Below are 121,737 nucleotides of genomic sequence, written 5' to 3'. Positions count from 1 at the left end.
CGGGCCGAGGGTTGGTGGCGTGGAACCGCGTGCCCCCCTCCGGGCGCTGGAGGGCTGCCCCCTGCTGGTCGGCACCCGCCCGTGCACGCCGTGCTGGCCGAGGCGCGAGGCTCCTGCGAGCTCAAGCTCCAGAAGGGGTCTGGAAGCATCATAGAAACTGGTGTCAGAGGCAGCCCTGCTGCAGGGGTTTAAGTTTACTCAACCGTATGCTCCTTCCTATCAAAGTGAAACTTCCTTCTCCTGGAAAGCGACTCAGCCGTCACTTGCCTAGAAAAGAACTTCCTAACCTCCAGATCATACCGAATCCTCCTACAGACTACACCAAACACCTCTACTTTTTTTTTTTTTTTTTTAAGATTTTATGTATTTATTCATGAGAGACAGAGAGAGGCAGAGACACAGGCAGAAGGAGAAGCAGGCTCCATGCAGGGAGCCCGATGCGGGACTCGATCCCGGGACCCCGGGGTCACGCCCTGGGCCGAAGGCAGACGCTGCACAGCTGAGCCACCCAGGCGCCCCGCACCTCTGCTTCTAATTCTTCTTATTCTTGCCCAGGTTGCGGTTCCACACTTACTTGTATGACCACTGATTATCGTTGGTTCCTCCCATAGACTGATAAATGAAGCCTCTGTCTCCACTGTGCCCACTGCTGCCTGGTTTCATTTCTGTCATGCAGTAGGCTTTAGTTTCTTAATATGTAAGAGCGGGTGGTTGGATGAATGAAGGAGCACATAGTCATTGCTCAAGAAATGTCTGCTGAATTAGTAAATACCCGAGTCTTTGGAGGACTAGAGGGAATCTGTTTGGCAGTGGACCAAATATAGTCAGGTTTCAGAAAGAAAAAGCAAGGAGAAACCTACACAAGGAGAAGACCTATCGGGATTTCAGAATACTTCAGGGTGGAAGCCCAATGTGAGCTGAAGTTACTTGAAGTCTTTCTTAGACTTCATACCAGGAAACAAACCTTTGGGAAGCAAAGTGGAGCCAGCTAGTGAGGGAGTGTGTCAGGAGAGTTCCAGGCCAAACGCTGAGTTCAGGGAGGGGCCTTAAGGTTTTAACCAGACCCCACCTACATCACTATTTTTAGTGTAAAAGTACTGCTATTCCAGAAAGACTCCTGGGAGTATTTTGGTGTTGATCTAATAGAAGAAAGGGCTTTAAATGAAGGTGATTTTTCCAGGCCAGAGAGCAAAAGGTACCTGTGGTCAACAAGGTATCTGCCATTTGGGAGCAGGAGTTGGCTGAAGGATGGAAGCAAAACAACAACAGAAGGAAACAGAACAGCATGAAGGTCCATTTATTTATTGGTTTTAAATTTTTTTGATTTAAATTCAATCTAGTTAACGTTACTGTATCATTAGCCTCAGGGGTAGAATTTAGTGATTCTTCAGTTGCACGTAACACCCAGTACTCATTTACTGCAAGTGCCCTCCTTAATGCCCATCCCCCAGTTACTCCATCCTCCCACCCATCTCCTCTCCAGCAGCCCTCAGTTTGTTCCCTAGAGTTGAGTCTCTTATGGTTTGCCTCCCTCTCCTCTCTGCCTTTCACTTATTTTCCCTTCCCTTCCCCTGTATTCATCTATTTTGTTTCTTAACTTCCACTTAGGAGTGAAATCTCATGGTGTTTGTCTTTCTCTGGCTGACTTCACTTAGCACAATATCCTCTAGTTCCATCCACATCGTTGCAAATGGCAAGATTTCATCTTTTTTGATGGTTGAGTAATATTCCATAGTGTGTGTATGTGTGTATACATACTACATCTTCTATATCCATTTATCTGTTGATGGACCTCTGGGCTCTTTCCATATTTTGGGTATTGTGGACATTGCTACTATTTTATTTTTAAAGGTCCATTTAAAACCTGGCAAATGAAAGAGGGTGGCCAGCATGGTTCTGCCTAAAGGGACATTACTGGTGTGAAGGTGCAGACCCCCAGACCCTCCTGCAACCTGGGAGAAAGCAGACTCCTCCATGAAAGTCAACATACCCTCATTGGGCACCTATTCTTGAGGTGCTCTGGGAGATGGAAATGATACTGCAGTCAATAAATCTAAGAAGACAATAGATGTGAAATAAGCATAATACCATTAGGATTTATGGAGGTGTCAAAATCAGCTGCCAAATTAAGTGATAGGGAAGATAAAGGCAGAAGCAATTATTTCTAGTAATCAGAGATGAACTTACAGGGAAGGAGACATTAAAGCTTAGCTTTGAAAAAACATAAATGTAGTTTGTGGGCAGAGAAGAGTGGAGAGTGTTATACCATGAGGCCACATCGTGGTTCACAGCATGGTCCACAGCATGGAGATGTCGGTGTGAATGCTTGACTTGAAAAAGACAAAATTTTCATTGTGACTGAAATTTATTAACCTGCACTTGCAGGAGTGAATTTGGATGGCACCCAAGGGCTTTGGATTGGAGTCTGTAGTCTGGAGGAAGATTTTTAAAGAAATGCCAGGTAGTGAACACTGAACTTCCTTCCTCAGCATCTAGTCCCTGCCCTTTCTAAGCAGGTCCCAATTTTGTCCAGATAATCTACCTTTCCCTTACAAGATTCAAGGGAAAATGAAGTCACTTCCAATTCCAAAGGTAGCTATGAAGCCAAGCATGCTAATCCCTGTCCTTCGTACTGCAGTGTGGGCTCTTTCTGTTATTATTATACACAATAAATATTCACAAACGATATGACACTTAATTGTCGGGTGTATGCAAGAGGCGTACACAAATCAGAACTGTTACTGTTACCAGTGGTATGTCAGCCCATTTTTGTCAAACAGAGGAGCATCCGTGGAGTAATTGCATTTTCTCACTGAGCCAAAGGTAGGGGTTGCTTCATACATAAGCTTTCTAATTATGGGCTAACATTAATAGTCGCTGACTTCCTTCTTCAATTATTTATAGTTATGAGTTAAACTTAACGTGGTCCCACATATTCTTTCCCTGAAGGGCCTCAAGGATCTGGAAAGGATTAGCCACAGTCTAATTTAGGAATAGGGATGGTTGTATCCACCTATGTGCCTTTACTGGTATGAGTCACTGGGGAGGTTTACTAAGTCACTATTTAAGACGATCCAGAACAGGTGCCTACAGCTGTTTTAAGAATAAGTACTATGGTGACCATGAAAATGCTCGGCTCAGATCTCCAACTGGAGGGAGTGGGTATATAATTGACAGACAGCCCCAGCTGGTGCCTCTGGAATCCGTGGTGCCAGGGCCATACTGTGATTCTCTCGGCTTCTCCTGGTTTGTGATTAAGGGTACAAAGGCAGGTCCATTCCTGGGAGACAGGGACTCTTCTGATGAGTGACTTTGACTCAAGGACTCCCATTGGCCTTGACAAGATTTTCCAAGACCTGCCCTACAGGATAAGCTTTTCCTCCCTTTGATCTTTCCTTCATGAGGATTAAACCTACTTCGCAGTCTGATGGTCTCCCGGTCTCCGCTGGTCCCTCTCTGTTGTCTCTCACAGATGTTTCTCTTAATAAATCTCTTGCACATCGATCTCATCTTGGCTTCTGCTTCTTGGAGGATCCAGGCTAACACGTATACTGTTATGGTTATATCTCCTAAAGTTAAAATACTCAAGTGCTTTTATTATAAATGTGTTATAATGGGAGTAAGGAGCAAAATCATTAACTTGAGAGCATTTAGGAAAGCCTCACCCACTACATTTTTTTATTCTTTAGTACATTTAGGATAACCTTTATTCAAATTATAGCATGGTCTATCTCTAGAGCAAGTTCCTGCCTGCCTATTTATTTAAAGCAATGATGCTGAAGTTTGGTGCTACTCTTGACAGGTGTTAATCAGAGTTAGGAAAGCTTTCATATTCTCCTTTGGTGTATTTGTGAAATTAACTTGCAGCTACACTTTCTTTTTGGATCATAAGTGTGTGGGACATATATGGCAGGAGTGGTTAATATTGCAGTAAGAACAAGAGAGGAGTCTTCTTATGTTTCCAAACTTGTCCCATCTCCAGGTCAGATATAAAGTTTGGTTTTGTACTGAAGAGTTTGGAGCCAGGGGAGCTGACTTAGGCCAAGACTGAGTGTGGATGTTTTTCCTCTGGCTCTGAAATATCAGACCCATTGGGTAGGCACGCAACAGATCTGGTTTCTATAATTGCACCCACACCAGTGTGGTTTATATGTCTTCACACACAAACCCACAAATGTTGTCTGGATGCTAGTGTATGGGAATTGGGAGTGGATAAAGGCCAATATCTCTACAACAAAATCCCCACAGAGGTCAAATCCATTTTCTCCATAAGAATGTGGTCCCAAATTCCACTTGTTACTGGATCCATCAGGCCATCAACAGGGGCTCAGAGCTTAGAGGCATGTCTTCCTTCACTACCTTTGGTAGAGGTTACAGCAACCACTGAGACGAGTGCCTCTTACTCCTAAATTTCAGAGGGAGAAGCTACTATGAAGTGTGCCTTGACTTTGAAGTTTGAGGAGAGATAGTCAAAAGTGGTGAGTTTCCATCAGGTCAGGGGATCCTATCATAAGGTTCAGGTCAGAAGTCAACACTTATATCCAAGACAGTAGCTTACTGACTTTTAAGGGATGGAACTCTGATCTGTCTTGCTGCTCTCAATATGCCAACTATAGCTTTACCTCTTTTTACCTTAAATTGTCTGCTTGGTTTCCTCTATCATTTCCTTCAAGGATTTGCCAAATGTCCCCTTATCAGAGAGGCTTTCCTGGACCTCACTGCATAAAAGGGCAAACATGCCCTTTGTCCAGTTCCCCCACCACTCAGAACACTCACTTCTCTAACTTTACTTTGTTTAATATTCCTTCATAACACTTATCATACTTGGTATGCTTATTTGTTCATTTTATTTTGTTTTTATAATAAATGGTGTCTTATTTTTAAAGTAAAAAAATTTTTGAAGGAGAGAGAGAGAGAGAGAGAGCAAGTCATGTGTGCACATGGGAAGGGGGAGCAAGAGGGGAAGGGCAGAGGGAGAGAATCTTAAGCAGCCTCTATGTCCAGTGCAGAGCCCGACACCCCTGAGATCATGACCCAAGCCAAAGGCTTAATCAACTGGGCCACCCAAGTGCCCCTATTTGTTCATTTTAATGTTCAAAATGGAACATAAGTGCTATGAGGGCAGGCTTTATTATTACATTTATTGTATATTTCCAAACCCTATAACTGTAAATAGCATTGTAGTAGGTGTCCAATAAATGTTTTTGAATGAATTTATAGGTGACCCAATGACCCAATTGGGAGAGGTTGACCAAATGTGGGTCATGTATCTTACAGATTTTATAAAAATTTTGTAATGGTTTTATGAATGTTTAGGAACCATTTCCACGAGTATTTCTTAAAAGAAGGCAGAAAAAAACATGAAGGATTTTAACTTGAGAAAATATTTTCTAGTGGCTTCATCTAGTTTTGTGCCAAAAAATATTTAAAATTCAGTGAAGCCACAGATCTTTACTACCTTACTCTGTCTCACAGAGACCATAAGTTCAATAGGGAGAGTTTGTGAGCACATGAGAAAATGATTTCTGCTACTCCTTTTATCAAAGTATCATGTATCTAATGTAAGGGCATCTTTAGTTTCTGTCTTAAATTCCAACTTTTTCTGCATGGCTCAATTAGCAAGTGAATTTACACAGGTTGTAAAGATATATTTTTGTTGTGTTATTCCTGCTAGGTAAAAAAGCAAACTGCTGCCCTAATGCCTAATTTCTGTCCTTCCTGGGACCGGCTCAGGGAATCTATGTATCAGAAGTAGGGATGTTTGAAGACAATAAGTAGGTGACCTGTTAGTATTGGCTTGTGGTCCCAACTTCATTTTGAATTACAGCCCAGACTTCCATCCTGTCTATGGAAGCATTAGGGAGTCACCCTTTCTAGAAGACACTCTTATGTACCTTGTAATATTAATTTTTTTCCTGAATTTATCCCTATATTTAATCAAGAGAAATGCATATTTTAATCTTGTGTAGGAGGAACAGAGGCTCTTCATCCATTCTCTCGGATTGAGAAAGAAAAAAAAAAAAGCAGCCCTTGACATCCAAGAGCTTGTCTGACACTTGTCTGACACTCACAGCTAGGCACCGTTTTTCTCCTTTATACATAAACAATTTCATAGAACATCCATATCAAACAAGATCACTCTAAGATCATGTCAAAGCAAGATAAGAACAAGATCTCTGAGCAAACACAAAATACTCAGTATCTTTCTTTCTTGTCTAAAATGAGGACCTGCTACTTTTCCAGAAAACAATTATAGCTTTATGGCCACTTTAGTCATCCCTACCAATAGATGAGATTTATGGCAAAAATCATAGGATTGCCCCTGCTTCTTGACAGCATCCAATCCAGAACAAAGCCTTACTTTCTTAGACTCTCCCCAAAATTATCCACCCAAAGCCCAAATTCTCTAGTAGTTTAACACCTCTTTACTGAGATTGAGTTTCTTGCAGTGTTTGTTTTACCCTAGCTGCAATGGGTAATCCAACTTGTCCAACTATAGGTGTGTTCCTGGTGGTCTATTGGCTAGAGAGTCCTAGTACCATCATCTGTTATACCCAAGGATATTCTCTCCTCCCCATCTCATTAGATACTCTTCTTTATCCAGCACCAGAGATCTATTAGGCATAAAGGTCACTCCAACAGTACTGACACGAGTCAGCTGTTTGCCTTTCTATGGTTTAATATCAGTTTCCTAGGAGGATTGAGATTTAAGTCTGCTCTAGGTTTTGACTATTTGTTACCAATGGACAAGCTCCCAGTGAGTGCTACATGTCTTGTGAATAAATGTCAAGAGCCTCAACTGAGGCTCATTATTGTTTCTTTGGTAACAGCTTGGCCTCAAGGCTGCACTGACAATAAGAACAAAAGGAGAAACTCTATATTAAAAAATAAAAAGTTGGAGTTGCATTTTCACTCTTTACCTAGATGGAGGCTGAGGGAAGGCTTTATGACCTCTTTCAGGTACTTGGTTCTTATTTCATAGATAACAGGACAAGGCATAGATATAGCCTGTTAGATATATATACTTGGGCCTTGGATTACAAGTTGTGTTGACAAAGTGGGGGGATGTCTCCTGTGTCTGCAAGGCCTCTTCTGGACTGCATGATTTCATTGCTTTTATGTTGTACATTTGATCATTTTGCCCTCCTGGCTCCCACCCTGTCTCCCCTCCCATCCTCCCACTTGTACTATCTCAGACCCCAAATTATACTAAATAATTTTGGCAGCCCGTGAAAGTGAATTTTATGTCAAAATTTAGGCAAAGAAATTTTTAGTACCTACATCTACATATTTCTTAATTATGTATATTTGAGTTCCCGTACAGTTCAAATGAACAGAAGTAACATTTTAATGGCCCTCATGTATATTTATTTGTATTAATATATCCTTGGCTCCTGGTACTGTCATCACTGGTCAATACATGGTTTATTTTTAACTTACTCACTTGTTTATTTTTTCCTAAAATGGAGAATACCTCTAAAACTAACCATCCAACATGAGGATAGAACATTGACAATAACTTAATCTACACAACCTTTCCTCACAAAGAAATGGTCCTTCTTTATAGCATTCAAATGTACAAGAATCTAAATGCATAAGTAGCATTTCTACAGCTCTCTTGAATTAGGTGTGGAGTTTGTGTGTGTGTGTGTGTGTGTGTGTGTGTATGTCTGTGCGCGTAATTAGAAGATGTCTGAAAAGTAGAGGATCACCCACCATTCCTTCTCTACCACACTTAGAAAATTGACTTCAAATATGAGAACCAAAGAAAGAAATCCTTTTCAAAATGGAAGCTGATCAGGGGTCTAAAAGCTTTGAAGAAATAAAGAACATAGATGTGATGTGATGTAGTCTTGAAAGAAGGGATAGCATGTGTTACTTTTGTCAGCAAAATAGTCAACACCTAAGGCCATATCTGGTTACCTATTGGTTTACTAGGCATATACAATAGGTGAGGTTATCAGGTGGGGACTAGCTTAGGGACTAAATGTATCAGACTGATCTGTAAGGCCAGTATGTAAGACCAATATTCCTTAGGAAGCTCCATCTGGCCTTGGGAATTAGACAATAGAAGAAAGCAAACTAACGGAGAAGGAAGAGCCATCAAGAGACTAGGAATAGCAAGACTCAAGAAATTTGGGAGCCTGAAGATCTCCTAGATAGCTGACTGCTTCTCCAAAATATGGTCAGGGAGGAAGAGGGAGAAATAGCAGAAAACAGGTTATGACATTCAGGTAGAGTGGCAAAGAACAAAACAAGGTGACTGATAAATGGACAGAAATCCTGACACTATCTGATCTCATATAAGACTAAAACTTTCTAAAATGATCAAATGAATAAGAATGCAGACAAACTTACAGCCCCGTTATGATCTTGAAATGCTTCCTGGAATAGGGACAAATATCATACTCCTTCTTGGGAAACAACGCTGGTTGGCCATCTTAACACTTGTTGAGTGTTCCTTCACTCAACAAATATAGAAAATCTGCTAGAGAGTAAGCTTAATCTCAGATACATGGTGACATCAGGGGCAGGCTTTGCTTTTTGTGGCACGCCTACGGAAACAAGAGAAGGTGAAGTGTGAAAGCTGGAAGATATTTAGTGTGGCCAGAACCAGAGAGTAATGGGGAGATACTGTGAACTTGGACACATCAGGTGGATCCAAATATCGAAGGGCCTCATCAACCATTTTAAGGATTTTGGTTGGAGCATAACTTAGTCAATATGAAGTCGCTGAAGAATTTTTATTTGAGTTTATTAAAAATTTTTCAAAGTAATACATGCACAAGGTAAAAAATTAAATAGTACAGAAGGACTTGAAATGAAAAACACAGTTTCCCACCCCATGTCTTTTAACCCTAGACCCCTTCCCTAGAGGCAATGCATTTAACAATTTCTATTTTTAGATCTTCTGTTAACTAACTTGCTAACATTAAATAATACGTCTGAACAATAATTCTTGACTTATTAACTTTAGACAATCTTTAATAATTCCCCATTACAAAAGATAAGGATTTAACTTACTCTATCCCCACCTTTCCTTTGCCTATCCCTTGCCAGATTTTTGATAGATATGTCATTTTTAAGACTTCTATTGATGGAATTTATAATTTTGGACTGTATAGTATCCTCAAGCTCTTGTTCCATTAACTGCAGACTTTATCCTCTCATTCCCACTGTGAATATATAAGTAGCCCCACTCTTCCTTCCACCTCTCTTCCCCAACCAATTCTCAAACTCTTTCTGCTCTCTGGTTTATTAACTTGTCAGGATCAATTATATTCGATTTCAGTTCTGAATAAAAAATTAAGCCTTTCATGTTTTGTGTCTAGGCTGATCGGAACACTGAATACCAACACACAGCATCTGCATTAGTTTGGCTAAGTAAATACTGCTTACTGAGAGCTGAATAGAAGCTAAGACTTTTTCTTCCATACATATCCAATGTTTACGATGCCTGTGGCACTTATAAGGAGAAGTACCTACCGCCAATATCAAATTGAGTTTCTTCTTACGTTCCCTGAATGTTTGTTGTTGTTTCACAAATGGACCTGAATGTCTTGGCATATTCCTGTTTTCTTTTTGCTGACTAAAGAATGTATGTCCTCCATATTTTCAAACATTCCAGTTTCTCAATGATATTAACAGAATGTATATTCTTCACAAAGAGCCTGAGACTTTGTACTCTTGTCTGAAATGGGTCTGCTAGAGTGAGACATCCTGGGTGGGATCCATTGTTTTCTGGATTTTATTCTTTCCTCTTTCCTGGTTTTCTTCCTCATTTTGCTGGAGAACCTCCTCCAGGTACTTTCTCAGAAAGAGTACAAAGTAGGTAGACTTTCTGGAAACTTGCATGTCAGAGAATGTCTACTTTGACAGTTTGGCTTGCTATGTTGTTCTGGGTACAGAAATTTTCCATAAGTGAAAAAAGTGTTCCACTGGCTTCTAGCACTTACGTGTTGTTAATGAAAAATCTGCTGCCAGTCTATTTCTTATTCCCTTTTCAGTTGAGCTATTTATGATAGTTTAACTTTATTCTCTTTTTGGGCAATTTTAATATCTTCCTTCTATCCTTAATATTCCAAAATTTCACAAGATTGTGTCTAGCTATAGGTTGTATGGGGGCCCTTCAAACTGGAGACTTGGTTCTTTCAGTTTATTTATTTATTTAATTTATTTCTTCACCTATGTTTTGTATGTTCTTTTTTCCAGAAAGTCCTAATGCTTAGATATTGATTGTCTAGGTCTTTCCTTGTTTTATTTATTTATTTGCTATTTCTTTTTGTTCTGTATCTTAGGAGTTTCTATTTTCCAGCCTGTTTACTGAGTATTTGGGGCAGTTTTATTTCACTTTCAAGGGCTCTTTTTATTCTGTTTTTCCTTCTTTCTTCGTAGCATTCTGTATTCATTCTGTATTCATTCAAATATACCTCAAATTTCTCTGAAGATACAGATTTTTTTTAAGATTCTTTTTTTTTTTAAGATTTTATTTATTTATTCATGAGAGACACAGAGAGAGAAAGGCAGAGGTACAGGCAGAGGGAGAAGCAGGCTCCATGCAGAGAGCCCGACATGGGACTTGATTCTGGGTCTCCAGGCTCACGCCCAGGGCTGAAGGCGGCGCTAACCCGCTGAGCCACCGGGGCTGCCCTGAAGATACAGATTTTTAAAGTTATTCTTTCCATGTTCACTTTGTTTCCTCTAGAGTTTGTTGTATTTTTTGAGTTTTCTAATTCTAACTGGTTATTTTTTTTTAAAGATTTTATTTACTTATTTAAGAGAGACAGAGAGCACAAGCAGGAGGAGTGGCAGAGGGAAAGGGAGAAGCAGACTCCCTGCTGAGCAAGAAGCCTGAGGTGGGGCTCAATCCCAGGACCCTGGGACTATGACCTGAGCTGAAGGCAGATGCTTAACTGACTGAGCAGCCCAGGTGTCCCCTAACTGGTTGTTTTTCTTACATGCTCCTCCCCTGGTCTTCCCCCTCCACCGCTCCCCACCCCATGCCCAAAGACTGAGGATTCCTAGCTGTTTGCATTTAAGAATCAATATAACTGTTAACTTTTATAGGAGTTGGCATGGGTGGCCTCTGCCAGTGTATGGTTGGATCTGTTTCTCCAATAAGCCTCTTCCGGGACTAGAAGCACTTAGGTACTTGAGGAGGGGTTTCAACAGTCAGAGAATTAGCTGATAGGCTAGAGGTCACTTATTTCCACAAAAGAGAAGTTTTATTCTGGGGCACCAACTCCTACCTCTCCTCAGGCAGTTTATTCAATTTCTATACAAACAACCAACAAGAACAGATTTTTAATGGATACCAATTATACACTGCCTGTGTTCTATGCACAGTGGTTGGGGCAGAAAAGGATGGGGTTCAATTTTACAACTGCTATAACTCTTTATAGACTTTTCAGGTGCTCATGTTTCTTTGGGATTATGTTGTTCAGATCAGCTTTTACTCTGTCTGAAAGATACCTTCACTCTTTCATTCATTATCATGCTTCATCCATTTTCTCTCTTCCAGAAATGTGTTGAGATCTTCTTCAGTTGTAATCAAATCTGTTCAGTTTTCTTTGCTGAGATGTGCCAGTTCTCTTTTGCATTTCTTGACTTCAATTCAGTGGGGCCTGGGGAGGGAGGGGAGGTAAACTTATATGCTCAGTTCATCATCTTAAATTCAAAGTCCCACTGGAAGCTTTCAGACAGGGGAGTGACATGAATAGCTTCATATTTTTAAAAGGTTCCCAGGGGCCATAATGCTAAAAATGAACTAAAGAGGGCCAGAAGGGATATGAATATTATTCTAGAGTACTAAGAATCTGATTTCCTTGCAGAGAACATGCAATGTCTGGGACTCTTGGGAGTCAGGCACCTTACCAAAATAACCCATCATTCAAAACCCAGTAAACTACTAGGATGCTTTCATGTTGCCCTAGAGATAATGCATGAAACTTGAATAAACTGAAATCTAAAAGACCTGGATGACGCTAAAGGGGTCAGTGTCTTTGGGAAGTACCTCAGGAGCCTATCTCAAGTTCCTCCTTTGAACTGGCATTTGGGATACACAAAGGGACTTTCTGTTCTGATAAAATTGGATGAGGGTGAGTATAAGCAGCCAAAGAACTGGCAGGTAGGGACATAGAGGTCCTTCTGTTTGCTGGCTGGTTTCTTCATTTACTCATTTACTAGCTTATTCAAAACGCTAGAGTTACTAACACCCATTCTGTATTCAGAGTGCCCGGGTTTGAATCCCAGGTCTACCACTAATTAGAGGTGTAGACTTAGGCAATTTACTTGATCTCCATAAAATTCAGTTCATTTAGTCCTAAAATGGAAATGATAAATTTCCATCTCATAAGATTATTGTGAAGATTAAATTGTTTAATTTAATTTTAATGATCTATATAAAAAAACAAGTACAATATTTGGCACATAGTCAAAAACCCGCTAGCTGATAGAATTTTTTCAAATGTTGAATGAATGTTCGACATCTATGTTTAAAGCACCTAGATGATAGATATCCACGAAATAAGGGAAAATAATTCTAGGGTTAAAAAATGACATAATAAAGAAGTCCAGAGAAAAACACTCTCTAGGTCAAATTTTATTGTCTATGTATCCACCCAATTCTTAATAAAGCAAATAATATAGTGTATTAAAACAACTAAATAAATAGAAGTGATCTGAAGGAAAACTGGCTGGATGTATACATTAATCCCAGATCCTCAACTCTAGTTAAAAGTACACAGAAATGGGAGGTTTTGATTAAGATTAGAAGAAAACTTAAGAAAACCTTTGCATTGTTATTAAATAAAATTTGGGCCGGTTGTATCCAGTTATCTGGTTCGAAAGTCAAGATTTCTCTATGTGTGTGGACTTTATCTGCCAACTGGTAAAGAACTCTGGGCAGTGATAGGAATCTGTGTCACTACAGAAACATACACATCATCACTAAGTCGGATGCCCATTGTTTGCTAAAAACAAATGCCTTTATGCATTTGTTCTGATTTTTCAAGTGACTCCCATTCTTGATTTAATCAAAGAAGGAATTTCACCTTTAAGATGGAATTGAATAAAGAGATAAAAACCCAAGAAGCTATGAAGACCACACTGTAAATTTAGAGCCTATGGGTCCTGTAGATCCTGTAGCTCATAAAGCAACACCCCTAGGTGTTTTGAGAGGCTGGCGTATAAAATTTAGGATGGGATTCGATGGATCACACTGCAGCAATAAATGCCATCTAAAAGGGTAGTCTAGCTCTAAAATGATTAATTATTGTTAATTAGACAGTAATAATGGCAGCTGGCATTTTCTCAATACCTACCAACCGCCAGATGCTGTTTAATTCCTTTTAGAAGGACTAAAATTTAATCTTCACAATAATTCAATGAAATAGATCCCATTTGATAAGGAGTCATTTGACTAATAGGTGAAAGAACCAGGCTTTGGATACAAGGAGTCTACTGTGAGAGATGATGGTCTTAACTACCAGGTCATGGTGAGAAAAGGGGAGTACTAAGCTTACTACTCTGTGGACCAGCAGAACATAGAGGAATCCCTTGATATACAAGCACTGCATTCACAGACCTCTTCAGGACTATCGGTCTGGGTCTTCCTGACAACCCTGTGAGGTAGGGATTTTTGTCCTCATCTCACAAACAAAGAAATGTTGAGTAGTGACACAATGACCTTCCCAAGAGCTAACACTACCTACAGGCTCTTTTTACTATATCAGATTGCTTTTTAAGCTCTTTGAAAACTACCTAAGCCACAGAATATCAAGGAACTATCTCGTTATCCTAGTAAATTTGTGTTTCAGTGGATTCTATGGGCAGGTTTCTGGAATAGCTGATCAAAAATAAAAGCCCAGAGAGTCCTCAGGATATCAGAATGGGAACCACCCCCAAGGGCCACGGCCCATCATGGTAAACCAAGGGCTGGCACAGAAGCAGGTGCCAAAGCTCTCAGAACCAGGCCAACAGAGGGCCAGCAGGGAATCCGGGAGCAGAGGAACGAGGCTCATAAACAGAAGGCATTGTTCCTAAGGATTTCTGATTCCCCTTTTTGCTGTGTTCTTAACCCACTTTCTAGAGATGGAACTAGGTAGGAAGATATGTGGGCAATGAGCCAAGAGGGCAAGGCTAGAACCCTAAGAGACAGAGGTCGAGGAGTGAATCCCCATCTCTGCCTACCTCCCCAAACCTCTCTACCTGCCACCTCGCTGGGCACTCCTTACATCTGTGTGAGGAGGTATAATTTCATAATATTTTCCTTCCATTCAGGCAGATAGGCCAGGCTGGTAGCCACTTCCTTCTGGATAGGCCAGGCCCAGGCCTCAAAGAACGGAGCCAGGTTCTTCTGCACTTGGTGGGAGAACATCTTCACCCACAGATTCATTTTGTCAACATTGTCTGTGGGCAAGTTGGTCTGGTTCCTGTACTCCGTGAAGAGACGGATAAATGGCTCCCAACCAAAAGCCTCCTGTAGCTGGGGACAGAAAGCAGCAGCAGGAGACATTTAATTCACCGAAAGAAGACCCAACAAACACTATAACAAATTAATGTAATGTATTTAGCCCCTAAAATACCAGTTTCATTTCTGTCACTGGCCCCCTCTCCTGTTCTAGCTGCTGGCCTGACAGGTTACTCTCTTAAGAAGGGCCTCTGGGCAGTGCAGCGCTCACACAGAGCAGATCCTCAATCAAGGATGGCTGTGCTAATAACTGCAAGGATTAGTAGCAGTATTTACGACCTAGGTCATTGTTCCTGTAGCTCACTGGATTGTGAAAGTGTCGACAGGGTATCTCACAAGGATTTAAAACCGGCCGAAGTGGGAAAAAAAAATCCTTGTATCTTTCATAGCTGCAAAGTGAAACTCCAATAACTCCAAAACTCCAATAACTCCAATAAGCCCCCCCTCCCCTTACCCTGATATGACCTGCATCAGTCGCAGGCCTGCACCAATCTGCAAGGCTGCTAACATAGCCTTTCAGAAAAAAAAGTGAGTCCAGTATAAACAGGAGACTCTATTTAGTCCAGGCGGCTAGAATTAAGGTAAGTAAGGCATAATTTCAGGAAAAGGCAGCTGTCCCCGAGGCCACTGGAAATAGCCCGTGTGAGGCTGGGTTATGGCGCCTCACCGTTAGGACAGACATCAGCAGTTCTCTGAAACAACCTCAGCTGCATTTCACAGGTGAGCGACTTCTGTCCCTGGGGTAAAATGGCCCCAGTGACAAAGTTCGAGTCTCCAGGCAGTTTCACTATCGTTCTCGGGACAGAGGGTACAAACAGAGAGGGACTGGGGCAGGTGGAAGAACCTGGCTGGAGACTGAGTTCCAGAAACCCAGGTGGTGGGACTCTGCACCGTGACCTGGGAGCTGCTCCAGGGCCTGGGGGCCAGGAACGGGGCTGGTGGACAATCGTTCAAAGGCAGGGGCAACCTCATGTGCAGGCCAGTGAACAATCTTGGATTAACTGAGGCAATGAGAGGACCTGCCTCATAGGTTCCGTCCCAAATCCTGTGTGTGCCCGGGAGGGGGAGGTCATGGGGGTAGGAACGGGCAGGGTATTTGGTGTTAGATCGCTATTCAAACAGGACATGGTTTGGCTCCAGTCTCAGGTATGTGTGGGGTCAAAGCTAGCCATGGTAACCATATTTATAGTACCGTCTTCACCTCTTAGTGCTTTCTATCTCCTCTCATGAATCTCCTCAAAGTCATGGTGTGAGGGTGCAGCTGAGGCACTTAAGTCCACCCTGGGGTCACTAGAATGTCCCCTAATGAGGCCATGCCAGGTGGTCCCCGCAGTGGGGTCTCCCACCCCCCTCCATTCTGGCCCAGTACCTGTAGATACGTTTCCAGGGCAGTCCACGCATTCCAGTTTTTCACATTGGGACCCTTGCCCAGGTAGATTCGGACTCTCTTCTCCCGAACTGGAGGCCACAGAGCAATATTGGCACGGCCTCGAGGGATGCCCAGGACTGTCTCATGCACGTAGACACACCACAGATTGCAGGTGGCCTCGGTGGTGTGTGGCGGGAACTCCCACTCCTGCCGCTGCTGGTTCCGGCCGAGCTCATGGACAGGGCCCCACAGCCCCTTGGTTCTGATGAGCTTCTCATTGATGAGCTCCTGCACGGATTCCAGATGGCACATGATGGGGTACCCTGCGTGCATCCAGCCTGGGAACACAGGAGGGAGGAAGAGAGGTGAGAACGCTCCCCACCTGTCCTTACCGGAACTTCCAGAAGCCCGTAATGCTCAGAAGGGCAATCCACGCAAAGACCCACCAGGGCTCTCCCTCAGCCTCTCTTTCTGTTATCGTGCCTCCACCCTCACTCTGACCCGAGAGCACGCGGCTTCAGGACGGATGTGCATCACCCACAGCCCTCCACGTACTCTTCAGCTTTTCCATTTTCGTGAGTGTCCTGGCGTGTGAACCTGTCTCATGATACTCTTTTCTCAAAGTTGAGAACTCTTTGATGGTGGCTTCCCCTTCTCATTATTTAGCTACGGAGTTGCCTGCATTGATGCTCTTCCTAGGGAGCATCTCCATAAGGCAACAATACCGGGGTGGAAAGGAATTTCCATTGTTTTCTTGTTTCTACACACCCCTGATGTGTTATGCTTCTCGACCCCACTGGCAGAGATCTCTTCATAAGGCCTCTTCTCAAAGTCATTAGATTCCTTCTCCCAACAGCTGTAACCCCGGTGGAGGCCCCCCCAACCACTTTTATTTTCTCCTGGAAGTCGCCGATGGGGCTGTGGCGAAAGCCTACACTTCGTTCTTGCACTATTTCCACCGCTGGAAGCTCTCTCTTGACATGCTGACCTAAACTGTTCATATTTTAACATACTGCTCACGCCCATTTCCACGGCCTGCTTTTCTTGTGTTACATAATCCCATCAAATGTTCCTCATGCCATCAAAATATCACTTTAAATGTGTCCTTCAGTGTCTGTCGGAAGGTATGCACGTTATATTACCTCCCCACTCTGTCCTGCTGGACATTTAGGGAGTTTCCAATTTTCTGTTGGGGAATACAGTTGAGGTTTTTTTTGTTTTTTTGTTTTTTTTGATGCATCCCCCCGCTTCCATTTAGATAGCAAGGTTTGCATCTTCTATATCTTGCTAGAGCATGTTTACCACGCTGGCTGCCCGCTGCAGGAGAAACAGGAAGGCCGCCAGGCGCAGCATGCACAGAGGGCTGGCTCCCCCAGAGTACCCACCAACTGAGATCTGGACGTCAGCAACGATCCTCTGAGGCAGACGCAAAGGGAAGGGCTCGGCCCCCAGCCGTGCCACAGCCTGCATCACCTCGTCCCAGAGGCGAAGCAGCGGCTCAGGGTTCTCCAGGGTACGGAGATTGGCGGTTGGCACTGTCAGGATGATGTTGTCCGTAGCCAGTTCTCCCCAGGGACCTGGATTCTCCTGGATACGCCTCTTCCACTCTTCCTGGGAGGTCTCCCCTGGGAAGAGAGGTCATGGGGCTCGAAACTCACTTTCCTAAATCCCTTATGTTAAAACGTACAACTTGAACTCCAGGAGGAGAGCACCAAGGTCACGAGTGACCATATCCCCGTTTTTGTCCTCTTTCTACGAAGGCCCCATGAATGTGGTTTGGTCTTAATCCGCTTGGCCCCAAAGCTGAATCTAAGGAAACCTAGCTCCCTCCCCTCTACCAACCTGGACTTTCTCTCTTCCTACACCAAACAGCCCCAGATGATCTCCTGCCCTGGCTCTCCCACTCCCCTGGGGTTCACCCCGCAGCTCCACTCACCCAGCTTGTAGTACGGGGCGTGCACGGCCCCCTTGACAGTGATGGGCACAGAGCCGAGTTTGCTGCTCTGAGGCACAATGATATACAGCAGGCCGCCCCAGAGGCAGGTGATGGACTTGGTGGGCTTGTCCAGGCAGCACCGGTTAATCACAAGCGGGCCTCGGAACAGCTTGCTGGCTCTGGTCAGGTCATCAGTGTGGCAGCCAATCTGTATCTGGAGCGGAGAGATCCCCCCTCAGAGTCACCCTGGGTTGTGTGCAAGTGGAAAGCAGGAGGCTCCCAGGAGGTGAGGGCAGGAAGGGTCTCTGGGTCACAACCCCATGCAAGCCTACGCAACTCCATCATTCCTCAAGGCTGTGCGGACTGAATTGTATAAATGACCTCCCAGGGGAGTCAGCTCCACATAGGGTCATGTTGAGATGCTGGAGCAAGGTACACCTGGTATAGCCCCCCAGGCTAATGCTGAGGAGGGCGGCCCCCCACCCTGGGTGTCTCTATAACCCACCGAATCCTGGGTTGCCTGTTTCATTGTGGTGATTCTGGCCTTGGGAATGGGGCAGAGGGGACCTCGCTGACTCCCAGTGGGAGGCAGTGTGATCGGCTGATAAACTGGAGGGTGGACTCAGCTCCTCCCCTTCTCTAATGACCCCCTCTCCGGCCATGCGGCAGCTCCCTGACTGGGTGGAGTCCTGGGATTCTCCTCCCAGGTTTATGCAAAACATGTTCCAGGACAGGTGCAGGCACAGCGCAGATCCTACCAGTCAAAAGACTCTCACGGGGGACAAAGCAGGATGGCTCTTTAATTTTCTATCAGTGTGTGTGTGTGTGTGTGTGTGTGTGTGTATGTGTAAGCGACAGACTGAAGGTGGACCGGGGAAGCAGGGACCAGTCTTCAGTGTCCCAGGGAAGATGCAGGAAAACCTTGTGCTCCACTAGGAGATCGCCTTCCCCAGGCACCAAAAGGGGACTGAGGTTGTCTGAACACTCCTGCGTGCCAGGGTGCCCTCCATCTGCTGCTTTTTGTTTTTTTCAGCTTTTTAAATTTTTTATGGAATTATCTTCTTTAAAAAAAAGTTTTATTACTATTTTTTAAAGGAGTTTCCATGGCATGATGGGGCTTGAACTCCCAACCCTGAGAGTAAGAGTCACATGCTCTATTGACTGAGCCAGCCATGTGTCCCTGTTTGGTGCTGTCCTTGTTCCCCACTCTAGGACCTAAGTGAAAAGCACAAAACTTAAGAGCCAGACGTTGGTTAGGATGGAGCCCTGGGCTCTGAAATGTGTCAGATCTATTGGTGGATTGATTGGAGTATCATTGACACACAACGTGCAGCTCATTTGCCTCACCCTTAAAATGGGGTAAAAGTACATGCCACGTTGCCAACAGGGTTTTTGTGAGATCACACAAGACGGCAACCGTGAAAGCCAGGATATCTGGGTTCTGCGTGATGTGGCCACAGGGCACGGCCTTACCTTCAGATCAGCAGAGGCAGCAGCTTCAGGCAGCGAGACCTCTATGATCTGCCTTCCAGGAATGTAGAGCCCAGTGCTCATCCAGCAGTATCTGGTGCCTGCCAAAGCACAGGAATGGTCCCTTGATCCCTCCCCCATGACACCATCTCCCCCCAGAGTGTACACAGCCCCTTCGGGAGCTCCACACGGCTCTCTCTCTTCATGCCCGCCCCGACTCAACTCTTGCAAATGTCACCTGACACCCCCACCCCCATCTCCTTGACAGCGCCCGGCCACGGGTGGAGATGGCCCCACTTCCACACCCCCCACTCTGAGCGCTCACCCCGCGCCCCCCAATTCCATACCAGGATTGTTGCAGTTGACCTCAACGGTGATGGGAGACTCGGAGGGACGCAGATAGGGGCTGCTGTACATGTCTTCGATTTCCGGCACCAACAGCGAGAGGTCACTTCCAGAGTGGGCCAGGCCAGTGGCCAGGGAAAGCATAGCACCCCTGCAGCAGTCATTGATGACGGGGTTCTCTCGGGTTGCCACCGGGAGCCGATACCGACTCAGCAGCTTCCTCAGGAGCCGGTGCACAGACATGTAGGCAGGGATCTCTTCGGCGGGGATCTGGAGGAAAGCTGCCCCATCCGGCCCCAGCTTGGCCAGCCAGCCTTTCTCCACATTCCCTCTTTTCCTGCCCATTATGACCTGGAACTCGGCCAGGGTGGAACGGAAGTGGTAGGTCCTTATCCCTGCCTTAGGAGTGCGGAAGGGCCCTGGGTTGAGGCTTTGGCTGGTGATGCTGATGCCAAAGGGGTTGAGGAGGAGGTTTCCTGGGAACCGGGCCAGAGGGGACACTCCGGGGTTCTTGAAGGCCCACCACCACGCTTGGGCTCCGACGAACAGCCCCCCGCCCTCAGCTACAAACTCCTGCAGCTCCTTGACCCCCACATCACTCACGGGTTCAAAGCAATAGACACTCGCGTCGCTGGTCAGGTGGGGCTCGATGCTGGTGTCTATGCCCCCCACCGCGAGCAGGCCGCTCAGTGTCCTCAGTTCCGTCTGCACCACGATCTTGCCTCTGCGGCCCCCGTCCAGCCAGCGCACGGCATTGAGCAGAAAGGGGCCCAGTTTGCCCACCGTGAATAACACCTTGTGGCCAGTCACGACCACGCGGCCCCGGCCGTAGCGGGCAGCCGCTATGACACAGCCGTGGTAGGAATCTAACCCCAGGGGAAAGGCGAGAGCCCCGTGCACCAGCAGCTGGGACGGGAAGCAATCCGAGTTGCTGATGTCCAGCTCTGAAATCCCGTGCAGGAGCTCCTCTCTGTCCTCGGAGAGATCGTCTTCACAGCTGCAAAAGACACAGGCATTGTCTATTAAAGGAGTGGCCACACGAAGCTCTGGGAACAGAGAGCGCGCCCCACACAGCAAGTGTCAGCTTTACTAATGTGATCGCTTCTAGCTCTCGCAGGACTGCTGGGAGGATAAAGTGGGCGTCTCTGCCCTGACTGGGTGTGGAGGCTGGTCTGAGGGAAGACACAGGGACATCAATTCTGGTCTGCCCCCTCTTGCAATGCAAAGTCTCCAAAGGAAATCCCAGGGGAAGCCGTGCCATGCTTACCCAATATCATAGCATAAATATTCTAGGTTGCAGTGTTTATTTCAGCCTTTTGGGCATGATGTAAACAACTGAATGGGAAATCATGTTTTCATTCTTATAAAGAGTCTCATTTGTAAATTTCATGCAGCCAATTTTCTGCAAATAAAGTCAATGGAGGGCTGAGTTGGTGGCACCATTGAAGAATCACTATTATCTCAAAAGGTGGGGCAGAGGAGTGGGCTGGCTTCAACTCTAGTAGAGACCCTCTGGTTACTTGAACTCAAAAGGATTGACCATCTACTCGCAGCACTCCATCCACTCATTGCCGACTCTCAGGAGTCCCATATCCATGCTATAAGGGGTTTCTCAGGACCATCTGTACCCGTCTGTGAGTAACAAACTCCTGTACGACTTCAGGACTGCCATGTCCCCCAAATGGGCGATGCAGCCCTGGGTACCTAGGGGATCAATAGGGGGGAAGAGGCACAGTGACCTCTAACAGCCGGAAGATCCCAGAGCTGGTTATGCCAGTTTTGTTAGGTAAAGGTGTGGCAACTACAGGATGAGAAGGCAGCTGCATGCAAATACTGAAAAACAAGTCAAGTAGACAGCCTAATGGCGTATCTGTGTTGCACTCTCTTGGTTGTAAGAACTCCAGTTAAGTGATGGGAAACTGGTACTCTTAGTAGGTATGATCCTTTCCTGAACACAAAAGTATCACCTTACTACTGCCTCTCCAGCTCCTTGAAGCACCAACCACTGAAATCGTTCAACTAGCTCTTCCTGCTCTGATTCCAAGTTTACTAAACCACTATAATTTATAATCTTACTTCTGATGATTGACTGCCTAAACAAAGAAATCATGGGTCAGGCCAAGCAGAATGTTGTAGTTCTGTGACCTATTCATTTCTCAAGCAATATCTTGGACAGGCTATCTTTAATTCTGTGATTCTAAAATTAAAAAAATAATTTTTAAGGTTTCTATTACTTTACATGTATACAAAATTAAGTGAAAAACGTTTTAATTCTCATAATGAGTTTTTATAAATTTCATGCAATTATTTTACAAATGAAGTCAGTGAAGAGGTAGGCTACTGTGTTTTAGATTAATACTGGCATCAAGATTTATACACTAGCCTATTATGATGAGGTGGCCGATATCGAATGTGCAAACTTGAGGCCCAAACACTCAATCACTAGGATCTCATCTAGACAATGTCCCTAGGTGAGGTCCTGCTCATGCTTAGCCTGGGTCGGGGAGAGGGGACACCCTCAGAGACATCTATCTGTTATTTCTAACAGCCATGACTTATGTGCAGAGGGGGATAAATTTTTGTTTCATAAACTGAAAAAAATATGAACTGGATTTTTACTTTTCTTTCTCATTCTCATCTGAAATGAAACAAAAATTTTAAAATCAGAATAAATTCATGATTATACTCTGTTTTGAAAAGGGCACAATCAGTAAACTATGCTAGTAAGAATTTACCGAAAATATAAATCAAATGGAATCAGACAGATCAGAAATCCATGAGCACAGAAGAATCTGTAACTGCATATATGTGAAAGAAAATGATCACGAAAACAAAAAGAGGGATTATCATTTGTCTTGAGAAAATACGCTTCAGTAACCAATAATGATCAATCGAGCATTTCAATGCCATTTAACATTTAAAGAAACAAGAATCACCAAATATTTGATGAAAAGTAACAGCATAAAAGAGAAGCACTGACCTAACCAAAGAAAGCCAACACCCTAGGAAATAAGAGTGATAAGTGGAGAAGAAAGTCCTAAACAAATGCTGTATATCATTGGAGAGTTCTGAGATGAGGTATTATCTCTCTTTTCAAAAGAAAAAAGAAGTTACTGCTATTAAAAGTTACTCATTAGAATAAAAATACAATTGCCAAACAGGCATCTCAATTTTAATATATGGACAGAAAGTAAATCTTGATGGATAGAAACGCTATGAATAGGTCAATGGTAAAACTGAGTCAAGTGGTAATTGCAGAGAGCAGTGTTAAAAGGCAAAAAGAAAATCATTAGCAGAAAAAGTTGAGAAGGATGGACCAAGGAGAAGATCTGGCAAGCAAGAGTTAAAAAAGCAAAGCAGAAAGAGAAGAAAGTAGCAACAAACCTACAATTACATGCAATTGCCTTTTACTGAAAAATAGATCTTATTCCTTAGAATGACAGGACTCCCTGAATGCAAAGTAGGGTAAATGAAATGAAGAGCAGGATCTAGCTGATTACCGATAAACTAATGAACTTCAAACAAAGAAAAAGCTTTGAAGGCCATCAGAAAGAAAACAAAGCAAAAGAGAAGAAATTACGTACAAAGAAACAAGTGAAACCAGTGCCCTAAAAACAACGTATTTGAGGGCAGTGCAAATACTCTGATAATTAGCCTCCTAAGACTCTTTGTTGGCACATGGAAATCCTGAAACCGTACCAAGGGCTTAGAAATGTACCACTCATGAAAGTTTTCCCAAAAAGTTACTTGAGGTTACCCTGTAGGTCTGTAAAAGAAAAAGAAATACAACAGAGGAACAAATTGGCTTCACAAAACAGTGGTGGGCAAGGATATCAGTATAATTTATAACGAATGCCAAGAAACTGCTGATAAAGGTCCAATGACACCTGCTGTTGCTAAGAAATAATTCCAAGTTAGTAGAGCCAGGATGATAACACAGGAAGAATGAAACCAAGGCAAAATCCAATTGGAACCAAAATACCAGATGATTTCAACAAAACACGGGAGGTAGGGGGTGAGCATGGAAAGTGCATTAAAGAGATAAAGGAAGTTCTTGATTTGAATGGAGATGTAGACTATAAAATTTAGCTAATTCTCAACTCAGATCTAAAAATATTTAAAAAATAAAGGCAGCAGTAAATATGGCTACTAGTTAGTTTATAATAAAGGTGGCATCTTATATTATTAGGAAAAGACCGATACTTTCATAAATGTTGTTGGGAGGGCTGGACAGGCATTTTGAAAAAGATAAATAGGATACCCTACATTACACAACACACCAGACAAGATTCCAAATGCACCAGAAAAGTAAATTTTTCAAAAGGAAACCACACAAGTACTATAGGAAACCAAGAGTGAAATCTCACAATCTGGGCATGATCCCAAATCAGATGTTATGATAGAAAAGACTGATAACGTTAGCTACGTAAACATTTTTGATTGGCAAAAATACTAAGTTCGCTCACAAGGCAAGCACCCTATAAACCACAGATAAAAGATGAATATTCCTAATCTGTAAGGAACCCTTAAACTGAGGAGAACACCAAAAACACATCAGAAAACAGGCAGAACATGTGAAAAGACAGTTGGCAACCACAAGAAAACCACAAATGACTCAGGCACTGACTGACTTGGAGAAAAAGAGTGTAAATTACAACTACATTGTGATACCATTTCCCAGCTATCAGACTAACAAAAATTCAGAAGTCAGATAACTGTTCTGTTGGACTTGTGTGGGTAAAATAGGCATTTTTTTTCCATTGCTGGTGAGAAGGCCAAGTGATGCAACCCAATCTGGAGATGAATCTGGCAATTTCTAACAAAAATATGCAAACATTTATTCTTTGACCTAGCAATTCTATCTCTAGAAAATCAGCCAAAAGGCACAACTCCAGTAAAATGGAAAGCCACGTGAACGCCCATTGATTCAATACTGGTTGACTACACTATGGTATGTTCCCAGACTGGAACAGAATGCCATCATGGAAAAAAAAAATGAGAGGGTTCTAAATATTGTCAAGGAATAGTTACAAAGATACATTAATTGAAAATAGTTGGAATCAGAATGTATGATTGGAACGTCTGTTAATTAACGGCTTATTAGCTCATTTCTTTTTAGCATCAAATAATATTCCATTGTCTGAACATGCCACAATTTATTTATCCATTCCCCTCCTGAAGGACATCTTGGTTACTTCCATGTTTTTGCAGTTATGAACAGAGCTGCTACAAACATCCGTGGGCAGGTTTTTGTGTGGCCATAACTCCTTTGCGTAAATAGCAAGGAGTGTGATTGCTGGATCCTACAGTAAGAAGCAGTTTAGTTTTGTAAGAAACTGCTAAACCGTCTTCCAAAGTGACCGTACCGTTTTGCATTCCCATCAGCAATGAACAGAGAGTTCCGGATACTCCACATCCTCATCAGCATTTGGTGGTGTCAGTGTTTTGGATTTTCGGCAGAGTGATACCTTATCGTTTTACTTTGCATTTCCCTGATGACACAGGATGTGAAGTGTTTTTCTCATATGATTATCCGACATCTGTACATCTTGGTGAAGTGTCTGTTAAGGTTTCTGGACCATTTAAAAAAAATTGGATTGTTTTACTGTTATTTTAAGAGTTATTTGTATAGTTTGGATTATAACCCTTTATCAGATGTGTCTTCTGCAAATATTTCCTCCCAGTCTGTGGCTTGCTTTATCTCTTGATACTGTCTTTTGCAGAACAGAAGCTTTTAATTTTAATGAAGCCCAGCCTATCGATTATCTCTTTCATGGATCTTTGGTATTATGTCTAAAATGTCATAGCCATATTCAAGGTCATCTAGGATTATTTTCTGTTATCTACTAGGAGTTTTATAGTTTTTTTTTTAAAGATTTTATTTATTTATTCATGAGAGAGAGAGAGAGAGAGAGGCAGAGACACAGGCAGAGGGAGAAGCAGGCTCCATGCCGGGAGCTTGACGTGGGACTTGATCCTGGGTCTCCAGGATCACGCCCTGAGCTGAAGGCAGGGCTAAACTGCTGAGCCACCCAGGCTGCCCCTATAGTTCTGTTTTAGGTCTGGGATCTGTTTTGAGTTATTTTATGAAAGCTATAAGGACTGTATCTAGATTCACTTTTTTTTTTTTTTTTTGCCTCTGGATGTCCATTTCCAGCACCATTTCTGACCATTTCTGAGGGCTTTCTTTGCTCTATTGCATGGCCTTTGCTCCTGTGTCAAAGATCAGATGACCATATTTCTGTGGGTCTATTTCTGGGCTCTCTATTCTGTTCAATTGGTCTGTTTTTCCACAAATACCACACTCTTGTTTACTGTAGCTATAGTGAGTCTTGAAGTCAGATAATGTCATTCCTCCAACTTTGTTCTCATTTAATATTGTGTTGAACATGCCAATTTTGAAAAATCAACTTCACTGACATGTGGTAAAATTCATTTAAAGTGTACATCTTGATGAGATTTTATTACATTGATATGCTTGTATAATCACAATAAAATTACAGGACATTTCCATCACCACGGAAAGCTACCTTTTGCCCCATTTCAATCAATCCAGTCCCCAGGCAACAACTGACGTGCTTGCTTTCTGCCTTTTTCTAAAGTTTCATATATATGGAGTCATAAAGCATATACTCTCGTGTTTGGCATTTTTCACTTAGAATACATTTTTGAGAGCCATCCATGTTATTATTGAGTCTCTCAGTAATCCATTCCTTTTTACTGAGGAGTAGTATGCCACTGGATGGATATATCACATTTTGTTTATGCATTCATCCGTTGATGAACATTTGGGTAGCCTCCAGCTTACGGCTTGCGGCCATGAACATTCATGTACAAAATTTTTGTGTAGATATGTTTTGCCTTTCTTCTGGATAAACACATAGGAATGAGATGGCGGAGTAGTATGGTAAGAGTAGGTTTAAATTTATAAGAAATTGTTTTCTAAAGTGGTTGTATCGTCGTACATTCCCAACGGGTAAGGTATGAGAGTTCCAGTTGCTCTACATTCTTGCCAACACTTCATTTGTGATTTTTTTTTAGGAACAATTCTAGTGGAGGGGTGTATGGTATCTAATTGTGATTTTAATTTGCATTTCTCTGATGACTAACAATGTTGAGAATCTTTTCATGGGCTTATTGGCTTTTCACAGTTTATCTTCTGTGAACTATTTAAAATATTTTATCCTTTTATTTATTTTTTACTGGATTGTTTATCTTCTTATTGAGATGTAAGAGTTTTCTATGTATGCTCAATGCAAGTCCATTGTCAGATATAGGTACTGCAAATAACTTTTCTAATCTGTAGCTTGCCTTTTGTTTTCTTAATACTGTCTCTTGAACTGTAGAAATTATTAAAATTTTTTTGATGAAGCTCAATTTATTAATCTTTTCCTCTTTTGGCTTATGGACTTTTTGTGTCCTATCTAGGTCATCTCTGCCTACCCTAAAGTCACAGATAATCTCTCCTGTGCATTCATTTAGAAATCTTTAACGAACAAACAAAAAAAATAGAAGTTTATGAATTCTAGCTTCTGCATTTAGTTTTGTATGGAGTGGGATAAGCATCAGGATTCCCCTTTTCACCATGAGGGTATCCATTTATTCCAGAACCATATGTTGAAACAATTCTCTTTTCCTCTTTGAATTACCTTGGCACCTTTGCCAAAAAATAATTGAGCATGGATCTGTGAGTCTATTTCTGAACCATGCAGTCCGTTTCATTATCTGTATGCGTATCCTTATGCCAATGCCACGGTATTTTGATTGCTTCAGCGTTTCTAATGAATACTGAAATTAGGTTATGTTAGTTCCTTTCCTTTGCATTAATTTTAGAATCCATTTGCACTTTGGTTAGGACTACAATGACTCTATACATCATTTAGGGCAAAACTGACATCTTAAAAATATTGTGTGTTCTGATTCACTAATGTGGTATATTTCTCCATTTCTTTAGGTCTTAATCCCTATCAGTGACATTTTATAGTTTTCATGATATAGGTCTTATATATATTTTATTAACATTATTCATTAGTATTTCACAATTTTGTGTCCTGTTTTAACTGATACCGTATTTTAAATTTCAGTTACCAATTTCTGGCTGCTAGTATATAAAAATGTAATTGATTTTTGTATATTGACTATATCCTGCAGCCTTGCTAAATTCAATTATTTTAGTATTTTTTGTAGTTTTAAATAATTTTTTATGTAGATGAGCATGTTTTCTGCAAATAAACATAGGTTTACTTCTTACTTTTTCATCTCTGTGCCTTTTTTTACTTGCCTTACTGTAATGGCTGGGACCTTTAGCACAATGTTGAATAACAACAGCAAGAGCAGTATTATTCCTTGTCTTGTTTCCAATCTTAGGGTATTTCACCACTAAGCATATTCTTAGCTATAGCTTTTTCAAAGATGACTGACTCATCAAAGAGTAGAAGTTCCTTTTTATTTCTAAGTAAAATATTATTAGGATTTGGTACTGAACTCTGTCAAATGCTTGTGTGTGTCTCTGTGTGTGTGTGTGTGCACACATATTGAATTGTATGCTTTTTTTTCTCTCCCTATTCTGTTAATTTGGTGAATTACTTCCACATTAGAATGTTAAGCCAGCCGTGCATTCCTAGGATAAGCCATACTTGATCATGATGCGGTATCCTTTTTATGTATTACTTTTATTCTTTCTACAATATTTTATTAAGAATTTTTGCATCTTTGTTCATGAGGGATACTATTCTATAGTTTTCTTGCAATGTCGTTCTCTGGCTTTAGCATCAGAGAAATACTGGTTTAATAAATCAAGTTGCAAAAATTTTCCTCCTCTTCTATTTTCTTGAAGGGTTTATGTAGAGTTAGTATTATTTGTTCTTTGAATGTTTGATAAAATTCATCAGTGAAGCTATCTGGGTCTAATTTTTCTTATTGGGATTTTTTTACGTTGTTCATTTTAAACAAAAATTTTAATTTAAAATAAAAAACTATAAAACTTACAAATATAGTACCAAGTTCTTATTTATATGCTCTTCCCCCAGTTTTCCAAATGTTAACATGTTACACTATCATGGTACATTTGCCAAAACTAAGAAGTTAAAACTGGTAAAATGCTATTAACTTTAGACTTTATACAAATTTCATCAGTTTTCCCACCAATATTTTCTAGGATCCAATCTGGGAAACCACATTATATTTAGTACTGGGATGTTTTAAATTATAATTCCAACTCATTTAACATATATTTTCTGTTTCTTCTTGCATCAATTTTAGTAGTGTCTCTCCAGAAATCTGTCCATTTAAGTTGTCAAATTCATTGGTATACAGTTATAATATTCCCTTATTATCCTTTTAATATCTGAAGGATCTATATTAATCATCCATATTCCATTCCTAGAATTTATCATTTGAATTCTCTCTCTTGTTTTTGTTATCAATATATCTAGACATTTATCACTTTTATTTTTTTCAACTAACAAGCTTTTGACTTTACTGATGTTCCCTATTGTTTGCCTATTTCATATTTCATTGAATTCAGCTCTCACCTTTATTATCTTCTTTATTCCTTCCATATATTTTGGGTAAGGTTCTCATTTTTTGTTTAGCTTCTTGATGTGGAAGACTTAGGTCATTGAATTTAAACTTTAATCTTTTCTAATAAAAGCACTTAAAGGCATACCTTTCTCTCTAAGCACTACTTTAACTGCATTACACAAATTTTGACAGGTTGTGTTTTCATTTTTATTAAGTCCAAAATATTTTCTAATTTCCTTTGTAATTTCTTTCTTTACTTGTAGAGCATTTATGTATTTTTTTAACTTACAAATATTTAGATATTCCAGATATGTCTATGCTATTGATTTCTACTGTAATACCACTGTGATCAGAACACACTGTGTATGATTTCAATCCTTTTAATCTTTTTGAATCATTTTATGGTTCAACATATGGTTTATCTTCAGTGTTTACACTTAAAAAGAATATATACTCTGCTGTTTTAACCATGTTCATATTCAAAGTTTACATATTCAAAAAATAAAATTAATTAAACAAATATGGGCTAAAACCTATATTAAAGTAGAGCCAAATGAAAAAACAATCCAAGTGCCTTTGGAACATAGTACTCAGACCTTCTATGCTAAGTGCAGTATATTCTGAGGACAAAAATAAATACAAAGAAATCTTTAAAACTTATTATTTATGATCTTGATAATAGTATGTTGGTAATAGTACTTGCCAAATTTGAGACAACATGACCTTCAAAAAACACTGACTATAAATGAATTATAGCACATATGATTTTTTTTTCAAAGGGTCCATGACATGAGTGATACTAAAACAAAATTTTTAAACCATCACAAAATCAACAACAAATGCTATGGAAATGAAGAAGGAAAGCTCTTATTGACAGAAGGATCTCAACCACTTTTGGGAGAAACCTAAAAGCAGAACTATACTCAGCGAAGAAGGTTATGTTGGTACAGGTGTGCAGAAGAGAGGCATCCATATCAGAATGAGAGGGGTTGGGGGTAATTTTCTGGAGGAGGTGACAGTTCACATGAATCTTTATAAGAAAGGAGCAGGAGCTACCTAAGTGTAGTACAAGTAACCACTTTTGTAAATATTGACTCAGGCACAGATCATCAACAAATCCTAAAACCACTGGGTGGAAGGTTGTTGGTAAACAGGACACTCTCAAATTGTCACACCATAGATTAAACTAGTTAAAGAGAGGGAAAGGCACAATTACAATAGGGAAATCTGGCTAACTTCAATTTAACTAAATGGTCAACTCTATCATCACCAGTAATCGTCAAACCGATGTCACTTGCCTCCCAATTTGATACATTGTAATAAAAACAATTTCACCTATGTAGTATTCTTGCCAAAAATGTTTGGACTGTGTATAACCATGAAAAACAATTAGACAAATCCAAACTGAGGGACATTCCACAAAACAACTGGGCTAGATGCTTCAAAAACACTCATATCATGAAAGAGAAGAAAAGGTAGCAAATGTTTTGGTTGGATCCTCTATTTAAAAAAAAAATCTAAAAAAGACATTGTTGGGACAACTGCAGACATATGAACATGGACATTAAATAATAGTATTGTATCAATGGCACACTTTTTGAGATCACTGCATTATGGTTATACTGGAAAATGCCTTTGTCTTTAGGAGATACATGCTGAAATATTTAGATGTGAAGTGTTACTTTTCCTATAGCTTACTGTCAAATGGTTAGGCAAAATAATTGTTCCTGTGTGTTTATATAGTATATGTGACAAAATCTAACCACTGATATATCTAGGTGAAGGGTATGCTTGTCATTACATTATTCTTGCAATGTTCCCATAAGTGTGAAAAATTTTAAATAAAGATCTGGGAAAAAAAAATTAAAAAGAACTACAGGAAGAATAGAAAATCATGTGTAATTTCCAAACAGTGAGCAGAGAAAAAGAAACTCAACGGATGGAGCAAAAGTCAGTAAGGGATAATTTTAAAAGAAGCAACAAGAAAGTATAACAGAAAATATTGGGCAAGATGATAGCAACTAGAGTGTCAATTTTCTTGATTGTAAATGGCAGAGCTCTCTGATTAGGTTAAAAATCAGATTTATACTAAGAGACAAATCTTTTAGAAAAGATACAGAAAGCGTAGAAGGATCAAGAAAGAAGTAAAACAAACAACAGCAAAAAACAGGAATAGTAATTACCATTCTAGGCAAAAAAGAATTCAAGGTGAAAAATACTAGTTGCAAGAAAGATGGATATGTTAGACTGACAAAATGTACCCACCATGAAAAAAATTCATGAATTTATAGGATACCAGAATGTAGCTTTGAAATATGAAAGTAAAAGCCAAATTCAATTCTAAAATCACATTGTGGATATGAAACAATGATTTTAGAAATCTTTTAGATCAAGTATATTAAAATTAAGTAATTTATGGAAAACATGAATAATCCAGTTGATCTAAGGGATATATTTAGAGAATTTATGGTATGCTCTCAAAAACAATAGTGTTACTGATATTTTGCTAGGTCAGAAAAAATAATGTTATTTAAAGTATGTGATAATAATGCTATTTAAAGTATGTGATAACAGTATTGTGGTTATGTTTAAATATCAGTCCTTATCTTTCAGAGATACACTATTTTTTGGACGGAATGATGGAATGTCAGGGACTTGCTCAAAGCAAACAAGAAGAGGGAGGAATGGGTAGGTGATGAGTTGGGAGGCCCATTAGCCAGAGTTGATAATTGTGGCACCTGGGCGACGGGTGCATGTTTGTTCACTCTTCTAATTTCTATTTCTGTATATGTTGGAGGATTTCCAAAATAAGTTTCTAAAAGGAAACTGCCAAATATTTAAAATGAATAGGTGTAAAATACAATACAATACAATACAATACAATACAATACAATACAATAAAATAAAATAAAATAAAATAAAATAAAATGAATAGGTGTATATTTAGCCTGTGCGGGCTCTAGTGAAAGGTTATTCATTAGATCTTTATTCATAGAAGAAAAACTAGAAAATAACTTTATCAGGTGCGAGTATGTGAAGGGTTATGTAACTTAGGGAACATCCAACTGTGAAATGCTACGTAGCCTTTCTGAAGGATGATGCACGTTTATCAGGAGCACACAGAAAAATGTTCAAGATAAATATATCTTTAAGTGAAAACGCTGCAGATCTCTCTGTTCCCTCAGCTCTTCCACTACCTCCTCCCACCCTCTGTACACACATACACACAGAAGAAAAGTCAGAACAGACAGTCCAAACTGGGGAAAAGAATGAATTAGCAGGGGCAAAGGGAGAGGTGGAGGCAAAGAATCTTTTACTTTCTACTTTGCATAATTCTGGATTATTTTAGTTATTTTTCTATAGCATGTATTTTGAAACTGAAGAAAGGAAAATGTTCATAAAAAGGGAAAGAAATCTGAATTGTGATTTAGCAATTACTCTTCTAAAGTGCCCTGTCTTCCTACTTGGATTCACTCTCTAAAACTCCCTGTTTATTTTTTGAGAACCAGCTAATGCAATTTTAGTCTACATAACTAAGCATGCAGTGAGAAGGGTGGAGTAGGAGTTAGGTCAGTCTATTTACCCCCACCACGCCTGGCCATGTTCCTGACTTAAAATTCAATACTTAGCATCCTGAAAATTGCTAACATGTAATAAGCAGTGACCTCTAACAATTCGTGGATCCTTGTTATAAACAAGCATATTAATTACTATCTGCTCAATATTTTTGTTTTCCAAACTGCTTGGGAAGTCCTATTCGTGATTATCTTCCATAAACTGATAGTGTTCTTGCTTCGTTTGGGCTAGTTTCAATTTTCAAAATTCTGAAATTTTAATAATCTGGAATTCAAAGACTTCATTGTGTGTGATAATGAAGGGAATATATATAGTTTAATGAAGGGAATATATATAGTTATCAATGTGTAATATTTGCCAATCCAGGTTTCACAGGGGTGTTTTCAAGCTGAGGAATTTGGAGCATGTAGACATTTCAGGGCAGGACCCTTTGTACAACATTCTTCTCTAGGCATCTCTGATAACTTTGAGTATATATGAGAATCACTGTAGACTGAAAAAAACCACAGTCTCAATGGGGTAATGCTAAAAGGAGGAAAGGATGTTCTACTCCCTTCATTTAGAGGGGAAAAGGGGTAGCAGGATATGCCAAGGTCACACCGCATTTACTGGCAGTAGGATCTTGGGTTTTCGGGTACCAGTGAAACTCAGTATCACAGCTCTCTTCCTACTACAGTTGTTTGGTTTCTGCAATTCCTTCCAGTCTGTTTACTGATGATGTTTCTGTGCTTTTAATTCTCAGATCTTTGGAAACCATTTTCTTGACATAAGAAATAATGCCTGGGATATAGAACATCCTCAGTAAATGCTGGCTATATAAGTGGATAAATGAACAACAGAGTTGGAACTCTTTAATAAAAGCCTGAGATTTGGGTAAAAATGAGACAAAGGGACTTCTTATCCAAAAGAGGGGCTAGGTTGATTCTCCTAAAACCTCCCTTAGATTCATCATCCAATGATGCATTTTATCTGCATCACATCTCTTATCGGTGGAGCCAATTCGGTCTCTAGTACCTGTTTTATTAAATGTATATAGAGGGTAAAGTGTGGCAGTTGATTGTGATGCTGCCTCAGTCTTGTGGAAGAAGAAGGTAAATACATGAGCTAAAATGCCAATACTGGGATGCCTGCGTGGCTCAGCGGTTGAGAGTCTGCCTTCGGTGCAAAGCCTGATCCAGGGTCTGGGCATCAAGTCCCTCATCGGGCTCCCTGTGAAGAGCCTGCTTCTCCCTCTTCCTATGTCTCTGCCTCTCTCTCTGTGTCTCTCATGAATAAATAAATAAAATCTTTAAAAAAAATAAAATGCCAATATTTTACACAGCTGGGACAACATACTGAATCTAGGGTAAGGCATCATAATGATGGATGCTAGGGAGGTTTCAATGATACTCATGACATCATACTCTTATATACCATAGTGTGGAAGCTGGATGTGAAAATAATGAAAGTGTTTTAGGTATTTGAGCATGTTTCTTAATTCACTGAATCCTCATAACCATCCTAGAAAGGTAGCCATTATTAATCTCACTTCAGAGATGAGGCTTAGAGAGGGTGGCTATGGCACCAGGTTATAGAGCACATACCACACTGAGCTTGGAAACTTAGTGAGGTCTGCTTTCTCTAGAATATGTGCTTTTTTTCCAGGTTATATGAATCCTGAGTCCTGCAATGAGACTATGAGTGGTTTACGACAATGGACCCAGTGTTTTTTCAAAAGAAATGCTTAATAGAAAGTGAGGCTACTTTTGCACATGAAGTATAACACCACTGGACTCAGAGCTGGAGGTGCAGTAGAGACATTGAGGATGAAGCTGATAGAAGAGTAGAAATCACTCGGGGAAGAGACTACAGGTGGCTTGGTCTTACAGAGGGCATGAAGGCTAGTGTTCTAAATGCAGATGACAATGCTCTCCAGGCAGGAAGTGAGGGCAGTGACTAGGAGGCTCATGTCCTGACACCTGTGGGTATTCGTACCAAGCTAAAAGTAGATTCTCTGGTTTTAATACTTAGGGTTTTGCTCTTCTGATCATAAAGTAGGCTTCCTCTGATAAAAAATCTGATTCATCTGGATAAGACCTACAACAGGTTACTATTAGAAGCATGAGAGGATCCCAAGATCTTATTTAGAATTTAATTTAGTAAGACATATACAAGTAGTAAGATTAAAGTTACCTGAATTCACACTCTCATGTCTAAATTGAAGGTTTAAAAATAAGTAAGATCCTTTGACAGAGTAACTAAATCCATGGGAGTTTTCCGTCTGAACCTCTCTCAGCATGGGATGGAAATAATCCTCCCTCTTGAATTCTAACAGAAGCATCCTGGTATCTCGTATTGTCTAAGGTTTCTAAAACGTTTTAAAGTTCTGTATAATACTGCCTATTGCAGCAAGAGTGGAGAAAGATCCAATGTTCAACAGCAGGCAAATGATTAAATAAATAAGGCATTCTCATGAAGCGAATCAAATAGAACTTTAAAGATTATATAGAATGAAAATATTTATGAGTGGAATTCAAAATAGTGTGTATACTAAAATGATAACAATGAAAAATTATGGATGAATGGGGAGTATAATATTCAAAGATGAAAAGAGCTGTGGGTTTATGACCTATTCTTAAAATAAAAACTTTTAAAAATAAGAGATATTGAAAAAAGTGGTATAAAAGAGTATCCCATGAAGGACCATGATTCAAAAGTATTGGCAATTGGCAACACACACACAGAGACATATTTATATGTATATCAGAGGTGTCAAAAAGCTAAGTGAAAAAAAGTGAATCATTTCCAGAGTTAAATTTGGCTTTTTTTTTTAAACATTTTATTTACTTATTCATAGAGACACAGAAAGAGAGAGAGAGGCAGAGACACAGACAGAGGGAGAAGCAGGCTCCATGCAGGGAGCCTGACGTGGGACTTGATCCCTGGTCTCCAGGATCACGCCCTGAGCTGAAGGCAGCGCTAAACTGCTGAGCCACCCAGGCTGCCCAAATTTGGCTTTTATTTTATTAAATTTGTGTCATATAAGTATTTATGCACGGACAGATGTGGAAGGTCTTTAATGTGATTTGTGAATGATTTTTCTTGCATTTTAATGTTTTTGTGTGTGAAGTGAGGTAATGAAATATATACCTTATTAGTAAAATTTGGTAGAAAGTTTGGAAAATAAAAGTTTAATAGTAAAAATCATCTACCATTATTCCATGACCCAGAGATCTACCTACTACAACTATTTTGACCTTTTCCTTCTATAATATTTTCTACACATAGCTATATTTTTTGAAGAAAAGTAGGAACATATTGAACAACAGGTTAGTATCCTACTCTATTTCATTTAACAGTACCTCCTAAAAGATTTTCCCCATGCCCTTAATTATTCTTGGAAACACAGTTTTAATGGCTGGTTAATAAATGTACAATTTATTTAGCCATACTATTCATTTCTATTACAAATAATGCTGAATGGCATATCTTTGTAAATGAATCTGATTGTATCCGATTCTTTTTAAAAGTCCTATTAAAAGACGTATTTTTATTTATTTTTTAATAAGATTTATTTATTTATTTATTTATTTATTTATTTATTTATTTATTTATTATGATAGACACAGAGGGAGAGAGAGAGGCAGAGACACAGGAGGAGGGAGAAGCAGGCTCCATGCCAAGAGCCTGATGCGGGACTTGATCCCGGGACTCCAGGATCGCGCCCTGGGCCAAAAGCAGGCGCCAAACCACTGAGCCACCCAGGGATCCCTAAGAGACGTATTTTTATTTTATTTTATTTTATTTTATTTTTTTATTTTTTTTAAGAGACGAATTTTTAAAGGTTTACTAAGATCTAATTCACATAGAAATTCACTTGATTTAGGTATGCACAGCTCCCTCATTAACTGATTTTTTAAGCATTAGTCTTCAAGCTAATTCTACTTGTGTGCACAATATATGTGAGTACACATACACGTACAGCCTAACTTCCCCATCCCCTCAAATCGAGAATCATCGATGATGAGAGATGATTTTGGCACAGCCAAAGAAAAAAAGAGGTATGGTTTTGGTAGAAAAAAACATCTTTGAAAACAAGTAAGGGGGATTAGGTTGTTTAGAAATAGAATTATGGTCAAGTCTCACCTCTCTATTCTTTTTTTTTTTTAATATTTTATGTATTTATTCATGACAGGCACAGACACAGGCAGAGGGAGAAGCAGGCTCCATGTGGGGAGCCTGATGTGGGACTCGATCCCGGGGCCTCCAGGATCAGGCCCTGGGCTGAAGGCAGCACTAAACCGCTGAGCCACCCGGGCTGCCCTCACCTCTCTATTCTTTAGGATGAAGAGCATTGGTAAGCTGAAATTTGATCAATTTGGCCAATCACGATGCCTCAGAATAACTGTCTTTCTTCATTGCACCTGTGGGGTTTTGCTTCAAATGTTCCATGCCGAGAAGAGGCCGCCGCCCATTCCCTATGCATCTATACTAACCTGCTACGCCTTCCTCACCCAATCCTACTTTGCTCTGCTCCCCAGGCAGAAATACCAGTGTTCTTTGCTCCAAGGATGCTGGGAGTTGTAACACAACACGGTGTGGCCTGGTACACTTCTTATACTCCTAGGACTATTCCAGCCTCTAAGCCCCCTCATTCATCCATCCAATCACCAGCCAACAAACGTTTACTGATCACCTGCCCTATAGTAACTGCTAGAGCACAGTGTGAACAGAACAGACTGGCAGTGCTCTTAAAGAACCTTCCACGTAGCCTGTCTTTGTACTCATCACCTCCCTCCTTCATTCTCCAACATCAGGTCTTTTTCCTCCAGGCATAAAATCCTCCCCTAACTCCTAAATTTAGCACAAGCAACTCATGCTATCTTTTCTTCTATCTCAACTTTTGGATCCTCTAGTTCTTACTTCCATCCCAATCCCATCTGGCTGGACATTTCAAAGCCTTCCCCCCAGCTCTTTCCACTTTGTCTTACGGGGTTCCTCATGTCTGTTTTCCTTTTCTTCACATTTCATTTGAAAGCAACCTTCTGCCATGAGCCTTCCTGGATTAGCAAGGCCAGCCAGCTCTGGGATTCAGTATTGTATTTTAAGCTAGACGCCAAAAGTTTCTCTGCTCAAATAGCTGAGTGGTCTGGTCTGGGATGGCAGCAGCCAGGGGAACCTTGATTGATTGAGGGTGATCTGGTTGTTGAAGGGTAAATCTGGTTGATTTAGGGTGAATCCACACCTAAGTGTCAGTTCTCTCCTGTTAGCCTGGGAGAAACCTAAAGACAAGAACGTTGCTTGATTTTAACGTGAGACCAAATCCCCCCTGGGGTAGTGCACTTACCTAACTAAGACTGGGATCTTGGGCATCTTCTTGGAGACTTTAAAGAAACTCGTGTCACCTTTGTTGTCAGTGAAGTACACGCCGGCCACACTGGTCACGAGGTTGCCAGGGAAGGTGAAAAGCACCCTTTCATCATCACCCTGGTTGGCCCAGTCCCAGGCCTGGCCTCCAATGAGCAAGCCCCCTCCACGTTTCATAAACTTGACCAACTTTTCCGTCATGGTTTCGTTGTAGGCGTCAATGCAGTAAACCCCCAGGGAGTCTTTCACTTCTGGCTCGATCTTCGCCTCCACCCCAGAACCCTCAAGGATTTTGGCCAGGGGTGCCAGGGATGGGTGTACACCAATGGGAGCCCCAGGGGAAGAACAAAGCCAACCTACTGCATTGAGGAGAAAGGGAGTGAGCTGGGCTTCTACCAAGTAGTCCTCATGGGACACCACCACCAGGCGGCCTCGGCCGTAGGAGGAGGCAGCAATGAGGACCTGGCCCATGTCATTCACCATCACTGGGAAGGAGGCCTCCCCAATTAGAAGCAGTTCACATGGGATGGCATCTTCGGGAACATCCCAGCTGGTCACTCCATTCATCAGGGCCTCAAAGGCAGCAGAGGGAGTTGCCATGGCTGGATGGATTTCTGTAGAGAGGAGAAAAGGCTCAGTTTGGCAAGGAATAGATAAACAAATAAATAATGGAGCCAAACAGTTCACTCTTTTCCTGGTGGTGGCAATTCTTCTGACAATGTAGCTGAGACCGACTCTGAACTAACTCAGAGATTCACCAGGGGTATTGAGACATCCAGCCCAGGAGACCCCATCGCACCCTGCTCAGTCCTCCTAAACTCTTATGGCTAACCTAAAAGAGCTTGGCACCTTGCCATCGCAGAAGGAAACAAACAGAAGTGGAGAGTGTGGGCAGAATTGTGCCCCCAAAGAGATACCTTGGAGTCCGAATTCCCAGTATGTGTGAATGGGACCCTATTTGGAAATACGGTCTTTGTAGGTACCATCAAGTTAAGATGAGGTCATAGTGGGTCTGAGTGAGCCCTGATTTAATGACTGATGTCTTTTAAGAAACATCTGGATGCAGACACAGACGCATAGGGGAGAACAGTAAGAGAAACAGGAGCGACGCATCTATATGCCAAGGGAGGCCAGAGGTTGCTGGTGAGCACCTGAAGCTCTGGAAGAGGCATGGGACAGATTTTCCTTCAGAACTTCCAGAAAGAACCGCCCTGCCAATACCTGGACTTCAAACTTCTATGACCCCCGGACTGTGACAGAACATATTTCTGCTGTTTTAAGTCACCCTGTGTGTGGCGATGTGTTACAGCGGCCGCTGAAAATTAATACAGTGGTGCAGCATGCTGACCCGCCCCGCTCTGCTCCCATGTCCATCTTACTAATCCCAGCTTGAAGATCCCAACATTTCAGCCTGGAAAGTCTGGGTCCTCAGAGAAGCTTCTTTGGTCACAGTCCCAGGCTGGGGAAGAGGAAACCGTAAGTCTTCTGTGGCTTGAATCCAGGTCCCAGACAACCAGGAATTATGGCAGATTCTTACTTGTACCTGGACGCAGTGGAGCAAGGTGTGTATGTCTGTGGATGTGTACTCACGTAAATCCTCTGCTGCTTCACCATGAGCTCCCTGCTCATGATGCTTGATGTCTGTCCTCCACTATATATTCTCTACTGAAGCAACTCCCCCAAGGGCAGATAGATGTGTTTTCATGGGACATCCAGGGCTTGGCCTTCTCACTGACCACTCGACGGCACCAGACAATGCTGCTCTCCCAGTATCTGAGGCTCTCACTGCCAGTTACGTTATGGCCAGAGCCAACCTCATCACCTTCAACCTGCTGACCCATCCACTTTCCATCCTTCCCTTACCTCTTCTGAAAATGCAGATATTCCTTATGTTTTTACCTTTGGTCCTTAACCTCTCCCTTTCTATTTCCCTTGTCAGAGAATATGCTCACTCTCAAGGTAATACGGCAAAGCAGTTATAAGCTCAGGCTTCTGGAATTAGGCTATCTGGGCCTGAATCTTGGCTCTGTTTGCTTACTAACCGTGAGATGGGGAAACATCTGAGACTTCATTTCCTTATTCAGTAAGGATAAGAGTATCTAATAGCACATAAGGTTGTCCCAAGGATCAAAGGAAAAACAGTTTAAGTGTCTTTCAATTATTTACTATATATATGAGGATGTGTATGTGTGTGTGTATGTAACATGTATTTGTCTATGTATATTTACTTATAAGTATGTGGTTAAGAGTAAGCTATTTAACTTAGAAATGGGACCAATATAGAATTCTGTTTTTTTTTTTTTTAATTTATTTATTTGTTTTTGAGAGAGTGAGCCAGCAAGTAGGGGGAGAGGCAGAGGGAGAAAATCCTCAAGTGGATTCCCCGCTGAGTGGGAAGCCCAATATGGGGCTCAATCCCATGACCCAGTAGATCATGACCCAAGCTGAAACCAAGAGTTGAAGGCTCAACCAACCCAGCCACCTGGACACCCCAGAGAGAATTCTTATAAAGTGAACAAAAACCAAACCTTGTGTCAGATTTTATAAATACTGGACTAAGTATTTTTTTAAAAAGATTTTATTTATTTACTCATGAGAGACACACAGAGAGAGGCAGAGACATAGGCAGAGAGAGAAGCAGGCTCCCTGCGGGGAACCCAATGCAGGACTCAATCCCAGGACCTGGGATCACAACCTGAGCCAAAGGCAGACGCTCAACCACTGAGCCATCCACGTGCCTTGGGCTAAGCATTTAATGATTCTGATTTTATAGTTTTCACATCATGGAGCCAAAGCTAACACTAATATTAATTATTATAACATTTAGTTCTCAAGCGTTTCCGCTGGTCTTTGAGAAAGTCCTGGGCCCAGACACTGTGCCTTCCCAAGCACAGATGAGAAGGCCCTGGTTCTGAGGTGACAAATACACCCAAGATCCCTCCTGGAAGAGCACCCTCTACCATTTGCAGTGGTCTCTAAAACTAAAGAAGTCTTAAAGTTAGTCTTTTCCTTCCACACTAGCTCCTTTTCGGCACATCACCTGAGCTCAGTGTCCCTAGATGCGAGGGAGGGTGACAGCTACCTCAGAGAACCTTGGAGACATAGAATCAGCAGGCAGCTGGTTAACAAGAGCTTGTCCCTTCCTCGCTCTTCCTGGTGTCCACAAATAGCCAGGACCGCAAACCGCACAGTGTCACAGCTGTGTCCCTTCTCCCTCCTGTCCCATCTCCAGCTGGTCACAGGCCTGTCAATGTCATTGTCCATGGTTTCCAACTACACTGCCAGTAACCTAGTTCAGAAGCTCACTAATTCATTCCTCAACTAAACTGATCCAGTTTCTAAGTCACCAGGGTCTGTTCTTGCCTCTATTCTTCTAAAGCCACTGATAGCTTTATTTCCCAGAAGAGATCCCCCTCCCAGAGCTTTGCCTTTTCCTGAAGGGTTAAATCGGACACTTTCATCCTGGGGTTTAAGGTCTCCAGGGCTGGCTGCTCCTTACGTTTTCTAGCCGTGTCTCTGGCCGCCTAACCTCCCTGCAGCTTGCAGGACACTTGGCATTCCCAGACATGTCCTGCTTTCATTTCAGAGTCTCTTTCCATCCCCTTTCCTTCATGTTACCTCTCTCACATCTTTCTATCTGTTGAAATCCTATCCTTCCAAGAGAAGATGTTCACAGAAGAGGAAATTTAAACGGCCAGTTAGTCTATGAAAATATGCTCAAGCTCACTGGCCAGGCAATTGAAAACAGAATGCATGATGTTGTCCATAAGATTATCAAAAAGGAAGAAGGCGAAAGAGAAAGGGAAGGAGTAAAAAGAAGGTGAAGAAGATGAAGGCAAATAACAATGCCCGATGCTAAAAACCATAGTAATAATAATAATGCCCAATGCCCAAAAGGCTAGGAAGGAGGACACTACCACAATCTGCTGGAAGGGCCAAGAAGCTGAGAGCAATCTGACAGTGGCAGCTCCATTTCAGAGGTGAGCCTGTCCTCGGTCCAGCAATCCCTCTTCGGATGACCTTTCTTACAGAAATAAGAGCAGCAGTTCTAAGGATATAAGGATGCTCACTGCTGTAGGAAACTACCAATGGAGACAGATAAATGCAAACCTAGAAATGGAGATAGATAAGTGACAAGGAATGTTTTCTAGAACCATCCATGACTTGTGTGGGTGCAGCTCTTTAACCCAAAGCCACACCTATCCTTCTGTGTACTCACTCCCCTCAGTCTGTTGTTACAACATAAGACCCTGGGGCGCAGCCCTCCCCCACACCCCCCTACTCCTGCCAGCCATGCATACACACCCCACAAAGAGCTGCCCATCAGACCCCACCTCTACAGGCCCTTGTTGCTGCCGCTGGTGCTCCAGAAACACTCAGAGCAGGGAATTCACATTTCTGTATTTCGAGCTAGTTCATGGGAGAACTATCTGTGGAGAAGTGACAAAGGGATGGGCATGTAGCCTGGAGATTTGAAAAGCAGGGGACCAGAAGGAAGAAGGCTGTTCCTGTGAAGTTACTTCCTTCTACCTGCCAGGCTTTGGTAGGGAACACTCAAGCTCCCCTCCTCTGGGCCAGTTTCCCAAGTCTGCACCACAGACTAGTGGGACTGCAACGTAGCTTCAGCCTTACAGCAATGCTGCATGTACGGCAAGCCGACGTCGGAGAGGAAGAATGTTTGAATAGAGTATGATAATCTATATGACAGGATATCATGTTGCTCTTACAAAGAATGAGTTAAATCTGTTTTGCATCTACACAGAACACCCTAGATATACTTTAAGTGAAAACCTCAAATCACTGTAATATATAGGGCACAAAGCCATTTTTGTATGGATGAAGATAATAATAGTAGGTAGGACTAGTAAATTTAGCAGGAGTGATGACCACACACTGCTTCCCAGGTTCCAGGCATTATTTTAAGTTCCTCAGTAAATCAGTTAATCCTGACAGCAAACCTGTGAGGTATGTACTATCACTACTCACTTTGAAGTGGACAAAAACAAAACAAAAAACGTGATGGCCAGACAATGTGTTACTTGCTCAAGTCACACAGGTGGGAGTGGTGGATCCAGGATTCAAACCCAGGGAATCTCGTACTGACTCCACATTCTTAAGTACCAGGATTTTCCGTAAAACAGAAAGTCTATGGAGGCCACATTTCAACCTGCTGACTTTAATTAACTGCATTAGGAAGAGAAGAGGTGAATAGTAGACTTTATATAAACCTACATCCTTTGAATTGTTGTATATATTACTGTTACAGTTAAAAATAACACGGGTAGGGGCACCTGGGTGGCTCAGTTGGTTAAGCTTCTACCTTCTGCTTGGGTGATGATCTCAGGGTCCAGAGATGGAGCCCCGTGTCATTCCTCATCTCATCCCACTCCCTGCTCAGTGAGGAGTCTGCTTCTCCCTCTCCCTCTGCCCCTCCCCGCTGTCTGTGCGTATGCATGACCCCCCCATCACTCTTAAATAAATACATAAAATGTTAAAGAAAAACAACACAGGTAATATAACTGCAAACAAGCAAGGAAACACGCATTAAATGATTGACCATATACATCACTGGATTGTTCAACTGATCATATCTCACTCACCCTAAAATGTTTCTTTTTCATCTCCCAATCTGTTGAGTATGTACTCACTAAAAAATGTGATTTCCCCCTCTATAGGGTCCTTTGAACTTTGCAGCTGGTTCTGTTCCCACTCTAACCAGCTATATCCATGACTCCAACACTGGACTTTTAAACCAAATGCTTCCTGTTTATGCCCGAATCCCTGTTGGCTCTCCTAGCTTGGGGACTGTAAAGGAGCACAGTCCAGGGGGTCCCTTTTATTTCTCTCCCTTTTATTTCTTCACCCGTGGTTCTCCTTCCATGGCTTCTGCTTTCTCTCCTCTGGGCCAACTCTCTTTCAGCTTTCTGGAACCCAAGGCACCTCTAAAGCAGAAGGTATCTCAGGCACATCCTGTAACTCTGAGAGAGAGCTTTACGAATCCCCTACCCCTACCACAAAGAGGTCCCAAGCTACCTAAATGGGGCTTCTCTTTAAGAAAGAGATGTATTTGGAAGGGAAGGAGGGTAGCAGGCCTGTCTTGGATGCTGCACCACATCCTGGACTGTAGTTTGATTTCAAATTCAAGTAGAGTAAGCGTCTGAGATCAGGGGATATGTGTGATTCTTTGGATTCCCCAGGAGAATCAGCAGGTGCTCCGTGGATGGATAACTGAGTGATGGACGTAGTTGTCAAGGGCAGACCTAGGATCACTTCTTCAGCAAACAGCTACCCTGGCCTTGAGAAATGATTAATATCACATTAATAGGGCAGACATCCAGTCCTATAGGTCTTCTCTTCTTCATACCATTTTCTTCCATGAACTCCTTGTTTCTTTTTCCTTATACGTACATCCAATACCCTTTCTAATGTCCATTAACTTCTACTAAGCTAGAACTGGTGTGGGTTTGCCCTTTTTTTTTGCATTCTGTGCCACATATATGCAGACCAATCTTATTTATTTTTCATTAAAAAATGGTTAAATCAACATATTAAAAAAAGGAATATGTAATACACGTGGAAAGACATAGATGGCAAAATAAGAAAACAATTTTAAAAATCAAAGATTCCTATATACCTACTACCCAGCTTAAAAAACAGACCGTTGCCAGTATTTCTGAAGGCTTTCTTGTGGTCCTCTCCAATCCCTTCCCACACTCCCCCCCAAAAATAAGCGCAATTTAAAATGCTGCTTTTCTATTCCCCTATTCCTATCCCACCATGATCCCTTCCTAATTCCATAGTTCCCCAGGGACTCTCTTGCCCTCACTCACATTTGCTCACTTCTCTCCCAGTGAGGTCCCAGGAGAACAGCATCACGGGGAGCGCAGGGCCAGGAGCGCTGACCTGCCTGCCCCCCAGGGCAGAGCGTTCTATGAAATGGACAACGAAGGACACAGGTGGGTCTTAAATCCGAGGGGCTGTCCCTACGGAGTTCTGGGTGGGATCCTCTCGGTTTGTCTGCAGGCCCTGCCCCCAGCCAGACTTTCCTACACAGGCCAGTCTGCACAGAGCCTGTCCGTGACGTCAGAGGAGGGGATGGGGAAGGGGGGCGGAGGGGAGGAGGGGGCGGAGGGGAGGAGGGGGCGGAGGGGAGGAGGGAGCGGAGCCTAGCAGCTCAGCCTGGCAGAGAATGCTCCAGACCCGCAGGCCCGGTTTGGGTGGGGTGGCGGTACACAGACCCCGCCCCTCTTGCACTTTTACACACACACACACACACACACACAAACGCGCGCGCGCACACGCGCATCTCCGGGGGTGGGGGTGGGGGTGGGGGTGGGGGTGGGCAGGGCACTCAGTCCCAGAGCCGGTGTCTGTCTGCAGCGACCAGAGGGCAGTAGGACAGCAGTGATGCTCGGTCAGCAGTCGCCTGCGCGACCCGGAGCAAGCCGTGCCTCCCGCACCAAGCTGCGGAGCAGACGCCGGCCCGTGCGTCCCCCCATCACACAAAGCGCAGCCAACACACCCAGCGGGGGTCGGCGCCCCGAGGGCGGGCGGGCGGCCGCGGCCACGCGGAGCCCCGAGCAGGCGACCCGCAGCGAGGGGCGCGCCCCGGGGTCCCCCCGCGGCCTCCTGCACCGCCCTCCGCTCCTCGGGCCTGCGGGGCTCCCGCGGGGCGGGGTCAGGGTCAGGGTCGGGGTGGGGGGCCCCCGGGGGGCGGCGGCCGCGGGGAGGAGGGGTTCCCGAGCAGTCCCCTCCCCCCACTTCCTCCCGGGCGCGGGGCGAGCCCGGGGGGCGGCGCTTGGCGGGGGGCGCCGCGCTCCTTTGTGCCGCCGGCCCCCCTCCCGAGCCCCAAAGGTCCCGGCCGGCCGTCCTACGGGGGAGGCCGCGGGCGCGACGGCACCCGGTCCTCGGGAGAGCGCGCATCTCCGTGCGGTTGGCGCGGGGGATCCCGACGTGCTGCCGGCGGCGGAGGGGGCGCGGCGGGTAGACAGCGCGGGGCGCCCCTGGCTATGCCTTCGGGTTCATAACCGAAAACGGCCCTCCGCGGATTTGCATCACGCTGGGCGAAGGCGAGCCTCCCTCGCCACCTGTTAATAATCCGGTTTGACCTGAGGATGAGTGGCGGCAACTTACACATGGCTCTGCATCGTCTGCATGGTCCCATGTGCCACTCCTGCCAAGTTAAAAATAAGAATATATTCTATTCCAGGCAGCGGAGAGCTAGAGTCTATCCTATGTCTTTCCTGAAGTCTTTTCTGATAACCAGTGGACAGTCGCTCCTCCCTGCGGTCACCTGTGAGTTCTGCTGTGTCCAGTGACTTCACGGCCCTCAGGTGCTAGTTCCAGGGCGAGAAATGCAGGACTGTACAGCAGTTAAAAACTCAGACTATCCCCAGAGGTCCTGGATTCAGATCTCAGTGCTACAATCTACTGGCTGAGTGGCTTGCGGCAGGTAACTTAATTTGTGCCTCATTTTATCTGTACAATGGGAATGATGATAAAATCAGAACCTATATTACAGATTTATTGTAAGGCTTAAATTTGGTGAGTGAGTAGTTATAAAGTTCTCAGACCAATGACTGGCAGACGGTAAGACTGTACCAAGGCCTCTTAAAAATAAAACATTCAGGCTGTCCTAAGATTCAATATTTCATGTTCTAGGAAAATGCATACCCTTTAACACTGACTAGAGTTTTGGTCCAAATCCAAGTCATATTTCCTTTCCTCAGCCCCCCTTCAACCTCCTTCCTCTTTCCTTTCTTCTTTAAAATTTTCCCCAAATTGAATCATATAAACAATAGTCAATAGGCAATGGAGACAGGTGAACTCACTGGCATAAAACATGGAAATCCAGAGATCAGTTCAGGACCCTACCCAGTGAAGGACCACCTGAGTGACAGTGAGCACGTCCTTTATTTCCCAACAGGGCTCAGGGTTCTGAGCTAGTCAATAAGGAGGGCTGGAGACTTGCTAAGTCCCTTTCCGGTCTGAAATGACAAGACTAATAGCACCGCAAGGCAACCCCCCACCGCCTCAGTATTGAATTGCATGAAGAATTTTAAAATGCAAAACAAAAACGCACATATTGCTCCACCTAAAAATGAATAATCAAAAAAGGACAAAAACACACGTGGGGAGGATAGAACCTAATTCCCATCTGAAGATAGACCTGAGATTTGATGGGGAGAAGATGTTTTAACTGTCACGTTTTGTTTCTTAGAAAGGAGGAGACACGCACACACATACACACACACGGGGAGGGACACCCACACACACACCCACACCCACCCATGGGGGGGTGGAGAGCAAGTGCGTTGAAGCAAAGGTAATAAAATACCCGCATCTGACAATTATTTTCTGTACGTATCTTCAGCTTTGAAACCTTTCATCGGGAGAAGTGTTTAAAAAGGGCAGAAATTCCTGGAGAAGAATGAAGCACGGAAGGAATAAGAGCCAGAGTGGTGGAAAAAATAAATAAAAAATAAAAAAGCAGCAGCAGACACAGACAGGGAGAGCCCACAGGGAATCCTCTTTGGAAGACGTCTGCCTCCTTAGGCCCAAGCGGTCTCAGGCCCACACCCGGACTCCCCTCCCCCGCGCGCCCCCGGACCCCGGCCGGGTCGCTCCTGCTCCCGGGCTCGGTCGGTGCGCCGGGGCCTGCTCCGGTTCCAGAACCATCTCTGGACCATACTCACCCGGTAGCCAGCGATTTTCACACCGGGCTACTTCGGAGGGGGGAAGAGGCCCCTCTGCAGAGACGTGCCTAGGAGGCCGGGCGGCCAGCCTGCGGAGCCGGGACTCGGTGGAGGTGGCGGTGGCGGCGGGCGTGCGAGGAGGGAGCTCGGCTGCAGTGCGGTGCGGGGCTGGGGGCGGGGCTGGGGGCGGGGTGGGGCATCCCGGCAGCTGATTGGCCGCCGCGGCGGGGGGCGGAGCCTGGCCGGCCGCCCCCAGACCTCAGAGGCCCCGCTTTGTGTCGGTTTCGGGGAGAGGATGCTGCAGCCCCCAATCCTGCATGGGGTCCCCCGCACAGCTCCGGGAGGGCGGCAGGGCGATTTGTTAAAATAAAATCGTAAATCCGTAAGGCTCTTTACCAACCCGGGAGGGGTTGCTAAGTCCAGATCTGTATATGAAACGACACAGAACTATTTACAAGGAGGAGTTAAATCGACGTACGTGTGCCAGGAGTTAGGCTGCCTCTCTCTTCATGTTTTTAATGAACATTTCACACGGTAGTAAAATTAGGGAGCTTGCATTTTTGTAAGAAAAACTTTATAAATGTTTATATATGCTTATCTAAACAGAAATTATATGGAAAACACACATCAAACTATTAGAAGCAGTGACTTCAGATAGTTAAGAGTAGATTACTTTTAGGTATTTTTTCTTCCTAGACTTCGCGTTTCAATAGAAAGGAATATGTATTATTTTGCGATTAAAAAATGATAAATGAAAAAAAAATGATAAATGTAATCAACTAAGATAAAATATCTTTGCTCAGATAGCTGGTAGTGACACGTCTATAAATATGATTTCTCCCTGTGTGGGGGATTCTTGAACTTTGTCCCTAGTCCTGTCTTGTTTTAGTCGAGAAAGAGCAGGATAGAACACTTGATTTTGAGCCATAACCTGACTTATAGGGTCCCGCCTTGAATCTATGTCTGCTCATCCAGCTTGGTAGCTCAACTTTAGAAGCCAGGAGTAAAAACCACTTGTCCTTCTTATGGCTCATCCCAAAGGGAAAGATTTGTGTGGCCTCTGTACATTCCTCTGTTTCCTCACCCTTCACCCATCACTGCACTGGCCCCTATTTTCTGGGTGCCTAAGGAGAAGATATCACTGACCCAACTGTTCTCAGGGAGCAACCATTAAAAAGCTTTCTCCCCTACCACAAAACAGTGTCCAGGCTGGAACTTCCACCGGAATGTGGATTCACTGGTAAAGGGGACAGATTACTACACCCTGTATTACTTAGGGTTTCATTACAACTTCCCAAACTAGAGTACACATAAGTCAAGAACTGTGTTTTATTCTTCTGTAGATTCTCTGCTTCACGTGGCCACAAACAGGCACTTGGTAATGGCTGCTTGATGGATGGATGGACAAGATGCGTGATGTGGCGTGAGGAAGGCAATCTAGCACACTCTTCAACAGGATCCAGAGCAACTTCACATTGAAAACCAATCAAATTTCAACTTTCCTATGTTGTAAGTTTTCTCCTCTTCTTCATGTTATTTTCTTTTAATATTCTCCCATAAGCCTTTTGTTTTCTTCCCGTATCTGCTAAAATTTCAGCTAGCCTCTCTGTTTCACACTTCACGCCACTAGCTCAGTTTTAAATCCTATATCCTTCTAGAGTTTCTCATTTGCTTTCCAGTTTCTACCTTGACTGCCATTAAATCCTGAAAGTGCTGAAATAACTTTTGAAATATTACATTCTGTAAACACTCAGCTAAATTGGAATGAATGAATAATTTATTAAAAATCCATACTATAAAATATTATGCAATTCTTAAAAAGGATAAGCTCAAGTCATACCTTGAGGAATGCTCTCAATATATATTTTCAGCAAAAAAGTCTGTAATGCTCCTTTTGAGTGTCTATGTTTATGTAAGCAGGAAAAATAAGGACATATTTGGCTACCTCAGGATGTGGAGAGGTTTGACCAGTAATTTTTTTCTTCAGACCCTTTGTATTTTTAAAATGTTACAAACATAATTTGGGGGGAAAAAGACTATTTAGTAATACCACTCTTAGGTGGTATCACCAAAATATAACCAAAATACATGTACTAGATAGAATGTTCAAAGCAGCACCATCCATAATAATCTAAAACTGGAAGCTACCTAAATACTAACCTCCCTGCTTTCTTACCACTAGTGCTGTCCAGGCACTATCTTCTATTACAAATGTCTAAAACATATTATTTTTCAGAAAAATTTGAGAATTTATTTTCAAAAGATCTTTAAGGAAATTCTAAAGGATATATCTCAAGAAGAAATAAAATAATCTTATATAAATTATCTGAAATGTAAGACAAAATGTTAAGAGACTTCTAAAGCCGGCACTGAGAAAATACCTTATTTGGGACAACCCTACCACTGCAAATTCACAGCAATAAAAGTTGGACAAAATATAGGAAACAATGGAAGACTCTGAAGAGCAAACAACACAAGGAGAACTTGAGAAGCTATAATCCCAAGGGAAGGAAAACAAAGGACATGAGCTCCACATTTGCTAGGGCTTTTCTGTTTAGGGCATTTCCCAGCTCATAATGCAGGAAAAGCGAGGCCACTCAGAAAGTGTCAGGCTTACTGGTTCAAGATTCTCAAACCAACTGAACTCAAAGTGCAGAATTTCAGACAAGAAGATATCTCTGAGAGTGAATATAAAAATCTATGCGCAAATTCCCCTTAGTTTGTCATTGGCTGACTCTTAAGCTATGCACACACAAGGAGGGACCCCCACCTCCAAAAAAATCCATCAAAACTAGTTGAAAATACTGGCTAAAATGCTAAACAACTGACAGACATTTCAGTAGCTGTACTGTTCTAGAATAAAGCAGTGGAGGTCAAGTCCCACAAAAACAACACACTTATCAACACACTGCTTTCAGTTGAGACATGAGAAAATCCATGACTGTGAGAAAATCCATGACCATAAGGATTATGGTCTGGGGTAAGGGAAAAATTTGAAATGCGCTAGTTTTAAGAAAGTTTTGAAACTAACTCTTGATAGTATGAAAATATTCATCTGGTATTTTACCCATTTCTCACCCCCCCCCCCAAAATCCTATTTGAAAAACAATAACATCAACAATAACTTTATAATTTTTCATTCCTATGTCTTGCACCCAATCCAAAATTTAGGGGGAGGCTAAAAATCAGATTACATTGCCAAGAACTCAGAAGAAACAGCAAATGATAGAAACAGACTCACAGGTGGTTTGGACATTTGCATTCTTTGGGACTTACTTTAAAATAACTGAGTCAATATGTGCAAAATCACAGAAGCAAGCAAGGCTGGAGAAATTTAGTATAGAATTAAAACTCATAAAACTCACATATACAAAACCCTAAAGACCCCATCAAAAAACTGTTAGAACTATTAAACATATTCATTATATTCAGTATGGTTGCAGGATATCTAATCAACATACAAAAATTAATTGTTTTTATAAACTATGAAGTATCTGACAAGGAAATTAAGAAAGCAATCCCATTTACGATAGCACTCAAGACAAAATACTTAGGAACCAACTTAACCAAGGAGGGAAAAGATCTATACAATGACATCTATAAAACATTGAAGAAAGAAATTGAAGACACAAATAAATGAAAAGATATTCCATGTTCATAGATTGGAAGATTAATAATGTTAAAATGTCCATACTAACTAAAAACATCTACAGATTTAATACAATCCCTACCAAAATTCCAATAGCATTTCTTACAAAAATAGGGGAAAAAATCCTAAAATTCATATGAACCACAAAAGAATTCAAATTGCCAAGGAAGTCTTCAGCTAGAAGAATAAAATTTGAGGCATTACAAATGAAAACCACTATAAGATACCACCGCACAACAGTCAGAATGGCTAAAAGTAACAGGGCAGGAAACAACAGATGTTGGCGAGGATACAGAGAAAGGGGAACCCTGTTACATCGTTGGTGGGAATGCAAGCTAGTGCAGCCACTGGAAAACAGTATGGAGGTTCCTTAAAAAGTTGGAAACAGAGCTACCCTATGACCCAACGATACTGGGTGTTTACCTCAAAGATACAAAAGTAGTGAGCCAAAGGAACACCAGACCCCAAAGTTTATAGCAGCAATGTCTACAATAGCCAAACTATGGAAAGAGCCCAGATGTCCATCAACAGAAAAATGGATAAAAAAGATATGATTATACACACACACACACACACACACACACACACAATGGAATACTACTCAGCCATCAAAAAAATGAAATCTTGCAATTTGAACCTAGAGGGTATTATGCTAAGCAAAATAAGTCAATCAGAGAAAAGACAATTATCATATCATATGATCTCATTCATATGTGGAATTTAAGAAACAAAACAGGATCATAGGGGAAGAGAGGTAAAAATAAAACAAGACAAAAACATAGAAACAAATCATAAGAGACTCTAAATCATACGAAACAAACTGAGGATGCTGGAGGGTAGATGGGTGAGGGGTTGGGGTAACTGGGTGATGAACATGAAGGAGGGGACATGATGTAATGAGCATGGGGTATTATATAAGACTGATGAATCACTGACCTCTACTTTTGAAACCAATAACACATTGTATGCTAACTAATTGAATTTAAATTAAATTACAAAACCAAAACCAAAAAAGCCCCCAGAAAAACAAATGCTTGATTTCAAACTACACTACAAAACTAGAGTAATCAAAATAATCAAATTATACTACAAAGCTACAGTAATCAAAATACTATGGTACTTGCATAAAAACAAACATATCGGCCAATGAGAAAAAACAGAGACCCCAGAAACAAACCCACGTTTACATCCAACTCATCGTCAACAAAGAATACCCACCAGGAAAAGGATAGACCCTGCAATAAATAGTATTGGAATAACTACTGGCTATCCACATGCAGAAAAATGAAATTGGACTCTTATACCATATATGAAAATCAACTCAAAATGTATTAAAGACTCAAATGTTAAGACCTGAAATTGTAAAGCTCCTAGAAGAAAACATAGGGAAAAAATTTCTTGACATTGGTCTTGACAATAAATTTTTAGATATGATCCCAAAACACAGGCAACAAGAGCAAACATTTAAAAAGTGGGAGTATTTCAAACTGAAAAGCATCTGCACAGAAAAAAAAAATCAACAGAGTAAAGGAACAAATTATGCAATGGAAGAAAATATTTGTAAACTATATATCCCCCAAAAGGGGTTAATATAAAAAATATATAAGGAATTCAAACAACTCAATAGCAAGAAAATAGATAATCCAATTAAAAAATGAGCAAAGGACCTAAATGGATATTTCTCAAAAGAAGATCTAGAAATGGCCTATAAGTATAAGAAAAAGTACTCAAATCCACTAATTATTGGGGAAACACAAATTTAAACCATGACTTATTACCTCACATCTGTTAGAAGGGCTACAAAAAGATAAGTGTTGGTGAGGCTATGGAGAAAAGGAAACACTTGTGCACTGTTGATGTTAATGTACATTGGTAAAGCCACTCTGGAAAACTGTGTGGAGGTTCCTCAAAGAGTTAAAAATAGACCTGCCCTACCACCCAGCAATTGCACTGTTGGGGATTTACCCCAAAGATACAGATGCAATGAAACGCCGGGACACCTGCACCCCGATGTTTCTAGCAGCAATGTCCACAATAGCCAAACTGTGGAAGGAGCCTCAGTGTCCATCGAAAGATGAGTGGATAAAGAAGATGTGGTTTATGTATACAATGGAATATTCCTCAGCTATTAGAAATGACAAATACCCACCATTTGCTTCAACGTGGATGGAACTGGAGGGTATTATGCTGAGTGAAGTAAGTCAGTCGGAGAAGGACAAACATTATATGTTCTCATTCATTTGGGGAATATAAATAATAGTGAAAGGGAATATAAGGGAAGGGAGAAGAAATGTGTGGGAAATATCAGAAAGGGAGACAGAACGTAAAGACTGCTAACTCTGGGAAACGAACTAGGGGTGGTAGAAGGGGAGGAGGGCGGGGGGTGGGAGTGAATGGGTGACGGGAACTGGGGGTTATTCTGTATGTTGGTAAATTGAACACCAATAAAAAATAAATTTAAAAAAACCTGAAGGAAAAAAAAAAGAAAACAGCATAGACATTCCTCCCAAAATTGGGAATAGAACTACCATATCATCCAGAAACCCAACTTCTGGGTATATATACAAAGAAAATGGAAAATGAAATCAATATCTGGAAGTGATATTTGTACTCCCATGTTCATTACAGCATTATTTACAGGAGCCAAGATATGGAAACAACTTAAGTGGCTATCCAATGAATGAATGGATAAATAAATTGTTGTATGTATATCAATAGAATTTATTTAGCCATATAAAAGAATAAAACCTGGCCATCTGTGCTGACGTGGATGAACTTTGAGGGCTTTATGCTAAATTTCAAAATAATTCAAAGACAAATACTGTGTAATCTCATTTATATGTAGAATCTAAAAGTCGAACTCAGAAGCAGATAGTAGTATGGTGTTTACTAGGAACTGGGAGGTGGGAGAAATGGGGAGACAGCAAAGTTTGCAAAGTTTCAGGTATGTAGCATAAGTAAGTTCTGGAGATCTAATGTATAGCACAGGGACTATAGTTAATAATATCGTATTATATACTTGAAATTTGCTAAGAGAATAGATCTCAATCATTCTCTCACACACACATAAACTCTGTGAGGTGATCAATATATTAATTAGATTGAGGTGGTAATCATTTCACAGTATAAACATATATCTAAACATCACATTGAAAAAAAATAAACATCACATCGTAGATCTTATATTCATGCAAATTTTCTCAATTATACCTCAATAAATGTTATGAATTAAACAACATTTAACTTCCGAATAAGAGGAGCAGTAAAATGAAACAAAGGACTGAAAGAAGGGAGAGGAATGAAAGAGTTAGATAAAGCACAAAAAAATAATAAGAAGAAAGAAAGAAAGAAAGAAAGAAAGAAAGAAAGAAAGAAAGAAAGAAAAGAAAGAAAGAGAAAGAAATCTATGCACTACTAATCACAATAAATATAACTGGAATAAATTATTCAATGGTAAGCTATAAGTTATCAAACAATTTTATTTTTTATTGACTTATTTTAAAGGATTTATTTACTTGAGAGAGAGGGAGAGGGCAAAGGGGCAGAGGGCGAGGGAGAGAATCTCAAACAGAATCTCCAATGAGTGTGGAGCCTGATGCCAGCCTCAATCTCATGACCCTGAAATCATGACCTAAGCCCAAATCAAGAGTCAGATGCCCAACCTACTAAACTACTCAGGCACCACTCAAACAATTTTAAAACCAGCATTTAAAAAATACAGACAGGTTTATTACTTTAAACATAGATTTAGAAAGATTTAAAGTCAAAGGATGAAAGATAAATCTTTCTGGAAGGTAAACACTGATCAAAGAAACCTTGATTTGATAGCTGAGCAAATTAAGAATTTAAGACAAAAAAGCATTAATAGGTAGCCATCATATTGAATCCTTGCATTATGAAAATTTTCAATTTACTCCACTTCACTAATAACATAGCTTCAAAAAGTAAAAAATACAGATCTACAATAAGAAATTTCAAAATCTACCATCATAGTGAGAGATTTTAACATAATTTTTTTGTAATTGATAATTCAGATAAAAAATTGGTAAGGCAGATGTGGTAATGGCAGATTTGGATTGTATAATTAACACACTTGTTTTAAGGGTGTATATATGTAGGACATTATGTAATTAGACACCACACGTTATCTTCAAGTACAAAAATGATACTGACCATGTGCTAGGTCTTAGAGCTAGCTTCAATAAATCCAAAGGAATTGATGTCATACATTCTCTGACTACATTAAAGGCAACATTTACTACAAGATGATAAAGGATCTTCATATGAGCAACTGGAAATTAAAATACACTGTTCTAAAAAATTCATGGCTTAAATAAGAAAGCATAATTAAATTTTAGATACAGCTACATGATAGCAAAACATTCATATCAAAACTTGTGAGATATAGCTAAGAAGCAGTGACACAAATTTGTAGCTTTTGAAAATTTGAGCTTAGAAACTAAATAACAAAAATTCAAAGAAGAACTAATAAAATAAGTAACAATTAACAAAATATAAATAAATGACAATTAATGAATTCTTCCATTGAATAGGAATGGTGAGAATACTACCCATCTTATTTTATGAGATGACCTAAGTTTTGTGTTTGTGTGTATGTGTGTGTGTGTTTAAATATATAAAAGAGCTAATAAAGTAGTCCAAATTCTGGCAAAATTAATCAAAACAAAATGAAAGAGTATATCTATACACTTTAATAATAAAAACAGGTCATAATAATAGATGATGAAACAGATAAATGAGAGAATATTATGGACCATTTTATTCTATTAAGTTTGAATTTTATATATATATGTAACAGTTAAATATCTTAGAAATTAAATTTATGAATATTGACTCATAAGAAAACCTAAATAGTCCTATGACCTTAAGGTAATTGAACCAACAAGTTTTTATAAAGTAAACTCCATACCCTGGGGTTTTGCTGGTGATTTGAAGAAATATTCAAGGACCAGATAATTCCAACCTAGCCCAAATTCTTCCATAGACTAGCAGTAGTGAGAATACTACCCATCTTACCTATGAGATGACATCAACAAATAATAAAGTTAAAACCAAAAAAGATAATTACATGCCAATCTCAAATCACATATATAAATGCAAATATGTGATACTTATCTTGATAAAAAAGTTATTGCATATTTACCATAGTCAGTTTATTCCAGGACTGCAACATTGATTAAATATTAAAGATCTAATACTACATGTTATATTAACATATTTAAATGGAAAAAATGTATGAGAAAATAACTACAGAAGAAGCATTCAATAAAACATCTACTCATAATAAAAATGCTACCCAGGAGAATAATCAAACTTTCTTATCATGGGACAAGGCATTTACAAACTAACCATTGCAAATGCAATATTTAAAGTTGACATAATGAAGTCTTTCTCTATATTATTTTAAGGATAAAACAAGATGCCCTTCTCACCTTTACTCAACTTTATACTGAAGGTCCTAGGCAATGCAGTAAGACAGGAAAAAGAAATGTATAAGGACTGGAAAGGAAGAAATAATACTGTTTTTAGGTGATATGACAGCCTGTGTAGCAAATCTGAAAGATTCTATTGGTAAATTTAGAATTATTAATGGAGTTTGTCAAGTTTGATATGTAGTCAGTATATAAAAGGCAACTGAATTTCTATACACCAGAAACAATAAGCTACAAAATATAATTTTATAAAACAAAACATTTATAAAGCAGTAAAAATACAATGTATTTAGAAATAAATTTAATAAACATAAATAAGCAGAAGGAAAACAATGAAAAATACAAACATTAAAGATTAAAGTTTAGCTAAACAAAATAGCATTATATACCAAGTTGATAGATAGGAAAATGCAACATCTTAAGGAGGACTTTTCTCCCCAAATTGATATATAAAAATAATGCAATATCAATCAAAATTCCAGCAGGTTTGTTTGCTTGTTTGTTTATTGTTTTAGAGAACTTGTTAAGTTTATTTAAATATTTATTTGGAGGCACCGGTTGGCTCAGTTGGTTGAGTGTCCAACTCTTGGTTTTGGGTTGGGTCATGATCACAGGGTCACGGGATTGAGCCCCACATCAGGTTCCATTCTCAGTGTCTGCTTGAGATCCTTGCTCTCCCTCTGCCACTGCCACCCTCCCACCCCCACTTGCATGCTCTAAAATAAAAAAATCTTTTAAAAAATTTATATGGGGGCACCTGGATGGCTCAGTCAGTTAAGCTTCTGCCTTTGGTTCAGGTCATGGTCAAGCTCCCTGCTCAGTGGGGAGTCTGCTTCTCCCCCTTCCCTCTGCTACTCTCCCTGCTTATGCTCTTGCTCTCTCTCTCTCCCTCTCTGTGTTAAAAAAATAAATAAAATCTAAAAAAGAAAAAGTTATAGGGAAGGTCAAAGATCTAAGAATTGCTAAAAAGTCTTGAAGAAGAAAAATTTTTTAAAGGGAAAGATCCTTACTACCGTATTTCAAGACGTATTATAAAACTAGAGTCATTACGGAAATAAATAATTACAGGATTAAGGAAATTAAATTCACGCATTTATGAAAAATCAAATTCTTGAAGATCACTGGTGCTGGGACAATTGATTATCCATATTGAATAAACAATATAACAATCCATTTCCAGGTGCATTAAGATGAATTGCTAAATGCAAAACTATAAATGCTTTTAAAGAGATAAATATAGTAAAATTAATTTATTGTCTTGAGAAAGCAATGATCTTTTTATAAAAAAAATGTTGGTAACTTGAATTTAAAATCCAAAACTTAGTTCATTGAGAGACGGACATACAGAGAAAGAAAAGCAAGTTGAAAGCTGCTATTTGTAGCATACACCCCTGATGAAGACTGGATTATCATCCACACTATATGCAATCAATGAGTCTATAAGAAAAAGGCAAACAATCCAATAAGAAAATGAGTAAAAGTTAGGAACCAGGATTTCAGAGAGAAAGCACAATAGTTCACCAATGTATGAAAAGATGGTTGCTTCATTAGGTATTAGAGAAATGCTAATTAAAATAATAGTGGAACACTATTTCTTGTCCACCAGATTGGCTAAAAATGAAATTTGAGAATACCACGTTATAACAAGTATGTGGAGCAATAGAAACTCTCATCTGTTACTAGAGGTTGTAAAAACCAGCTCAATACTTAGGAAACAGGTTGGAAATAACCTAATAAAGTTGAACACACACAAATCTTTTAACCGAGTAATTCTATACCTGGGCGTGCAATCCAGGGAAACCAGAGTGAGCCTGTGCATGTGAACTGGAAGGCATGTACAAGAATGTTAGAGAACAGTATTTGTTGCTATCCCCTGTAGGAAGCTGCCTTTAAAATGGTCCCCCATAAATCCCTGCCTCAGGATGTTCATGGTCTCGTGTAAGCCCCTTCCCTTGAGTGTGGGTTACAGCTGGGGACTCATCTCTAATAAACAGAAGATCACATGTCACATTTGAGATTAGGTTACAAAAAAGAATCTGCCCTTCATCCTTTTCTCTCCTTTCTCTGAGGGAACCTTTATCCTGGGGGAAGCAAGTTGCCAATGTTTTGACTAGCTTGTAAACAGAGGCCCATTTGGCAAAGAACTGACGTGTCCAACCAAAGACAGTGAGGCTGAAAGGTTTGCCAAGAGTCACTTGAGGGAGCTTTGAAGGGGTTCCCTCTCCCCCCAGTCTTGAGAAGACTCTAGTCTCAGACTGATAACTTGCTTACAGCCCGTGAGGGATACTGCATCAGACACTCCCAGCTAAGCTCCTCCTGGATTCCTGACCCACAGAAACTGTGAGATAATAGGTTTTTGTTTAAGCTGCTAAGTGTTGGGGTAGTTTGTTACACAGCAATAGATAATAATACATTTCCCAAATCAAGAACCTAAATGTAGATGGATAAGTTACGGTATACTCATACCATACACAGTGAAAATGAAGGAATCATCATCAAATGAGTTTTGAATCTCAAAAACTTGAGTATGTACATTAGTACAATGTCACTAATATGGAATCATCATCAAATGAGTTTTGAATCTCAAAAACTTGAGTATGTACATTAGTACAATGTCACTAATATGAAAATTAAACAATAAGGGAAACAAACATGTCCACATATATGTTTTCAGAACACACACACACACAAATCACCAAGCTATAAAGAAAAGCAAGAAAATGACGAATACAAAAATCAACTGTCATGTCTGGTGGAAGGGAAAAGGATGGGCTGGAGCTGGGGCATGCGGGGGGCTTCTGTGGTACTGCAATGTCTTATTTTTCCAATCTAGGAGATGGTCGGGCATTCTGTTCATTATTCTTTAGACCATTCTTAGATGTTTTATATGCCTCTTTCTAATACATTAAAAAAATCACACTGAGGCCGAAAAGAAAGCCAGATATTGAAGTCAATAGACAAATAATTTGGAATGTGAAACGATGGATGAATGGATGGATGGATGGTTTGCTAGACAGATCATTTGGTCCTTTATGTCTAATTGGACTTGCGCTTCTTCCAAGAAGTTTCATGATTATCTGATTTATGAATCTTTTTCTTCCAAACTTAAGGCCTTCTTCATTCATTGACCCAACTCATTGGCCAGCTCCTGGTGTTTACGTGGGAACTGTATAATAATCCAGCGCTTACAGCTTCAGGCCAAACGCATTCCAGGCTACCCGTTGTGCCCGCTTCACCTCACCTGCTCTCATCACCACCCCTGCAACCCCCTGCCCCAGCGCACCCCTCCTCCTCCGGCGCAGAGCCTCTGGGCGCCTAGAGCCCTGCAGTAGGAGAGGCCTTTGACCTTTGGAGCTGTGGAGTTGGAGGTGGGGGGGAGGTGGGGTGGGTGGGTGGGAGTGGTCCTGCACAGGCCAACGACCCCCACATAATTCAAGATTAAGCCCCCAGCAGATGAGCGGACAGCCACCTCTGGGGTTCCTTTTAGCTCAAACCTCAGTGGCTCCAGGCAAAGCCCTTGCACAAAAACAAAACAAAACAAAACAAAACAAAACAAAACAAAACACCTACAAAAACAAAACAATTAAAAAAAAAAAAGCTCAAGAAAATGGGGAGGGGGAAAGGTCATCGCCTCCAGAGGGTGACACACACTGCGGCGAGAAGGAAATAGAGACCGAGCTGAGCTGCAGCAGCAGAGAAGAATCCGAAAAGGCAAAAAAAAAAAAGGCAAGAAATTCTGTGTGTCACCCGTCGGCCACCCTCCCACCCACCCACGCAGGTCCCCATCCTCGCCCCCACGCGCAGCGTCCCCGGGCGTTCCGTCCGCCTGTCCCCCCGCCCCCGGGCCACCGCGCTGCGGCCGGTGACCTGGGTCGCCCCGGGCCTCCGGCCAGGATGCATCCCCGACCCCCCTACTCACCGGCTGCCCCGCGGTGCCCTGCGGCGCGGGTTCGGGCGCGGAGGAGGGCCGGGAGCGGGCGGCGGCGGGACCCTAAGGTTAGGAGCCTCCGGTGAGGGGGCGGGGGCTGCGGCCGGGGCTGGGGACGTGGAAGGTCGCGGGCGGACCGCGGGGGGCGGCCCGGGCGCTGGTTGGCGGCGGCGCGGGGCGGAGCCTCGGCTGCAGCCCGGGACCGGGAGGCCTCGCTTTGTATCCGCTTCTGCAGGAAGATGCAGCCCCTGAACCGGGAGGGGGACCCCAGCACCGGCCAGGAGCGCTGGCAGGGCGGGCTGTGGAGAGAGAAATGCGACACGATTCAGGACCGAGTGAGCAGTTCATACGTGATAATAATTATTTTATGTAAGCCAGGACGCCCTGATTTCTAAGGGCGACTTAAAATCGATGGGTCCGACATACATTTTTATTTTTATGTTTATTATTTTTATTTTTTTTACAGTAAGTTCTGAAGTTGGTTTTCTTTCTTTCTTTCTTTCTTTCTTTCTTTCTTTCTTTCTTTCTTTCTTTCTTTCTTTCTAGCACAACCACAACAAAAGTAAGTCATAAAGCCCCAACTGTATTTCCTTTCCATGACAAGGAACAATGAAATGTTCTCTGTTTCTGAGAGGATCATATGTTCTATAGAACACAATTTAATAAAAAAAAAAAAGAACATCACTTAAGAAGGCACATCTTTTTTTTTTTTTCACAGAAATGAAATTAGGCATTTATTTAACAAAGACTTATGAAGAAGGCACACCTTAGAGCGGTACAGACATTTAAAATTTGGGCCACGTATTTATGATTTATTTTTTATTTTTATTTATTTTTTAAATAAATTTATTATTTTTTTTGGTGTTCAATTTGTCAGCATACAGAATAACACCCAGTGCTCATCCCGTCAAGTGCCCCCCTCAGTGCCCATCACCCAGTCACCCCCACCCCCCGCCCTCCTCCCCTTCCACCACCCCTAGTTCGTTTCCCAGAGTTAGGAGTCTTTCATGTTCTGTCTCCCTTTCTGATATTTCCCACACATTTCTTCTCCCTTCCCTTCCATTCCCTTTCACTATTATTTATATTCCCCAAATGAATGAGACCATATAATGTTTGTGCTTCTCCGATGGACTTATTTCACTCAGCATAATACCCTCCAGTTCCATCCATGTAGAAGCAAATGGTGGGTATTTGTCATTTCTAATGGATGAGAATATTCCGTTGTACACATAGACCACATCTTCTTTATCCCAAAGATACAGATGCAATGAAACGCGGGGACACCTGCACCCCGACGTTTATAGCAGCAATGTCCGCAATAGCCAAACTGTGGAAGGAGCCTCGGTGTCCATGGAAAGATGAATGGATATATTTTTAATTCAAAGCAGCAAGTCACATTAGAATGGAGCATCGGATCAGATTCTTGTTAGAAGAATTGCTTAGGTGCCGGGCAGGGCTAAGAGCGCAGGACTTGGCTGTTGACACTTCCCTTCATAACCACTAACTTCTGTTAAAGTAGCGCATGTATTATTTTAGAAGTTAAACGAAGCAGGAAGGGGGTTAATAATTTTTACTACCCAGCAAATGGGTAACAGATCCTGGGTGTGAAAGAGAGAAAGAAAGATGTGGCCGTTAAAAAGCTAGACTCTGAAGCCACTGGCACAGCTTTCCCCAGGCCCCATAACAAATGACCACAAATGCAGTGATTTGAAACAACACACTTATGATCATGCACTTCTGAGAGTCAGAAGCCCACTGGTTGACGGAGAGGTGTGTGTAGACGGGACTGTTTTCCTTCTGGAGGCCCCAGGGGAGAATCCGTTTCTTTGACTTTTTCAGCTCCTGGGGGCTGCTCAGGTGCTTCGGCTTTTGGGCTCCATCCTCACAGCCCATCTCATCACCTGGACCTCTGTGTCTGTCCTCACATTTCTCTTACTTCTCTTGCACTTATTTCTGAGTGACTTTGACCTGTGGAAAGTTCCCTTTCCACCCTGGATCCAACGAGTCACCCTCGGTTCTGAATCCCACTTGCCTATTTATGCTCATTCTCTTTCTGTTCATCTTCTCTTCTGCATTTCGTTGGTTTGTCTTCGTCCTCCAGATAATTTCCTTCTTTGCAGGTAGAAGAAAGTGTGGTGGGTAGAGCATCTGATAAAAAGAACACTTGGTTGTGCCCTCTTACTGCCACTTAAAACCCTGCTGCTTTTCAGGGTGGTGGAAACACGTGTGATGCCCTGTGAGACAGGGCCCTCTTACCTCCGAGGGCTGTCAGGACTAGTTCCCTGCTGTTCCTCTCCAGACCCTCAATAGGGCCTGACTCTCCTTCCCAGGCCCAGAGCCAGTCCTCAAAGAGCATGTCGGTGACGTCAAAGGAGGAGGGACGAGGGGGCTGGGGTGCAGGCAGGCAGCGGTGGGAAGAGAGAAGCTGAGCAAAACAGCCGGCCCCCCGTTGGCAGGGAATTTGCTGGCGCTGTCTCCCTGTGCTTGGGCGGAGGAGGTTTGCAGGCTGCAGCGGCTCTGTCTCCACCCAGGCCCTGCACACACACACACACACACACACACACACACACACACATACACTAGGAGCAAAGCCTAGAGGACTGGGCCAGTGATTTGGGCCTCCCGGATTTTGTCGTGAGCGCACCAGCCTTGGTCGGCATAGAAATGTCAAGGTCATGCTCCATCTCCACCTGCGCTAACCCTTTCTGCTGTCTGCATTCAGTATTCCTTTTTTTTTTTTTGAAAAAGGAGGAGATTGGACGAGATGCTTTAGCTCTCAAACTCTGTGACCAATTGCACAGCAAAAACAACACCAACTAAAAATGGTGGGTTTTGTGAGTGTCAGGGGAGGGAGTGGGGGCGGGCAGGCGTGTGTGCTGTTGACTCTGGGTTTCTGAGAGGAGGAGGAATGTGGCAGGAGAGAAATGCAGCTGCCTTGGCAGAGAGAATGGGAAAGAGAAAGCTCACCGCCAAGGCACCCCAGGTCTTTTAGGAACACTCAGTCCGCCTCCACAGAAGCCCCTGGACACCCCACTCACTGCAAACATGCCCAGATGTTGGCTTTGTCTTTCACCCTTAGAGGACTTTCTTTTTTTTTTTTTTAATTGTATTTATTTATTCATGAGTGACACAGAGAGAGAGAGGCAGAAATACAGGCAGAGGGAGAAGCAGGCTCCCCCTGGGGAGCCTTATGTGGGACTGGATTCCAGGACCCCAGGATCACGCCCTGAGCTGAAGGCAGATGCTCAACCGCTGAGCCACCCAGGTGCCCCCCTCAGAGGACTTTCTAGTCAGAAACTACCCCTCTGTGTCTGGGAAGCCGGTTGTTCATTTCTAGAAAGCTCTGACAACTGACCCCCATGCCTGCCCTCCGCTCTGTGGCCAGGCCTGGCAGTTCTGAGGGAGGAGAGGGCAGGCGGCTGGCTTGCAGATTTCCGGGGAAAAGGGGGCAGTGGTTGCACCAGTGAACAGAAAGACCGACCCTCTCCGGAGTAAGAGAATTCTTCCTGCCTTTGAACTGATCCTCCTGTCCTTTTTCCCAGATCTGGGGCCTGTTGGCCTCCGGACTGGAATCCCGCCATCAGCTCTCCTGTCTCCTGGCTAATGGCAGAGCTTGAGACCCGCTGGCCTCCACAGTCGCCTGAGCCAACTCCTTGTAAGGAACCAACGTCCTCTCTACCTACCTAGACAGATAATACCTATCTATATCCCATTGGTTCTGTTCCTCTGGAGAACCCCGGCCAATGCAGGCCCCCCTCCACCCTGGGTCATGCATCTGGAACCTGCTGGGCTCTCAGCTGCTTCGGGTCTCCACATGGCTTTGTGGCTGGCCACTACTGAGAACTCCTGAACCCAAGCCCCTCGCTGGGGCTTTTCTTTATTTACAGAGGTGGAGGGTGATCACCAGGCAGGCCTGGCTCCCTGTGTGTTTCCCGAAGCTTTGTGTTTTCATCTCATCAACCCTAAGAGCTCTATGTTTCCTAACAAAGGGACTTGTAGGGTGAGAGGGCAGACATTTGCCTACACCTACTGTTACTCTTCACTATTGTCTGTGACAAAAGCCTCCAGGAAAATAAATCAGCTCCTGGAGTGCCTTCAGGGTAGCTTCTGTCCCTCCCCATTTTCTCCCTCACGTCCTCATATGGCCCTCTCTGTGGGCTTTAATAGGAACTAAAATCAATTTTTTTAAATGGAATTATTACAGACCCAAGTACAAAGAGGAACATTTTTAAAGCGTAGGCTTGGAACATTTTGTGTTTAGAAATCAAGTGTGGGAACTTCATTGAGAAATAAATATAATCAAAATAGGAACAGTGGGAGGATGGGGAAAAATGAGGGACGACTGGTAAAGCTAGAGAATTTTTTTTAAAGAATGGTTAAGCGCTATCTTCTGTTTTTAGGACATGACTTCCTTATTTTTATGAAAGCAATGCAGAGCATTAATAGATGGAAATACATGAAAAAAGGAAGAATGACACCGCACATCCTGTTTTTATTTATTTATTTATTCATTTAAAATTTATTTATTTATTTATTTAAAATTTTACTTATGTAAGTAATCTCTACACCCAACATGGGACCTGAACTCAGGACCCCAAGATCGAGAGTCAAGTGCTCTGCCAACTGAGCCAGCCAGGCATGCCTGCATGTGCTATTTTTAATTTAAAAGGTATTTAACTTGTCCCAGTCACTTTGGGCTGCTGTCACAAAAATTACAACAAAAATGAGTATTTGAAGAACAAATATTTCTTTTCTCCCAATTTTGTGGAGGCTAGGAAGTGCAAGATCAACAGATCCAGATCACAGATTTGGTGCCTGGCAAGGCCCCCTTTCCTTCGTAGATGGTGTCTTATTGCCGTTGTGTCTTCAATGGTAAAGAGAAAGCCCTTGGATTTCTTCATCCCTTTCCAAGGGCACTAATCCCCTTCACGAAGAGTCCACCCTATGACCCATGACCATCCAAGGCTGTCCCTGCTAATATCAACATTAGGCTAGGTTAGGCTTTCAACATAGGAATTCTGGAGGGACACAATCATTCAGGCCACAACAGTGTCACTTCTTTTCTTTCTTTCTTTTTTTTTTTCTTTTAAGATTTTATTTTTTTAAGAGTCTGTGTGTGTGTGTGTGTGCGTGCCCTGGAACAGGGAAGAAGCAGACGGAGAGGCAGACTCCCTGCTGAGCAGTGAGCCCTACTCTGGGCTGGATCCCAGGACCCAGGGATCATGACCTGAGCTGAAGGCAAATGCTTCCCAGACTGAGCCATCCAGACATCCAACAGTGTCACCTTTAAGTTAACTTAAATTCGACTAAGAAGCCAAAAAATTGCTCAGGTAAAGGTTTCTCCACAGCAAGGATATGTGAAATATTACAAAGTGTTCTGAGCCAGAGTTTTCTGCATTTGGTTGGATGTACCCTCTTCTTGGGGTGCAGTACTCTTGAACCCTGGGAAATTGCCAGCGCTGCAGATTTTTTTGATCTCTGTGCGGATTATGTTGGAGGTAGGAGAGATGTTTCTACCTCGAAGGATTTCACTCTTTCCAGGGCCACCCACCTAATCAGTCCACTCTCTCAGAATTGGTTAATAACAGCCAAGAATTCTTAACATTTCATCAACTCATCTTCTTCCTTTAGTTTAATTTCTCAGGCTATGAAGGAGCCCTTGGCAGAACCAGTGGTGGATGGTGTTTAACATCATTCCAAGATGAAGAATCTTATTTTTTGTAGAGGATTTGAAGCCAAGCATCCTGGCTTCAAATACCATTCTTAATAAGACATGGTTTGAGGGATCCCTGGGTGGCGCAGCGGTTTGGCGCCTGCCTTTGGCCCAGGGCGTGATCCTGGAGACCCGGGATCGAATCCCACATCAGGCTCCCGGTGCATGGAGCCTGCTTCTCCCTCTGCCTATATCTCTGCCTCTCTCTCTCTCTCTGTGTGTGACTATCATAAATAAATGAAAAAAAAATTAAAAAAAAATAAGACACGGTTTGAAGAGGGCCTAGTACATAGAAGGGCTCAGTCAACGCCATGCGTTTTTAAAATTATATTCACATTTAGGCTTTATGGAATGATGGTGTGCCCCATTCCTTCTTTGCTTTACACTTTTTACATATGTTTTCTTATGCTCTTACAACTTTCTTTAAATTACTTTCATTATATATTGATGGGAGGGAATTTTGTGATCTGGCCTCTTTCTGCCATCTTCACATGGAAATTCCTGTTTCTGCCTTCTAACAGTAGTAAGCATTTATGCTAACAACATGTTCCTGGAAGGATTTCACCTATTTTCCTTTATAGAATTCTCAAATAGTTCAGTTTTTACATTAACCTAAAAAAGCTTCACAGGCATTTTTTTTCTCCCGATCACTGAAATATATAACCTCCACACCCTAAATCTGGGCTCTCTGTCTCTCTTTATATTCTAATTAGGAAATTCAAATAGGGTGGTTTGGAGAAAGAAAAACAAAATCTACTAACATCCTTGTAACAGAAGAAAAATAATTTTAAAGCATTCAGAAACAAGTCTTGACAGACCTGACACAGACTTAGACAGTCTTAGGGGGCACTCATGGACACCCCTTGGCTTACATGGTGTTCCTTGATAATGACACTGACAGAGCCTGGGAGCAAGGGAGCCTTCAAAGCCACCCATTTTCTTCAGCTAGTCTCCTGCTAGGCCCCCATTCCCTCTGATCTAGAGCCTGGATTTCAGGTTATAACCCTTGGGCAAGTCACAGTTAGGCTGGTCATTTCTGGAGGAAACTCCTATATCCTGAAGACATTAGGAGCAGCTGCAGCCTCCGAACCCACCCACCCCTCCTGAGCTAGCCAAATGTTCTGTCCTCATCCCTTTTGCACCAGGGCCTGGATGCAAGGCTGAAAGCCCTAGAGAAGCTGGAAGCTGACCTAGGTGCATGCATTCTGAAAGGCAAGAAATTGTGACAGATCCTCAGGTGTGAGGAAAACCTCCTTTCCCCACCTCCTGAGCTAACTGCCAATTCTGTCCCTAACTCATTTTATGGCCTCTGTCTGACCTGGAAGCCTTGGGGAGGTCTAGTGATGGCCGGGCAATGCTCATAGTGAACTCTATCTAGAAGGTACTGGGGCCTGTCCTCAACCTCTGCTACTGCCAAAGACTAAACAAAAAAATCACAGCCCCTGTGTTTTATTTGCTTGTAGACAGAAAAATGAACATCCCCACTAAGTTGGATAGCTGTTGGATTACTGAAAAATATCCTCAAGAAATGGACTGATGTATCTCATTGGCAGGTACAGCAGGGCTGAAGAAGTCAAACACAAACCCGGGAATGTAACCACTGTGATTATGTGAGGTTTTGACATTAGAACAGATATAAATCCTATTTATAGATTGTTCATCTAAAATATCATGTTTTTTTCATTACATTTTCCAACCAGTCATACTGGTCTGAAGGAATGCTACTGATCTTTTTTAAAGAAGTGTGATGTTAGCTATTGATTTAAAAGGGAGAGATAATTTTTTAAAAGAGTTTATTTATTTATTCAAGAGAGACACAGAGAGAGGCAGAGATATAGGCAAAGGGAGAAGCAGGCTCCCTGCAGGGAGCCTGTTGTGGGACTCCATCCCAGGACCCCAGGATCATGACCTGAGCCAAAGGTAGACGAGCCACCCAGGTGTCCCTGGTGAGGTAATATTTATCATATTAAGGAAATATATTTTTATTTCTGGCATACCAAAATATATAAAATCTGGAATGAACAAAACATCTCACTAAACATCATACTAGATCCAGTAGATTTTAACTTCTTATATTGGTGGAATATATGCACTTGATTATGGTAAATTATGTTCTAATCAAGGTTTAAAATTATTAATGCTTTTTTTAGGAGTTTTGATCTATTTCTTTCTTTTTTTTTTTCAAATGAGCTTCATCTATACAGCAGTCCTAGATTATTTTTCTGTGGAACAGGGGTCAGGAACATATTAATAAGTGAGCTGCTCAAATAACTTTGAGAAATTCCATGTTCTATACCCATTTTTGCAGATTCAAAGTCATATCAGCATATTGAAGGCTCTGAGTAGTCCTGCAATAAATAATACTCCTTACGTTTATTTAATGCAACACTTTATATTTACTCAAAAATGAAACATTTCCCTGTGATATTTATTAAAGTATATGGGTCAGACTTCTGTGGAATATCAACTTTGGGACACACTGGTCTGTGGATTTCTTTTGTTATACTGACTTTGCCAGATTTAGCACCATAGCGATGTTAGCTTTATAGGATCTAGACATGAACACAACTTTGTCAATATTTTTGCTTATTTATATTAAAATAACACACTTTTTATTATTACGAAACTACTATATGTCCATTATAGAAAATGGGGAAATACCAAACATTATAGAAAATATTTTAAATGACCTATATGTAATCCCAATATTAGAGATAACCCTAGTTAAGATTCTGATCAATTATTATACATCTATAGCTAGATAGAGTCTATTTATATATTTACATATATTCATATATTTAGAAAATTGGGATCATCTTGTATATTGTATACAGTTCCATGTTGTATTCTTTTCTTCATGATTTATATATTGAATATTTTATCGTGCTATTAAACATTCAAACATGGTTTTTTAACAGCTGTGTAGCAGTTCAACTCATTTACTGAAATTATATTTGGTCAGTTTCCATTTTGGAAGTTAGATTATTCCAGAACTTTGCTAGTCACAATAATTGTTTTAAAAGTATCTGTTTTATTTACCTCTTGATTTGCATTTCTGATATAGGATGGATTCCTTGAAGGGGAATGGAAACAAGACAAAAGATTAGCATTTAGAGGGTTTTTGATACATAGTAACAAATTATCCTCTAGAAATGTTTTATATATTTATACTCCCAATCCCTTGGTATGTGTGTATACATCTGACAATATCTTCTTTTCCAAATATTATGTAAGCTTTCGCCATGTTGACTAAAACCTTTTTTTTTTTAAACTCTTTTAAAAAATTTATTTGAGAGAGGCAGTGAGTGTGAGAGAGAGCATGAGCAGGGGTAAGGGGTAGAGGGAGAAATAGACTTCCCCGCTGAGCAGAGAGCCCAATGTGGGACTCGATTCCAGGACCCTGGGATCATGACCTGAGCCAAAGGCAGAGACACTTAACTGACTGAGCCGTCCAGGTGCACTGAAATCCTTTTTGGTACAGATTGAAACATATGCAGCAGAACAAGTTTTTCTCTCTTTTCTTTCCTTCCTGGAGCCCAACTGCATTTGGAGCCTTCAATGAGAGAGAAGCATATTTTCAAAATAAAAGCCAGGGTATGGGGAATTTAGGAAGATTCACCAGCTTAAAATTAGTATCTGCAGTTTATAAATCCGTGTATCTCCTAGACAATCCTTGCGGAGGCTGGTCTGGTAAGAATCCTGCTCCTTCTACTTTCCCATCTCATTATTCCTTCCCATCTCAGCTTTGGAATAAGTAAAGAAGCTGAATAGAGCAAGAAAAATGACTGGAAACTCAAGCTGGAGACTGGGCACAGAGGACTTGTGGTGAGCAGTTGAGGGGAACAGGACCAAGGGGCCGGGAAAGAAGGGAGAGAAGACTCAGGAGGAAAGTTTGCTGCTGATTGCAGGTGCCATGTTTAGGATAAACCTTGAGACTATAGGACTAAAGCCCTGTGCCCATGGATGGAGTTTAGCAACCGGTTGAACAGAAAAAAGAAGTTGCTCCAAAATCTCTACATGGATTAGACTCTATCATACACACTTGTAATAAGAAATGATTAGTCCTTCTCTGGGATTAGAGCATCTGTTGAATTGGGTAACTCGAAGGTTGCTCTGTTGTTGTGCATTGATTGCCCTATAATGTTTGAATACCATCAAGTCATAGAACTGAGCCAAGGGCATTGCTTAACCATGGTTGCTCAACTGTTAGAAAAATAGTTTCAAAAAGCTAAAGTAGACCCTGAGAAAGTAATAATGGTACTTAAAAAGTGTTCTGAGGGGAAAAGAGGATGCTGTGCTCTCATTTCTAAAGATTAAGTCTATAATTTAAAAATGATAATTCAATAGCAAAGTCAGGATTATTCTGTGCTGTAAAAGATGCCAGGGAATGGTGGCTCATAGCAGGGTGGGGATATGTGCTGGTGAGGACAAGTCCATATGGATTAACATTTTGGAGGAAGACATTATCAATGGATAAAATGACAAATCCAAACAGAATGGGATTTGTTGGTTTTAGTTCCAGAATCCTGGGTTTTGGGGCCATGGTGGGCAACAGGACAATCACATCCATGTCTTTCTACCAAGTTCAGAAAATCAAGTGCATGTAAAGGTGCAGAAAGGCAGGGTAGAAGTCAGGAGGAGTTTAAACTATGGAACATATAAATACATTAGGGGCCTAAGAAACAAAGGACTCTTACGGCAGGTAAAATCTGAACGTGATGCAGGAGTTGAAAGCTGTGAAAGCAATAGCTCAGTGCATCGCTGGATGCTGGTCTTAGAGTCTTGGGGAGAGCAGAGAGGGTTGAGAAAATGCATGCCAGATTTCTGAGTATCTATCAGGGGACAAGCAAAAATTTGAATTTTCTAATGAGATTACAAAAAGTCTTCTTTAAGGCAATAGTAAAGACGCTGAAAATATGGCCTGGTTCAGCCAAGCACAGAGTCAAGCTTGACTCATGACTCTGCTTGCATAGCCTGAGAGCTGCCTGGAGTTCTTTTTGCTGATGTGTAATTGAAATGGTAGAAGAAGAAGGCAGAGCCAGGGAGAATTACAAGACTCAGGATGGAACAGCTGAGACTGCATCTTGGACCGTAGCTCACCTCTTGGAGGATGATGAACAAGCTGACTTTTTTTTTTTCAAGCTGACAATTTGAACTGATGGCGGATCTTTTATTCTGAGAACAAAGAGCTCTGAGAGGCAGCAAACCCCACGTTGGCCAGGGCAGGATAAGGTGGAAAGGATACCTCAACTTTTGTTACTGATGAAAACTCAATGGGCAGGAGATCACAAACATTATTCCCTTGGAGACACTTCACTTCCTGGTTGAAGTTAACCAAAATGTCTTAATAGCCAGTTGGATGATTTCCATAGAAAGATGTCGGACATTTAAGTCAGAGTCTTGCCCAACTCATTATCGATCCCAGAGCCTCCCTGACCTTTGGAGATCCCATGATCCCCCCGAAGGACTTGGCAGTGCCTGTTCCAAAGAATCACACATGTTAATTTTTTTCATTGTTTTAGTCTTCTTCAGTCTTTCTTTCATGTTATGACCTTGACACTTTGGCAACTATAGCCAGGTACTTTCTCTATCCACATTTTGAATTTCTCTGCTATTTCCCCATCCTGAGTTTCAGATTACACGTTTTGTCCAGAGAATCACAGAAGTGATGAGGAGTTCTTCACTCTATCACGTGATTTCAACTTATCCCATTACAAATGATGTTCATGCTTATTACTTGATTAAGGTGATATTGGCCAAGCAGTTTCTTTCACAAAAATCTCTCAATTAGCCCCCCTGTAATACAGTCCTCCAATCCTATTTTAATTTAGTACAACCCCATAAACTCACTTTTTCCAAATGTGGTAGCGATGGCATACCCAAGGTCACTGGCCTGGCTTTATTTGTATTGCCATAGTTCCTGTATCACATTAACCTTTTTAACTTGATTATTTAGAACATTTCTCTTAGCTTTTATTGACAGAAGGGTAAGGAGAAGGTGGAATGGCAAAAGTGGATGTATCTGCATCTGCTGTCATGAATCAAGCTTGCACCCAAGCCTGGGTGCCAAGTGTGTGCTGGCTGGTGGATTGCCCTTACCTGTTCCCCCAACATGTGGAACCAGCGGGCCAGCGTGCTCAGCTCCAGGGGCTGTGTGATGGAAAGAACAGATGGAAGGTAGAGAACCTGGGGACTTGGGCCTGTGTTCTGTCATTAATTCATTGTGTAATGCTGGGCAATCCTCATTTTTCCCCGGACCTCAATTTTCATGTCATGGAAATGAAGAGAGACAATTCCCTTTCAACACAGCAGAAGAAAAAAGGAATATGTCAGGAGATTCTGAGATGAGAAATAAGGTATTATAGTAACACAAGTGAAGTAACACAGAAACAAATAATCCTTAAGGAAACTTTGGCCCCTTTGGGCTCACAGAGTCTTTAACTCATAGATACACACTTTCCTGTGCCTCATACATACACAAAGATCAACCCACTGCAACCACATGTACCGGTTATGACTGCTCCCCTCACCCTTGCCCTCTCATCCTCAATGCCTAGTAAACTAATCTTGCATATTCCAGGAGCTCTTAAAGGTTAAAAAAAAAAAAAAACTCCCTCATCTATGTTACTTACTATTTCAGCTCAGAACATGCTTAGGAGGAGGTTCACCCTCAGAGAAGTGATAAGGAGACAGATAAACAGCCTAGAGTTTTTAAAGTAGGAGAAGTGAGTGAAAAGGAGAATTACTGTTTGCAGAAGCTCCTTTTCTTCCATCTGGGCTTCACTAGAAGCCTGAGGGACTGGAGCTTTGTAGTGGAGATGCTCCTGACTCAGTAACATTTATAGATGTGGCTTGTGGAGCATCTTGGCTCTGACAATTCACAGAGCTGGATGAAAAGAAATTACAAAACCACTTAAAAATCTTTTAGTCTTGTTCAAATGTGCTTTTTCTTTTCCTTTTAAAGGATCAAAATCTTTCTTAGCTGTTGTTTCTCACATAGCCTTTTCACTGAAGACATTTTTCACAATTGGAGGTTTCTAGTTCCAAAGACTTCTGAACATTATTACCCCAGCGGCTATCCGGTAAAGAAGCATAAAGGAGAAGGAAGGAGGTTTTTTTTGCATTAAAATAAATAAGTGCAATTTTCAAAGCTTAGCTGCCTTCTAGGAATGGAAAGAATGAGTCATGGGCATGGCTTTCCAATGGCATTAGGAGCACTGTGCCCTCACATGCCCACAAAACTTCTCTTTCTGTTTCGGGTGGGAGGGGTACAGAGAAAATATTTCCCTTAGGCAAACTACCTAAGAACCACAAACCAAATCTGTTCTTTCATTAAGCTTCCAATGCCAAGCAAGACAAATTGACAACTCCAGTGGCAGAAGGCAGCAAGCGGGTTAAAAAGGCTGGCTAGAGAGACCATTGGTATCCAAAAGCAGCTTTGCTAGCTAACCATGTGGTTCACTATGTACCAGGGACATGCTCTCACCTTAGGGTACACTGGGGGCTCAGCTTAGGGGGCTGAGAGTGAGGCAGGGTTTATGTCTTTGCATTTTAAGGATTATTTGGAAGCCTCTTCTATGGCAGGAGACTCAAAGAATATCTAAAGGAAAAACAAAACAAAACAAAAAAACAAAAATGAAAGCCTAAAGTTAATTTTTTTTTCCATTAGGAATTTAAACATCTAGATAGAGAGATAGAAATAAATCTGCCACTGTTACAAGATCCAAAGAAAGCTACTCTTAACATTATTAAATATTTTCTTCTTTTTAAGTCCCTATTTTTTAAAAACATAGCTGTGTATTTGCTTATTCAATTGATTAACTCATTCAACAACTTTAAAAACTTTTCACTTTGAGATAATTATGGATTCATAGAAAGTTGTAAAAACAAAAAAAAAAGTGCAGGGAATTCTTGTGTACCCTTCACCTAGTTTTCCTGAATGGTGACATGTTGTGTAATTATAGTCCAATATTACAGCCAGGAAAGAGACATTGGCTCAAGTCACAGAGCTTGCTCAGATTTCACCAGTTTTATATGCACTCCTCTGGGTTGGTGTGTGTACAAGTGTGTGTGTATGTGTGTATACAGTTCTATGCCATTGTATCACACGTGTAGATTTGTGTATCTTGATTGTGATCAAGATGCAGAAGTGCTCTACCACCACAACGCATCCCTCATGCTACCCATTTTAGCCACTTACGTCCCAACAACATATCATTATAATTTTGTACACTTTCAATGTGGCAGTCCCTGTTCTGGGCACCAGGAATGCATCAGTGAACAAACACAAGTACCTGCCCTATTGAGAAGAGACAGAAAATAAACATTTTTAAAAAATAAACATATATATTAGGTAATGGGTGAAAAAAGTGAGACCCAAGAGAATAGATACTGAAGATTCCATTTTTTAAAAGATTCTATTTATTTGAAAGAGAGAGAGAGAGAGAGCAAGCATGAGCTGAGGGAGGAGGAGGGGGAAGAAAGGGGAAGAAGCAGACTCCCTGCTGAGCAGGGAGCCTGACCTCGGCCTCCATCCCAGGACCCTGGGATCATGACCTGAGCCGAAGGCAGATGCTTAACTGACTGAACCACTGAGGCGCCTCTGAAGATTCCATTTTAATGAATTACAAGAACAGGAAGACTAATATCTATTGTGAAAACATCAGAAAGTGGTTGCCTCTGGGAGTATATTGGTTACAAAGGGGCACAAGGCACAAAGGAAGTTTCTGGAAATGTTTCATATCTTGTTTGACTGCAGATTATATGGATATATATATATATATGCCAAAATTCACAGCACTGAACATTCAAATCTACATATTTTATTGCATAAAAGTTATATCTCATTTTAAAAAGTAATATACTTTAAAAGTGATAGAAAATATTTAACTAGTATTAATCCTCAAGCTGCTGAGCATATCAGGTTATTATGTTCAAGGTAATCAGTTACAGGCAAATGATTATAGTCTTTAGGTCAATATTTATACTCTAAATTCCAGAGGCTACAACTTATCTAAACTCAAGTGTGTCTTGACTTTGACCATGAAAAGCAAGATGATATAGTTTTTGCAATATAGTACCCAAGCACATGTTCATTTAAAATGATATTTGAAAAAAAATGATATTTGGATGACTTCACTCATGAATGGACTTGCATTTTGATCTTAATTCTCCTTATAGGATGTTTTTTATTACCATGTTCCTCAAGCTGTGGATTAAAGGACTTAGCAGAGTTGACTATGCTGCAGAATTTGATTTTATGTCATTTTAGTGCAGAAAGCATAGACAGATGGCTTTGACATGTACAAAAATCAGCAACATGGAAATAAACATGCTAAGTTCATTGGCCACAGTAACTTCTTGCAAGATACATCCATGGAGGCAAGAGAAACAAAAGCAAAAATGAACTATTGGGACTTCATCAAGATAAGAAGCTTTTGCACAGCAAAGGATACAGTCAACAAAACTCAAAGACAACCTCCAGAATGGGAGAAGATATTTGCAAATGACGTATCAGATAAAGGGCTAGTTTCCAAGATCTATAAAGAACTTCTTAAACTCAACACCAAAGAAACAAACAATCCAATCATGAAATGGGCAAAAGACATGAACAGAAATGTCACAGAGGAAGACATAGACATGGCAAACAAACACGTGAGACAATGCTCCGCATCACTGGCCATCAGGGAAATACAAATCAAAACCACAATGAGATACCACCTCACACCAGTGAGAATGGGGAAAATTAACAAGGCAGGAAACCACAAATGTTGGAGAGGATGTGGAGAAAGGGGGACCCTCCTGCACTGCTGTTGGGAATGTGAACTGGTGCAGCCACTCTGGAAAACTGTGTGGAGGTTCCTCAAAGAGTTAAAAATAGATCTGCCCTATGACCCAGCAATTGCACTGCTGGGGATTTACCCCAAAGATACAGATGCAATGAAACACCGGGATACCTGCACCCCGATGTTTCTAGCAGCAATGTCCACAGCAGCCAAACTGTGGAAGGAGCCTCGGTGTCCATCGAAAGATGAATGGATGAAGAAGCTGTGGTCTATGTATACAATGGAATATTCCTCAGCCATTAGAAATGACAAATATCCACCATTTGCTTTGACGTGCAAAGCAAAATGGAACTGTAGGGTATTATGCTGATTGAAAGAAGTCAGTTGGAGAAAGACAAACATTATATGTTCTCATTCATTTGGGGAATATAAAAAATAGTGAAAGGGAATAAAGGGGAAAGGAGAAAAAAATGAGTGGGAAATATCAGAAAGGGAGACAGAACATGAGAGACTCCTAACTCTGGGAAACGAACAAGGGGTGGAAGAAAGGGAGGTGAGCGGGGGGTGGGGGTGGCTGGGTGATGGGCACTGAGGGGGGCACTTGATGGGGTGAGCACTGGGTGTTATGCTATATGTTGGCAAATTGAACACCAATAAAAAATAAATTAAAAAAACACACTAAGTTCAGTTGAGATACAAAGGTGAAAAAAGATTTTTTTAAAGATTTTATTTATTTATTCATGACACACACATACACACACACACAGAGAGAGAGAGAGAGGGGCAGAGACAAGGCAGAGGGAGAAGCTGGCCTCTTGCAGTGAGCCAGATGCGAGACTTGATCCCGGACCCCAGGATCACACCCTGAGCCAAAGACAGAAGCTCAACCACTGAACCACCCAGGCATTTCTAAAGAAAGATTACTTTGGTATTTGCTGGGTCTCATCATCAGGACAATGGTGATGAATATATATTCCGTCTTCATTTATTCATTCCTTCAGTGACTACTTATTGTGAATTTACATATTCTGTGCATTTTCTAGGAGCTGGTAATAGATGGGTGAGTGAAATAGACTAAACTCTTTCTCCTCACAGTGCTTACATTCTACTGGGAAGAGACTCAATAAAGACAATAATAAGAAAAGGAAACGTTAATCTTTAGGAGTGTTTGAAGATGATTGGTCTACAGAAAAAAAGGAAAGAAAGAAGATCAATTGTGTGAAGGGAAGGGAGGTCTTGGTTGTCTCAGTGAGAATAAGAATACAGTATTTGGGCAGATCTTTGAAGGACATGTGGAATGAGCCATATGGGTATTTGGAGAAGAGTATCCCTGTCAACAGAGCACCCTAGGCAAAGATCTAAGGTAGAAAGTGCCAAGCATGATCAGAGAATAGCAGGGACTTAGAGAATAAGGGAGATGAGTTCAAGTCAGGAGGGTGGCCGAGTGTATACAGAACCATCCAAGATAATAATCAAGAACTCAATAAAGAATTTTCTGATGAGAGGAAAGTCAATGCATAATTAAGCAACATCAATATCATCTCCTAGATTTCAAATTCATTTCCTTTTATCTAGGGCTACCACTTTGCCCTAGTGTAACCAGTGTCAGGTCTCCCCAGGTCAGAGGCCACACCTCTGACCTGGTTGGCCCCACATCTATTCCTGTATTCAACAATCCTTTCTTCATATCGCAGCCAGGCAAGTAGTATACTCATGTCCTTTTTGGTAGTGAGAGACTAAAATTTATCATGGCTTATGAGTTTTGACTTTATTCACCTGTCCAGGCTCCTCTGGTAGCACACAGATCTGTGATACCTCCCACAGCTGAAGCTGTGCAGAGACTCTTCTCTTCCTCAGAAATCAAGTTCCTGTTTACTTCTCAACTTCCCAGGACACCCTCCCCACACACATCATATTAACTCCTGTTTATACTTTATACTTCAGCTTATAGGTTCATTTTTTTTCAGGAAAAACTTCCCTGCTGCCCATCACTTGGATATGCACTTTGCAAACTATGGTTATTTTGCTGATGGTAATTGTGGTAGATCATTAACTCAAGGTTTATAGATGTACTTTCATGAGTTTCTATTCTTGGAAAATTTGGCGACCTAAAACTGAATCTGCTAATTTAAAAGCAGTATTTGAATATTAAACTAAAATGTTTTGTTTTTGGAGGGATCCAGACTTTTAGACAGATGTCTCATGGAAGAAGTATGGTAAAAAAAAACTTGCAGAAGTTGTTGGTCACTAATTCCAAAGTACTTTTTATGAAGTATTCTTAAATGCCAATGAACTTTAAACCAGGGATAGTCAGGAAAATCCATATGACAAAGGGAAGGGAGTTGCATTTCATTTCTCCAAAAAGGAAAGAGAAAACCCAAAGGCCTTTACAACTGGAAAGAACTAGTCAGGGTGCTTTCATGATTTTTGGAATGGCATGCCTCTACAAACCTAACAAGCTTCCCTTGGGGTTTCGAGTGGTAGGACAAAAAGATGGAGAGGATTGAGATAGAGGGAAATACTAAAGATTTTCCCAGAGAATAAAGGTAGCTAGGAAAGCAAACCAAATACATCTTTTCAATTAGCTCTAAATACTTAAGCTAGGAAAATTGACCCTGGCAGAGACAGAAGGCTGGCTTTGAAAGCTGGCCAGAGAGGCAAATGCTGACAGACAGCTTGAAGTGCTTTGCCTGATTCTCTGTGGTGAGTCATTCTTTTATAGGGCAAAGCTATCATCTTGGTGCAAAACAGGTCATGGCAGGAGAGTGAGTTGAGGTTCGTGCCTTGAAGCTTCAAGTGTTAATCTTTGCGACCATTCTCTGAGGGTCTCCTCCCTGTGGTTATAGCCTGAGACAAGATTTAAAAGAAAAATCAGATAAGCAAACACAAAATGAAATCCATTTCCCCCCTTCTTCTGTTATGATAGTGAAACAGAAAAGTGGAAAGAAGAAAAATACCCACCCATTGTGCTATTCCTATTATTTACCAAATTTCCATATGTCATCATTCAGTGATCATAGTCACAAGCACTCGAGAAAAAGTTTGGCTAATGTAAGCAGAAAACACAGTTATTAAAGGGTACTAAACAGCTCACAAAATCTCTGAAATTAGGCGTGGAGTTGAACAACATTATGAAAAATGATCAAAAAACATTCTGCAGAACTGGTCCATGGCAGACACCACCAGTATTTCTTGAGCCTGGAGACTGTAGTGTGTTCTGCAGATACTCACCACTCCTGCACTGTTACCACTGCTGATTCTAGGAACCACATTTGCTCTGCCTTGAGTTCTGGGCTCATAACATTGTGTTCTAGGTAGTTCCTCCCTTCTTGCATTGCTAGTCCTTGTCCCAAATCTGGCATGAAACACCAAACTGACAGAGCCTGGGTCACACTCTGTGCTCTTGCTGTAAGGGATGCTGAGAACATTTTAGCCTCTTTTGAGGGGTGGATACCCCAAACACAGAAGGAAGGTTCAGATGCTGGTTGAAAAAAAAAATCATGACAGATGATGGCTTACATTTCACCCAAATCAACATATCACTTTCTTTCCATGTTTACTCCATTCTTCCTCTGGAATGTCAAAGTCCTGCATGGATAGTCTGCTACCTGTCTACTGATGTGAAACACATACCACAAATATACCTTGTTTAAAGTGATAGGGGAAAGGTGATAAAAGAAGAAAATTAGCAACAGCCAGGAGGAGAATATGCGAAGATGCTGTACCCTATTTGTGACTGGTGTAGGGTCACCATGTGACTTCTGTCCACCTCCCGTCCCATGATCCCTCACCTTCACCCTCACCCAGCTGCACAACTTGTTGGTGTTCTTCACCCAAAGGGTCATCCAGTCTTCCTTCTGAGAAAGCAGAAATGTTGAGTGGGCATTAGGTATGTGGAAACATATCATGTACCTCAGAGTCTACTGGCTAAATTTCTGTTTTTCTCATTTTCATTGCATAGACTGTATACTTTTCAGGATGACATTTTCTCAGCCAGTGCTAATACATTAATTTCTAGTGGGCCCACTGGAGATTACAGGAATTCCCAATTAGTGGATGTTTATGAAGGACATTCTGGATGCTCAGGAAAAAGGAAAGACCTGTCAATGCAGGGCAGCATAAGAGGAAATGCTACACTAAGGCCGTTAATAGGAAACTTAAAGTTGGGTGCTGAGAAATATTTGAGAAAAAAAATCTGATTCAGTGTTTCATAACCATAATGGCATATCCATAAAGTTTGTCTGTAAAACAAGCCCTTTGGGGACATCTGGGTATGAAAGGTTGTCTTGTTTCTCTGGTGGACTGTAACATTTAATCTCCACTGGGCTTTAGGATAATTAGTCACAATGGATAGTGATACTTCAATGCATGTGTGTCATCTTAGAACATCTATGAACACACGTCTTTTAGTCAAAAAAATCTTGATTAGATTAGATTAATCTAATAGATTAGATTAGAGCAGTTTCTCAACCTTGTCGCTGTTGATGTTTGGGGCCATATAATACTTTGTTGTAGGGGACTTTCCTGTCCATTGTGGGGTCTTTGGTAGCACCTCTGGCCTCTACCCACTAGACAACTAAATGTCCCCTGGTGGACAAAATGACCCTCCAGTGGAGAGACACTGGGTAAGAGCATATACAACAAAGCAACCCACCAGATAGTGTTTCCCAGTGGAAGACATCCCGATTCTTCAACAGATTATTCTACTTGAGTAATGGGTTAACATGGTGAGACTTGTGAATCCTCAAGCATTAGACCATTTCCTTATCTCTTTTTTTTTTCTCAACAATACAAGTAAAATTATGAGATTTGAATTCTCATAAGTGAGGCAAGAAGTGCTTTCCATGTGTTAACTAATTTGGTGCTTAGTGTTAGCCTTGGGGGAAAGCATTTTTGTTAGACCCATTTCATAGAAGCGGCACTGGAGCCCCAGAGAGGATAAGAAACATCCTTTAAGGCCACACTGCTGGGATAAAGCCAAGATTTTGCAAATTGATTTTTAAAACATATTACTTTCTTTTGAATTATTTGTGCCTGTCAAAACTTTTCCAACAGCACAAAAAGGTGCATTATAACCAAAAATCTCTTCACACATGTACTGCAGTCTTCTTTCAAGGCAAACATAGTTTGTATGTGTGTATGTATAGTTCCCTTAAACATAATTAGTAGCATGCCACACCCAAACTACCTTAGATCTTGCTCTTTTTACTATACAACCATTTTGTGTCATTAATATAGAGAGAGCTGTCTCATTATTTTTTACATGAACACAATCAGCTCTTGCTAGAATTCCAAAATGTTTCTATTATAAAAATTCAAAAACCTACAGAAGAAGATGTATAGTAACAAATCTCCATGTATACATGACTACAACGCTCAAATTCAAAATGATCAAATTATGGCCAATCTTGTTTTATATACAGCCTCACCATTTCCTCTTCCCTCAATCATTCTGAAACAATATTTTACTGTGAACTTCTAAAATATATAAACTGGGCAGCCCAGGTGGCTCAGCGGTTTAGCGCTGCCTTCAGCCCAGGTCCTATCCTGGAGACCCAGGATTGAGTCCCACGTCAGGCTCCCTGCATGGAGCCTGTTTCTCCCTCTGCCTGTGTCTCTGCCTCTCTCTCTCTCTCTCTCTCTGTCTCTCATGAATAAATAAATAAATAAATAAATAAATAAATAAATAAATAAAGTCTTTAAAAAAATAAAAAAATAATATTTTTTGGTTAATTTATAACAAAAATACTATTATTCCACCTAAAATTTTTTTTAGAAATTTCCTTCATATCAATTATTCACCAAATGTTCTTATAACTACTTTTCTCCCATTTACATCCTGATTTAAAAAAAATAATATTTATTTTTTATTTAGAAAGAGACAGTGTGTGTGAGAGCACAGAGGGGGTAGATGCAGAGGAAAAGGGAGAGGGTGAAGGAGAGAATTCAAGCAGATTCTCCATTGAGCATGGAGCCTGATATAGAGCTTGATCTCACAACCCATGAGATTGTGACCTGAGCCAAAACCAAGAACTGGACATTTAAATGACTGAGCCACTCAGGTGCCCTTTACATCCCGATCTTTGAAAATACTCTTTGTAATATGTATTTGCTGGACCAAGAGCAAACAAAATTTAAAGAAAACCAAGTTAGAAGCAAACTGAGTCTCCAGTTTGGATCACATTCTGTGGTCTGATCTTTTGAAGTTGAAGACCATGTGCTGCGCCTGGTCTTTCTTATGAAATGACACTAAGTGGCCTCTACTCTAGACTGTCTATTATCTTGTCTGTTAAATTTTTAAAAAATAATTTCACATCTCTGTGTGTATCCAGATTCTGTTTAGAATAGTGTTGTTCCCTTTGAGAAATCTCCATGAACATTTTTTTTTTGTAGTGTGGATTTTCCAGCAATAAATCCTTTTAAAAAATGAAAAATAAATAAATAAAATAAATCCTTTTTTGTGTGTGTCTGATGAACTCCTATTTCTTCTTCATCTTTGTAAGATATTTTCTCTGGGTATAGAAATTTGAGTTGACAACTATTCTTTTTTTATCAGCACTTTATTATTGTTACTCCATTTCCTTCCAGCTTGCGTAGGTTTATTTTTTGTTTGTATTTTTAAAGACTTTGAATAATCTCTACACCCAGCATAGGGCTTGAACCTACAACCCAAGGTCAAGAGTCACACATTCCACATACTGAGTAGCCAGGTGCTCCCAGACTGTATATTTTTAAGGAGAAGTCTTTTAATTCATTTCTTTGTTCTTCTGCATATAACATATATGCTTTTCCTGATACTTCTAACATTTTCACCTTTTTTCTTTAAAACAGTTGAAATATATCTCTAGTCATTTTTATTTGTTTGCTTGTTTTTGTAATTATCCCCTTAGTGTTCTCTGAACTTCCCATGTCTGTAGTTTGATCTATTTCATGATTTATGGAAAACCTCCTGTCATCTTTTTAGATACTTATTCTTTGTTCTTTTCTTTCTGTTCTTCTTCTGGGATTCCATCTGTGAATATATTACTTTGATTTGTACCCTCCTATGAGCAGCCACTGCACTGTTGTCCATTTATCTTAGAGAAATGAACACTTATTCTCACACAAAATCTTATTTTTTTAAGAATTGTGTTTATTTATTCATGAGAGAGACAGAGAGAGAGGCAGAGACACAGGCTGTGAGAGAATCAGGCTTCCTGCTAGGAGCCCAATGTAGGACTTGATCCTGGACCCCAGCATCATGCCCTGAGCCAAAGGCAGTCACTCAACAGCTGAGCCACCAGGCATCCCCTCACACAAAAACTTATGTATTAGTGTTTACAGCAGCTTTATTTATAATAACACTATCCAGGGCAGCCCAGGTGGCTCAGTGGTTTAGCGCCACCTTAAGCCCTGGGCCTGATCCTGGAGACCCAGAATCGAGTCCCACATCGAGCTCCCTGCATGGAGCCTGCTTCTCCCTCTGTCTGTGTCTCTCTGCCTTTCACTTTGTGTGTGTGTGTGTGTGTGTGTGTGTGTGTGTCTCATGAATAAATAAATAAAATCTTTTTGTAATTAAGTAAAAGGTAGTACATACACACCATAGAATACTTTATCAACGATAAAAGGAAGTGAAAATTGATAGACATAAGCTGGTGAATCTCCAAAGAATTATACTGAGTAAAAACCAATCCCAGAAGAGATATAGAATATGATTCCATTTATATATAATTCTTCAACTGCCAAAATTCTAGTTATGGAGTACAGATAGTGATCACCAGAGGTTAAGGAAAAGATAAGATCTGCACGGAAGTGGTGTGGCTATAACAGGACCACATGAGGGATTCTTGTAGTGATGGAACATTCTTGGCTACATCAATGTCAATATCTTGTGATATATTAATATCACATTATTATATATCATATGATTATAATATGTATATACTTATATCCTATTATATATCATGTTATCTTATGACATGGCACTATAGCTTTGCAGGATGTTACTTACAATGGGAGAAACAGGGCAAAGGTACAAGGATACCTCTGTATTTATTTCCTATAATAGTATGTATATCCACGAGATCTTAAACTACAATGTTTAATTAAAAATAAAATGTGAATCCCTCCAAAATGTATACACATGAAATCATCATGTTGTGTGCTTTAAAGATTTTGCAATTTTATTTGTCAATTATATGTTTATAAACCTGAAAAAGTTGGAAGAGGGAAAGAAGTTTCACCCTTCTGTGTTAAGGATCGTGGATGATCTTAATTCTTTTTCTTTTTTTTTTCAGCAGTTGCTGATACTTCCTTTATCAACTTTTTGTACATTTAGATCTTTAAATCTATCTACGTGATGCTGTTATAGTACCATGAGGAATGTCCTAGGATATTCATCATACTTGCAGTGGCCAGAGAAGCCCACTGGACACTACACATGTATCAGGGAAGGGAAGCATCTCTCTTATCTCAGGGAAGGGAAGCACATCTCTCCTGTCTCCAGAAGGAGAAGTAAGGGCATCTGGAGCCAGAAGGGGAGAATGGGTGTTTCCACCAGATTTAGATGCAGCCCCAGTCACTGCTCCCTGCACTGGGGTCTTGAAGGCTAAAGTCTGGTTTGGGCTCTAGGAGGACATGTTCCAACCTCAGAAGGCTGGCTTCTCTGACTCTTTAGAATGGCCTAAAGCTGCAATGAAGATGTGAGAGGCAGAGGGATGGAGAAGAACCTTCCACAGGGAGAAGGGCAGGTGGAGGCCCTGTCCTGTGCATTGGGAGTGGTGGCAGCAATTAACATTGCCATGCAGGAGGCTCCTGGGGGGATGTGTCAGCCCTCCCCTGCAAATGCAGCTGCTGCCAAAGCTCATTAGGTCTGTGTGTGAGCTGTTTCTGAGCTCCTGTCCATGTCCTCCCAGTAGTGTCCCTAGCAATGGCAAGTAGTCCCGGGTGACTGAGGAGCCCTGGGGCCCAAGGAATTTGGGGTGTCTCTTCCTGTGGTCCATCCTTGTGCTGGAGGGAGAGCTCTTGAGACCAGCTTACATCTAGAGGAAAACAGACACATCTCCTTTGTCAGCACTGATTAACATCTGAGAGGCATCCACAGCCTGTGGGAGTGTGGCCTCGGCAGGGACAGAGACAGAAATGATGTGACTTGTTAGGGACTTGGGTCAGGGGCATGAAACAGGACTGGTGAAATCTTCTCATCCTAAGCATTATAGCAAATGTGGTGAAATGCTTTGCATTTCAATGCTTTGCAGGAGCATGAAGCTTGGGTAATATGTATTCTCAATTCCATAGCTTAGTATGGACACACAGAGAGAAAGACCATTAGGGAAGAAGCCCAGAAAGAGAAAATCTTTCATTAGGTATTGATATTGGTTAGCAGGATGTGGGAGTATTATATTACATTTCCAAGAAAGATACATTATCACTTGCTCTAATTCCTCGTATCTCAATTATTTCTGAAGGGTTTGATAATGACAATATTATGGTTTTCTTTTTTTGTAACAGATAAATGAAGATGTAAGGCAATTAAGGGCCTACTCATAGACCCCTGACACTCAGACTCAATTCATTAACTGGAGGCAAGATTCTGGTCATCCTAGAACTGGCTGTGGGGATTGCACCATGGAGACTTGCTAGACAGAGGGAATTGTATTGCCATGAAAACCCTAGTCTTAGCCACAGGGAACAAGAAGTATAAAGAAGACAAGGCTTTACAGGAGACCATGATACAATATGTTGCCAAAAGTGAGTGTCAGGTTCATACATGTTTGAGAAACTGGGACTTGGGAAATGGTCTCAGAGGAAGTGAAAAGTCAGGTAACCAAGGCAGGCTAGAAGTTCACCAGACCACAAAGAGAATAAAGTAATTGTTCTTTCAGGATGTCAAACCCACCTTTGAGATACCAGCCACCCAAGCCCCCCGTGACTCATCTGTTTTCATAGGTTAGGATGATGCAAGTACTCCTGCTCAGGATGGATGCTCTCACTGTGGCCATCAACCAACTCTTCAGTCGGGAGTCAGAGAAATCTCTCTCTACGTGGAAGTGCCATTTCTATGGCCAGTTCACCTGTTGAAGGTATGGCTCTGAGTCACTTTGAGCAGCATGAGAGAGCCTTATCTGCTGGTTGTGGGACCTACCTTCATGTGTTGTGGTTCTGTATTTGCGACTTTCACTTGTCCCAACCAAGACTGACAAGCTCCCCAATGCACAAGGTCACATAGATTTCAGGCAAATGGACAGATTTTCTTTGTTTAAAGAACTGACTAAAGTTGAGCTTTTTGATTAGTTGTATTAAGCTAGATAAAATGTGTTGGATTAGGAATCTGAACACTTGGTTTTTGTTTGCATATCCCTTCTGTCCTAGAGAGAAAGCATTTTGGTTCTATTTGCTGTTTGTAATAATAACTGGATAATGGGAGAAGGCACATGGAGGTACTTTAACTGTGGCCAATGTTTCTATTTAAACAATGAAGAGTTGATGTCTGTATCAATGCCTGAGACCTGATTTTTCCTATAATTTCAGTGTTACTACTGGTGTCTCCTCCATCTGTTAGGGTCTCAGTTTTCTAATTATGTGACCTATTTTCAAAGCACAATAAGGTCAGATAATTTATATCTTTCAAATCCCATTTGGAATAGTTACATCTTAAAAATTCACAAATAGAATCATTTCCACATAAAAAGAATAAACATAGATGTTTTTTTCTAATTTATTAATCTACCAGGTGTTCAGAAATGGACTCTATCACTGTAGAAAACAGAAATATTTTGATATCAATTAACTAAAACAAAAAAATTTAAAACCAAGGGAAAGGACTTTAGAAGTATATATACTATTTCATGGGTTAAAAGTAATTAGCTAATGTATCCATGAAAGGTAATTAAGTATTAGCAGCAGTGGACATAGGCTGGCTCAGTGAGATTCAAAAGCAAGTAGATAGAAAGAGACAGGGCAGTGGTGGTATATTAGCAGTGTGAATGAAGTTGAAGGGGGAGGTGAGAGATTTGTGATTGAACAATGAAAGAAGAGAATTTGTTTTGTGGAGTGTAAGAAAGAAGGAAAAATTAAACATGATGTCCTGGGAGAGAGGAAGAATTTTATTAGCCTATTGATAGAGGTAACGGAGCCTGGTGCACATACAGCTTGTGGAGATATGAGTCGAATCAATGGTGAGCTATTTAGGAATCATTCCTTAAGCTGTGAAGAAGCATCTGGACTTTGTAGAGATGTCCAGGAGGTCACTGTGGGCTTGAGATGGAAGATCCAGTGTTAGAGACAAGTCCTTCAAGCAGTAGCTATAGGAAGAGCACAAGTTCTGTGCATAGAACCTTAGAAAATCCTCACAGTAACACAGCAGGAGAGTTTAAAATAATTATCAAAGACTATAGACAAAAACATTAGTCTGGAAGAAAATCAGGACAGAAGAGTATCATACAGTGGAGAGTTTGAAGGAACAAACAGCTCAATTGTTTAAACAATAAAGAAATAAAGTAGAATAAGATCTCTGAATCTGATGATTAGAAAGCCATGAATGCCCTTCAAGAATGCAGTATCCATGGATTTGTGAAGATGGGAACTAGATTTCCACGGCTTGAAGGATGAATGTTGTGAGGAAATATACCCTGCAAGTGGACACCAATCATCTGGGAACTCTGGGTGTGAAAGGAAGAGAGACTCAGAATGGTAATCATGTAGCAACAATTGGGTTTTTATAATGAGGGAAAAGGAATCAACCAGGAACAAGAGAAACCCAGGATAGTAGAAAGGGGAATGAATGAAGGAATAAGATCCCAAAGGTGATCAAAGTGAAATGAAAGGTCAATCAGCTATCCTCACAAAGTGTCGATGGACCAACTGTACATCTTTCAAACATTTGAGTTCACCAATGACCCTTTCATTTGGCCAATATTTCCCACATGTTATAAATTTAAAAAAATATAAAGTTAAGAGAAGCTAAGTAGCTTGCTCTAGCCTTCAGCAAGCAGGAGAGAGCGTATTTACAGCAAGAACTTCCAGGCTTTAAAGGTCCTGCTTTCTCTGGGATGTGACACTGTCACTCATTTGTCATGAGACTAAGGCTGTAGTAGAGAGATGTGTGCGGTGGGTGAGAGAAGCAGAGTGAGTCATGGGCTGCCTTGTCCAAATAGCTTGCACATGCAACAGGGGGACAGTGATGGGAAGACAATCTGTTCTGTGTCTTTTTCTTCCACTTGAGCATTAGGAGTAAAGGGAAGCATAATACTGCCCGTGAAATCCCAACATCCAGCAAAGGTGGGACTTAAAGATATTTTCCAAATTAATCAAAAACAAATGTCGACTTCCTATGCAGATCTGCTAAATAGTCAACAAAACTAAACTAAACAGATTTGTTTACTCTTCCTCCTTTTATAGAAAGCCAAAGAAAGCCATTTCCATACTGTCCTTTTTACTGAGACTATACACAAGGGCTAGAGTTGTAGAAAAATAAAAAACAAGTCAGAATAAGTGAAAAAAGGAGGATGAAATGAGCACTCTTCTCTCTCTCCTTCCAAAGATCAACAACACCAAATTCTCAAAAGACCTTTATTTTCCTGCCCAATAGATTTCAAATCTTCTAAAGGTTTTGCTTCCTTTTTTTCAAATGTCTGAAATTATGGACAGGATATGAGAGGGGAGCACAGCACTTGTTACTCTCTCTGCCAGGTCGGGCTCCTGCTATAGCTCATAGCCATAAACAGAGTTGCTACTGCCAGGAAGAGTTTATGAAGTACTTTCCCCTTGGTTATCTCCATTTGAACTTAAACACTTGTGAGTTATGCAATGTTGCCCATTTTGTATGTAAAGTTTAAATGTCTAACTCAATCTCATCTCTTTTAAGTCATTAAAACAAGATTCATATTCAGGTTCTTTAATTCCAGATTTTTTTAAATAATAAATTTATTTTTTTTATTGGTGTTCAATTTGCCAACATACCGAATAACACCCAGTGCTCATCCCATCAAGTGCCCCCCTCAGTGCCCGTCACCCAGTCACCCCTACCCCCCGCCCTCCTCCCCTTCCACCACCCCTAGTTCGTTTCCCAGAGTTAGGAGTCTTCATGTTCTGTCTCCCTTTCTGATATTTCCTACCCATTTCTTCTCCCTTCCCTTATATTCCCTTTCACTATTACTTATATTCCCCAAATGAATGAGACCATATAATGTTTGTCCTTCTCCAATTCCAGATTTTTCCATGAGACACCAGCCTATTTGCAGTATATATCTTACTCCTCCAACTTTTTTTCTTTTGTAGTTTATTTATACATTTCATCATCTTTTGTGCACTAGATACATGTAGGGTTGTCCTTGAACTTTGACCCACGTTTACCGTCATTGCTTCCTTTACCACCCATTGTCATCTACATTTCCCTCCTGCCCTGGAAACTCAGGTAAACAGGAGAGATATTAAACTTCCAACAATTGCACTGTTTGATCTCCTGGCTTTAACTGACTCCCTGAGATCACACCCTGTCTTTATGAAGGTGCTCGTCTCCTCTCTTATGTAAAGTAGATACAATGAGTATTATGATTAAGCCTATGATCTTGGTCCATATGATAAAAAATATCTAGTTCTGACAGATTATTACGATGTGCATTCTCTGAAGAAGTTATTCTGATGGTTCTTTTTTTTTTATTCTATGGTTCTTTAATTCAACAGCTGCTTGTACTCTCTGTCTCTCTGCAGACTAATAATCTTCATAGTTTTTAATGGAAATAGATAACCAGACATGGGCGAGAGAGTTTATTCTCCTTGGCCTGTCCAGTGACTGGGACACAGAGGTGTCCCTCTTTGTACTGTTCTTGATCACATACATGGTGACAGTGCTGGGAAACTTCCTCATCATTCTTCTCATCAGACTGGACAGCCGACTCCACACTCCCATGTATTTCTTTCTCACCAACCTCTCCCTCGTTGACGTCTCTTATGCCACAAGCATCGTTCCTCAGATGTTGGCACATCTTCTTGCAGCCCATAAAGCAATCCCGTTTGTGAGCTGTGCCGCCCAGTTATTCTTCTCCCTGGGCTTGGGTGGGATTGAGTTTGTTCTACTGGCAGTGATGGCCTATGACCGCTATGTGGCTGTGTGTGACCCCCTGCGATACTCGGTCATCATGCACGGAGGGCTCTGTACTAGGTTGGCCATCACCTCCTGGGTCAGTGGCTCTATGAACTCTCTCATGCAGACTGCCATCACATTTCAGCTGCCCATGTGCACAAACAAGTACATTGATCACATATCCTGCGAACTCCTAGCTGTGGTCAGACTGGCTTGTGTGGATACTTCCTCCAACGAGATTGCAATCATGGTTTCTAGCATTGTTCTGCTGATGACACCTTTCTGCCTGGTTCTCCTGTCCTACATCCAGATCATCTCCACCATCCTAAAGATCCAGTCCACAGAGGGAAGAAAGAAAGCCTTCCACACCTGTGCCTCTCACCTCACAGTGGTTGTCCTGTGCTATGGCATGACCATCTTCACTTACATCCAGCCCCATTCTGGCCCCTCTGTCCTTCAGGAGAAGTTAATCTCTCTCTTCTATGCCATTTTAATGCCCATGCTGAACCCTATGATTTATAGTCTAAGGAATAAGGAGGTGAAGGGAGCCTGGCAGAAACTATTAGGGCAGTTATCTGGGTTAATATCAAAACTGGCAACTTGATGGATCTTGAACATCAGTTAGAGAAAAGAGCTTTCCCTGTGTTTTCTCCTAGTTAACTCGGATATGGCAGGCATCACCTGCATTGCCCTGGCAACCAGGAAGGAGATGATGACACATGTACTGTTGGTGCTGGGTAGGAGGCTGGAAGTTGGGTTGGGGTGTGTGATGTGGGCATATTTTTATGTCACAGCAGCACGTTCAGTGGAGATGAGCACTGCTGAACTGGACTTCCCACCCTTACTCAATCTCCATTCATGTGGCCTGAGAGTGATGAACAAAAAGTACAGTTTGCTGTTTTGATTGTCACATTGTTTGTAATCAGAGACCTATTCATGGATCTTACTTTGGAACACTGGTGCTTAATCATCCAAATTTTGTGCAAGGTTATAGTGCTTCCATTGGGAACAAAAGCATTTTCATATTTTAGACTCAGAATACTGCACAGCATATGTATCCACATCTAGTAACTGTGTGAGTCACTGTTCTGAGGACAGAGATGCTATCAAGGCTGTGAAGATGTCTGTGTGCTGGACCTGCTACCTGCGCACATAGCATCTTCTCTCAGTGATGAAGATACCTCAAGACAAAAGCACCAATTGAAGATCTTGTTTTCTAGTGATGAGAATGTAACTAAAGGTGTTCGTACAAGGCTACTACTGGCCAAGGAAAAGCCTGTTTGGGGCACTACTTGACAGCATACAAACAGTTTAAGAGGAATTTTACTACATATGTAAGGAGTACCATTTACATGTTAAACAACCCCATTTCTGAAATAAATATTAAGTCTTTTACTAGACTTTAAATACAGAATAACACATAAATTTTGATATAATATATAAAATATAAAAGCTCTAGTTAATTTTAGAAGGGATAGACTGCTCATCCAAAACCAATGAAAAATAAGACAGCTTTATATGCATTCGGTGAAGGAGGGTATCTATGCACTGTCTCCTTCTAGTCTTCGTATTGAACATATCATCCCTCGTCCTATATACACGGGACCCTAGTTGCTCCTTGTAAACTAGTGAGGTGAATAGTCATAGAGAGTAAGCCTTTGGGATGATTGCAGAAGTCTTCCTGTATGAAAAGACCAGAAAAAGTTCAGCTGGAAACTGAAAAGTTCAGGAAAGTAGTACAAGTTACCGAGATGACAACAACCCAAGAGGAGACAGCCACTGAAAAAAAATAGAGCTGGGTGAGAGTACAAGAGTTCAAAATTCCCTGAAGCCATGATTGCAGGGCAGAGAAGAAGAACTAATGAGGATGGAGGAGGCAGGTAAAGAGGGTCAGATCACAAAGGGCATTGAATGCCAAATTATATTTTAATTTTACTTAAAACCAATGTGTAGGTGGCAAGGATTTTTAAACAAGTATATGACTTGATAAAATTTACTTTTTAGAATGATCACTCTTGGCAATGATTTGGAGGAAAAAGAGGTTATAGGCCAGGAGACCAGTTGGCTGATTTCTCCAGTGATACTGTTGAGACATTAGAAGAATCTGAATGAAAAAGAAAAAGTCGAGCCAAGTCACATCATCTAAAAGAGATTTGGGGTGGCTCAGTGGTTGAGCGCCGCCTTCAGCCCAGGGTGTGATCCCGGAGTCCAGGGATAGAGTCCCACGTCATGCTCCCTGCATGGAGCCTGCTTCTCCCTCTGCCTCTGTCTCCCTGTGTCTCTGCCTCTCTCTCTCTCTCTCTCTTTCTCTCTCTCTGTGTCCATAATTAATAAATAAATAAAATCTTTGAAAACAAAAAGTGGTTTCGAAGGACACTGCACTTCCCCTGATTGCAATTCCTACGTGTACCCCACACTTCCTCTAAGGTGTCATTATCCTGGTATAAATATTGTGTAAATCATGGAGTAAAATGCAAAATTTACCACCATGAACAACTGTATATAAAATGGTAAGAGATAGAGGTGAAAGAAGCAGAAAATCGGTCAAAAATACAAATGAACACATGACGCACAAAGGAGGAAAGTCCGTGAAGATGCTGTATGCTCATTTCTACAACCAGTTGACATGCTCCGGACTCCCCTTCACCATTCATCGCAGGATCCCTTTGCCTTCCCCAGGCCCCCATGACTTTGCCATTGCCCCTTCGCCCCCCTCTCCAAGGTCAACAGCGCAGGTGATCCCTCTGAACCTGCTCCTCTGTCCCATGCTCACTGATCATTTCTCAGCTCAACTGAGTCAACTCAGAAGCAACCTTTGCTTCTGTTTCTGTGTGCTTTGTGCCCAGCACTTCTACTTAATCCCTCCATGTAGCTTCCAATCTTTATGGAAATTCTCATGCACTTATGACACTGTCCATCTCTTCTACTAGATCCTTGAACTGACTTGTGAGAGTTATTTTAAACCCCTCTGTGATAGTTCCTACAACCAAGTACATCTGATCCTGGTTCTGCTAATTTCTTGGTTCAGGGACACTGACATTTTTCTTGCCTTTCCCTCCGACCTTTAGTTTTGCCTGAAAATGGAACATTTTGCATGTAGGGAAAAGAGCATTATGCCTTGAAATGGGCACGTGTCATCTGTCTGTCCTGTGGTCTTGCTTGGTGAGGAGAGCGTGGGAATCAACGGACTCCTGGCTTGAGTGGGGCTTGAGTTTTGTGTTGCTGTGATTATCCCCATCTACCAACAAATTGCTTTCCCCTATTGAGACTTGTGCCTCGTGTGGAGTGTCCAGGGCTGGGAGGGCTTTTCCCAGTGCCGCTGAACCAGCGTGAGTGTTCGGCTCTGCTGTGAGGCTGCATGTGGAGAGTGTCTGTCTGCAGGCTGCCCCTGGCCCTGGTTCACAGCTGTGTCTTGTTTCTCAATCCTGCTGGCCTGGTGTTGGAGGCTGAGGCTTTATCCCTCTGTCCTGGCTCTTTCTCAGTCTCAGGCATGTCCTTTGTTCCCAGGTCTCAGGGTTGGGGCCATCTTGGGGGACTTTCCACCTCTGCAGACTGAGGAGAGGGCTCCCAGTCTGAACAGAGTGGCTTCCTGCCCCAAGGACCATCATGAAAGAATGATATGTTTTGTTTCCTGTTCTCTTTCCTCAGTAATGAGTCTTCATCAGCCTCTGAGGGAAACAGTTTGCTGCCCTTCCCCCAGTGGCTCAGGCTTTTGTTACATGATGGAGGCAGGACCTGGGCCCAGAGCTTGGCTTCTGCAACACAGCTGTGGTGCCTCCACCAGACCTGCACCATGCAGGAGGCTTCCTCTGGCTCCCCCTTTTCCCTGAACATCCTGGCGAGGCCTGTCCCAAGCGTGTCTCAAAATCTTGAGAATTGGTGGGCACCGCTCTTTGCTGTGGCTCTCAGCCAGTCTATGCTTCTAGGAACCCACCCTCTAACTTCAGTGCTTTGTTAAAGCAATTCTCAGGGGCTTATTTGCTGGCCTGTTTTCCTCCCTGGCTCTGGCGCAGGTGAGTAAGACTCATCCTATCTCTGCCTGGATGTGCTGATCTTTCCTGAGGTTTCATGCTCTTGGGTTGCCCTGCAATCTCAGCTGGGATGATTTCGGGAACAGTTATGATTCTGTGGTTTAACCTTTCTTGCTTTAGGAGGGAACCAATGTTCTTTCCAGCTTTTTACAGCCTAAGTGGAAGCTAGAACAAGCTCAAGTGCTTTATATGTTTTTTCCTTTGAAGGAGACTGTGTTTTTAAGAGCAGTTTTAGATTCATAGCACGATTGAGCAGGAAATACAGAGAGTACACATATACTCCCTGTGCCCCTCCCTGTTTTGCCTCTAGAAATGTCCTGCTCCAGAGAGGTACATTTTCACTCACCTTTATTTTTGTTTTTTTTTTTAATTTTATTTTAAGTAGATTCCATACCCAACATGGAGTTCAAACTCATGACCCTGAGACCAAGAGTTGCATGTTCTACCGACTGAACCAGCCAGGCACCTCCATAATCACTTACTTTTAAAGGTATATTTTAAAAGGCTAAGTATAAGTGGGATAGGTGCATGATAATTCACAGGTAAGTAAAATATAAAATGGCAAATAATGATATTTAAGCCAAGGAATTTAAGTCAAATAAACTGCTTATGTGAAAACAACTTACCCAAATTATATGCATAGTGTTTGGAGCAAACGATTCATTATTTTTTTTGTTTATCTTGCAAACCAAGCCTACAGATTAATAGTATATCTAATTGCATTTGTCACAAATGCCTCTTGAGAAAACGATTTTGATTCCTAGGCAGACACTGATGAGATGACCTTCCTGGGCAGAAGAGAGCATTTCCTCGCAGGGAAGAGAAGCAGGGGAAACTGCAGTTGTGGTTGACTTTGAACCTCTTCTGTCTCAGTTAGTTGAGATGTGGCATTCAAGTCATTGGAGACTGTAGATCAAATATTTGTGAAGTGAATAATGGTAGAACAAAGTGTTACAATAATAGATTAATGTGACTATGGTTTACAGAATGAATGGTCTCAGGAGTTCTCAAATGTCTTCTATCAGAAACACCTGAAGGGCTCATGAAGTCACAGTTTGCTGACCCTCCTGTGTAGGGTCTGATTCAGCGAGTTTTGGTAGAATGAGGGCTATCATTCTTTGAAGTGCACTGAATTAATTAGAGCAAATAGCACTTTGCTGCAAATACTAAAACAACAGCATTAACAATGGAAAGGAACTATCCATGGGACAAATGTTTTGTTTAAGAGTGATATAACCTGCTGAGTGATGGAGGGTGAATGACAAGGCCCTGAGGATCTGGAGCAGGAGCAACTGAGAGAGGTGTGGGGTCTTTACCAAAGTCTGGAATTTGGGAGTTTCCCTTTGTTGCCTGCAGATGAGAGGAGGAGAGCAACAGTGATGTGACCATCTGGACACTGTTTCTACAGTTCTCTCAGCCATGGAATTTTTCCTACTTTTCTCAGAGAAAGTATCTAACCAATTCTGTCAACTGTGGGAGTTCAGAAATTCAGGTGAGGAATGAGAAGCATCTCTACTTTCCCTTTGTATTCCCTTTCTATTCTTTTCCCTTTCCCTTTCTAGAATATCACAGAAGCACTGTCAAAGTCACTGGGTGCTATCGTATCAGATGTTATAGTAACATGGCAAAATGAAAGAGGGGACAAGCAGGATGATAGTCACATTGGTGAAAATAAAAGATGTGGGAGATAACTATAGGACATTAGGGAAATAAATGAGGTGACATGTGGATGATAAGGGGATACATACGTGGTTGGCTGAGCAGATAAGCAGATGGCTGAGTGAGTATGGAGATGGTTATAGACAGTGGGTAAATGCGTGTATATATAAATGATGATTCTGAGAGTGGGTATTTGAATGGAAGATAAGTGGACAAACGATTTACTTACAGGGTACATGATGCCTAGAGAGTATATCAGAGATGTAATGTGACTGCATCCTGTGACTTTTACATTTAACGTATTCATAAAAATAAAAATTAAAGATTTGGGAAGGTATGGAAAACTAACACTTCTGTACTTCTTTGTTGAGAATTTCCGTGACATTTTCCTGTTTCTTTTTTTGTCTCAACATAAATCTTAATATTTTCTGCATCCCCTTTTAGGATGTTATTTGAAATCTTAAATCTTTGTATGCAATGTTACTGTTCTTAAAACTTGAATAGTACCTTCAGAGATGTACGCAGGTGTGGATCCATCTTTGTAAAGCTTGTAGCAGGACCAGTCGGCTCTTTGCACAGATATCAGGGGAGTGAGGTACAGTGCTCCTGTGTTGAGAAGGAGAAGTGAAGGTATCCTGGAGCCAAAATGGATGACTGTTTTTTCACCAGGGTTGGTTGCAGACCTAATCACTGCTCAGTAGAATAGGGGCATAAGTGCTAAGTGTCAGATTTGGGCTATAGAATATCCTAAGAGTCTCAGACAACTGGCATCTCCTCTTTTAGAATGACCTTTGGCTTCAGGAGGTTCCTGTGGTTGAGGAGAATGGGGAAGAACAGACTTCAGAGAGAGAAGCAAGGCAGCATGGAGACTCTGCCCTTGAGGATTGGGAGTGTGTAATACATAAAGCTCCTGAGGGAGTCTGTCAGCCTTACATTGCTGCTTCAGACACTGCTGTACCTCACCACGTTTGTGTTGGAGCCAGTTGTGGGGCACCTGTGAACTTTCTAGCAGCTGTTTTTCTCACAATGTATACTAGTCCCAGATGAGTAGTTAGCCAGGAGCTATGAGGAGTCTGGAACTCTTCATGTCTCTGGTCCATAACTTTGTTGGAAGGAAGAATTCTTTGAATTGACATGAACTGAGACTGAAGTGGACACATCTATTTGTCAGGCACTAATCAATGTTTGAGAGCCCTGATGGATGCACTAACAAACGGTGGGTATACACAGGGGTGTCTAGAGGGGTAGAAACAGAACTAATCTGACCTGTTAACTGACCTGTTAGGGAGTTTGGATCAAGGATGTGACCTATGGATGCTGCAGTCTTCTCACCCTAAACAGTGTGGCAAATGTAAAGTCATATGCCTTCTTGAAGCTAGAGGCTCAGGGACATTTCTGGTCTAATGGTTCTCATATCCAAATTACACACTCAGAGAAAGAGAGTACAATGCGGGGGGGTGGGATGCAGAAAATGATTAATATTTAGAAATTGCAGTAATCAAGACAGTATAGTACTGACTCAAAAACAGACATGTAGATCAATGAACAGAATAGAAAACCCAGAAATGGACTCTCAACTCTATGGTCAACTAATCTTTGACAAAGTGGGAAAGCATATCCAATGGAAAAAAGATAGTCTCTTCAACAAATGGTGTTGGGAAAATTGGATAACCACATGCAGAAGAATGATACTGGACCACTTTCTTAATGCCATACATAAAAGTAAACTCAAAATGGATGAAAGACCTACATGTGAGACAGGAATCCATCAAAATCCTAGAGGAGAACACAGGCAGTACTGTCTTTAACCACTGCTGTAGAACTTCTCACTAGACATGTCGTCAAAGGCAAGGTAAACAAGAGAAAAAGTGAACTATTGGGACTTCATCAAGATAAAAAGCTTTTGCACAGCAAAGGGAACAGTCAACAATTTGTGAATGATTTATCAGGTAAGAGGCTAGTATCCAAAATCTATAAGGAACTTGTCAAACTCAACACTCAAAGAACAAATAATCTAGTCAAGAAATGGGCACAAGACATGAACAAACATTTCTCCAAAGAAGATATACAAATGGCTAACACGTTAAAAAATCCTGAAAAATCACATGAAATACAAATCAAAACCACAATGAGATACCACTCTGCACCAGTCAGAATGGCTAAAATCAACAACTCCAGAAATAACAGATGTGGGTGAGGGTGCAGAGAAAGGGAAATTACATTACATTGTTGGTGGGAATGCAAACTGGTGAAGCCACTCTGGCAAACAGTATGGAAGTTCCTCAAAAAGTTAAAAATAGGGCTACTCTACAAACCAGCGATTGCACTGCTAGATGTTTACCCAAAGGATACACACAGTCACTGGAAGGGGCACATGCACCCCAATGTTTATAGCAGCAATGTCCACAAAAGCCAAAATATGGAAAGATATCCATCATCAGATAAGTGGGTGAAGAATATGTGGTATATGCATACACACACACACGCACACATACACACACACTATGGAATATTACTCAGCCATCAAAAAGAATGAAATCTTGCCATTTGCAATGACGTGGATGGAATTAGAATGAAATAAGTCAGTCGGATAAAGACAAATACCATATGAGTTCACTCATGTGGACTTTAAGAAGCAAACAGATGAACATAGGGAAGGGAAGGAGAAATAAAATAAGATGAAATCAAAGAGGGATACAAACTATAAGAGACGCTTAATTGTAGAAAAACTGAGGGTTGCTGGAGGGGGTGTGGGTGGGTGGATGGGGTCACTGGGTGATAGGCATCAGGATCAGGGAGGGTACTTCATGTAATGAGCACTGGGTATTATATTGCAACTGATAAATCACTAAATTATACCTCTGAAGCAAATAATACAATATATGTTAACTGAATTGAATTTAATTTTTTTTTAAAAAAGCTGGGAGCACTGGGTGGCTCAGTGGTTGAACATATGCCTTCAGTTCAGGTCATCATGATCCTGGGGTCCTGGGATGGAGTCCCATATTGGGCTCTCTGCAGGGAGCCTGCTTCTCCCTCTGCCTATGTTTCTGCCTCTCCTTCTGTGTCTCTCATGAATAAATAAATAAAATCTTTAAAAATAATTTAAAAAAGAAACTGAGGATGCTAGGAGGGACTTTACCATATTTAGGGGGGCACCTAGGGGACAAGGCCAGATCTATAAAATGATAGTTTAGGTATTAATATTCATGAACATGTAATAGAAGTGTATTAAATTTCCAAAAAAAGATAAATTGTTAGTAACTATGAAATCCCTTCTCAATCTTCCCGAAGAGTTTGTATCCCAAATATTTTGGTTTTCCTTTCAGTGTTATGAAATGTAAGATCTGTAGATTATTCAAAGTCCTACAACACTCAGAATGTGAACTGGAACTAGAATGGAGATCTCCTGACTCTCATTTTTGGGGTTAGTTCTTCTAGATTGGGCTGTAGGGATTCCCTATGGGAACAGTATAGATTGAAGGAACTATATTGTTGTATGTAGTCTCATTTCTAGGGACAAGTCATGCAAAGAAGCTGAGTATTTATTGAATGAAATCATGATAAAATGTGTCATCAAAGTGATTTGAGGATTGCATATATCGGAAAAACTGAGTCTCAATATTTGGCAATAATGTGAAATGCAAGGCACCAAGTCCAGGTGGGAAATAGCAAACTGGTTGCTTTCTGAGGATGTAAAACCATTAAAACATAAAACATTTGGTTGGTGCATGTATTCCTGCCAGTGATGGATGCATTAACTATATACAATAACTAAGTATTGGCCATGGCTCAGATGAATCTTCCTATAAATTAAAGTGCTGTTTCTATTGACAGTCAAGTGTGTGAAGTAATGGTTCTTGTGTATTTTGACCAGCATGAGACAAAACATGTCTATAGGTTGTGAGACTCAACTTCATGTGCTTTGTTTCTATATTCAGGACTTTGTGCAGTAAAATTGTAGAGGACTCTAAATAGGAAACTAATATGATTAAGACTTGATGGAGGATTGCAAAAGATGTGCATAGACTTTCAGAGGAGAGAAAGCTCCCCCCCCCATAGTTGTAGGGCATTATTGATGTAACTACTGGGGGGGGGTGGTAAATGGGTAGTGGGCTCAGTCATAAGCCTCAGTGTTTCAGACTGGATTTCTGAGGCTGATAACATTTTGTCCATCCACGCATTCTTCGAACTGGCATGAATAGTGGGAAGAAATATGGTTCTGATTTATAATCCTGGAAAGTGAGGCACCGAGGAAATATTCTATAGTGTGCAATTTCATCTGTTCAAATAAAAATTCTCCCCTTGTAATGTAGATTTAAAAAGGTAAAAATAATTTCTTGAAGTAGCCAGCCAAAAGAAGTGGAGAAAGTTGGATAGTTTTAAGTGTATAAAGCACTCATCGGGGCAGGGAAATGTGATGTGGCAATGAATATTGCAAGTAGAAGAGAGACCTGTGCGTTAAACCCTAAATACTTCTATGTTTGCAGAGTTTAATCCAATATTTTGGAGTGTGTGTCCCTAGATTAGCAATGGAAACTAAATGAATCTAAAAGTGATTTTAAAATGGGAACAGCTGCAACTGAAGACATCTCCAGAGAACCACAAGTAATGATCCTGTCTATGTGGCACCAGGATCGTGAAAAGTCTGTCAGTGCTTATTAGATTTTGTCTGTGGGTCAGATTTCTTGTCTTAATTGATGAGCATTTGCTCATAGTCCTTCAGGGCCTTATCAGTTCTGGGGAGAGTGTAGAAAAGGCTAAATGGACACTTCACTGTGTTGAAAAGCCATATAGTTACATGGGGGACACCCTTCCTCTCAGGCATCCTGCAGAGGTGTAGGGGGCTCAACATAGATGGGGCTCCCATCTGGCAGGTCTACTGGTTGGGGTTTAAGTAAATTATGACAGATGAGTTGGAGATGCCTCATTTCCAGGACTCCCAAATACCACGTGTTTACAAATTTTACCAAAAATTACTCCCTGAGAATTACCTATTAGAAATATATTTAACTTGACTTAAGATTTCAACTTTGCTGATATTCTTTTTCAGATGGAGAGAGGAAAAGGCTATTTAATTTAATTTAAAATTTGTTAAGGGCAACTTTAGAGCATGAAATATTTTACTCAAAGGCAGACCTTAGTATAGGGAGTTGGCGTGAAAGTATTTGTTCATAGATGAAGTGTTAGAAGACAGACACAAAATAAAGGGAGCCAGGAATAAACTAAGGCTAATTTTTTTCTACCCCACGGACATAAAAGACAGTCCTGGATTTAATAACACCAAGCAGCATTGTCTGAATTGTTCACTGTTCATCTTGTTCGGGTGACATATACTTTCACCTGAAAAATGTTATCAGGTGATAAGAGATTGAAACAATAGGAAAAACACTTGCAGTTGAATTTATGGTGGTAGAGATGTTGAAAACTATCAACCTTATAATCCAGAAAATATATCCATGGAATCATGAATACATTTCCTTTTTTAAAAAGTAGTATATAAAGGTTGACTAAAATTTAACTTTATGTATATTTTCTCGTGTGATAGGGGTTGAGGGAAAAATCTGTATGTCTATTTTTGCACTTTATTTCTTTGTTATGAAGAGCAGAACATTTCAGTCTTGATATGTGTGTAACTAGTAATTACTGGATAGTGAGAGGAGGCACATGGAGGTAGTTTTATCTAAGGTCTAACATGATAATATTCCAACTGACAAAATTTGGTCTTGCTTTCCCATACTTTACCCCTAAGTCTTCCTACATGTGAGTGCCATTCATATACTAGTTCACAATAAGGTTTGGTACTTTATCACTTAAACCTCCCACTTGATATCAGTTTATATTTAAACATTTCACTGAAAGGACAATATTCCACATAAAAGTAACAGATTTCAGGCATTAGTAAAGGTAATTAAAGGAGATAATCAGGGCAGCCCCAGGTGGCTCAGGGGTTTGGTGCCGCCTTCAGCCCAGGGTGTGATCCTGGAGACCTGGGATCGAGTCCCATGTCAGGCTCCCTTCATGGAGCCTGCTTCTCCCTCTGCCTGTGTCTCTTCCTCTCTCTCTCTCTGTGTCTTTCATGAATAAATAAATAAAATCTTTAAAAAAATAAAGGAGATAATCGTTCATGGAATATCTCTACGGCACCCTTCTTATTAGGTCACATAGTGTGTGCTCCATTGTTATGGCCATTAATTACCCTATATCCACCATAATTCATAAAATGCAAGCATGAAAAAATGCTTCCATAAGGAAGATGAATCAAGGAGTCTGTCATTCTTTAGTTTTATGTTCTGAGCAGACAGCATGGATTGTTTGTGAGTAGACTATGGTATCTTAAAACCTATGTAGAGGTGTGGTTTCAGATTTGTTGAGTATGAATATGATGTGACTCAATAGATGTGAAATAGGATTTTGTTGTTGATTAAAGGAATATTGTGGACCTAGCAAAAAGGTAAAGTAGCCAGAGTTAGAACAAATTCTCAGAGGATGGGGGATCCCCGGGTGGCTCAGCAGTTTAGTGCCTGCCTTCAGCCCAGGGTGTAATCCTGGAGACCTGGGATCGAGTCCCACGTCGGGCTCCCTGCATGGAGCCTGCTTCTCCTTCTGCCTCTCTCTCTCTCTCCCTCTCTCTCTCTCTCAATCTGTATCTCATGAATAAATAAATAAAATCCTTAAAAAAATTCTCTGAAGACAGCATAAAACACACTGTGCAGGAGGAAGAGCTAAATAGATGGGGCTCTTAACTATGGTTATTCTTCAACACTGGTTTTGAACACCAGTTGCCAGCCTAACCCTGTACTACAAGGTTTCTGTTACTTTATTTATGCAGACAAATGGAACAATTTTCCCACATTTCCCCGTTGTTTTTTGACCTCATTGAAGATGTTCAGAGAGAGATAAAGATCCTACAAATTAGTTAGATCTGAGAAGACCAAGCTCTGGCTTTCTGATAGGAGTGGTGAGATCTGAAGTCTTCGTCTGGCACCAAGTCCGTTTTCTACCCTAGGCCAGGATAGAAACCCAGCTATATTTAAATGGAGATGATCCCAAAGTAATAAGGTGATGGTATTAACTGCAGGGCATGCTAAAAGCATCTGATGAACACACGTTTCCTCCTGCACTTGTCTTCCCAAAGGCCAATCTGCTTTATGTACCATGAGTCCCAAAAAGGACTATACAAGTATGGACGAAAGGTATACTTGGATATTAAGGCTTTTGAAATAAGGCAGTGGTCTTTGGAAATGAATAGCAACCTTAGTAGGTTAAAAATAATCAGCTAACATATCAGTGAATGTTACTTTGGTATTAACAGCTTATTTTAATAAAATACTTTGCTGTAAAACACACAGTATGATAATAAATGCTAGAGATAATAAAAGTTAGAAGTAGAATGATGCCAGATTGAGGATTGTGTGGAAATTCTTCTGTACAGGTAAACCTTAATTCTGTGTATGTGCAGACATCATAGATGTGTTTGTGTGGTGAAGTGATGGGGAAACACTTATATCTCCTGATGAACTTGGAGGAAGTGTGTAGAAGTATGGAGTGAGTGGAGGTGGCATCAGGGAAATTTAAAAGGGTGCCCTGTGCTCCATGAGGTGAGACGATGAAAGCAAGTGTGAGTGTGAATGCCATGATGGGAGGATGAGGAATATGCAATAAAGGAAATGAATAAAGAGGATTTATTCCATGGAATAAATGGAGTAGGGAGGAGGAGGGAAAAGTGAAGCATGATGTGCTGGGAGAGTGGGAGAATTTTTGTTGGATTGACATAAATGAAGGAGTCAGGAGGGATCCTGTGTGTGAGGGGGTGAGTGGAGGCCTTGGTGAGAGATTTATGAGACAGACACTCATTTTGGTGTTGGGGAAAGCATCTGGGCATTTAGAAGAAAGGGCAGGAGATAAACATAGACTTGAGGGTGAGCTGCACACAGTTGATCACAATGGTTGTCATTAGAAATGACATGCCCTTCAAGGGTAAAAAAATCATAGAAGAATATAGTTGGTGAGCACCAAACTGACCAGATTCTCCCAGCAGTGAAGCAGGAAGGTTTGGAGAAATACCCCCAGGAATGCAGATAAGCAATAAGAGATCAGAGGCAACTCAGTAGAGAAGCACAGGATAGAGTTAAGGGTTAAAATACTTGACACTGTTAAAATGAAGAATGAAATAGATAAAAATCTGTGGAATCAGCAGGTTATTAGTATTTTTAATTTGAAAATTCTACTGTCTAAGGAGGGTGGAAATTTCCGTGATGTTAGGATGCATGTTACAAGGAAATGAATCTAGAAAGCATACACCAAAAGTTTGAGATGTGAAATAGAGTAAGAGCTAGAATGGCAATTACATAGGATATAGTTCTCTCTCCCTTCGGTCTCTCTCTCTCTCTCTCTTTTTGTCTTTTTCTTTTGTTTTGCTTTTGGTCATAGAAAAGCAGGGACAAGAGAAATCTGAAGATGGTAGGGAGGGGAATGAATGAAGGAATAAGATCCAGAATGTGATCACGGACATGAAGTCTATTGCATATTATCACTAAATGACAAGACACCTGCCTTGGTTCAGGGTCTTATGCAGCAACTCGACCTTCAACTCCTTGATTTTACCAACACCCCTTTACACCATCTGTATTGACCATATTTTAGAGATGAAAAAATAAAGAGGCTGAGTAGCTTGCTTTACACTTCAGACAGCAGAAGAGATGTAGGATTCAAAGCAGGAATTGTTTTTACTATGAATCTGCTGGTTTCTTTAAGATGTGACACTGTCACTCATCTGTCACAAGACAAGGGCTGTTGTAGAGAGATGTGTGGGGTAGGTGAGAGGAGCAGAGTGAGTCATGTGCTGGCTTGTTCTCCAGGAGACTCGTACTTGGAAGAGGGGACAGTGATGGGATGACAGTCTGTTCTATGTCTTTTTCATCCACATGAGCTTACGAGTTGGGAGGTATGATATTCACTTTGAAATCTCAGCCTCTAGTAGCAATGACACTTCACAAGTGTTTGCCAAATGAGTGGAAAAAGAAATGTCTACTTTCTGTTGCAGATTTGTTAAAATTCAACAACAGTTAACATATTTTTTCCTTGAGGTTTTAGAGTTAAATTTGAATGTCATTTTTGAGGCAAGTAGATATATTTTTTTTTTGGTCTGACCACGATTGAAGAAAAGCCAAGTGAGGGGTGGAGGGATCGTGATGGAGCTGAAGAGGAGGAACAGTTGAAAGGGGAGATCAGGTTAAGAGGAGGACATCAGCAGAGTTTATGAAAATGTCTGTGGCTGAACCATGAAAGAGATAGGCATTTTGGGGCTACCTGTGTGTGTTTGTTTTTGTTTAACAAGTTAGAGAATTGAAGTGTAGACAGTTCTTCACCTTTCTGCTCAGAGACCCTAGCAGGACATCCATGGGTTTAATGATGGGCAGGCAGGTCTGTTTCTACTTTCAAGCCCTCCTGCTCCCTTTATCCCCACTTTTGCACATTGGGGGAAAAGATGGTTGGTGAACAGCTAGGCACAGAGTATTAATGAGAGTGAGTCTGTCCTATAAAATCTTTTAGGAAGGAAACTGTTCTATTTTCAAAATTGATATTATACTATATAGTTCTACTGAAAAAGTGCTTCTTGAGCAAAGAAAATGAAGAAGACCCTACTGTAATATACAGCTAAATGAACTCTTACTCTCCTCTCTGCCAGTGAAGAAGGGTCCATAAACACGTGCTTTCCCTGCATCTTTTGTCTGGAGAAAGTCTAATCATCCATACCCTTATTTCTCTTCTTTTGATGCCATATACAAAGGGTAGATTCTTAACAGCAACACGTTGAAAATGGGGGAAAAAAAAGAACAAGATACAATTATAATCCCTGCCGCATCCTATCCAATGCAGAGACCAAAGTTTATCAAAAAGACAAATGGCCCTCGAAGCTTCCCAGTCATCCCTAAACCCTCAGACCTATTAAAAGATGCCCCCAATATTATTTACATCTAAATATTCAGAGGGTGAGCATGGGGGAAATCCTGTTTGCTAGTTCCCTGAAGGCAGAGGTCATACTAATGCTCATACCCATACTAATACCACAGTACTATCACTAACAATTCATGAGGATGTTCTCTGTAAGTTTCCTACATTTCAGCCTAAATGTACTTGTAAGTTATGTCATATTATCTGTTTCATACATACCATTTCATCACAGAATCAAAATAACAGAGTTGCTGAATAAAATCAAATTTTAAATCTAGGTTCTCTAATTCCAGATCTTTCCGTTAGGACCTGACTCTTCCCAGTATTTCCTCTTGTAATAAATTTACCCATTTCATTATGATGGGTCTAGTTGATATATGTAAGGTAGTTTTTAAAAGACTTTCTAACCAAGTTTTCTTCATCATTTATCATTTTACCTGCAATAGTCACCTACTATTCTCTTCTTGCCCTTATGGTAAGTTTCTGGGATGTGAGCTCCTAGAATTGCATTGCATTATCTCCAGGCTTTCCCTGTGTCTCCCTGAGACCAATTCGTGTTTTTAGGAAGGTGCTGGCCTGACTCTGATGCAGAGTGGATATACTACCTGTTGGGATCATGCCTCATTTTGGATCATGAATGATCTGAAACATCAGACTAAGTCTGGCCGGGGGTGTACACCATGTTATTCATGAGAAGTTACTTTCATAATTCTTTCATTCAACAGCTTCTGTTATATCTGACTCTCTCTGCAGATTAAGAATCATCACAATTTTTAGTGGGATAGAAAACCAGATCTGTGTGATAAAATTGATTTTCTCAGCATGTCCAGTGACACAGGGGTCTCCCTCTTTGTTCTCGTCTTGATTACATACATGGTAACAATGCTGGGAAAATTCCTCATCACTCTTCTCATCAGACTGGACAGCTGACTCCACACTCCCATGTATTTCTTTCCTGCCAATATCTTTGTCATTGATGTCTCTTATGCCACAAGCATCATTCCTCAGATGCTGGTGAATCTTCTTGCAGCCCATAAAGCAATCTCATTTGTGAGCTGTGCCGCTCAGTTATTTTTCTCCCTGGGTTTGGGTGGGTTTGAGTGTTCTAGTGGCAGTGATGGCCTATAACAGGTCTGTGGCTATATGTGAACCACTGCAATACTCAGTCATCATGCATGGAAGTCTCTGTATTAGATTGGCCATTATATCCTGGGTCAATGTCTCCTTGAGCATGTTCATGCAAGAGCTCAAAAATAAAATAATTATGTGCAATCCTAACCATGTATAGAATTTGTAAGTCAAGAATAACTCCATCTCATAGCTAATGAAAAAGTTACCACTCAAGGCATTACAGACTTACAAGACTATAAATTTTTAGAAAAAAAAAACATAGGAGAATAATATTGCAATCTAAGGCAGTCAACGTTTTCTTAAATGTGATACAAGCATGTGTTATAAGATGAAAAGTGATAAATTGGATTTCACCAAGTTTATAAAATTCTACCCCGAGAAAGACTGTGTTAAGACAATGAAGAGTTAAGGCACAGGCTGGAGAAAATATTTGCAAACCACATATTCAACTGAGAACTACTATCTAGAATACATAAGGAATTCTTAAAGTTCAACAGCAGCAGGACAAACTATCCAAAGTGACATGAAGATACATTTTACTGAAGCAGATAGACAAATGGTAAATAAGTACATAGAAAGACTTTCAACACTTAGAACTGTTCGGAAAATGCAAATGAAATAAAAATAGTGACAATGCCAAATGCTAATGAGAATGAGGACAAACTGGACATCCATACATTGGTGACAAGAATATAAAATGACGCAGATACTTTGGAAAATGGATTGGTAGTTTCTTAAAAAACAGAGCAGAGCAAAAAGCCGAACACCTAAATATACAACTACCAGGCAACCCCACCATTGTACTCCTGGGGATTTTTCCCATTCCCATATAGTGGGGATTTCCCACTATAGTGAACACTATAGTCACCCAAAAACCTGAACCTCGGGATTTATAGCAGTTTTGTTGATAATATTTCCAAACCAGAAATAATCTGGATGTCTTTCAACCTGCGAATGGTTAAACAAAAGGTGGTACATACACACCATAGCATACTCATCAACAATGAAAAGGATCGAATGGTTGATATGCACAACAACCTGCATGAATCTCTAGAGAATTATGCTGAGTGAAAAAGCTAGACCCAGAAGGGATATTCTCTATTATTCTATTATTTGTAAGTCTTCAATTGCCAAAATTATGGAGAACAGATGGTGATTACCAGAAATCAAGGAGAGGGTGGGGGCTGCACAGAAGGAGGTGTGGCAATGAAAGAAGAACATGAGGAATTCTTGTGTGATGGAATATTCTGTATCTTGACGATATTGATGCCAATATCTTGTGATATAAATAAATCACAATATCATATCATAGCATGTAATAATTTGTAGACTTATAGCCTATTATATATCATGTTATCTTATTGTACTATAGGTTTGTAAGTTGTTACCCTTGGGGGGAACTGGGCAAACAGCACAAGAATTACTTCTGTATTATTTCATTCAACAGCATATAAAGCTATAATCTCTATAAAAACAAAGTTAAACTAAAAATAGAGTTTGAAGAGGGATAAAAAATCACCTTTTTGTGTCAAGGATCTTAGATGATCTTAATTCTTTTCCATTTTATTTTTTCAGTAGTTGCTAATGCTTCCTTTATCAACTTTTTGTACATTTAGATCTTTAAATCTATCTACATGATGCTGTTATAGTACCATGAGGAATGCTATTTAAATAACTCCATGAGGAATGTCCTAGGATATCCATCATACTTGCAGTGGCCAGAGAAACCCACTGGACACTGCACGTGTATCAGGGGAGGGAAGCACATCTCTCCTGTCTCCAGAAGGAGAAGTAAGGGCATCTGGAGCCAGAAGGGGAGAATGGGTGTTTCCACCAGATTTAGATGCAGCCCCAGTCACTGCTCCCTGCACTGGGGTCTTGAAGGCTAAAGTCTGGTTTGGGCTCTAGGAGGACATGTTCCAACCTCAGAAGGCTGGCTTCTCTGACTCTTTAGAATGGCCTAAAGCTGCAATGAAGATGTGAGAGGCAGAGGGATGGAGAAGAACCTTCCACAGGGAGAAGGGCAGGTGGAGGCCCTGTCCTGTGCATTGGGAGTGGTGGCAGCAATTAACATTGCCATGCAGGAGGCTCCTGGGGGGATGTGTCAGCCCTCCCCTGCAAATGCAGCTGCTGCCAAAGCTCATTAGGTCTGTGTGTGAGCTGTTTCTGAGCTCCTGTCCATGTCCTCCCAGTAGTGTCCCTAGCAATGGCAAGTAGTCCCGGGTGACTGAGGAGCCCTGGGGCCCAAGGAATTTGGGGTGTCTCTTCCTGTGGTCCATCCTTGTGCTGGAGGGAGAGCTCTTGAGACCAGCTTACATCTAGAGGAAAACAGACACATCTCCTTTGTCAGCACTGATTAACATCTGAGAGACATCCACAGCCTGTGGGAGTGTGGCCTCGGCAGGGACAGAGACAGAAATGATGTGACTTGTTAGGGACTTGGGTCAGGGGCATGAAACAGGACTGGTGAAATCTTCTCATCCTAAGCATTATAGCAAATGTGGTGAAATGACTGCTTTGCAGGAGTGTGAGGCTTGGGTAATATGTATTCTCAATTCCAAAGCTTAGTATGGACACAGAGAGAGAAAGACCATTAGGGAAGAAGCCCAGAAAGAGAAAATCTTTCATTAGGTATTGATATTGGTTAGCAGGATGTGGGAGTATTATAGTATATTACATTTTCAGGAAAGATACATTATCACTTGCTCTAAATCCTCATATCTCAATTATTTCTGAAGGGTTTGATAATGACAATATTATGGTTTTCTTTTTTTGTAACAGATAAATGAAGATGTAAGGCAATTAAGGGCCTACTCATAGACCCCTGACCCTCAGACAATGAACTGGAGGCAAGATTCTGGTCATCCCAGGGTTGGTTTCCCTAGAACTGGCTGTGGGGATTGCACCATGGAGACTTGCTAGACAGCGGGAATTGTATTGCCATGAAAACCCTAGTCTTAGCCACAGGGAACAAGAAGTATAAAGAAGACAAGGCTTTACAGGAGACCATGATACAATATGTTGCCAAAAGTGAGTGTCAGGTTCATACATGTTTGAGAAACTGGGACTTGGGAAATGGTCTCAGAGGAAGTGAAAAGTCAGGTAACCAAGGCAGGCTAGAAGTTCACCAGACCACAAAGAGAATAAAGTAATTGTTCTTTCAGGATGTCAAACCCACCTTTGAGATACCAGCCACCCAAGCCCCCCGTGACTCATCTGTTTTCATAGGTTAGGATGATGCAAGTACTCCTGCTCAGGATGGATGCTCTCACTGTGGCCATCAACCAACTCTTCAGTCGGGAGTCAGAGAAATCTCTCTCTACATGAAAGTGCCATTTCTATGGCCAGTTCACCTTGTTGAAGGTATGGCTCTGAGTCACTTTGAGCAGTATGAGAGAGCCCTATCTGCAGGCGCAGGTTGTGGGACCTACCTTCTTGTGTTCTGTTCTGTATTTGGGATTTTCACTTGTCCCAACCAAGACTGACAAGCTCCCCAATGCACAAGGTCACATAGATTTCAGGCAATTGGACAGATTTTCTTTACTTAAAGAAAAAACCATAACTGCTGAAGTTGAGCTTTTTGATTAGTTGTATTAATTAGATAAAATGTGTTGGATTAGGAATCTGAACACTTGGTTTTTGTTTGCATATCCCTTCTTTCCAAGAGAGAAAGCATTTTGGTTCTATTTGCTGTTTGTAATAATAACTGGATAATGGGAGAAGGCACATGGAGGTACTTTAACTGTGGCCAATGTTTCTATCTTAACAATGAAGAGTTGATGCCTGCATCAATGCCTGAGACCTGATTTTCCCTGTAATTTCAGTGATATTCCTGATCCCTTCTCCATCTGTAAGTGTCTCAGTTTTCTCCTGGTATTTTAAAAACTCTATTTAGAATAATTACATCTACAAAATTCACAAAGAGAACAATTTCAACATTAAAGGGGTAAATTACTATTATTGGAGTTTCAAGCATTCGTGATAGGTCAAGAAGGAGAAAATTTAAAACAGAATATTTCAATAGCAACTTCATATTATGTCATTTTGTGTTCTCTTTATTGTGGTCACCATAATTATCCTATATCCATCACAATTCATAAAACGTAAGAATCTGAAAAGGTTTTCTGCATGGTGCTCATGTCTAAGGAGGTGAACTACCCAGTTACATCATTTTTAAATGCTATAGTCTAAACTGGCAGCCTAAATCGTTCAGTTTTGAGTAAACAAATCTCAAAACATACATAGACAAGTGTCATTTGAGGATTGTTGTATATGAGGAAGATATGACCCAAATGACGTTAAAGAGGATTAGTTTATTATTATTTATTAAAGGAATACTAAGTACTAAAGTACTAAAAAGCAGCTAGAGTCGGGAAAAATACTGAGGAGAAAACACAAAATAGTCTTGTACAAGAGTAGGAGCTATCTAGACTGGTTCTTAACAGTGTTCATTGTTCACATCTGGCTTTAAACAAGAGTTGTGTCCTCTCTGAGAAGGATTTGGGCATCTTGTTTCTACTGAGAAAAATGGAACAAATAATCTAAAAAGTCTGTCTTATCCATTGACATCAATGAATAGTACAAGTTTGTGGATCAGAGTTGAGAAGACCAAGCTATATCTTTTCAACACAAACTGTTTGGATGAGTAGCACACTGTGTACCAATTATTTCATTGTGTATCTGAGGACAAACTAGGAATCTAGCTCTATTTAGGTGAAAGCTGATCCAAAGTAATATGAAAATAGTGTGTACTGCAAGTGTTAAAATCAACCGACAGACCCATATTTCCTCCTTCATTTGGTTTTTCAAACATAGATGCTATTTCTATTTTCTTAATCTCCTGAGAGGTCAAGAGGAGACTCTATAACTGTAGAACATAGGCATTTATGGACATCAATTATTTTGAACTTAAATTATTTTAAAATCAAGAGAATTGCACAGCCTGGGTGGCTCAGTGGTTTAGCGCCTGTCTTCAGCCCAGTATGATCCTGGAGACCCAGGATCAAATCCCATGTCAGGCTCCCTACATGAAGCCTGCTTCTCCCTCTGCCTGTGTCTCTGCCTCTCTCTGTGTATGTCTCAAATAAATAAACAAAATCTTTAAAAAAATAAAATCAAGGGAATTGACTTTAGAAATAAATATACTTTTGATGGGTTAAAAATAATTGGTTGACATATCCATGCAAGGTATTTAAGTATTAGCAGGATACTTTAGTAAAACACTTTGCTCTAAAACAGTTCTGATAATAAATGCTAAAATTAATAAAAATTAGAGCAGGTCCTCTTTAATTAGTGCTTGGATACTCCCCTGTCCATGATGTTCTTAATTCTGTAGACAGATATCCCAAATCGGTATGTGTGCAAAAGTGGTCTGATTAAATTTGTATTTTAGGATGATTATTCTAGTAATGAGCATAAGATGGAGGGGATGTGAGGACAAGTATATTTGTTTCTCTTTCTGGGGAAGAACTCATATTAACAATTCCTAGCGCTAAATACTGCTGAAGTCCCGTTACCAGTAACAGTTTATAAGCAACTTCCTAATAGATTATCTACATATTACCTTAAATCTACTCCTGAATTATGCAACATTATCACATTTTATATAGGAAAACCTAATCACGTATCAGGTATGTCATAAGAGAGGATTCATATCCAGGCACTCAAATTCCAGATCTGTCTGTGAGACACTAGCCATGTTTGTACTATATATCTTCCACATCTGAATCTTTTTCTCCTTTTTTTAAAGATCTTTCAAAATTTATTTACTTGAGAGAGAGAGAAAGAGAGAGGGAGAGAGCTCAAGCAAGGGGAGCAGCAGAGGGAGAAGGAGAAGCAGGCTCCCTGCTCAACAGGCAGCCCTATGTGGGGTGTGATACCAGGACCCTGAGATTATGACCTGAGCTGAAGGTAGATGCTTAACCAACTGAGCCACCAAGAGGCCTTCTTTCTCCCACTTTTTTGGGTAAGTTGTTTACTTTTTTTTTTAATCATAGTAGTAGATAGATAGTGCAGTAGTAGATATGTGTAATGTGGTTCTTGACTTTTTTAAGAGGTTGAACGTTTTATTTTTATATTTTTAAATATATTATTTATTTATTTGACAGAGTGAGAGAGAGAGAGAGAGAGCACAAGCAGAGAGAGCAGCAGGCAGGGGGATAGAGAGAAGCAGGCTCCCTGCTGAGCAGTTGTGGGGCTTGATCCCAGGACCTTGAAATCATGACCAGAGCTGAAGGCAGACGCTTAACCGACTGAACCACCAGGCGCCCCTGTTCTTGAATTTGATCATGTTTATCTTCATTGCCTATAACTTGATCCCCCACTATCACATATAATCACCTCCTGCCCTGGGAACTATGGTAAGTTAAAAAATAGAGCTCTTAAAATCACACTGCGTTATCTCTAGGCCTCCGTGAAATCCCTAAGACTGTCTTGTCATTTTGAAGGAATGGATTATCTCTCTTACATAGAGTAGATATAATGTATATCAGGATCAAGCTTGTCATTATACTGTATGCATGATCAGAAGCATCTGGCTAAGGCTGAAGGTCATATGCAATATGCATTCTTTTAAGAAGTTATTCTTATGGTTCTTTAATTCAATAGTTTCTACTATTTCTGTCTTCTTCTGCAGATTAATAATCATATGTTTTTTAATGGACACAGAAAACCAGACTTGGGTGAGAGAGTTTATTCTCCTTGGCTTGTCCAGTGACTGGGACACACAGGTCTCCCTCTTTGTCCTCTTCTTGATCATGTACATGGTGACAGTGCTGGGAAACTTCCTCATCATTCTTCTCATCAGACTGGACAGCCGACTCCACACTCCCATGTATTTCTTTCTCACCAACCTCTCCTTCGTTGACGTCTCTTATGCCACAAGCATTGTTCCTCAGATGTTGGCACATCTTCTTGCAGCCCATAAAGCAATCCCATTTGTGAGCTGTGCCGCCCAGTTATTCTTCTCCCTGGGCTTGGGTGGGATTGAGTTTGTTCTACTGGCAGTGATGGCCTATGACCGCTATGTGGCCGTGTGTGACCCCCTGCGATACTCGGTCATCATGCACGGAGGGCTCTGTACTAGGTTGGCCATCACCTCCTGGGTCAGTGGCTCTATGAACTCTCTCATGCAGACTGTCATCACATTTCAGCTGCCCATGTGCACAAATAAGTACATTGATCACATATCATGTGAAATCCTAGCTGTAATCAGGCTGGCCTGTGTAGACATCTCCTCCAACGAGATTGCAATCATGGTTTCTAGCATTGTTCTGCTGATGACACCTTTCTTCCTGGTTCTCCTGTCCTACATCCAGATCATCTCCACCATCCTAAAGATCCAGTCCACAGAGGGAAGAAAGAAAGCCTTCCACACCTGTGCCTCTCACCTCACAGTGGTTGTCCTGTGCTATGGCATGACCATCTTCACTTACATCCAGCCCCGCTCCAGCCCCTCTGTCCTTCAGGAGAAGTTGATTTCTCTCTTCTATGCCATTTTGATGCCTGTGCTGAACCCCATGATTTATAGTGTAAGGAATAAGGAGGTGAAGGGAGCCTGGCAGAAACTATTAGGGCAATTATCTGGAATAACGTCAAAACTGGCAACTTGATGGATCTTGAACATCACTTAGAGAAAAGAACTTTCCCTGTGCTTTATCCCAGTTAACTCCGATATGGCAGGCATCACCTGCATTGCCCTGGCAACCAGGAAGGAGATGACGACACATATACTGGTGGTGCTGGGTAGGAGGCTGGAGGTTGGATTGGGGTGTGGGATGTGGGCATATTTTTATGTCACAGCAGCATGTTCAGTGGAGATGAGCACTGCTGAACTGGACTTCCCACCCTTACTCAATCTCCATTCATGTGGCCTGAGAGTGATGAACAAAAAGTACAGTTTGCTGTTTTGATTGTCACATTGTTTGTAATCAGAGACCTATTCATGGATCTTACTTTGGAACACTGGTGCTTAATCATCCAAATTTTGTGCAAGGTTATAGTGCTTCCATTGGGAACAAAAGCATTTTCATATTTTAGACTCAGAAAACTGCACAGCATATGTATCCACATCCTGTAACTGTGTGAGTCACTGTTCTGAGGACAGAGATGCTATCAAGGCTGTGAAGATGTCTGTGTGCTGGACCTGCTACCTGTGCACATAGCATTTTGTCTGAGTGCTACCTTGAGAAAGGAGCATCACAGACGGTCTTGTTTTATAGTGATAGGAATATAACTAAAGGTGTTTGTACAAGGCTACTACTGGCCAAGGAAAAGTCACATTTTCCTTGGGGCACTATTTGACAGCATACAAACAATTTGAGAAGAATTTTACTGCATATGTAAGAGGTACAATTGAAATGTTAAAACTGTCTAATCTTTGAAAAATTCCTAACTTCTTCCTGAGACTTTAAAAGCAATGAGCAAATAAAATTGGAATTAACATATAAAATATAAAAGATATAGTCAGTCTTAGAAAGGACCAAAGCCATTGAAAAACAAGACAATTTTAATGCATATTTTGGGAATCAGGATAGTTGGGTCAACTATGCAGTGTCCCCCGCTCTAGTCTCTGTCTGAACACTTTCTCCGATCCCTCCTCCCACACACAACAGGGCCCTAGCTGATCTTTGTAAAATAGTGAGGTAGACTATCTGGGACCAGACCTCATCTCTGAGAAAACACCTAAGTAAGGAACAAAGCGGGGGAGAAATATCGTACAATAGGCAAAGAAGGAGAAAGAGGATAAAGAATGGATAGTAGCTCATCTTACTCCCTTGAAGAAATCTCAAAGTCCTTTCATCCTGTGTCTTGTGTAAGTCAGATTTGTAGTTCTCTCCTTTCTGAACACAGTATCACACAATCTCAGTGACAAGAGGTGAAGTCTCATTTAATCCGGAGCCCATTTGATATTTTAACTTAATCTAAAATAATCCAGTTCTAAAATGTGTGATACAGGTAGATTGTCAAAAGATATCAATGCTAGTGGGCTAAATTTCTCTTGGTGTTAATTCAAGAAATTTTAATGGAAATTCTAGTACATGTTTGTAACATTGAATAATTCTTGAGACATAATAGTGAATATGAATCGTTCCTGACCATAATGTAACTACACAGCAGGGATGATAGATGATGAAGTAACTCAAATGCAATGTGAATACGTTTCTCAGGTAGTGAGCTTTTGGGGTGATTGCAGAAATAGTCCTGTATGAAATAATCAGAAAAGGTCCTTGTGGAGATCAGGAAAGTGAAAATGAGTTTTTGAGATGAGAACAACTCAAGCAAATTAACAACTAGTGAAAGTTACAGAGCTGGAGGAGTGCACAAGAATTCAAAAAATGTCTTGAAGCTTGTTTACAGGGCAGAGAAGATTGAAGAATTAGTGAGGATGAAGCAGGCAGGTATAAAAGGGTCACATCACTGAGGGCACCAAATGCCAAACTATCTTTTAATTTTAATAGCATTATGAAGGTAGTAAAGATTTTTAAGCAGGGGTCTGGCTTAATAAAAAGTTACGTCTTTGAATTATCACTCTTGAAAATGATTCAGAGGAAGAAGAAATTAGAAGCCAGGAGACCAGCTGGCTGATTGCTTGAGTGATACTATTGAGATATTAGAGGAATCTGAACTGAAGTAGTGGCAATGGGGAAAGAAAAAAAATCAAGTCAAATCATGTGATTTAACAGATTTCAAAATTGGTTTAGAATGTGTTCAAACTTAATTGACTTTCAGCTAAAAATAGAATGATTTTACACACACACACATACACACATATACATACATATATGTATATTCCTCATGGTAGCGACAAACCAAAACCCTGTATTAGATATACAAAAAAAGAGAATGCAACCCAAAAATGTCACTGAAGAAAACCATCAAACCACAAGGAAAGAGACTGAAAGAATATAAAAGGAGCAGAAAAGAACTACATAAACCAGAAAATAATTAACAAAATGGTGACATATGCATATATGTCAATAGTTAATTTACATCTAAATGGACTGAATGTTCCAATCAAAGGACATAGGGAAGCTGAGTGGATTAAAAATCAAGACCCATCTATATCCTGAAAACAAGATACTTGTTTGTTTTTTAAAAGATTTTGTTTATTTATTCATGAGAGACACACAGAGAGAGAGAGGCAGAGACATAGGCAGAGGGAGAAGCAGGCTTCTCCCAGGGAGCAGGATGTGGGATGCGATCCCGGGACTCTGGGATCACACCCTGAGTCAAAGGCAGATGCTCCATTGCTGAGCCACCCAGGCATCTCAAGAGACTCACTTTAGATCTAAAGATACATGCATGCATGTGTAGTTGACTCAGTCAGTTACGTGTCTGCTTTCAGCTCAGGTCATGATTCCAGGGTATGATCCATGGAGCTCCCCACTCAGTGGGAAGCCTGCTTCTCCCTCTCCCTCTGCCTGCTGCTCCCCTTGCTTGTGCTCTCTCTGTCAAATAAATAAATAAATAAATAAAACAAAAAATAAAGATACATGCAGACTGAAGGTGAAGGAATAGAAAGAGATTCCAGGCAAATGGAAATGAAAAGGCTGAAGTAGTAACAGATTTTAAAACAAAGACTGTAACAAATATAAGGGCATTAAATAATACTAAAGGTGTCAATCCAGAGGAGAATATAACATTTGTAAATATTTATGCTCCCAACATAAAAGCACTTAAAATATATCAAACATATATTAATAGATATTAAGGGAGAAATCGACATTTTTACAATAATAGTAGAGGACTTTAATACCCATTTACATCAATGGATAGATCATCCAGACAGAAACTCAATAAGGATACATTGGACTTAAACAACATATCGATACATATAGAACATTTTCCCCCAAAGCAGCAGATCTATATTCTTCTCAAGTACACATGGAGAGCTTACTTCAGCAGCACATATGCTAAAATCAAATACACATGGAACATTCTCTAGTATAGATCACATATTAGATCATGAAACAAGTCTCAATAAATTAAAAAAGATTAAAATCATGTCAAACATGTTTTCTAAGTGCAATATTGTGAAACTAGAAATAAGTTATGAGAAAACTGAAGAAACACATACATGAACACTAAACAGCAAGTTAGTAAACAATTAAGGAGTCAGTGAAGAAATCACAGAGTAAAATGAAAAATATTTGAGACAAATGAGAATGGGAACACAACTTTCTAAAAATAATGGAATGCAGCAAAAGCAGTCTTTTTTTTTTTTTTTAGCAAAAGCAGTCTTAATGGAAAAAAGCAGTTTTTAGCAATACAAGCCTGCCTTAAGAAACAAGAAAACCCCACAAAAAGCAATCTAAATTTATACCAAAATGAACTATAAGATGAACACAAAAAGCCCAAAGTTAGTAGAAAGAGGGAAATAATGTAGATCAGAAGAGAAAAAATAAAATAGAGACAAAAGACCATTGAAAATATCAATGAAATGAAAATATGATTCTTTGAAAAGACATACAAAAGTAGCAAACCTCTAGTCAGACTTAAGAAAACAGAAGACAGATCAAAATGAGAGACAAGTTACAACTGACACCACAGAAATACAGAGGATCATATAAGACTACTACGGATAATTATATGACAAAAAATTGGAAAACCCAGGAGAAATAAATAATTCCTAGGAACACAACCTTCTAAGAATGCATCAGAAAGAAACAATTTGAATATACCACTTACAAGTAGTTAAAATGAATTTTATTTGATAAACCTCCAAAGTCTAGAACCAGACATTGTCACAGGTGAGTTATACCAAACATTTAAAGAAAAATTAATATTTATCCTACTCAAATGATTCCCCCAAAAAATGAAGTGAAAGGAATGCTTCCAAACTCATTTTGTGAGGCCAACATAACCCTAAAGCCAAAAAAGCAAAGACACACACACACAATGACAAGCCAATAGCCCTGGTGAATGTGATGCAAAAATGCTCAACAAAATGTTAGCAAACTGAATTCAACAATACATTTTTTAATTGTAGAAAGAGAGAGAGATAGCATGCATGGTGGGTGAGGGGCACAGGAAGAAGAAGAGAAAGAATCTTAAGAAGGCTCCATGCAGAGTGTGAAGCCTGATATAGGGCTTGATCTCATGACCCTGAGACCATGACCTGAGCCGAAATCAAGACACTTAACTGACTGAGCTACCCACGTGCCCTAAATTCAACAATACATTAAAAGGATAATATACCACACTCAAGTGGGATTTATTCCAGGAACGCAAGGATGGTTCAACCCCTGCAAGTCAATCAATGTGATATACCACGTTATCAAAATAAAGAATAATAATAATAAAAAAGATGCCCGGGTGACTCGGTGGTTGAGTGTCTGCCTTTGGCTCAGGGCATGATCCCAGAGTCCTGGGATTGAGTCCCACATTGGGCTCCCTGCAAGGAGACTTCTTCTCCCTCTGTCTATATCTCTACCTCTCTCTCTCTGTGTGTGTCTCTCATAAATAAATAAATAAAATATTTTTAAAAAGAATTAAAATTATATGATTATTGCAATAGAGGCAAAAAAGCATTTGATAGAATTCAACATTCATTTATGATAAAAAACTCTCAACAAAGTGAGTACAGAAGAAATGTACCTCAGCAGAACATAGGCCATAGGTAATTAACCCATCTTCTCTTTCAGCTTTTCATCATTGAGTATGATGCTAACTATGGGTTAGTTAAGATTCCTAAGATCAGGAATCAGACAAGGATGCCCAGTCTTGCCACTTTTAATCAACATAGTATTAAAAGTCTTAGCCACAGCAATTAGGTAGGGGGGAACAAAGGGCATCCAAATTGGAGAGGTAGAAGTAACATTGTCACTCTTTGCATATGACATGATACTATGTATAGAAAACCCTAAAGTCGGGGAGGAGCCAGATGGCGGAAGAGTAGGGTCCCCAATCACCTGTCTCCACCAAATTACCTAGAAAACCTTCCAATCATCCTGAAAATCTATGAATTCGGCCTGAGAATTAAAGAGAGAACACCTGGAATGCAACAGTGAGAAGAGTTCGCGCATCTATCAAGGTAGGAAGACGGGGAAACAGAAATAAAGACACAAAAGGCCTCCAAGGGGGAGGGGCCCCGCAAGGAGCCGGGCTGAGGCCGGGGCGAGTGACCCCAGGACAGGAGAGCCCCGTCCCGGAGGAGCAGGAGCTGCACCGACCTTCCCGGGAGGAAAGGGGCTCGCGGGGAGGTGGAGCAGGACCCAGGAGGGCGGGGATGCCCTCGGGCTCCCGGGGACACTGACAGGCACCTGCGCCCCGGGAGAGGGCGCCGAGCTCCCTAAGGGCTGCAGCGCGCACGGCGGGACCCGGAGCAGCTCGGGGGGCTCGGGGGCGGCTCCGCGGAGGGGGCTGCGGGGCGGGAGCGCGAATCCAACAGCACAGACCCGGGCACAGGGCGCCGGGACACAGCCCAGGATCCGGCCTCCCCCGGGACAGGCAGAGGCCGGGAGGGCCCAGGACAGAGAGGACGCTCCTGCCCGGAGCTGAGCAGATCAGCGGCCCCGCCCCAGAGCCTCCAGGCCCTGCAGACGGAGTTCCTGCCGGAGCTGAATCCAGGTTTCCAGAGCTGGCCCCGCCACTGGGGCTGTTCCTCCTGCGGCCTCACGGGGTAAACAACCCCCACCGAGCCCTGCACCAGGCAGGGGCACAGCAGCTCCCCCAACTGCTAACACCTGAAAATCAGCACAACAGGCCCCTCCCCCAGAAGATCAGCTAGACTGACAACTTCCAGGAGAAGCCAAGGGACTTAAAGAACACAGAATCAGAAGATACTCCCCTGTGGTTCTTTTTTGTTTGTTTGTTTGTTTGTTTTTTTGTTTTGTTTTTTTTTGTTTTTTTTTTTGCTTTTTGATTTGTTTCCTTCCCCCACCCCCTTTTTTTCTCCTTTCTTTTTCTTTCTCTTTTTCTTCTTTTTTTTCTTCCCTTTTTTTCTCTTTCTCTTTTCTTTCCTTCTTTCTCTCCTCTCTTTTTCTCTTTTTCCCAATACAACTTGCTTTTGGCCACTCTGCACTGAGCAAAATGACTAGAAGGAAAACCTCACCTCAAAAGAAAGAATCAGAAACAGTCCTCTCTCCCACAGAGTTACAAAAACTGGATTACAATTCAATGTCAGAAAGCCAATTCAGAAGCACTATTATACAGCTACTGGTGGCTCTAGAAAAAAGCATAAAGGACTCAAGAGACTTCATGACTGCAGAATTTAGAGCAAATCAGGCAGAAATTAAAAATCAATTGAATGAGATGCAATCCAAACTAGAAGTCCTAACGACGAGGGTTAACGAGGTGGAAGAACGAGTGAGTGACCTAGAAGACAAGTTGATAGCAAAGAGGGAAACTGAGGAAAAAAGAGACAAACAATTAAAAGACCATGAGGATAGATTAAGGGAAATAAACGACAGCCTGAGAAAGAAAAACCTACGTTTAATTGGGGTTCCCGAGGGCGCCGAAAGGGCCAGAGGGCCAGAATATGTATTTGAACAAATTCTAGCTGAAAACTTTCCTAATCTGGGAAGGGAAACAGGCATTCAGATCCAGGAAATAGAGAGATCCCCCCCTTAAATCAATAAAAACCGTTCAACACCTCGACATTTAATAGTGAAGCTTTCAAATTCCAAAGATAAAGAGAAG

The 121,737-nt window shown here is 41.1% G+C and overlaps 3 protein-coding genes across 5 annotated transcripts; 2 read left to right on the top strand and 1 right to left on the bottom strand.

Moving 5' to 3' along the window:
- Nucleotides 1–8,738: 8,738 nt before the first annotated feature.
- On the bottom strand, nt 8,739–60,908 carry TCAF1 (TRPM8 channel associated factor 1). 3 transcript variants are annotated; one of them, XM_025433760.3, is made up of 9 exons: nt 60,751–60,908; nt 38,015–38,648; nt 19,593–20,587; nt 19,249–19,346; nt 17,776–17,989; nt 17,225–17,464; nt 15,840–16,177; nt 14,235–14,485; nt 8,739–11,624 (listed from the first exon to the last, which is right to left on the bottom strand). In XM_025433760.3, the coding sequence occupies exons 2-9, from the start codon at nt 38,632–38,634 to the stop codon at nt 11,615–11,617; spliced, it is 2,766 nt and encodes a 921-aa protein (XP_025289545.1). In that variant the 5' UTR covers nt 38,635–38,648; nt 60,751–60,908; the 3' UTR covers nt 8,739–11,614. The 3 variants fall into 3 exon arrangements, with proteins under 3 accessions (XP_025289545.1, XP_025289544.1, XP_035555401.1); XM_025433759.3 differs by lacking the exon at nt 60,751–60,908 and adding an exon at nt 47,730–47,890; XM_035699508.2 differs by lacking the exon at nt 8,739–11,624 and having other exon boundaries at nt 14,209–14,485.
- A 29,061-nt stretch (nt 60,909–89,969) lies between these two features.
- On the top strand, nt 89,970–90,923 carry LOC112650868 (olfactory receptor-like protein OLF3). The gene has a single exon (XM_025433716.1). The coding sequence runs from the start codon at nt 89,970–89,972 to the stop codon at nt 90,921–90,923; it is 954 nt and encodes a 317-aa protein (XP_025289501.1).
- A 22,830-nt stretch (nt 90,924–113,753) lies between these two features.
- Nucleotides 113,754–114,707, top strand: LOC112650866 (olfactory receptor-like protein OLF3). The gene has a single exon (XM_025433715.3). The coding sequence runs from the start codon at nt 113,754–113,756 to the stop codon at nt 114,705–114,707; it is 954 nt and encodes a 317-aa protein (XP_025289500.3).
- The last annotated feature ends 7,030 nt before the right edge of the window (nt 114,708–121,737 follow it).

The sequence above is a fragment of the Canis lupus genome, chromosome 16, assembly GCF_003254725.2.
Source record: "Canis lupus dingo isolate Sandy chromosome 16, ASM325472v2, whole genome shotgun sequence".
In the NCBI taxonomy this organism is placed as follows: Eukaryota; Metazoa; Chordata; class Mammalia; order Carnivora; family Canidae; genus Canis; species Canis lupus.
Note: the sequence above shows the minus strand (reverse complement) of the source record. Positions and strands in the feature narration are given on the sequence as shown.

Bases quoted from the DNA above. Each gene is read 5' to 3' on its own strand.
- LOC112650868 (XM_025433716.1), top strand. From the start codon at position 89,970: ATGGAAATAGATAACCAGACATGGGCGAGAGAGTTTATTCTCCTTGGC.
- TCAF1 (XM_025433760.3), bottom strand. From the start codon at position 38,634: ATGGCAACTCCCTCTGCTGCCTTTGAGGCCCTGATGAATGGAGTGACC. The intron at 19,347-19,592 runs GTATGGAATTGG...GTGCTTTGGCAG, and splicing joins GGTCAACTGCAACAATCCTG to GCACCAGATACTGCTGGATG. The intron at 17,990-19,248 runs GTAAGGCCGTGC...TCTCCGCTCCAG, and splicing joins CTGCCTCTGCTGATCTGAAG to ATACAGATTGGCTGCCACAC.
- LOC112650866 (XM_025433715.3), top strand. From the start codon at position 113,754: ATGGACACAGAAAACCAGACTTGGGTGAGAGAGTTTATTCTCCTTGGC.